This window comes from Brachyhypopomus gauderio, chromosome 6, assembly GCF_052324685.1.
Source record: "Brachyhypopomus gauderio isolate BG-103 chromosome 6, BGAUD_0.2, whole genome shotgun sequence".
Taxonomy (NCBI): domain Eukaryota; kingdom Metazoa; phylum Chordata; class Actinopteri; order Gymnotiformes; family Hypopomidae; genus Brachyhypopomus; species Brachyhypopomus gauderio.
Window position 1 is genome coordinate 11,107,174 of NC_135216.1, and position 137,012 is coordinate 11,244,185.

The window sequence follows — 137,012 nt, forward strand, 5'->3', positions numbered from 1 at the left end:
TATTAAACACAAGCATTCCCGTGAAAGCAACAACAATATAGCGTAACTGCACAAAATGTGTAGCACGTCATCGCTGCTCATGCTGTGTTTATGGCTACAGCTAACTAGCAACTAGCAAGGCTAAGAGCTAGCTATTGTACAGTAGTGACTGTGGTGGTAACATTAACTACAAACACAGCTCTAAATTCCTGCGTTTACAATAGATGCGTTCATATTACGTTCATATTACATCTTTTACGAGCCTAGTAGTAAAACTGTGAAATCACAATACACTCACCATTCTCCGTGGCCTCCAGCACCGACATTGTCCAGCACGTTTTCTCTTCCGTTACTGGCTGGCCGGTGTATGGGGTCAAATTAGGGTCTTTAATGGTGACGAAAAAAAAATAATATCGCAAATATAAGATTAGCATTTTGCATTTTACGTTCCTAATTTATTTCTGCAATACTTTCCCTCTTTTGCGTTTCAAATTATATGTTGCTGCTTTTTTTTGCAATACTTTCTCCCTTTTGCGTTTCTTTCTTTTGTTTGCGCGTCACTGCTTTTCTTTGCGTCTCGCATTTTACGTTCATAATTTTTTTTTGCGCTTCTCTCTTTTCTTTGCTCCGGTTTTACCCTCTGTGTGGGGGCGGGGAAAGAGGCGTGGCCAAGAGCAAAAGGCGTGCTGTGAACGTTCAGCGGCATCAGTTGAACCGTCACGCAGCGCGGCAATTTGGTTACTGGTATCATGGCAGATGGTCGCCCAGCTGGACCACAGGTATATGCGTGCAGACATAGACATCAGGTGCTAAAGCACCACCAACGTTGCCCTTTATCAACGAAAGTGTCCTTTTAAAACTTCGTTTAAAAATATATATATTATTATTATTATTAACATTTTACTGAGGTCAGTTTGAAATGATCTTTTGAAAACCTGAGCGATTAAAAACAATGCCCTGAAATGCGCCACCACCTCGCACACACCCGACCTCTCTCTTCCTTTAACACCAGATGCGCTGCAGCAGTAGTTCAGTTCAGCGAGTGGAAGGAAGCTGAACTGACGCTGAACGTTCACAGCACGCCTTTCGCTCTTGGCCACGCCTCTTTCCCCGCCCCCACACAGAGGGTAAAACCAGAGCAAAGAAAAGAGAGAAGCGCAAAAAAAAATTATGAACGTAAAATGCGAGACGCAAAGAAAAGCAGTGACGAGCAAACAAAAGAAAGAAATGCGAAAGGGAGAAAGTATTGCAAAAAAAAAAGCAGCAACATAAAATGTGAAACGCAAAGAAAAGAAAGAAACGCAAAAGAGGGAAAGTATTGCAGAAATAAATTAGGAACGTAAAATGCAAAATGCTAATCTTATATTTGCGATATTATTATTTTTTCGTCACCATTAAAGACCCTAATTTGACTCCATACCGGTGACCGTATATGGCATCCATTAGCTGGAACCATTTCCAGTCTTTGCGGTTTGCTCCGCTGCGTCCGTTATGGTCCTTCACCACCCGGTAATCGCGTTAAGCTTTTTTAGCTTGAACCGACCGGCACTGCTGAATGGACCGCTGGTAGCCATGAGTGGCCATTAGCGTGGAAACCTCGCTAAAAACCTTTACATTTCTAGTGGCCCCGTCCAGTTCGCCCTGGATTTTTTGATCGCTGATTATTAACAGAAAGGTTTGTACCTCGGCGTTTGACCAGGGAACAGACTTCGCTCCTTGGGTTTTAAAAATGGCTGAGGAGTCCATAGCATAGCGGAGGAGTCGCTCTCCTGACGCAACCTGTGACGACACTCCCTGGCCAATCAGTGTCATGCTGTTCCTCCACGTCACAGAACTGTACCGCTTCGGAACGGTTAGAACCTCGAGCGAGTCGGTACGAAAAAAGTACCCGAAGGGGCCGGCTAACTGGGGCCTGGTACTGGAAACACTCACAAACCGTCGCGAATCGAACCGTACCGCGCCAAGTAGGCCCTAATGGAAATGCGCCATCTGTGAACCGCGCACATACGGAGAGTGCGCGACTTACGAGGCATACCGAGAACACACTTCACAGAAACACTCACGAAGGAATATAAAAGACCACAGCGATTATGAAAGGAAAACATGTTTATATAAGTATGAATGCTGAAATAATACAAAGCACAGAAAACACGGCAGAGACTAAAGTAGACGAGCACTACAAAACACAATGACATATAACACCGGACCACTAGATAGACAAGGGAACACCACTGTTGGTTGGTTTCACGTTCGCGTATTCAGAATTCGGTGCAGAGGTGACAGCAGTTATTTTAAATAAAATGTTATCTACAATTTAAAATACGCATATTCCCGATGTAAAATACCCCTATTCCTGAGTTGTAGGTGGTTGTTTATGTTGCTGGAAATAGAATTGGCATATTTTGGCACTTTTGCTATAACTGTCTTAAAGCTATTGAAGAACGAATTCTGAATATGCGAACGTGAAACCAACTTTATCGCAGTATTTGACGCAACGTGCACGAAATCTCTGCACGCGTCTTACCACCTTCAAATAAATCTTTAATTAAACAAGTATGTGGTTCCAGTCCGGTCATGTTGTCTATACAAATATAACTATGTTCCAATGTAGGCTACAATCAGAGTAGAACCAATAACACTGCAGTGCACTCCCGTGCAAACGAAGACCACGAAGAATAAACATATCAGTAACTTCCGGGGCACACAAATGGGTCAAGTTAAAAAATCAAAATCAAGTTCGGCTCCGAATCCGTATTTTAATTTTGCTATTTTTGCTATAAAAACAGAAAAATACAAGCCTGATTAGTTTTTTGATTTTATATTCAAAACGAAAAACAAAATAATGAATAGTTTTTTTGATTTTTCGTTTTTGATTTTCAGTTGAATTTCAAATGAACGAATGATACACGGATTCAACTACATACTTTCTGAGGTGTATGCAAACATACTATCGGCGCCCCCCGCACTCCACTCCCCACCCCCACCAACTCGTCAAATAATTTTCTGGCATCGATTTGGCGCCCCCTCTAGTGCAGCGCCCCTATGCGTCGCATACGCTGCATACCCCCTTTTTGCCACTGGTACCACCTACCTAGACTTAACTGATTTCTTCAGAATAGATGGTATTACTTCTCCCTCCATCACATACTTTTCTTGTGTCAACTTCCCTTTCACAATTGAAACACTCCTAGACTTACTGGGTTTAACCTTCATCCTAGCCAGCTTACGATTATCACTTAACTGTTCCAATAGTCGTCGAGTGCATCGAACAGTAGTTGTTAATGTAGTTGATTAATTGATTAAATAAATTAGAAAATTATTACAGAAACTGATATTGTTATAATGAAATAAAAATTCCGCAACGAAACGGACATGGTAGATTTCATCTTGTTTGCCCGAGTTCTTTAACGGCATAATTATCTGGCAATACCCATTCCGCCCTGTAGATGGCAGAATTGTGTCATTGAATCACTTCAGTCAGTATTACACTTCCAAACTCGTCCATTCATTCAAGGGCGTTGGAAATGATGGATCAGAACCGATATGAAATTGACTACTCTCCAGGGCTCTGACGTTTTGATTTCGGTGCAGAGTGAGATTTTGTGGGCAAAGGCAGGGGTGGTGTTGGTGGGGGCAGAGCCGGAGTGGCTAATCGGGAGATTCGGGAGGATTCCCGATGGGCCGGCTCAAGTCAATCTCTAGTTTGGGCCGATTAGGAGGGAAAAAAATTTTGGGCCGGATTTTGACATGAATTTCCCGAGCTGAAAAAGTGGCCCACTCCGGCCCTGGGTGGGGGTGTCGGAGCACAGAGGTAGCTTGTATGTGTGTGTGGGCCACCCAGGGTAGAGAGGGGGAAGCTCAAGCATTGTAACTATGACAGAGCTCTTCAAAGGGTGACTGTTTTCATTTGACCAGCTACAAAAGAAGAGAAATCTACCGTTTTTTCACAACTTTACTGTCACGGTTTAAAGAACATGGGTTCTAACTACAGGAGATAAGTAGGTAGATTAGTAAGTAAGCTAGGAAATTACCATTTTTTGGGTAAGGATGTGCAGTACTGTTATTATTGAATTGTTGGATAGGAAATTATCAATCCAATTTGACAACACTAGTGTGCATATTGCCATCTGCCACAAACGTGTGACCAACGGGTCTGTGTATTGAATGAGTTTGTCACATGGTTCAGTAGATTAATGAACAAGGAGCTGTTTATTTATTGTCGTTTTTTGGTGATCCTCCTTGCCTTTCCTCGTCTGGTCCTCCGTGTGAACACAGATCGTTTGTCTGTTTCTTTACAGAGAGGAAACAATTAGATTACAACCATTCAACATATGATTCTGACAATAACAAATGTACAATTGAACATTCAAAAGAGCAAAATCTACAGCTAACAGGGTAACTGGGAATAAATGGAAGACATTTTTAAGAATAAAACAGATACCTTGGATCTGAGCTTAAGACACTCGAGCCCCACATCCGCCGCCTGTGTGTCACTATGCAGAGCAGATCTTGTGGATGAAGATGCATGTGCAGAACACAGCTGGATCAAACATTCTTCAGAAGAGCTCCCGTGTAAGGCACGACGTGGCACAAACCCAGTCCTTTCACGACCGCGTCTTTGCTTTCTGAACAGAAATGACCACACGATAGTTTAAAATCACTCAGCAATCTGTCACCAGTGCATTGCTTCAGAAATTACTGATAATTATGTTAATGAGATAGGCCTATATCGTGCTTTTAATATGAATTTCAAAGTAAATTCACGCATTGTCACGTACTTTGTCATATGATTGACAATAACAAATGTACAATTGAACATTCAAAAGAGCAAAATCTACAGCTAACAGGGTAACTGGGAATAAATTGAAGACATTTTAAAGAATAAAACAGATACCTTGGATCCAGGGCCGGAGTGGGCCACTTTTTCAGTCCGGGAGTTTCATGCCCAAATCCGGCCCAAAATTATTTTTTCCTCCCAATCGGCCCAAACTAGAGATTGACATGAGCTGGCCCATTGGGAATCCTCCCGAATCTCCCGATTAGCCACTCCGGCTCTGCTTGGATCTGAGCTTAAGACACTCGAGCCCCACATCCGCCGCTTGTGTGTCACTATGCAGAGCAGATCTTGTGGATGAAGATGCATGTGCAGAACACAGCTGGATCAAACATTCTTCAGACGAGCTCCCGTGTAAGGCACGACGTGGCACAAACCCAGTCCTTTCACGACCGCGTCTTCGCTTTCTGAACAGAAATGACCACACGATAGTTTAAAATCACTCAGCAATCTGTCACCAGTGCATCACTTCAGAAATAACAGATAATTATGTTAATGAGATAGGCCTATATTGTGCTTTTAATCTTTTAATATGAATTTCAAAGTAAATTCACGTGTTGTCACGTACTTTGTCATGGGGAGCTGGGGTCGCCGTCATGGGCGGCGGTCATGAGCGGCCCGGGGCGGCGGCCCGGGGCGGTGGCCACGGCCTCTGGAACACGGGCGCCGGCCTCTGGAACACGGGCACCGGCCTCTGGAACACGGGCGCCTGCCTCTGGAACACTGCAGGCATCTCCGGGGGGGGCTAACGATGGGAGTCACCGGTGCCTGAGGGATGGGCGACTGCGGTAGCGTTTAGTAAATTGGCGATGTCAAGGGCCTCGTCACGGTCTGTGTCATGGCGCGCGTCACGGGGCGCGTCACGGGCCTCGTCACGGGCCGCGTCACGGGCCGCGTCATGCGGCGACCTCTGGAACACGGGGGCCGCCGCGTGAGCTGCGTGACGTATGGCTAAGAAATGGTCAGGTGCCTGATGGAACTGTATGCCATATCGATTTGAGTAATGCATCGCTAAGACAAAGTCATCGGGGTCAAGCATGCCTATGCCATGGTCAGCTGCGTGACGGATGCCTACGCCATGGTCACCTGCATGATCGACGGCTACATCACGGGCGGCTGCGTCACGGGCAGCTGCGTCCTGGGGAGCCTGGGCCGCGTCTTGTGGAACCTGGGCTGCATCCTGGGGATCCCTTCTTAGCTGAGGAACAGAAAGGTTACTACTTTTACCAAATCTATCACGCATATACAGGCTGTGGACATCTGAACTGGGTTGGGAGAAAATTAATGCTTTTTTGCACTAACCGCTAAAGGTGCACTGTAAAAAAATTGCTGTTAATTTACAGCAGAATTCCAACAGTATTAACCTGTTATTTTTTAAAACAGCACTCTACTGTTAATACAAACAGAAAATTGGTAATTTACTGTTCTTTAACAGGACTATAAATTTACAGGGAAAATCTGACAGTAAACTACTGTATACTTCATATACAGGAAGTTGCTGTGAACTGATAAGCATTGTGGGTATCTTTGCTGTAATTCGAGCACCCCCTTTTGAGCATTTCCTAATTACAGTAATTAACTGTAATTAGCAATGGCTGCTGGGAGATTAGAAAATCATATTCTAGTTTTTTCCCTATTTTTTTCTACTTGCTTGAGTGTTTTAGCAGTTGTAACACTGCATTGTGGTGCAAGTTACATCGTGGACCTGAAAACCTAATCTACGTTTTTAGCTAACCGTACGAAGCTAACAAAAAATATTAGAAAAATACTTAGGCTAGAATTTTATATAAGGGCAGTCATGGCCTGGTGGTTAGGAAACTGGTCTTGTGACCGGAGGGTCGTGGGTTCGATTCCCAGACCTTAGGCCATGACTGAGGTGCCCCTGAGCAAGGCCCATAACCCGCAATTGCTCACTTGTATAAAAATGAGATTAAAATGTAAGTTGCTCTGGATAAGGGCGTCTGCCAAATGCCATAAATATAAACCCAGCCATTGATGGTTAAGGGTCTTGCTCATGGGCCCAGCAGTGGCAGCTAGGAGGAGGGGGGATTTGAACTCAGGACCTTTGGATTGCAACACCAACATCTTAACCACCGAGCTACCACTGCCCTTTGAGCTGTTGTTTTTGTATACAGAGTTCTGTTAGCTGTAACAGAAATTAACAGTAAATTGCTGTAAGTTTTAAAAAAACAGTAATTTTGTGTAGATTGTGTTTACAGTATTATGCTGTAATTGTAATTACGGTATCCGTACTGTAAAAATAGGGTATAATACTGGTGAAACTGCTGCCAGAGACCGTATATATAAGTCTATATATACTTCAATAATTATTATAAATTAATATCAGTGTCAATGCGCAACTGACGTCTCTCTCTTGACTTGATATACACAGGAGCTCCTTTTATTATTAATTTTTATTATTAATAATAAAATTAATAATTTAATTAATTAAATCTCATTTTAAATATTTATTTAACGTTTTAAACATTTCTTTGTTCATTTATTTATATAATATTGTCACAAATAACCCTCCATAGACCACAGGACCTAAAGCTACTTAAAGTACAGGAAAAAATTGACCCCAGAGAAAAAATTAAATAAATAAATAGATAAAATAAAATAGCATTGCTGAGTAAATATGGTAAGAAATAAGGAAGTCTGCACTCAAAAAAATGATTTAGGGCCCTCATAAAGTTTAAACAAATATTTTACATAAAACATTTAATTATCTAAAAATTATACATTATTTATTTGAATTACTTAGAACCAACATGATTTTGATTAATATTATACAAATTAAAACGACCTGCATAAAATCTATTAGGTTTTTCCACTAAATCCAATAGGGGGCAGTGCGCATGTGCACAGTATCCGGAAACGTGCCAGCTTGCGTCAGTACATGTCTATGTGGTGGATATCATACAGGTAAGCTCTTTATATTTTTACAATCTTCTTCCATCCTTTGTTATATATTTTTCTGAAGAGTATTGGTGAATTATATACAGATAATATGTGTTATATATTTTTTGTGATCTATTTTAAAGCTGTGTCATACTTCATCATCATCATACACTCACAGAAATATTTAACCCTAACTCTTAAGATTTATGTAATTTTATTACATGACAAATTCCCATTTACTTTTTTTAGATAATTTTAACACAAACCTATCAAATAAACCTTACATGATACATATTCATTAGTGTAATAAAGCCTATTTATTTCAAATGCATAATCCTCAGGTTTATGTATTTACTATTATTAAAGTATAATTAAATTAAATGAATAATAATATGTGTATTTATTTCAAATACATAAAGTATATTGTTTGAATTGCATAATTATCAGGATACCTATACAAAATAAATGACATTTATTTCTTTGAATTACATGTCATTTATGATTATGTAATAAACCAAATTAATCAAAATGCATCAAATTTATGCAATTTTTTTCCATTTAGTACAATCTTAATGATGCATAAGAACAATCAGACCACCTTGTTGATTCAACAGCTTTATTAACTTTAGAACTTCACATTAAACAATCTACAGAAAAGTTGCTTCAGATGTAAATTTTTTTTAAGACAACCAGATACATAACTAGGGAAACAATGAAGACAAATTGAAATGAAGAATACATTCTAGTGATCCCCCCCACCACACACACACACACACACACACACACACAAACAAATGAAGAATACAAGCACTACAACACTGCCAGCTAACACACTTCAGAAACACTAAAAGAAAACAAGACAAAACAGGTATTTCCCTGATACACCCTTCAAGAAATAAGGAATCATTTAAAACACAAGATCCTCTGACTTAACCCCTACCTGATTTGTCTTTTTTTTAAGAACATTAACAATACTGCCAGTCAAATCACCGGAGCAATTTTATTTTTAGTGCCAGTACTTTCGGGGAAAGCTTGTCTGAGTCCAGATCCATAAGGATTTTCTGGTAAACCTCAAATGTATGCTTCATGCTTTTAGGGTAACTTAAGTTGATTGCATAGATCAGCCCATATAGCATCATACACGCATGGCTGACACTCGGCAGGTTGTGGAGAACTTCCACGCCTTCCAGCACAACACAAACATCAGTAAAGCGTCCATTGCCTGGACCATCAGGACCATGACCCTCTGCTCGAACAGTGTAGATGCCCATGGTCTTCTCGGCAACCTCTGCCTTAGCCTCTCTGGATTCAATGTCCTGGAACAGAAAGAACAGGATAATGAGCTGTGTGACCCTAACCTGGACCACCACAATATAAGCAGCTCATCCTTAGGCCAATTGAATGTTAATTTGAAGAGATTTCTTTAAAGCACTGTATATATGCGTTCATGAGAATGAGATGGATGCATGATCAAGGCAACAATGACCTTAAGACTGTAATGTATTGACCAGGCAGGCAAGGATCCAAATGCGGAGAATCACAGCATTTATTATAGAGTGAGTATACAGCACTTAAACAGATGTGAAACTCTACTCAGAGAACAAAGCACAGGGGTGCTAGGAACGAGGTCAGGACGGTCCAGGGTCACGCCGGGAAGACAGAGGCCAGAAAGTACAGTAGGGCTAAGCAGAGGATGAGGTCTAGGAGAGCAGAGGTAAGAACATGGAGAGACAATCGCTTGAATAGAACGCTCGGTATGTGGCATGGCAACAATACTTCGCAACCCGGAAGTGTGACGTGGATGGTTAAATAGTCGTGAAATGGGTGGGGAAATGAGTAGCAGGTGAATCAAAAGTTCAGGACAGGTCATGTGCTGTTTCTAACAACGACCTTTGATCACCTCCTAAAAGCCTGGGAAAAAAAAGGAAAAGTCATAAGGATGCATTTTGTGTTTTTGTTAACATGAGATTATATACAGACTTCTCTCAAATTGTGAACTTTTCAATCAAGATGACAACAATTAAAAACTCTGACAATTATCCTTTACAGTAGTAGTCTTGTTCTCACGTGTTTAAGGGTTGATCCACCACCGAGGGTAAGGCCTTGTGCTTTTTTAAGACGCAGGGATTTCCGGGGAGACTGCAGAGCCTGCTCTTTTCCCAATAACGCCTTTGACCTGCCAGAAAACAAAATGCAGTTAACAAAACACCAACTAAAAATACATCTAACAATACAGAACCAGGAACCCCCCTTTATTCAAAGATCAGCGATGTAAATACGTAGCCAGCAGCTGCAAGTGCCAAATAAGAAACTGTTCTTGCAGGGAAAACGAATTCAAGAAAAGGAGGCAAACTTCTCCAACCACCTCACCCTCTCTTCTACCGTCTTCCTTCTCTACTCACCTCTTCACCCTCTTAAGCTCTTGTAGGTGTAAGGTTTATTCTCCTTCCTACTCTCATCACTGGAATAATAGACTTGATGAACAAGCTCCACTACTTCCTGACAGGAAGACCTTTATTTCCTGCATATACTATTAGTTTAAGTGATTACCATACTTTCTGGACTATAGAGCGCACCTCAATATAAGCCGCACCTACAAAGTTTTTTAAAAATGGAAAATTTATAAGCCACACCGGGCTAATAGCCGCATATATCTACTGAACTGATTACATTTAACTGAAATGATCAGTTTCTGAACGGTGCCTGTAGCATTTCACGTGTGACAGATTCGGCTTTTAGCCGGTATTGTGCCGAATTCCGACTCACCTCGTTTATCCGCATAAAGACGCTACAGATTATATTGTTGATTTACATTTCTATGCATAAATAAGAGTTAGACTTTAATTATCCATCACAGCAAATGGCACGCCATTATCTATGTCCAAAGCCACACTGGCTCAAGGGTGTTAATTATTTTAAATAAAAAACACACTGGCTATACCGAAGTTCACTTCTGACCACGACTTCGCAGTATTACAGCAGTATTATGTCTAAATATCTAGTTAGGACAACACTAATGCGCTCAATGAATTAAGTTGTGAGCACGAAGGTTGGAGGGAGGACGATAAAGAAGAGAAAGAACCAACCTTTCCCTAACCTTCCCTTGTCTCTCCCTTTACTCCTCCACTGTTGGAAACACCCCCCTTCTAGTCAATATTCAGCCCCAAGAGCAAAAATAATTCATGCTCCAACTACACTGCTTTATGACTTACCTCTTGACATCTGGCTTTGGCTTTACTGACTGCCTCAGATCCTCAGCTGCCTTTTCACAGAGAAAAACACTAATTATCCCATTGTTTCTCTCCATGAACAGCAATGCTAAACATACTACAAGGAAGACAGGAATGACATATTTATAAATTACATTGTAGAAGGAAAAAAATTGAGAATAACCAATTCAGACCAAATTTTTTTTTTTTTAATCCCATGCAAAATTGTTTAAAGTTACACTGGTGGGAGAGGAGTGAGTATGAGAGAAAGATACAGAGACAGTAGGGGACAACAGTGAAAAGAGCAGGATGGAGAGAAGAGAGACTGAGAGGAGAGTAGATGAAGACAAAGTATGAGAGGGAGACAGTGTGAAATGGACAATAGCTAATCAGGCTTGTATTGGTTATAGTTTCAGTTAACATGTCCACGTACTTGCCATATGTTCAAAGACGACAAGAAGGCTTCCTTCTGTGTGATGTTCTCAAGGCGCTGGAGTTCATAGGCAGATAGTCCACAACATGCATCCTAGTGATCCCCCCCACCACACACACACACAAACATTAGAATCCAGCTTATTTGAAAGGCATTTCTTACTTAACACTTCCAAATCATGCTGCTGGCTCATAAGAAATATGAAGTGCCTGTGTCCTCACCTTGTTGTTTTGGTGAGAATTGTCATCTTTTGCATAGTGAAGGCGTTTCGATTTAGGTGCCCCAACCCGGCCCACTGTATCCTCGGGTTCCTCTGGACCAAGTGGATTTACTTCCTACAAAGCGACAACACTACCACCACTTTCCTTTCGGGAATTTCTCATTCTAAACAAATAACCCATTGAACTTAATGATAATGTCACACTCGAGGGAGGAGGCACGACGAGTGAAGACGGTGCAACACTGAACGTTTATTGACAGACTTCGACGTGTAAGCTCCGAGCGGAGCATGGGCACAACACACATACACTCACACTGGCACGAAACTTTAGACAAAGACGAGCACAAGACACTGTGCGAACGCACATTTTATAGGTGGTGAACACAGACCCTCATGATCTCGAGACAAGGCACAGGTGCGACTACGAACACGCTCACAAACAACCCATACACACGGAACTACATACATGGACATAACGACACGCAGACAACGTAGCGGCACGCCCACAGGGAAGGGTCCGGAGCTGTCACCGTAACAGATAAACTATTGGTGGTCAAGGTCAATGTGTTCTCATGTCTATCCCATTCTCATGAACGGCACGTTATCAGGCACATCTGGATGGAAATTACATCTGGCACAAAAGACAGTAGGCTGACATACCACGTATTCTTTTACCAGTGTGCCCAGGTCTTCATTCAGGTAGATGCTCAGACAGCTGAGCACACAATCACGCCTCACATTGATGTCTTCATTCTGGGAAAACAAACAAACACATATGATTCATACTTGTCAGTGTAAAGAGACTCAATAAAACACAGGTGCTGAGGCTAACAAAGTCACTGACACTTCCCTAGTTGACCACCCCATCACCTTGTTTTACCCCACTCAAGCTCTCAAAGGTCTAAGCCCATTTACTAAACAGTAATTTTGAAAGTGCTATAAAAACCTTTGAAACATTTAACATATGTGCTTTCATACACAGCGTATAACCATATGCTTATCATAATAGCCCCCCCAAAAAACAAACAAACAAAAAAAACCATACATTATCCATTTGGGCCATTATGGCGGTGATCTTTCTTCCTGCTGCTCCACCTTTGGCATTGAAAAGCTTGATAAAATTGTCTGTCAGACGGTCCAGTTCTCCAAGGAATTTGGAGGTCAGAGGTACAGTTGTCAGTCGTATAAACTCCAAGTTGATCTGTAAAAGACAACACAGACAGGGTACAAATGTTAACAGTTCGTAAAGAAGATCATTGACAGACCAAGTCACTACACTTCAGATTCACACTTACCTCACTGACATCAAAGAGTGCTGGCCATCTGTTATGGAACTCTGGAATCGCAGGCTCCTGGAGAACCTCCTGCCTCCTGAGCGAGAAGGTATGCTGCATCATCTTCTTGATCTCAGCTTCATCCTTTTTCTTCTTTTTTACCTCTGTCAGTAGAGCCACACGTTCTGCCTCCATATTCTCTCTTGTTTCACCTCTGGGTATGTTTGGACAGAAATTTACTTCTGCCTTCCTAGGCTTCTTGATGTTGGCCGCTGGCTTCTCTTGGCCTTTCTGTTTATTCTTCAGAGAGTTGACTGCAACCTCAGGATGTCCAGCTCGGCTGAGAAGAAAAATTAATTTTATTTGTACATTAAATGAATCTAAGAATCTGTTGGACTGACATGTAATATCTTGCACCGGCACAAATGTTGCATAGCAAAATACTTGGTGCTTCAGATGGGAACAAAATAGAGCCCATTAACTAAAACATACCTGAGCTTTGATCTGAAGTTCATCATCTTTATTTTCAAGTAGTGCTTCCAACCACAGTAGCCACTGCGAGTGCCTTTCTCCAGTAGACATGGGTGGGACTGTATCAGGGCCTTGGCCACTTCTTCTAGTTGCTCATCCTTTGGATATGCTGTATACTTCATTATTTCTTCAGCTAGGCCCTCAAGAATATCAGAACGTGTTTTTGGGGTAAGAGACAGCAAACTTCCATGTGCATTGAACTCATTATTTCCAGAGTGAAGTATCATCTCGGCACAGTATGAGAAACGAGGAACAACAAAGACTTTGGGCCAAGAACAGGACCGGGTCCCGGGTGATGACAAGATGATGGTGTCATTGCTGCTGTAGGAGTCTGAATCATTTACTCCATGTGATGATGAGCTGACACTGGAAGGAGTACCAGGGGTTGTGGGGCTGGCATCTCTTGTGAGTGGATTAGAGCTAGCTGTGTCAGAAGGCATGAACACAACTTTCACAGTAGCTTTATCTTCAAGTTCTGAAGCTGATGAGAGGTTCATGAACTGATCATCCATTTCTCTGTCTCTGTACTGAAGTCTGAATGGCTCAGTTACTTGGAAGAAAGTCTTTATTTGAAGAGCGAATTCCTCCACAGTGTTTGGTATTCCAGATTCAATGATGAGTTTTCTTGCGTCATCTTCACCTCCAAAGAGGACTCTGAAAGTTACTCGTCCTGCCATCCTGCTTTGCTAATCTAAGGTAGAGACCCAAAGTGGTTTAAATACTTAACCACCCAAGCAGAAACAGGAGGCAGTATTAGCCTATAACTGATGAGTTAATAAATACAGAATATTAATAAAGGGAGAACAGCTGGTAGAGAGAGGATGGAGTAGGAGAAAGGAGAGAAGGTTAACAGAAGAATTTATGAGAGAGGTGGCTTGTAGGGAGACGAATACTAGAGCAAGGTGGGTAATAGAATGGTTTGTAAAGAGAAAAGTCGAGTGAGAATGGCAAAATAAGTGGTCAGTTGAGAGGAGACTAGAACAGCTGGGAGGAGGGTAAGAGAGGTTAGTAGTGAGAAGGCTAGAGGAAACTTGGAGTGAGCAGGATGGGAGAGAAGTTAGGCAAAAAGTGGAAGCCAAAAAAGGTCACTAGTGAAGAGTCAACCCTCCACTTTCTTCTATCCTACCCACCAACTCTCCATTACAGAAGAATTTTCACAGCACTGTAGCATATGAAAAACATACCTTTGATGACGATGTGTCTCTTCAGGGTCACCATACGTCTGGATCCGACTGTGTAGGCCACAAGTGGGTAGCAGTCTTTTAGCTCCTCAAACTGAACAAGGGCAACCTTTCTATCTGGTGACACTGTCAACTGAAAGGCCCTGAAATGATCCTGATACCATGCAAAATATAAACGAACTATGAAGCTCAACTCATCTCCTACTATACACATTTGTAGAATCTCTGCAAATTCAGGCATTCCAGCAGTTGAATAACATACAACCATCATTCCACTTCTGTAGTTGATCCCCTTAGTTGTGACATTCTTTGTGAGATTAACTTGACTAATGTCTGGATATTTCTGTCTGAGAGCCACTACAACCTCCTCACTCAGAACTTCAATAGGGACTGTGGACACATTTGTCACTTCCAGATTTGAACCACTGAGACTAGATAAGTGCAAATGATAACTGATTAATTGCTGGTGTTTGGTTGCCAGAGTGAGTGCAATATTCCTGAAATTATTTGTGTGCCTGGCAATTTGTTTAAAATAACTATGTTTTGCCTCAAATCTTATCGTCCAAACACCCACAAGAGGCCCAAAGCATTTGATCAAGTGTGGATAGTGCTCAAGATAGTGGTGTTTAGGTTTCAGCGTCTCACCTGGGATAAGCTCACGTAATCTCTGTCTGTGCTCAGACACTTTGACATCAAGGTAGGCGATTGTCTCTTGGGTGTGAACAGGTGCCACAACTAACTCTACGATTTCCTTCAGGTCTAGTATCACTTGCCAAGCAAGCTCACCTTCTGGTACAAGGTCTCCTATTAGAAATGGGAGGAAACGTACAAGGCACCAATTCTCATGGGCGTTACCACCTACTGTCTTCCTACTGGAATAGTTGTGTGGTATAAGGTGAGGCCGATTCTTTTTGTCACTCCACTTGAAAGGAAACTTGCGGATACATGTGTTAAGAGAGTCGAGCCTAAAATAGTTCTTGGAGATCAGAATACTCAAACACAATGCTAGTTCTAATGGGACAATTCCTTCAAACAAATCATGGACTATATCTGGGGGATAGCCCGTGCTGACGTGGAAATGCCTAAGATGCTCAGTTAAAGGGCAAGCACGCTTCACTCCAAAGCAACTCCTTTCAGTGTCCAGTGCAGTCTTCACATGTGCTTCATGTACTTCTTTGGTTCTAAGAGAAAACGCACCCGAATAAACATCTGTTGACTGGATCTCTTCTTTCTGAGCAGTACAAAATCGACAAATATAATGCCCAGAAAAGCTCTCTATAAAACCAGCCAAAGCATGGGCACCCAAATTGTCAGCAATAACACTGTGCACTGTTCCTTTGACAAAAGTCCCAAGCTTTGAAACAAAGACGCCATGCTCTTCTAACGTAACAAGGTCATGTAATAGTGGCCCTAATATATTTCTATATCCATATGTCTTTACATCATTAGTCTTGCACAAAACTGCTAAATAAATGGAGGTGAGTGCTGAGTGAGAGCCTGGTCCCAAGTTATTGAGAATCCAGTATATGCTACACAACTTGTGCTTCTTCCGTGATGTGCCCAAAGGATTACACAATTCAAAGTCATCGATGTATAAGGTTAAACAAATTTTTAACTCATCATCACCTGACAGAAAATGGTTATCTTTGAAGTATACACCATCTCTTATGGAGCAATACTGCTGTTTATCAAGCTGATCTGTGTTACTGCCCTGTGTTTTGTGGCTATCAAGAACTCTATTCAACACTTCAGGAGAATCAAGTATCTGCTGCAAAGATCGCAGTAATGGGATATATTGAAAGGACCTGCTTGTTTTTTGATCAAGAACAAACTCTACTGGCTCGACAATCTTAAACACTTCTTTATAGTACTGTTTTCTCTTATAAGCTGTTGCAAAGGGGCCACTATGTCCCAGTGCAGTTGCCAAAGGATTAGATTTACACAGTGAATGAGCTAATTCCTTAATAACCAAGCTATCAACCTCAAGGTCTTTGCTTTTGAAAAAATCTGAAATACTGCTACAAGTTATTGGCACAGACACAGTACTCAGCAAGTAGTGTAGCTCATCAACCAATTCATCTATTGCTGTAGATGGAACATGAAAAATGTTTTCTAACTTCAATAGAACAGAGCCAAGTTTTTGTCCTACAACTTCAGGAAGGTCCTCTGAATTAGAAATATCACTGTCTGCATCTGACAGACTACAATCTATGTCTGTAGTAAATGCGGGCCCTTCCTCTGCTGGACTAGACTGAACACTGACTTTAACTACACCTGCTTTAAAATCCTTTAGACTGTGTGGATTGTGTTTACGATTTTTATGTGAGTTAAAAGTGCCATATATGTTTGACTGATATGTACATCCCTCAAACATACAAGTTACATTTTCATACTGCCTAAGGTGTTGATTTATATGACTGAAGTATTCCTTCTCTGTTGAAAGTTCTTCACACCTACATGTCTGACATGAGAACGTAGTGGACTGAGCACCTGCTGTTTCTACCTTCCTGTGTGTTCGATGTGTGTGACTCAAAAGTTTCTTCCAGCTTGTGAATGTGCAAGCACAGTCTAGATATACACATGGATATCGGCCTGCCTGGCTATGGTGGAAATGTTGCAGCCTAAAATGTTTTAATAACTCATACCTGGTAGATAATAAACTGTCACACAATCTGCAAGGCCACATTCACACAGCACCTGTGAATGAAGGCAAAGAACAACAAATCAATTAGGTTACCTGTAAAATGACCTGCCTTTCAGCTTGAGTTTGTTGTTGGGATTTCTAACAGCATTCATGATGTTACAAAAAAGGCACTCAAAGAGTCAGCTCCTTTTCAAAGTGCACAATGTACAACAATACCTGAAAAACTAACACATCCAACCTTGTTTGTAAGCCTAATAAATTTTGTGTATTATAAATCAAATCTTTTATACTTTTAACATGCTCACTCTAAACATTTAGTTTGATATTGTAAACAATTTTAACATCACATGGAGTATAAATTAATATGAACTACATTTTGATGTGTACATCTATTAATTTGCACTTACTAAATCTATGTTGCCACATGGAAGAAAATGGGACAGGAGGAGAAACACACCGTAAGAGTTAGGTACCTGAAAAAAAGTATAGAAGTGAGAAAAAAAGCAGCATCCAACATTCATTTCTGTAATCAAAGCCAGTATGTAAATTTAGCACTTTAAAAAGAAGTCACTCGGCTAATACTAGCTAACAAATTAGATCCCTGATTCTTGACTCAATTCAATTGTTGTACAATGGTTTGGTTTAGTTAATTGCAGTTGAATAGCTCAGTTTACTGTATGAAATTTTTTACATCATTAATGGCCAACACTAAATTTTCCTACAAATAACAACCTATAGAAAATGTCTGGATCATTGAGGCAATTCAATGGACTGCAATGAATTCATGCTTCCATGTTTCCACACACAAACAGACCAGCAGCATGCTCTGTATCATGGACAGTAAGCCAGAAGAATGATGTCACAGCCACCACAAAATACTGACAAATTGTGCGCACTGTAAAAGGCAGGATGACTAGCGACGTTTAACGAGCAGGAAAGCGGCATCACGAAAAAAGGCGCAAACTTACGCGCGCGTCTGTAAAACACTCCAACAAAGTGATTTGTACTCATGACTAAGTTTGCGAAGCACATTGACCCCCCGAAGAAATAAATGTTTTAATTGAATGAAACACGGAAATGCCATTTTTGGATTCACACCACAGAATTGCATTAAAATGTAATGAGTTTGCACCTACCAAGTTCTCAAGTTCACATTTAAATAAGCAGACAGCACCTAACTTATTACAAAATGAATATGCTAAATGTTGTGGACAAAGAGAATGCTTTCCGGCTTGCTTTGCAACTGATATAACTAGTAATTTTAACCGGCATGAAAACCAATTGCAATGGGTTAATTTAATCCAGTATCAAACTGTATTACCTATCTAGCTATGTCGCGAAATAGCTAGCTTACCTGTGATGCTAGCATGTGCTGGTATTGTCTAGTCCAGCAACATACATACATCCACACACACACTCTCTAGATAAAAGATAAAACTGCTTAAAATAATCAAGAACTATACAAATACATTTATATTGATGTGATGTGATATAAACTGCATGATTAGGACACATTTGAAAGTAATAAAACATAGGATGTCTCGGATTGCTTACCGTCACATGGACGACTGCTACCCAAATGAACCTGACTGCTGGAGACCCGCGGGAAAGCAGTACATTTTATTTCTCATAACTTCAATGAAAACCAGTCACATAAATTTTATATAACAGAATCTTGTTTGTTTTACAACTGTAATTATTTAAACTGTTTAGGTATAAATTACCTATTACATTCAATATATTTTAGAATTGATTAGATTATGTAGATATAATTAATTTTAAGGCATAAATATAAAAAATATGAGTTTTTAAATAAAATCAAATAGATGTAAATGCATAAAACTTAACTCTGCCATTAATCATTTCTGTGAGTGTACAATCAAGCTAGCGAGTTAGCCAACTAACTAGCGATCTTACAAAAGTAGACAAAATAAGTAAATAGTTTTTTTTGTAAAACATATTATGTTATGTTAAGATTAAAGTTTGTCCTAAATTATTCACACTAACAGTTTGTGTTTTGTGAAATGAGCTGTAGGCGAACTTTTCAAATAGCCATTAGCCTTAGCTTCCTAACTAGTTTGCTGGCATGATGCTTAGAAGCGTTAGCTGTGTATTAAATTGTGTGATATGTAGCCGTTGGTAAAATTATACTGAACTGAGACAGACTTTCTCACTTATTACTAACTTGTTCTAATATTGACTATTTTTAAGGTATTTTCTGAAATTTTAAGAACGGTGGGGCAACCTCTCAGTTACAGTAAGTATTGGTAATCTCATGGTATTTTTCAAATATAATCCTCTAAATCACCCCTAAACACTCTCCCTCTTTCTTTTTAGGTATATAAATGTGGGAGTCTAAGGTGTGTGGTACATCTGTCACCAGTAGGTATGAAATATTAAAGCATTTTAAGCTAAAACATGGGCATTATGGAAACAGGTTCAGGTATCCTTGTGTATACAGGGTACCCGTGGGTCCTTAAAAAGTCTTAAAATGTCTTAAATTTAGTTTTCCATATTCAAGGCCTAAAAATGTCTTAAAATGTCTGGAATTTTATGAGGGGAGGCATTAAATTATTATAAGTGTGTTGTTCAGTTGTTCTGGCGCGATGTGAACTTTGCCGAATCTAGCGCTAGGACCATGCAGAAAATAACCGCTCCAGGGTCCTAGTGCTAGATTCCTAGCGCTGGAGTATACAGCCTCAACAACGTCAACAATTTTCATTCGCCAAGAAAACAGTGACATGTATGTTTAAAGGATGTGACTTTAAAACTAACATTTATAACACATTCCACTCTCACAAAAACAGGAAACATAATCCACATGCTTTAAACGATTTTAAGTCTGATGTCGTAGTCAACGTAGAATCACAAGAAACAGGCAGTCCTATTCACGCTATTTTCCATGACAACGCTGGGCAGGGCCATCTTGGTTGACTTTGTGTTGGAACTTCCGGTGCTACGGATACGCTGATACCGATTAGCCTACAAGCAAAACGATAACAAACACAAAATGACTAGCATAATATGTTCAGTTAGAGCAGAGGTGGCCAACCCGTCAGAGACCAAGAGCCACAAGATGGGGGATGGCGAGTGTAAATTATTAGCGGGGGGGATGTAAAATGGACACAAATTAAGTATTAAGTACAAAAACAAGCACAAACTTCGATATAAACATAAGTCGTGATATGCTTCAGGACTTTGTCACGTTTGGAGCACACTACGAGCTCTGTTATGTACACAACTGTTGTTTTCTAGGTAAAAAGTGGATAAACTCCGTTATCAACACTCGTTACAACGCCACTGACCTGCGCTCACTTTTAGGAAGAAAATAACAGACAGTGTCAGTAGTTTTTAAACCTCCCTCAGTCGTGTGCGGTGCCTTTGCTGAACCTCGTATGTGGTTTATTCCAAACGTGTGACAGAAGAACCGCGTCTCACCAACGAGACTCAAATCACAATCACAATATCACAGATACTTCATACCGCTAGTCTCCAGTTTTCCACTACGCCGGTTTTAAAAGTATTAGCGGCTCGCTGGGCTTGTAAACAAACCGCGCAGCACGAAGATGTAGCAGTGCTTGACCAACAGTGTTACGAACACAACTCGAAAAGATCTGAGTGTTGCGGGGCACCTTATAACTTATATCCACCGCCTTCCAAAGAAGAGGACCTGCGTCTAAGGCTGAAGGCGCTAAATTTAAAACATCCACCCAAACGTCCATACGTCTGCTCTTATCATTTTGTGGAGGGGAAACCAACACCAGATCATCCTTATCCCGAGAAATGGCTCGGTTATGAAGCTCCGATGAAGTAAACGCGTTGGGTGCTTGTGAGGCTATCAGATAAGTAACTATTTTATCAGTGGCCACATCTTTTCCTTGCATTCATTTTGTAATTTTAAGTAATTAAGTAAAGAAGTAAATAGACAAGAATGCCTATTTTATGAAAAAAATCTTTAAACTGTAGTAGTGTACACTAATGCGAAAATAGCTGACCGGAAGTTCTAACACAAAGGCGGAAGAAACGCACACTTGAAAGTGGGCGTGGCGAAATACGGTGAATAGTTGATGCTCCTTGTTCTGCAGATACAGATATTGAAACTGAAACAGCTACTACAGCTTCAAGTAGCGATGCTAATGTTAAAGATCTTTCTAAACGAATAGAGCAAGATGTTGCCTTAGTTTTATTAAAGTTGGAAAATATTTTGCACATTCCAACGACTGCTGTTGATGAATTACTCTGCATCAATTCCATTGACTTGTCACAATCTTGCTGACATTTCTAAAAATCACAGTCTTCAGATTGAGGAGTCAGTCATTAGAGAGATAGCTGAAGGAGTGTGCAAATTAAATCCTTTGAGCAAATCCATAGGAAAAGATGGTTCTCTTTCTACAGCCTTTAAACGCAAGAAGTACTACAAGGAGCTTTTCAGTGTAGTAGAACCAGTTGAGTACATACTTGATCCAAAGACCAATAAGACCTATTTTCATACATTCCCATTTTGCATTCTCTTCATTAGTTGTTCAAGTCCACTGATATTTTGGAGAGTGTTGTTAATAACCAAAAGTCAGATGAAAAAAATTCAGGTGTAGGTAAAGAACAGCAGTGCAGATCTGTTCAAGATGGCCTTTATTTCAAGGAGAATAGTTTCTTTTCTGGTGAAGACTTGAAACTATCAATATCTTTGTATGTTGATTTTGAGGTCTGTAATCCGTTAGGCACCTCGCGAAAAAAACACAAACTTTGTGGTGTCTACTGGATTCTTAATAATTTGTCCCCTGGGTCTCATTCAGCACTTTCAGCTATCTACCTAACTGTTTTATGTAAAAGTACTTATGTAAAAACATATGGCTTTGGCAAAGTTTTAGAGCCCCTTTTACTGCATTTGAGTACTTTAGAGAAGCATGGTGATTAATTTCAGGGCTTGGAGTATTCGTGAAAGGAACAGTCCAGTCTGTCATTGCAGATAACTTAGGAGCACATTGGTTAGCTGGCTTCGTTGAAAGCTTCTCTGGTGATTACTTCTGCAGGTTTTGTACAGGTAGGAGATCAGAAGTTCAGGCTAAGGCTGTGCAGACTGGTCATTTTGACCTTCGAACAAAATAAATTCATGAGGCACATGTTAATGCTGCAAAGGAATGCTCAGCTGTCTGCTGTGGTGCAGAGCCATATAGAGAGAGAGTCGCGACAACTCCGTTCACTCCAATGGACCAGTTTTTTTACAGCAATGGCGGATCGTGGAGCCTGTCAATAGTTCCCGGAAGTTAGCAGCAAATACGAGCAGCGCAGTCAAACTGGAGCAGTGGACCATCTGTGATACACTTTTACAGGTTAGTACACTTAAAAAATCAGATTGTGTATTATAAGGACATCAGAATCAAATTAACATGTGCATTTAAATGTGCATTAAAACATTTTAGTGAATTATCCACCTCTTAATAAGCAGATTTAGGGAACTAAATCTATGCTAAGGCAACGCGAATACGGTTAGCGAGATTTCACATTAACGACTGACAGCCTATTAATAGTAAATTCCTCTCTTAATGCCATTTCACCTAAACGCAATGTTTTTGCGGGGGAGCTAAGTATTGGTTAAATATAACATTTGAGTGTGATTGTAGAGTGTGTTGGGTCGAGGAGGTGAAATGAGGATATCCATTTTGGAGTACCAGCTAACGTTTTATTTCCTTTTATTTTATTTATTTATCCTTTTATTTATTTTATTTTCCTTTTTATTTCGTTTTATTTATTTTTATTTTATCTTATTAACGTATTTCCTATTTTTGAAACTGCTGGATATAAAAGGCATATACTATTTAGTGTGATTAAGTTTTAAATATTCTATCACTTAAAGAAATAATATAATTATTAGGAGTTCATACTTATTATACCTGTGTCAACACTATAGCTGTGATCAGCAGCTATGGGCCCTGTCTTTACAGGTCCAGTGGTGCATCGTAGTGCAGGGGGCTTCCTCTTTCTGAGTGTGGGGCGATGCACAAAAATGGTGGGAACAGCATCTGCTCTCAGCCTAGTGTTGCCCTGTTTGGTTTTGATTAACTGGTCTGCCTCAAAATGTGCCTGCAGAGTGATGTGAGTTTACTCCTCACACATGACAACTCAGTTTTGTCTACCCATATACATATCCCATAGTGGGTGAATACACAGTATTAGAGAACACTTACTGGATACGTATACACTCATTACACATACACTACCGTTCAAAAGTTTGGGGTCACCTAGACAATTTTGTGTTTTCCCTGAAATCTCATACTTTTATTTATCAAATGAGCTGCAAAATGAATAGAAATATAGTCCAGACATTGACAAGGTAGAAATAATGTTTTTTTTTTTTTTTTTTAATAATTTTCTACTTTAAACTTTGCTTTCGTCAAAGAATGCTCCCTTAGCAGCAATTACAGCATTGCAGACCTTTGGCATTCTAGCTGTTAATTTGCTGAGGTAATCTGGAGAAATTTCACCCCATGCTTCCAGAAGCCGCTCCCACAAGTTTCATTGGGTTAATGGTAGGGGTGCACGATATGGACTAGAATTGCGATGTGCTATAACATTGTTGGATATCCCGATATCGATGTGAACCACGATAAATTAAGATTAAAATACAGAAATGTAGTGTCTCTCTGAACAGCAGCACGTTAATTTGTTTTGTTTTTTACTGTGTAATGAATCCAGAATAATTCCAAATATTTTGCAGGTTTATTCAACAATAGATTCAATCTAGGTTTATACTTTCAGGAGTGAGCGACTCCGCACACCTCGTTAACCTCCGCGAACGGCGGAAGCGTTTAATCTTGCCGTGTCACATTCTTTGCAGTGTTGTCCGAAACGATATGTAGGCCTAGTAGTATAAAAAAACACCCCTCAAATACAGGGGAATTAACTTTTACCTGACCAATTTAATTTAATAATTAAATTTAATTTAATAATGTTGCCTTGTGTTTCAGGTGCTGGAATTTAGGCTAAAGTATTTGAAAAGGCTTGAAATTGTAACTACTTCGTTTCACAACAAATATCTGTCTGACTGAACAATTCTCTTGTATTACGTTAACAAATACGAGCCTCTTGTAATTCCAGGACGAAACATGAGAGAACGTGAAGACGTTAAGATTGGGCGTTTTGAAAATAAATATCCATTAAATAATGTGATAAAAAAGCGAATTATTTCGAATCATTTAGAGTATATGTATAAATATTTAATTCAATAACGTGCTGGAAATTATTGAAATGGACCTTGAAAGTGACGTACAAGTGCTTGAATTCCACCTTGTATAGGTGTATGAACCCTGCAAACATGACTGTTCTCATTGCGCCGAGACGCGGCGCGCGCGAACTTTAAATAAATAATAACATTAAATAATGTGATAAAAAAGCGAATTATTTCAGTATATGTATAAATATTTAATTCAATAACATGCTGGGAATTATAGAAATGGACCTTGAAAGTGACGTACAAGTGCTTGAATTCCACCTTGTATAGGTGTATGAACCCTGCAAACATGACTGTTCTCATTGCGCCGAGACGCGGCGCGCGCGAACTTACAAAATTCGAGAGGTGCACGACCTCGTGAATCGACAGCGCGCGAGGCAATTGCACACGGGCGAAGCCACCGCGATTACGTTATTTTCGCCAACCAGGCTTAAACCAAATCGCGTGTCTGATGAGCGTGTTCACCTCACTCCAGGGTTGCCAGGTCCTACAAAAGTATTCCGCACAAAATCTGCGAGTGTAAGTTAACGGCGGGGGGGGGGGGGGGGGGGGTGTTGCGAGTGTGAATTGGAGACAAATTAAGTATTATATCGCGATCGATTCTTAGTGTTGACTTGTAACTTCCGCAGTAGCCCAACTCAAAAGTAGCCCAAAAAACCGCACCCCGCGGCCCCAGAATTTTTACCCGCGGCTGGATTTTCAAACAAGCCCAATTTGGCGTGAAAACCGCGAACCTGGCAACTCTGCCTCACTCTGCCTCTTGCCTACTTACCTCACGTGATCATAGTCCGCAGCGCGAATAGCTCCCTCTATTGCTGGACGAGAATAATGCAATTTGAGTTTGCTGTTATTCAAGGAGTTATCGTGGCTCTTTCGATGTGTTTATCGTGAAACTTCACATCGCGATAACGATAAAAATACGATTAATCGTGCAGCCCTAGTTAATGGTCACTTTTTTTGTACCATACGGTCAAGCTGCTGCCACAACAGCTCAATAGGGTTGAGATCTGGTGACTGCGCTGGCCACTCCATTACTGATAAAACACCAGCTGCCTGCTTCTTCTCTAAATAGTTTGTGCATAATTTGGAGGTGTGCTTTGGGTCATTGTCCTGTTGCAGGATGAAATTGGCTCCAATCAAGCGCTGTCCACAGGGTATGGCATGGTGTTGCAAAATGGAGTGATAGCCTTCCTTATTCAAAATCCCTTTTACCTTGTTCAAATCTCCCACTTTACCAGCACCAAAGCAACCCCAGACCATCACATTACCTCCACCATGTTTGACAGATGGTGTCAGGCACTTTTCCAGCATCTTTTCAGTTGTTCTGCGTCTCACAAATGTTCGTCTGTGTGATCCAAACACCTCAAACTTTGATTCATCTGTCCATAACACTTTTTTCCAATCTTCCTCTGTCCAATGTCTGTGTTCTTTTGCCCATATTAATCTTTTTCTTTTATTAGCCAGATATGGCTTTTTCTTTGCCACTCTGCCCTGAAGGCCAGCATCCCGGTGTCGCCTCTTCACTGTAGACGTTGACACTGGCGTTTTGTGGGTACTATTTAATGAAGCTGTCAGTTGAGGACCTGTGAGACGTCAATTTCTCAAACTGGAGACTCTAATGTACTTGTCTTCTTGCTCAGTTGTGCAGCGGGGCCTTCCACTTCTCCTTCTACTCTGGTTAGAGCCTGTCTGTGCTCTCCTCTGAAGGGAGTAGTACACACCATTGTAGGAAATCTTCAGTTTCTTGGCAATGTCTCGCATGGAATAGACTTAATTTCTCAGAACAGGAATAGACTGTCGAGTTTCAATTGAAAGTTGTTTTTTTCTGGCCATTTTGTGAGTTTAATCGAACCAACAATTGTAATGCTCCAGATTCTCAACTAGCTCAAAGGAAGGTCAGTTTTATAGCTTCTCTAATCAGCAAAACTGTTTTCAGCTGTGCTAACCTACTTGCACAAGGGTTTTCAAGGGTTTTCTAAATATCCAATAGCCTCCTTACAGAGTTAGCAAACACAATGTACGATTAGAACACTGGAGTGATGGTTGTTGGAAATGGGTCTCCATACATCTATGTAGATATTGCATTAAAAACTAGGGCCCGTATTTATCAAACTTCTTAGAATTACTCCTAAGAATGCTGCTAAGAATTGACTTATGTCTAAAATAATTCTTAGTTAAAAGCTGAGACTAAAGGTTAGTTATCAAGCCTCTCAGTCTCACTTTAAGCGAAGTGTAGGAGCAATTCTTAAGTGTCAGTCTAAGAGCTGATTTACGACACCTGGCTGTGCCGCAAAGCTGGGCCCGTATTTATCAAACTTCTTAGAGTGGAATTTTGGACTTAAGTGCTGAAAAATTCTTAGATTTGCTCCTACTCACAGAGTTAAGTGTAAAATCACTTCAAAATTATTGCATCCGTCAGTAATAAAGAAGCTGCTGGTGCTCCCGACCCTGCTGGCTTGAGCGCAGATTCTCCATCTGCCCCTCCCTCTCTGACAGCGCTTCCAAACACCTCCAGTCATGAATGGCCGGAGGAAGAGTGGGCGTCTGAAGGCAGAGGACTCACTCCCAAATGACATACAAGAACTGACAAGGCAGACGTCAAAGCTTAAAATTAAAGTATTAAAATCGCAGCATGAATATTACAATCTTGCACGAAAAAAAATGAAAGGAAGAACAAAAAAATTTTTATCCCATGCTTATCCTAATGCCTAATTATTGTGCATATTTGTGCATTGTGCATATTTATGTGCATATTTATATATCTATAAAATTGAAATGTGTGAAGGTTCGCACGCGTCTCTGTCTTCTCAGTGCCATCTCAGCCCCCTAGTGGCAACTCTTAACAACTTATGAGTCCTCTGGAGCAGTCTTAACTTTTCGGGAGAGTAAGAGTGATTCTTATACTTGAGAGTTTTGATAACTGGCACTTACACTTAACTCTGTGAATAGGAGCAAATCTAAGAATTTTTCAGCACTTTAGTCCAAAATTCCACTCTAAGAAGTTTGATAAATACGGGCCCAGATGTTTACAGCTAGAATAGTCATTTACCACATTAATAATGTATAGAGTGTATTTTTGATGCATTTAATGTTAGCTAAATTGAAAAAAAAAAACTGCTTTTCTTTCAAAAATAAGAACATTTCTAAGTGACCCCAAACTTTTGAATGGTAGTGTATAAATAACAACCAAGGGTGTGCAACAAATTCAAATTCATATCACATCAATACTCATAATAATCATTTTCTCCTGTCTTTTTCTCCTCTCTCTCTTTAAGCCAAAGGACCATAGGGGATTCAATGGAGCCTACAACTAGATAGCACCCTCACCCTGCACCCGAGTCTGTCTGGAGTCTTTGATTTTTTTGTTCACTATTCTGTATTTTAATAAATCAGGCATTAAGCTTTCCAATAGTGTTTTTATTGTGAAAAGTGCAAATGCAGTGTTTGATGATTACCTCACATATATTTGCTGTTGTAATCTTTAGTGAGGGTAAGATTGCTCCTGCTTAGTTGAGACAACCATTTTTTTTCTCCTCTCAGTATCAGTGGGGAAACCATACATTTTTGCTCCTTTCTCTGATCGATTGGAGCATCCCCATGCAGCACAGCAAACCATGGTGGACACTACACAAACAACACGGAGGAAAGGACACAGAAAAACTGCTTGACATGGTATTCATATTTGAGATTATTAGAGATTTATTTAATTAATTAATTGCTGTAAATTAGTGTGTATTAAAAAGACAATATATATATAATTTATCAATGTATTTTTATGTCATACTGTCTGGATGTGAATGTAATGTGTTTTAATGTACCCTTTTAAAGCATTTCTACACAGTGAAGTCAAAGAAAAATTTCCTTCTGTCAGAAAATGTACATTAGTCATTTAGATTACTTAGTAATAATAATAATAATTAATCTTTATTTGTATAGCACCTTTCGTACATACATGCAACTCAAAGTGCTTTACAGTATAAATAAAAATAAACATTAAAAGGAGATAAGACAAAAACAAAATGTTAAAAGAAATTAAAGATAAAAATATTAAAATAACATAAAAAGTAAAAAAGTAAAGTAAATAAGATAATAAAAAGTAAAGTAAATAAGATAAAACTATTAAGATAATTAGATCTAAACAGGAATGTTTTGAGACTGTTCTTAAAACTATGCAGGGATGAAATGCCTCTGAGCTCTTCAGGAAGAGAATTCCAGAGCTTTGGGCCATAGTGGCTAAAGCTCTGGTCCCCAATACCATGGGATTACAGAAATCACCATGATTTAAAGATATGTTAATGTTAAAAAATTTATCTAATCTGAATTTCTCACCCCTTCCTGTCCCTTCTTGTCCCTCTAAATATATACATGAACGTAATATATAACAGTTATAAAACAATCAAAGCATTAAACAGCAATGTGCTCTAACATTAGCCTAAAGTTGGTCGCTATATGTTCACAATAATCCTCAAATCGCAGTTCTGTCTCTGCGTTTATGCGCTCAAATTGAACTTCCTGGAACTATCTGAAGCCTCAGTGAATCACGTGACCATCAAGCATTTTGAACTTCCGTTGTCGCGACTCTCTCTCTATATGGCTCTTTTCTCCCAGACACGTCAGTACGCCGGAATTCCGGCGTGGCGCCTGAAAACTATGGCCTGTAGCCAGTACCATAATTAGGGTTCACACACATAGTTAACATGTTTAAATTAGGGGTGGGACGCGATAAAAAAAATTAATCGAATTAATTAGAAGCTTTGTAATTAATTAATCGAAATTAATCGCATTTCAGTATTTAACATGAGAAATATTAATTTAAGTTTGAATGATGAATGAATCAATGAACGTAATCATAAACTTCAACATCTTGTTTATTTTTCCACCAGTCTACTACACAGAGACCAATAGATGAGTGCAGAAAACAGAGCAAACAGTTTTCAGAACACTGGAAATTCTGACCAAAAAAGTTGTTTAATTTTGGAAGTTTTGCTCAGGATATTGGAAGAATAAGAAGAATTGAAGTAAATCAGAAGATGTTTTTAAATACCATTTTAGATGGTATACTTTTTCTTTAATTTCCCAGGCCTCTGCCACAGGCATCTCCATAGTGCCTAGAAGTGGTCTTCTGCATGCTCAAAGCAAATGACTGGATCTTCCATTCATCATCTATAATATGAGCTGTCACACCAAGATAATTCTTGTTACTAACAGAGGTCCAGTGATCCCCAGTCAGAGCCACATTTGTGGCGTTCTTCACAATAACCTGTTTTACTTCCCTTTCCTCATCATACAGCTGCTGGATTTTCTTCAACATTATCTTTCTGGACGGCAGTTCGTAACTTGCATCAGTTGACGCAATTTGCAGCGCTTCTTGTAAGCCTTTATCTTGGACCACAGAGAGCGAACAACACTGCAAATAATGTGACGCGTCTAGTTTAAACGCCTCCGCCGCTCGCGCGGGGTGTGCGGAGTCGCGCGCTACGGTCACTCGCGAAAGTTTAATCCAGTCTTGATTAAGTTTAATCAGTCATAATGGACCGATGAAGGTAATTTAAAAACCAGGATATTTCCTCACTTAAAAAAAACCCGGGACGCCCGGGACAGGATGTGAAATACGGACATGTCCCGGGAAATACGGACGTTTGGTCACTCTATCGTACTAGTAATACATTTAGCAGCTAAGTTATCATTACTGACCTGCGCGTTAGCCCCAACATGTTTTGCATTGAGGTGGTAACGAAGGGTGGAAGTGCTCCTGTGATAAGTGAACTTAAGTGCAAATAACACTATTTGTGTTTGTACTTCCATCTGGAAGTTTCGTATATTTAAATTTCCCATCCACCAGCGTAGCCTTTTCAGTCATCTCCATCATGCTCATCTTATTGTGCGTCCATATAATCTGTATGTCTGGAACTCGTGAACTGAGAAACATTCCACGGTGCAAAAGTGTCTCATGCGTTAAAATGCGTATTTTTTTTTAGTTCGTTAATTTCACTGTAATTAATTAATCGAAATTAACGTGTTAAAGTCCCACCACTAGTTAGAATACGTGTGGTCATGAGTGTATATGAGCGTGTGCACACTCCTAGGCAGTGAACCCTGAGCAGACATGTCCTTGCTGTAATTTGACACTAATATGTCCCCTAGCTTGGATGAGTGAAGTTTACACTATCAGGGATGAGCCCTTCTATATTTAGCACAGTGGAGCGCAGGTCTGGCCGGAGTAGTCATTTTCAGCCAGAGTGCTTACTGAGACGCACACAGCACACCCTGACTCTAGTAAGGTGGCCTTACAGCTGGTGAGCTTTTCACATGGCAGGTTTTGGGTTCTCTCTGTTCTGTTAAAATTATTTGTGGTTGTTATATTATCTGCATTTTCTTTATGCTTCGCAATGCTCATTCTGTTTCTATTTGCTTCTTCTTTCTGTGAATTAGGACTTTTATGAATACCGGCAAGCAACAGAAGCCAGTGCTAACAGGCCAGCGGTTTAAGACCAGGAAAAGGGGTGAGAATTTTTTATTTTTGTATATATTCACTACTTTACCCACCTTGTAATACAGTGGTGTAACTGTTGACTTATCTAACAGCCTCAGTGCTCATGTCTGTTTTAAGTGTGTTTAAAACCACGTTTTGTGCACGCTGTGCACACATGCACAAAGCCCTTAGGCACGCACCAGCACACGTACGCTGCGACCTCTCGCTCACCGTTGCAATGGCATGGCTCTCTGTGGCATCTGTCTCCTTTCCATTAATAGCCTGTTTGCGTCCAGCAGTGTTTGCTGGCTCGCGTGCACGGCTAGGCCGCGTGCAGGCCGGCGTCCCTCCTCATTAGAGCCGCTGTCTCTCCTCCCACATGCAGAGCAGGACCAGCCGCACCAGCGTGGAAGCAGCCCGCGGCGCTTCAGATGCACGGTGGTGTACAAACAGAGTGCTGACAGGGTGCTCCACGTTATTTAAACAAATTGGTGCCATGAATCTGAGGTTGTGATGGCGCACGTCTGGCTCGTGTTTTAGAGGCCGAGAATAGATTAGCCTACAGAATGTTCCGCAGAGACCAGTCAGCGTCAAATGTGAGGGTGTTTTTCACACTAGGACATTGGTATCACACCTTCAAGGCCTTGCTCTGTCGATGTGATTGACGGTTCAAATGTGGGGTGTTGTAGATGGTTAGTTTGCCTTCTTTTATTCCTGTCTTTCACAAACCCTGTCATGAACTGTAATATTTGAGAGTAATCAGCTAGCAAATTGTAAGTACAGGAAAGTGCAGTGATTCTCATGTTAAAATGTATGTTGTTATATACTCTTCTATACAGTTCTGTGTGATGCAAGTGTCATTTGTATCTTCGTATCTTAGTTTTGGCAATGTTATTGAATGTTATTGTTATTATTGTTGTAAATATTCTGCAGATGAAAAGGAGAAGTTTGAGCCTATGGTTTTCAGAGACACCATTGTTCAAGGCCTCAACGAAGCAGGGAGTGATCTCGATGGTGTAGCCAAGTTCCTGGATGTCACTGGTTCACGACTGGACTACCGTCGCTATGCTGATACCCTGTTTGATATTCTCATCGCTGGTAGCATGTTGGGTAAGAAAGAAAGCTCAGTGCTAGCTTCCACTTTTCTCCATTCATCTTCATATACTATATCTGATTGATATTAAATATGGGTTTGGGTTTTGGCCAATGAATCAGCTCCATGGTGCAGTATGTAGAAACATGAAATAAATGTGGTTGCATTTCTGTTGGCACACTTACAAGTTTAAATCGCATTTAAGTCTTATCATTGAATGACTGGGTTAGGGGTTAGACGTCACTAGATGGTTCTTTATGGTCCTTTATGGTCTACCATACACACATTATTGTATTACACACAGGCTTGTGTAGGCTTGGCTGCATGCATTAATTCAGTTGCAGCTAAACTGTAATATGTGTGGCAGTTACCACAACCCAAGTAGCCAATCAGCAATCAGAACACTGAAGCGCTGTGTCTGGCTAAGCCCATGAAAAGACAAGTACAACAACTCGTACAACGAGTTCATTCCACTCATCATTTAACATCTCACTTGCAAAAGCTAATCAGTACATATTCATACTGTAGTAGCAATATTGGTGTTTACATTGAAATATGTCACTATTCTAAAGTATATACTTTATCTTGTTGTACCCATGCCAAAGACCAGTATGATTTATATAATTGTCACTGAAAATTGAGATTGCTTGTTCCATTCAAACTTCCACTTCATGTGGAAGTGAACTCCAGTGATGATTTTCTGCATCTGAAGCATTCCTATGTGCATTATCATCTGAATCTGGAGCAGAGGTGTGGGGCCCTGTAATGCTTAGCAATGTATCTTTGAAACTACAGACTACAGAACAGTAGTTCATGCACCTGAAGATTCAGTTGCGTTTTGCTGTGTGTACAGCAGAGCTGCCTCTGCTAGTCTGGTGGATCCCTTTGGTTTGGCTGCAGGGTGCAGGGCATGTGATAATGTGCTGTAATCTCGTTAAGGTTCTAGAGGACTGTCTGCTAAACACCGATGTGCTGTCAAACCATGACTGCATCCAGTCAGAAATACTTCCCCTGTTGAAGCCTGTGAAGTAACAATATTATTAAATAATTTCTTTCTCCTATTTTTATCAACTGAGTTGCTGTTACAACAACAGCCTGTAAGCAACTGTATTGTTAAATGGGATTATGGCATGCATATAGTGGTCATGTTTCTTACCGTAAGTGTAGTCTGAAGATGTCATATCCATAACACAGATGGATATAAAACAGTCGATATTCAAATCCTACTTTAAGGAAGGCCATTACAGGGACACCCAGAGAAGCTTGGAGCTCTTGGTCATCATTTGGAGCTATAGCAGCTGTTACAGTACCATGCCGTACCATGTTTTAGCCGTTGAGATGCACTAGAGATTTTATTTTAAAGTGATTTAGCAGTGCTGAAAAGCCACTCTGAATGACTTTGAAGATTACGTTGGTGCTTAAAGTTTATGCCTAACATCACTTCTCCAAATCAGACATCTGCAGAGGTGACATATTGTTCTAAAAATCAGACGCTAATCACTGTGATTCCTTGCAGGGGGGAGTCTTACAGCTATGTAACAGCTGTAATGTCATGATGTCAGTAGACTAGGAGGTTGAAAATTGACATGAGTTGCAGAGATGTCAGTCATAGAGACTGCTAATTGTGTTTTTCTAGGGAATAATTCAAATATTTTAGACAGATTTGCACAGATGCTTCTTGGAGAGCACAATTGAAGGGTTCAAAGACTGTTCACAATGATGGCTTATTTTTGCATTTATTGTGGTAACCAATTTTCTCAGAACTTACTATACCACTTGTTTCTTAGTAAAAAAATATCAACGTTTTAATACCCAAATGTATTAAGTCCTCCCTAAATATTTTTTTCTACTTCACCTTAATGATTTATTATCATATTCAGAAATCAGCATTCATGTATTCAGTGTTGTAAGAATGTTGACAATGATCTGTCTATACTGTCCAATATGTTGACATGGGAGGGTGTGTTGTGTTTAGAGAGCTTGAAGCCCTCTTTCCCTCCTCCAGCTCCCGGGGGAACACGCATGGATGATGGAGACAAGACCAAGGTGACCGAGCACTGTGTGTTTACCACCGAAGAGAATCACACTGCCGTTCGCAATTATGCTCAGGTAAGGGCATTGTCTCACAGATCCCCACCACCGTCTTACTGCTGAGGGATTTTACATATGCTTATTCTCTTGATCCCTTTGGCAACTCCAGCACACCAACCATGCTGTGTGATTTTTAAAATAAGCTCCAGTATTAGGTTTCGGCACCATTTAGTCTTTGTAAAAATGACACAAAGTTTACAAAGTCTGTCGTGGAGAAATCCATCTTAAAGTTATATATTTTAATGGATAATTAATTTTATGGTGTTTTATTGTTATTAATCTTGTTTTCATTCAGGTTTTCAATAAACTCATCAGGAGATACAAGTATCTAGAGAAGGCATTTGAAGAGGAAATCAAAAAGGTATTAGTTTGTACTCATGATTGCTTGTACTGGTCATGTTTGTGGCAGATGTTTGTACCATATGTTTTCATACTGAGAAACAGTTGTTCTGTCTCTTGCATCAGCTTCATTACTGACGTGGTTTACAGGTCACAAAGCAAACACATCATTCATGACAACTCACTGTTATTAGTGTGTTCGTTTATAACAGTGAGTTCATTTATAACATCGAGATTTTGCTTCAGAAGTGACCAGTTTCATACTTCTCATTATAATGGGCAAGACCAATATAATGAAGTATGAAACTGGTCACTTCTGAAGCGAAATCTTGATATTTGCCTTTCTGTGGGTGTTCGTTTGTGTAGATGTGACATCAGATGGATCCAAGTTTCCTCTCAGTAGAATACGACTATGATACCTTGCAGTTTCCTCTAAGCTTAGCTTTTCAAAATTAGGTGTTTTCAAGGCATCATATCCAAACCACATAATTGTGGACTATGGATGTGCACATCAGAAGGTACTCATTGCCTTTATGAAGTTGCTGATTCCTATATCATTAAACATCTTGCCAAGTTTCTGTTTCATGCCTTAGCAAGTCATTTGGACAGGGTGTTTTCACGGGACCCGAACCAAAAAACACCATCTTATCTGTGTGTTTCAGCTCCGTTGAACGCATGTGTTTTCTCATGCATTCTGCATCCTGCATTTGTCCCGTCCAGCTGCTCCTCTTCCTGAAGGCCTTCAGTGAGTCTGAGCAGACTAAACTGGCCATGCTGACAGGCGTCCTGCTGGCCACTGGCACGCTGCCCCCGCCCATCCTCACAAGCCTCTTCAGTGATAATATAGTAAAAGAAGGTTTGTGAACATCATGACCCCCCCCCCCCACCCCCCCACCCCACACACACACACACACACGCTGCAGTTACAAAAAAACATTTATTAACTTGTTGTTAGTGCTTAAGCAATGACCTTAAATGTCGTTATCCCTTTCAAATCACAAATGCACGATGATAAAGTTGTTTTGTAACATTCGAAAATGAATTAAAAACCAAGAACATTGCATTGTGGATCTCGCATTGTTGTGGCACTTTGGGGAACCTACTTCAGTGCGCTCAACTGGATCTGGGTTCAAGCCGTGGTATGTGCAGTTTTACTTGCTTTAACGAGGTGTGTTTGTCACCTCGTCTATCTGGTATTGTGCAGGGATTGCTGCCTCCTTCGCAGTGAAGCTGTTCAAGGCATGGATAGCGGAAAGAGATGCTAACGCAGTGACTTCAGCCCTACGAAAGGCCAGCCTAGACAAGAAGCTACTGGTACGCTGTGTATATCTGTGTATATGTGGGCCATATCCTGCTGTTTTTGAGGATAAAGGGTGATGGTTGACATTGTGAAATTCATGAGTTTAAGAGGAGATCTTTGGAGATCTTCCCATGAAAATACTCAACAACTGAGTGTCATGCTTTAGAACTTACATTCTTTGTCTGACTGTTGTGTTGAATTGCTTATCCAAAAACTACATCTGATTCATACCTCTTCAATATAGGTCAATTTAGAGCTTGTTGATGAAAATATAACATACTGCTGCCACTGAATATTTTTAACACGGACAGAACTTTTTACATCATTAGTGCTTTCACCACATTAACTATTATTAGTAAAATCAAACTTTCTAAATCTAATAGTACTTTTCAGTTCTAAATGCAGTAGTGTGTTTCTTGGTTTTCCGGTTCCACAGGAGCTGTTCCCGGTCAACAAGCAGAACGTGGAGCACTTCTCCAAGTACTTTAATGAGGCTGGCCTGAGTGAGCTGTCGGATTTCTTGCGCGTGCAGCAGTCTTTGGGCACTCGCAAAGAACTGCAGAAGGAACTTCAAGAGCGTCTGTCTCAGGAGTGGCCCATTAAAGAGGTTCACATGCGCATTGACTTCTCACTTCATCTCACCATCGCTTCACAAATAAGATCTCTCAGTCCTGTGTTTAATTATAACATTGTAGGCAAAAAATCTGATTCATTATATATACATCTGGGTGGCCTGGTAGCTGATTGTCCTGGTAAAGTACAGTTATGCATTATTTATGTATGTATTTGTTTAGGAAAAGCTGATGTGCTTGCAAAGAACAGCAGGATACTGTAGGAATGTGTGATGTGACCAGATGTGAACCCTTGTGTTCAGATGATGGTGTATGTGAAGGATGAGATGAAGAGGAATGAGCTACAGGAGCAGGCTGTGATTGGCCTGCTGTGGTCCTGCCTCATGAATGCTGTGGAGTGGAATAAGAAAGAAGAGCTGGTCACTGAGCAGGCCCTCAAACACCTAAAGGTACAAATCTGTGTGCAGTCGCTTCATATTTAAAAGCCTCTTAAAGCATCATTTGAGAAGAATGCACTTTATCAGTACTGGTCTGTTAGACCATATGATTTTGTAATGTTAAAATTTAGTAAAACTGTGCTTTTTAAAGGTTTATGTGATGGGACAGCCTGTAAATTGTCTGTAATTTGGGAATTACTATAGTCATACCTGTATTTTTTTAACAGTTATTTAAAATTGACATAATTAACTGTAGTTGTGTTATTAACAAGCTAGTTTGACATATGTGACAATATGTAACTTTATTAAGAGGCAAGCACTTGTTAAAACATTCTTGGTGTGCTTTTATTGGTTGTGATACTGGTCAGTCACTCTAATGATGTGTGGTCTTCTCTTCAGCACTATGCTCCTCTGCTGGCTATGTTCAGTACTCAGGGGCAATCTGAACTGGTCTTGCTACTCAAGATTCAGGAGTATTGCTATGACAACATCCACTTCATGAAATCCTTTTCCAAGATAGTGGTACTGTTCTACAAAGGTAACTGACAGCAGTATTTCATGCTAGATCGATTACATTAACATCCAAGATCTCTTGTACTAATATTATGTGATTCAAAATCCTCTCCTCTGTTCTCAGCTGATGTCCTAAGTGAGGAAGCCATTTTGAAATGGTACAAAGACGCTCATGCTGCCAAAGGGAAGAGTGTCTTTCTGGAGCAAATGAAGAAGTTTGTAGAGTGGCTTCAGAATGCAGAGGAGGGTATGATATTTAACAAATCTACAATGGGCAATGACGGCCATTATTCAGATGTCAGACGCACAAAAAGATAGCTTTTCTTAAGTTGACTTTTATGACCACTAGACACAGCCCCAGTCAAGTTTCCATTTTCACAGCCACCGCATACCACACAGTGCTGTTTACAACTCTGCTGCCAGAGTTGACACTAAGAGATGATTACAGTAGGACTCTGGGATCTATGACCTAATGACCAAAGCCCTTCAGGGGTGACCCAACTACTCGGTTAAGATTCTCCGCTGGCTAGCCCACAGCTCAATAAGAATTACTCAGGGAGTGTCCGTTTAAGTAACCTTTAATAATATTGAGAAATGTATGGTAATTGTTATGCACATACTGGAACAATGTTTCTATTACACAGGTTCTCCAGGAACAAACAAAATGGTATATATACAAAAACTAAAAGCTATCCAAATCATCTAAACCAGCCATAAAGCAGCATAGCTATCCACAGCTCATTCAGAAGAGGCAAATCTACTTTAATTAGCGTGTATAGCATCTTCAGGATCCATAAGGCTTCACCATCAAACTTATTAGATAATGCATCCTTATTAGATAATGCATCCTAGTATTCACTATCAATATTGACAATGCCCCTGATTGAATTTCTTGCACACTCTCCATTAATCATTTATCTCTTCCATCATTCATACCAACCACAACTGCAAATGTGTGAAATATGTGTTTTCAATTCTGTCTGGTAGAATCGGAGTCAGAAAGGGAGGAAGATTAGCATCTGGAACCCTGGAATCTCACAACTCCTCCTAGTGGCCAGCCCGTCAGTGCACTGTAGTCTCAATGTCATTGCGTATCGCCTAGTGGAAGGTATCTATAAACTCGAGCACAACCCAGGGAAAAGCCATGGACCTCTGGGCTTTACGTAAAGACTAAGAAGAGACCTCACACAGACAGCCTTTTGATCTCTCTGTCTCTCTTGTGCTCACACACGATTTTATTAATGCAGTTCAGGTACTGTTTGAAATATCAGCTTCTGTAGTAGACTTACATTTACCAAAATGTCATATGTATGGCATTGCTTTTTATTAATAAAATGTTTTATATGTGCCACCTTATGTTTGATTAGAATGTATTTAAGTATTATTATGCCAAGGACAGAAAGAATCAGCCTTCATTGGTGGTGGTAACTAAAAGTTTGTTATATGTAAGGATTTTCCCCTCAATGATGGACAGCCGTCCCACTGTCTCAAAGAAAGTTTCTGCAGAAATATTTCAACTTAGGTTAGAAATTTACGCTGTCGTTAGAAGGCAGCGTTTCCAACGTTTTTGTATTCAATGGGAATTGCAGTCCTTATTAAAACGCAGCACTTTAGATCCTAAAGGTGTGTGAAATGTCTTGATAGCCTAGATGACGCATAAATCGACCTTTAATTTTCTCTTCAGCTGTTTTGGGTAATCCAGCTCAACTTCAAATATACAATATACATTCAAAATAAGCAAAATTATGTAGCTGAACATCTAGTTTTGCCTTTTGAGCCAAATTTGTATCCCGAACAATATATGTGGCTTTATTAATATAAAACAAATGTACACCTCAATATGCTCTTTATAATGCTGGAGCTCGTTCTGCTGCCGTCTCAGGTAACTAGGTCCATTTTGTACAGAAGCGTTTTCTATGGCAGCTCTACGCGGTACTCTACGCCCCCCGCACCCCCCCCCCCCCCCTTCTGTTCATTGGTCGCGCGACTGCTGTTCCTGCCGGAGTTGGCGCGAACGTGCACGCCGGCGCGAGACAAAGAGCATCTCGCCGTTCTAGATGTTGGCAGTTTGTGTTTATTAACCAGCGACTGGGAAGTACTACGCGCTACCGCCATTGAGGGACTCGCCATGGCCGACAAAGAAGGTAAATTGGGGTTTATTTGGTCAGGAAACTACGTGCGCGGTTGTTTGAAACTCGAAACTATTTGGCTACTGTGGCGGGTTTCGTAACGTTGGCTAGCTGGTTAGCCTCAGATCAAATCAATAGGCCCCGTCCCGCCATAGCGCTAACTACCAACATCACACCTCGCTGAACGCGGCCCCGGTGTTCCGGGCGTCCGCCCTCAAATTAACCACTAAACGTGCTGGTCCCGACACTTGACACAGATTCGGCGTACAGTCAAACACGTCCCTATACATAGTTAATTATACTCGGTTACGGGCTTGATAATGTAGCCAGCTAGCTGTCGTTAGCCGCCGTCAGCCGGTTAAATGAATTAACGTTAGCTAGTTAGCATGAAGCTAGTCGTGGCTGGATGTCTTGTGCGCTGGCCGGAGAGCTGCGCCTGGGCTGTTGATGTATGTCTGTGTTTTATATCCAAACTAGTGTATATTCACGAGTCTTGTTCGGACTGTGGTACTAAGTGTGTTGATGCAGAGGCTAACTAGCTAGGTGATGATGGAGGGAAACGCTGCTGTGGACACGGAGATGGACGGATAGCGTCTGATCGTGTAGTTTCTCAGATGAAACGGGTTTTGCTAGTTACCGAGCCGACTTGGGTTCTTCTTTCATTCTGTGCTGCAGCTGCTTTCGACGACGCGGTTGAAGAAAGGGTGATAAACGAAGAGTACAAGATATGGAAGAAGAACACCCCCTTTCTGTACGACCTGGTGATGACCCACGCGCTGGAGTGGCCGAGCTTAACTGCACAGTGGTTGCCAGATGTCACCAGGTATTAGAAAGAAAAAACACATTCACATCACCATGATTTTTTTCAAACATCTCTGCAGTAACGAACTAAAAAAAATCCTCTAGATTAAACTATTGTAATTCTCTCTTATTTGGCAAACTTTTTCAACGCTCTTCATCCTCTTCAACATTTACAAAATGCAGCAGCTAGAGTTGTTCCCACTATTAAATCTGCACACATTTCTCCTATTTTCCAACACTTGCACTCGTTACCTATAGTTAAACGCATCCAGTTAAAATTTCTCTTGATTGCTTTTAAGTTACTCCATGGCCTTGTTTCCTCGTATATCACTGACCTTTTCTCCACCTTGTGTATTAATGTCCTCTGCTTCTGAACTGTTTCCTGTCCCTAGATTTAGGCTGTCCACTGTGGGTGGCAGGGCCTTCAGGGGTGCTGCACAATCTCTTAGAATAGAAATATTTCTTACTGTATTTATAATTAACTGTATGTGTGGTTGGGAAGGTCTTTCCTTGGGACAGTATTACAGTATAAATGTCTTGCTCCTTGCATGCATGCTGTGGAAATAAGCAGTATTGCTGTCTCTTTGCTGTCCAGGCCTGAAGGGAAGGATTACAGTGTCCATCGACTGGTGCTTGGCACCCACACCTCTGATGAGCAAAATCACCTGGTCATCGCTAGTGTTCAGCTGCCTAACGATGATGCCCAGTTTGATGCTTCACATTATGACAGTGAGAAAGGAGGTAAGATGGGTTAATCTAATAGGTATGGTGATAAGCTATTTTAAAATTGTTATAACCTTTGTGTTGATTATTGTTCCTTTTTATATGAAGCTTATAAATGTTTTTGAACTCCCCACCCACAGAATTTGGTGGATTTGGCTCAGTGAGTGGTAAAATAGAGATTGAGATTAAGATTAACCATGAAGGAGAGGTGAACAGGGCCCGCTACATGCCTCAGAACCCCTGCATCATTGCTACCAAGACTCCCACCAGCGATGTGCTGGTGTTTGATTACACCAAGCACCCATCCAAACCTGGTATGAGCAATCTTACCTATGCAATCTTTTTATTAATGTCCATTATTTGTGAAAGTAACATTCATAAAAAGACTGGGTGTTTGATGATGAAGGTAAAATCAGTTTCTCATTGTCTGTGTTTGTACAATTCCTGTTCCCTGTAGACCCATCTGGAGAGTGCACTCCTGACTTACGATTGAGGGGACATCAGAAAGAGGGCTATGGCCTCTCTTGGAACCCTAACCTGAGCGGCTGCCTCTTGAGTGCATCTGATGATCATGTAAGACACATGATGACATTTGTCTTTCTTAATCTGTTAGTATGTTCATAAAGGCATGTCTCTTGGTTTTCTTTGCCACTGTTGCCTGGAGTCTGGACAAAGGTTTGTTTATCTATTTTATTATTTATTTTCATTTTTAAGACCTTTCTGACCTTTTATTATGAAGGGCTTCATACAAGCAAAATTTGGATTGTATTGATATTGCTCACAAGTGATGGTCTTATGAGTTTCTTTGTGTTTCATCAGACAATCTGTCTCTGGGACATCAGCACGGTGCCTAAGGAGGGAAAGATCGTTGATGCCAAGACCATTTTCACTGGTCACACTGCTGTGGTGGAAGATGTTTCCTGGCATCTTCTTCATGAATCCCTCTTTGGATCTGTGGCTGATGACCAGAAGCTTATGATGTAAGTGAACATTTTTCTGAATATATATGTGTGTGTGTGTGTGTGTGTGTGTGTGTGTGTGTGTGTGTGTGTGTGTGTGTGTGTGTTCCTGTCGTGGGTTGGTTTATATGTATACAAGTGGAAACAACTCGATCCAGCTGACAACTGTGTTCTCATTGTAGCTGGGATACACGTTCCAACAACACATCCAAGCCCAGTCATGCAGTCGATGCCCACACCGCGGAGGTCAACTGTCTGTCCTTCAATCCTTACAGCGAGTTCATCCTGGCAACTGGCTCTGCTGACAAGGTGATGACCAAATTGAAAGCATCCTTCTCTTGTCCCTCATAAAGAGCATCTTTAACTCTTTAACTCAAGATGTCACTGTTAAATTGCACTTGTTACTCCTCTTCACATCATAAACAACTTCCCTTCCTGTCTCTATACCTTTACTATACTCTCCATTTGTCTCTCTCAGACTGTTGCATTGTGGGACCTTAGGAATCTCAAGCTTAAGCTACACTCATTTGAGTCACACAAAGACGAAATCTTCCAGGTACAAGTATTGCTGTTATGTTACCTACAGGAGGTTCCAGATTATCCAGATTTCTTATGATGTCACAAATTTCATTGAGATTGTATTCACTGTATGCTACTAATGTAAGCTGTTAATTTTTCCCCTAATGATTGACATCTGAAGCTGATTCACTTAGTCTTACTGGTGCTAGTGCAGAAAAAAATTAAATATCGTCTTGCTGTTTGTAATAATGTCAGAGGTGCTTAGTAAAGCAGTATAGACATGCCTGTCTAGGGTGTTAAACAACTAGCACCAAATGAGCTGTTGAACAACAGCTGAACTGTTAAAGTAGCATTTTGTAATTTAGTGTGTGTTCATAACCCCTCTGGCTACAGGTTCAGTGGTCACCTCATAATGAGACCATACTGGCCTCAAGTGGAACAGACAGACGACTCAATGTCTGGGACCTCAGGTGACTTGGCTTTTGTGCTCATCGCTTAAATGTCGCCAGAAATAGAGTAATTATAGTTGTATTAATTTTATTAAGAATGTCTGTTGATCCCTGTTGTATTTTTCTGCAGTAAAATAGGCGAGGAACAGTCACCAGAAGATGCAGAGGATGGTCCTCCTGAATTACTGGTGAGAAGTTGAAAAATTGATTATACCTCTACTTGGAAGCTTCACACATTTCCCTGAGTTGTTTTCAACTATGTAATACTTCCTTCCTATTTTGTGTCAGTTTATCCATGGTGGGCACACGGCTAAGATCTCTGACTTCTCCTGGAACCCCAATGAGCCATGGGTGATCTGCTCAGTGTCTGAGGACAACATCATGCAAGTCTGGCAGATGGTAAGTAAACACAGTCTGCCCATTAACCTTGTACTAAGCTGAAGCTAGTGTAAAACATTTAGCTACTAAAGCTACTTTTGTCAGAATATATGCACTCTTAAGACTAAACCATAATAATGAGTTAATAATGCATTAATAATAATTAATTAATATCTAGCTTAAAAGTAACAAATAAAAAATTGTTCCACTATACTAGTTTGGTCAAGATGTGTGAGGATACCAGTATTTACAGGTTTCTAAATTTTCACGGCTTTTTATTATTTTGTATTATTCAGGCAGAGAACATCTACAATGATGAGGACCCTGAAGGAGCCGCGGACGCTGAGGTCCAGGGATGAAGAAGAATGGGGCGTCACCCTCCATCACAGCTCACTGTCTCCACATGATCATGTTTTACTCCATCTCCTGGAACTGAACTGTCTGTCACATCACCAGCCAACCACATGTGCTCAGAGTGAGGATTACATTTTTTTCCTGAAGACAACAATTGACTTGGAAATATTTCTTTAAAAATATACAAAACATGTATTTTTGTAAGAGAAATTGGTTGTCCTTTGATTTTGATTAAAAAAGTATTTAATCAAAATATTGTAAACTTATCATTTTGAACCCCTGCTTTTTAAAATGCTTCCCTCATAGCCCCATGTTCTAAGTATTTTTTATTTTTTTATTTTCCTGTTCTAAAAGATCAGCAGAAGCTTGTACCTGGAGTCCTTGCTTGCAATGGTCAAATTGTGGCTGTCAGTAATAAATATGGTAGCTGTTAATAAGTGATAAATTTATTTTTTACATGTCTACAAAATGCATCACAAACACATCAGGGGTCCACAGGGAAACTTGTGTACTCTTATTTTGTACTCTTAGTAATGGTCTGGTGATGTCATCTGTTTAATGTCTTTAATATTGTAAAATCCTTTTGTGGTTTTTCAGTGTCTTTCTCCTTTTTGTCTATGCTTGTTGTACAGAAAATTCAGAATAAACTTTTTCACTGAACTGATTCAGCCATTACCATGATTGTAACATGTGTCTCAACATACCTGGTTTATTTAATACATGTTCATGTTCATACTGGTAATAATAAAGTGCTTCATCCATCTTATAGCTGCGTATCTAAACCTGCCCAGCCTCATTCTGTCAGCATGTGAGAGTTTCAGCATGATGCCCAAATATGTCCTTGTTCTCGTGTCTCTCGCGCCTCACGGTTATGAAGGTTAATCACAAGCACTCACAATACACTCACTCTGCTGTGTATAAAAGCCACATGCTCTTCTGTCTGACTCACCATACTGCTAGCACTGCAGGTACATCCTAGAGAATTCTGAGTGGTGTAAGTGGGTAGTTAACAAATTTTGGATGGTCTACTCCATGTTTCTTGGAAAAGTGACATGAAGGGGATCGCATCATGTATTTCATGCCACCCACTGGCTGCTATTTGTGTGTACAAAGCATCTGCATGCATGTTTATAATCTGGTAGCATAATGAGGCATTGCTCACATAAAAATAAAATAGCTGTGATTATATAGCGTACTGTAGAAAACTACTTTAAAGAAAACATTTGTATGTGCAAAATGCAAATCAGTCTTTACTGATCAGGTTTTCTCTTCCATCAGTATGATCTCTTGTTGCTGTTGTGCCTCTGTGCTCTCTCTATAAAACAATAGGGAGGTTACTTAAAATTTTAAGTATTTAACAATTCACCTTGTATTAGCTGGTACATGCAATGTTCAGTTTTGTAAGGTAGCACTTGCCTATAGAAGTATAGCTGCTTGGCCAAACCGTTCGTCAGTGTCTCCATCTCTTTGATCTTATTTATTTGGATCTGAAGCTCAGTTTTTAATTCTCTGCTACTTTCCTCTAGAAGATCTATCGTCTCCTGGACAAACAAGCAAATGCATTTGGCACATTACAACTTGCAACATGAACCCAATGTCTGATTGTCAACAACAACAATTGTAAGGATTGGTTCAAATGACTGCAGTCTCAGATACATACTCGGTACTGGTCCACATTCTCCTTTCTCTGTTTCTCCATCAGATGCATGCGCTCCTCCAGACGGGTCCTCTGTAGCGCCAGCTTCTTCTCTTCATCAATCAGGGGTCCTACCTGAGCCTTCAGTTCCTGGCACAGTTCCCTGGACTTGCTCAAAGCGTCAGCACTGGCCTCTCGTCTCTTCAGTAAGGCCACCAGCCGGGGCTCGTACCACTCCTCCAATGATTTGATGCCCTCCTGGAGGTATTGCTGCAGGTTAATAGAGGCCCGTCGCCCCTGGGACAGGTATGAGCGTGTTATGTCTTTGCTGGACTCCTGAGTAATGCTGTCCTTCTGATTTTGCAGGACTTTCAGTCGGCTCTGATGTTCAGTATTAAGCTGGGCTATCTCCTCAGTCAAGGTCCCAATATAGGCCTGCATCTCTTCCTGAGTCAAAGAATATTTATAAAGGAAATGCGGCATTAAACTCAATGTTGACACAAAATGTTTAGAACACAGTATGTACACTATACTTCATTTAAATACCACTTAGTGATGGTTATAAATGTTAGAATTTACAATGAAACTCATCCTACCTCTCAGGTTTGACAGTACCTGTGCTTGGTGGAACTGCTCCACTTCTTTCTGCTGTATGAGCAAGGCCATCTGATTTTGTGCACAGTCCCTGGCAGCAGCAAACAAACGGCGTTTCAGGACACGCACCTCCTCTTGTAGGCCCTGTCTCTCCAACCTGGCCTTGGACAGGAGGTTCTGGGCGCTCCCCACCTCAGCCCTCAAAGCCTCCACCTCCTCCAACATTGGCTTCTCCAGCTCCAGGAGCTCCTGCACCAGTTCTTCTCTTTTGCTCTCTAAGCAGCCCACCTCCTTAATGCAGTCCTCCAGTGCTCTCCCAAGCTCCTCTATCTCCATGGTTGTAGACAGCTCTGGCCTGGCTTCAACAGTGCTGCCTACAGTCTCGTCTACTGCTATGGATGCGTTTGGTTTTGCAAAGCAGCCTTCGTACTCACCCGTGTCCTTGAAGTCATGTCTTATTGACACATCTTCACTTTCTGGGAAACACGTTGATGGAGTAGATTTTGTCTCATGGGTGGCATCAAAGTCGTCCAGCTGTGCCAACATCTGCCTCATGAGTCCATTGAATTCAGCTTGCAGACATTCCTGGATTTGTGCTGTATAAGTCATAGAATCGCTAGGAAATGTAAGGGCAGCCTCAATCTCCTCCAAGCAGTCTTCAAAGTCTTCTTCATCATCTTCCTCAATAAATAAAGGTTCACGTTTCTCCTTGGGCTCTGATAGAGATCCACCAGCATGCACAAAGTCTGCGTCTTTGTCCGTCATCTTCTCTCACTGTGAAAATTAATTACAAAACGGGCAGAGTACAATATTTGCGAGCAAACTAATTTTTGCCAGTAATAAGCATGGGTGGAACAGGAAACCATAAAACCAGTCTTGCTAAACAACCTTATTGTCTGTGCTTATATGAAGTAGACTGTGGCTGTGAGGTTCTTGCGTGGCGTGTAGTACTCAGAGAAGGTGGTTATGTTGGGGGAATCAAATGGAGTTTCAAATGCGTCATTCAGGAGCAGCTGCCCAGACTTAATGAACAGCTGACTGATGATACGTTTAAAGATACAAATATAGCCTGGAACAAAGCGCGCAACTCAAAATCATTTTTCATAATTAAGTGGACATCATGCTATTCTAACTACAGTTGCCTGCTAAGGTCCTGGTTCTGTTCTGCACAAGACACGCAGGACTTTTGGAGGACAGTAAATTCTTTCTATGAATCTTTCTGCCACATGCATTTCACAGTATTTTTAAATGAAGACACTACCCTATGTAACCAATGGACTCCTACATCAGCACCCAGATAACCCCCTGCTATCCTCCCCATTCAGGAGGTCTGCATGTCATCAGTCCATAATCTCTAACAACACATTACACAGCTGGGATGTGAACCAAAATTCCAATAAAAAAACAGTGATATTCTCTGGTGCACCATTGCAGAGAGAGTCGAACATCTCTGACTATGACACCATAGATGGTTTGGGGGACTGTGTCCCCGATAAATGAGTTGAGCACTACAGCCGGACTCAGTGGGCTGTAAGCGTGAGCAGCTGTTGGTGATGGGCTCAGGCAAGGCACATTCCAGCAGCGCCATACTCTCTACAATGAACAACTGCTCATGCTCATATACTACGTAGAATGTCTTCAATGTACACCTAACTCCATTGTCTTCCTTCTTATGTTCTATGTTGGTGTTGTAGTAGATTATGAAGAACAGGCTGACTTTTAAAAAACATCATAAAAGGATAGTCACAATACTGCTAAATGCTATGGAATAAGTTAAGTATTTTATTGTAAAATATTCTTTAATGTCTTACATATTTATATAAATATTTGTTAAAAAGTTAAATACTCACAGGATTCCTCTTAGAACATTATCCAAGTTGCGTAAAAGTCAGGAAGAGGAGAGACAGGGGTTGTCTGGTGTGAGGAAGAGGAGAGACAGGGATTGTCTGGTGTCTTTCCTCCGGCTCTGGTACACCACACTGAGTCACCCAGGCAACTTAGAATCTGTTTACATTTATTAATAAACAGTAGGAGGGGAACCAGTTAAACATAGATCCCAACTTTGTCTCTAAGTCCCAGAGATGGCCACTGGGAAATAACCGACTGATATAAACCAATGAGACTCCAGAGGGCATGTTTTATGTAAATCATCCTTAGTATTATCCAATCAAAATCACAATGTGGAGGTCTGAAATGTGCATGACAAAGCAAAACTATCAAATGGGATTCAAAAGATGTAGGTAAAAAAAGAGTGGCAAAGTGTGTCCAATGAGAATCATGCAGAGAGATAGATGTACAACACTGACATCACTCCAGAACAATCCCAAACAACACTGACCTATATTCCTGCATGGCTTAAAAGCCTGGCTATTATCAACAATAAGGGAGATTGAAGTCAAACACAAGCTGAGAACTACGAAGGCCAGAAGAGCCATGAAGACAAAGTGGACAGAGTTTATGTTTCGCAGCAGGAGCAATGGCGTTAGATTCCCTTCGTGCATGCTTATTGCCACAGAGGCTGTAAATAGACACTGCACTCTGAATGGCCTGTACACGGAGAAGACTTGAAAGATTAGGGAAGTAGCTCCGCATTTCTCTGATTGTTCAATACAGTAAAGATTTTACACCATATTATGGTAATGCTTGAGGTCTCCAGAATTTATCACAAATCACAGTTAATATGGATAAAAGGAAAGTACAATTACATGATGAAGCTCTTATTTGAGGAGCTAAATAAGAATATCAAGAACATTTCAGAGGCTTTAGTTTTCTATTTTATGTAGCCATAACAGTACTTTAGATTTTATTTAAAGTGAATTATGGCCACGATTATGGATATGCCACTTTTTATGTAGGAAGAGATGCAGAACACCAGCAAACCAGCAAACTAACATACTGCTGATGTTTATGAAAAAATGTATACACAAATATTTAGAACAGCAATATTTATGTTTATCATAAAAGTCATTATCTCAGTTTGTTTATGTGTTATATATTACATTTAATTGGCAATAAACTTCAGTTTTATGGTCAGGCTTTATGTGAGCAGAGATATAAATTAGGTTGTAAATAGCATGTACTGGATGGAGTTTCAGTGTCAATTTTGAACTTTCATGGAGGTTGTAGTATACACAAATGCTTTATGGCCTGGATACACAGTGTTCCACAGTGTTCCTTAGCTCAAAGTGGACACGGTAATATTTATTCTAATATTTATTGGCTCAGGAACATTAGTTCTTTAATCTTTAGAAACTTAATTCTCATGTCTGGAAACTCAGCTGGTCTCTTAAGGTCCTAAACTGGTCTTAAGGACTTAAACATATAGTTTCTGAAAATTAAAGAAGTATTGTACTAGGACTACTAACTGTGCACGTTACCAAATGGAAAAGGCAGTTAGGGTAGATTTGCTTTTGATCCAAGCTGTGCTTCCCTGATTTCACCACAAAAGGGCGCTAATGTGCTTCTGCTTTCTCAACATTGCTGTGATTATGAAAAAAAATAGTCACTTTCTATAACATGTTACTATGACTGCTACTACTACTACTACTACTACTACTGCTAATATTACTACTACTACTACTACTGCTACTACTACTGCTACTACTACTACTGCTAATATTACTACTACTACTACTACTACTACTATTACTACTACTACTACTATTACTACTACTACTACTGCTACTACTACTACTACTACTGCTAATATTACTACTACTACTACTACCACTACTACTACTACTACTAGTAGTAGTAATAATAGACATAGCATTGTGTGTGGTTTACTGGGTTCATTAATAATTGCTCAGGCCTTTACTTAACTAAACACACTATGTAGGCTCTGTGGTCCACAGGCCAATTCCCAGTGCCCTTGTGTCTCCTCTCTTCAGCCATTTCTATGGAAATTGAGATATAGGGACCTTTTCATTTTCTTAAGGAATGTACCCTTGTGTGAATGGGTGTGAATGGGTGCTGCCTTACACAGCAGGTCTGCTGGTGGTCTCAAAGACCTCCATTGCTCCACGTCAGTGCATCTCAGAGGTGCAGAGATGTACATGTGCTGGACTGGTGTGGCTCTTCTAGCTTTTCTCTCTTAGTATTCACATCAGTGAACATTCTCTCTCTCTCTCTCTCTCTCTCTCTCTCTCTCTCTCTCTCTCTCTCTCTCTCTCTCTCTCTCTCTCTCTCTCTCTCTCTCTCTCTGCCTATGACTGTTCAAGACGAGGTGATGAAAATCTCATTGGAATGTAGAGCCACTGTAAGAGTGTAATAACCCAGTGCTGAGTGACAGCTGAGCTGATTTCACATCCTGACAAAAGCACTGAAAGATTTAGTTTTTTAATCAAAACAGAGTCAGTGAAGTTTACTCAGAGAACCATAGCTTCCAGCATTTGTGTCAATTTTTTTGTCATTATGAGAAGTCAGTTGTCACCTCAGCTGGGTTTGAGGTACAGTATGAGGAAACTGTTCCCATAATTGAAGTCTCATTATGAGAAATTCACATTTGCTGGATCAGGTGTGAGATTATCTGTGTAGTGTAACACTGCATACACTCTCCTATGTTTTGACACGTGAACCTGAAAAAAAAAGTCCTGCACTCATCAGTAAACATATAAAACAAGATATCAAGCAGGTCATAACAGGGTACTATTAAAACTGAAGGGTTACATGCCATCTAATTTTCCATCTCTTGTTCATCTTCCATCTCTTGTTTCAGCACTATTTAGAGACGACAAGGTCCTTGTCTACATGAATGCACTGGAACAGGTTTGGTTTTCAAAGATCACATTTTATCTGAATAGCAAAAAATCTTTTACCAGATTTGCAGAATTAAATTTCCCTCCATGTGCTTGCACAGATTACCCTCAGAGAACCACGGAGGCATGCTACAGTACATTATCACATTCTTTGATACAATGTGACCTTGTAACTGCATGAACAGCAACGACAGTGGTGATAAGAAAGCCTGTCAGGAAGTATGCCACCTGCCTCCTGAGCATTCTTCATCATAAGATCGTTTGTTTTGAAGATGTTTTTGAATGGCATGTGACTTCAACAGAAAAGAGTGGAACTGTCAGTCAGGCTGTTAATGACACCCACCAACTTAATTAATCTGCACCAAACAGAGCGTAAGGTGTGTGTCTAATTACAGGCCTGTGTTACTCTTGGAAAGGTCCGTCATGGTCATTACGTGCTGGAAGCTTTGATTCATGTTTGGTTCATTTCCCTAAGCTTTAACATAAGCATTACCAAATCTAACTGAAGTTGGCTGAAGATGCTGTGTTGTATATTGTACAATGACTGTTTTGATTTTGGTTATTAAAATAATGTTGATATATCTTAATAATCTGAAATAAAGCCTTGGACAAATGTGTGCTGTAACAGTTAAAGACATAAGTTTACTGTCCGTAATTAATGTAAAGTAAGTACAGGAAAATGAGATTCATGTTACCTGTTTAACATTTGAGACAGTACATTTATTAATGCAATCAAATTGTCTCGTCTTCTCTCTGTCATGCTGTTTTAGCTCAACAAACAAAATGCAAATAATATTTTGGTAACATTTTGAATCAAATAACCAACTCATTAGCTAAATTAGCTAAATAAAAGGGACATTCAGTGTTTATCCTCCCTTTTAATTGGTAGTGAAGTACTGTTAGTGGTAAAATCAAATGGTTCTGGCTCCGCTCCGGGCCATACGATCCCCCAGTGGGCCATCAGACCTGGAAACAGGGCCACCACCCTGCTGAAGCAACAGACCATCTCATTGCACAACCCTGGTCCACAGCCCTGCCAAGAAGAGCGAGAAGGACAGCCTCACTCAACTGCAAACAACTGGGCTGGCCAAACCTCTCCATCTTGGACTAGTTCTTAGAACACAAGACCAAAAATTTGGATAGAATGCCATTTATTATGGTGGAGTTTCTGAATAAAAAAATCTACATTTACCTTTTTACATAAAAAAAATTGCAAGGTGCTGGAATGGTTTTAGTTTCTTTGTTACCAAGGACAAGGAAGTAAACACAGAACGTACATGATGTCAGTGAGAAGCCGAATGCTTTTGTGGAGTCTGGAATCAGATTTCACTTTTAGATGTTTCACTCTGACTCCTTTCTTATTGGTCCACAATAGAGTCCGTTAGGCAGGTATATCATTACTGATCCCACATTTGAGCGGGACCATACAAAGCTGTGGCTCACTCCAGTCTACAGACAGCCACTCCCTGACCCCAAAGCAGACAGAAAGGGGAAGGGAGGGGGGTGTTCATCACAGCTATCGTGACGAAACTGACTAACCACGCTGTCATTCTTCATCACTGCCACAAAATCATGGGAATGCAGCCTGTTTTATGTTGCCATAGCTGTGGACATACTTTAGTTACTGTGAACATACTTTAGTTACTGTGTTTCTGAACCACTCTGGCGTGGACTGTAGCCCCAGATCTTCGCTTGGCCTCAGTGACCTTCCCATAGCTCTGTGGGAGGAAATGTGGGCGTGGCCAAGGGGGTTCTGTTTCTGTGTGTTCACCAGCAGGGCAGTCCCCCGTTCCCGGGGTTGATGACATCATCCACTCTCCCGTTCCTGAGCCGGATGATGTCGCGAATCCTATTGTTACTGTGGCCATCTCTCTGCAACACTTTTCGTCTTTCTTGTGTTGATTATAGGGGTTGAAATGCTATTGTCATAAATCTTTGGAAGATGGGGTTTTCAAAATATCATCCAATGTATTCAAAGTATTTAAGAATCTTCCATTATATCCATTTTACCAAATTACCTTTCTAATATTTACAAAGCTTTGAATCCAACATGTGACAAATGTCATCTGTGGTGTTCATCACACATTTGGTCTGATATATTCAATTCACTCTAACGGGAAAAAAATGTTGAGCCCAGCGCTGTTATCCCTGTGCATGGTCCTCCTACCAACCATCTCCAGTGTGATTGTACCTTATGAAAATGCCTAGATCCCCCAGCTCATTCTCAGAGATTCTCAGCTACTTCTCTGCTATAATGCCTGTTGCTTCCCATGGTGCTGCATAAACAACTTTGAAGTTAACCACATGTTAAGAAATGTCATTTAGTGCATTTTTGCTTTCATTCTTCTTCTGTAGTCTCATGCTAAATGGATGTTCTAGTAAGTGTAACCAAGCTTCAGTTAGTCCATAATGCGGCAGTTAGAGTCCTTACACAGACCAAAAGGTTTGGCCAATTATCAACACTGCAATTGGCTGCCTGTCAGATTCCATTTTGATTACAAAACCCTGTTACTAACACACACAGCTGGGGTTGCTTCTTAGTGTTTGTGAACTTATTTCCTATTATGAGTATTATAATTAGATTGCAATGTGCTACTTATCCATTACTACCTAGAATTATGAAAGTTACACATGGGACAAAAGCATTTTCATGTCCTTCCAGTCAGAGTTTGCTACGCAGACACAGACTATATGCCTGCACATTAAAGTTTGGAAATAAATTTTCCTGTTAGATAAATTAAATTAATTTAAAGTCATCTGAGATGCTGGTGCCACTCTCATACATTCAGACAGGTTTGGTGACAGTAGATTATGCGCGTGCTGATATCTCAGGAAGCCATCAAGACTGCACTGCCCTCTGCTTCGCTCCCTTTAGTTAAGCTGTTAGAACTAGTTCTGCCAGAGTCTCCGTTGTGCTCTGTTAACCACGTGTTGCCCAGTAATTCCAAACAGATCTCTCTGTCTCTTCTCTCTGTGGATTCTTTCAACTTCCTCCCTTTTCTCTCCCGATGCTGATGCAACCTTGACCCAGAAAGAGTGCTCCTGTGTGTATTAGTTTATCAACTGGAGGAGGATGGTTCCCCTTTGGAGACTTGGTCTATCCCAAGAGTTCTAGCTCATGCTCTCAGAACACAAGTAAAAACAAATAAGCAGATTACTAATCAAGGTGTGACAAAGCTAATTTTTTTTCTGCATGACAAACCACAATGCACCTATTCCATCCATTCAGGTGCAAGAGGTATCCAGATACGTTATAATACGATCAAAATCAAGAGTCTGCACTCTTGCGTCTCTTTCATTTGCAAAACGTTTTCTAAACGAGGCTGCTTTGCTATCAGGGACAGAGGGAAGGGCCGTCTGAGCAGGATTCAGAACTTTTGGGCCAGGTTTCTGAAGCAGGACGTTTTCAGGCCACCAGCATTCATGAGCGAAGAATCCAAAAATAAGGATATCAAAGATGAGAAAAAACAGCTCCCGTGCGAGCATTTATGTGATAGCTATATGTACATACAAGTCCAAAGAAGGTATCTGAGTATAGAAATCTGAGCTCACGACTGTGATCGTGCCCGTATCTGTACCATAGTTCACCAGGGATATTCATATAGGCTTCGGCTGCATACTACAGCTCCCGTGATGGGAGCCATAATTAAACCATTTTGAGACAGGAACAAAGCCAACAGGGCTCTGAACTCCAGGCAACAAAATGCAGTCGTCCATACCCGAGTTTTCAGGATCAGGGGGTAAAAACACTTTTCCCTTTTCTGGTCCTTTGTGTGGTGCAAATGGAGCAAGGTTGAGAAATTCTAGCACATTCAGCTTCCCAGCAGGCCCCTAGGACGGAGAGGTGAGAGAGAAAGAGGGAGAGATAGGGAAAGGGAAGGAAAGAGAGGGAAAGTGGGAGGGAGAGTGAGAGAGAGAGAGAGAGGAGGGGCAAACACCATGCCTGGACATGTGCCTGTTACCCTGAAAACTTAGAAATCACAAGTCTGTTTGTTTGAACAGTCCAAAAGACAGCTCACTCTGCAAAACAACAACAACAACAACATTCTGTGTGTGTGAGAGAGGTGTGATTAATTTACCTGTGTTCTAACTGTATTAGGAAATAATTGTGTATTCTGTTTCTTTTTCTCCATGTTCCATGTTGTTTCCATTAAGTGTTCCCAGGATGAATTACATAACCACAGCTTCACCCTCTCCTCTGTCTCATGCATTAATGTTTACTCCAGTTTCTCTACAGTGATTATCATCGCTGTTTTCCAAAGCACTAAAACTCCCTTCAGGAGATCTCTTGATTTGTTTATGTCTGTCTGCCTGTCTGGTTCACTGGCTGGCATTAGCTGATATTGCAGACGTGATGGGGAAATTTGGAGTCTACTGTTCTGTTCTGCTCACAAGTGCTCATTCTGTACAGACAGGTTTCAGTGAGGAGAGACATGGACAGCACTGCTGGATTCGTTTTAAATTTGATGATCCATCCAGATGTGTTACTGTGACCCGGGATAAAATCAAACAGTTTCTTCTGTTTAAAGGATAAAAAAGTATTCAGGTAGGACTATTTTGTAATTCTTTAGTGTGTATATGTAGATAAAGTTTGGCCAAAGCTGCTGGTTCCTGTGCTAAACTAACATGTCTAACACAGCTCTGATGTGGGCGTGTTTCCAGCTTTATTTGCTCTCTCACAAAACTAAAGTCTCTACTGTAAGTAGTGCAAGACCACAAAGGAATTAAAATTCACTTTATTCCTTACAAGGCACACCTATATTCTAAAATGTTGAATTGTATCAATATCAGGTAAAAGTCAGTAGTAATGCTGTGATTAATATATGTATTAAAGCTGCATCTAAAGCTGTACTGACTACAGAGAGTTCTGAGGGCATGACAGTGAAATTTGTAGTAGAATCCTTTCAGCTTCTGACAAAGGAAAGGCAAATCTCTTAATGTATCTATAAAACAGACCTGTCCAGAATAAGAAAAAAAGACTTGGCCCGTCATAGGCCTTATTGGAGAGAGAGGCATGATACCTCAAAATGAAAGAGGTTCATCATGGTTTGAAATCTCTTTAATTGAAACGCTTCTGACAGAGTGGAGAATTGGTCATGTGGAGGTACTGTGTTCTTTTGACCACACCATGCCAAGCAACAAATGACATAAGATGTTATACAAGTGTATGAATGTTACTGGCTTACCGCAATCTCGCTTTACCAAAATATATACAAAACTGAGCGTCTGAGAAATTATAAACCGTTCATCTAAACATTAAGTAATTGTTTACATGCACAATTTTATATTACATATATATACACCATTACAATAGAACGTTTATTCAAGTAAACATTTATACAGTAAAAGTAAGCATTTTTTTATTTTGCTTTGTTTTGTGTTTTGTTTTGTGAGTCTAACAGAAAGTACAGGTACATAGAGGTGCATCCTGTTATTTTCCTCTTGACACTACTAGTCAAAAGAAGCCATTTTGGCATGTTTTTGCCATTTTTTTTTCAAATTTACTGTACTAATAAATCAAACATGACATTTCCAATGCTTTTGAACAGTGCGATACAGAGATTTTGAGTGTTTGAGTTTGACTGTGATCATGTTTATGTGTTTGAGTTTGTGTGCGTTATAATGTTTGTTTGAGTTTTTGTGTGTGATCATGTTTGCACGTTTGAGTTTGTTTGAGTTTTTGTGCATGATCATGTTGGTGTGTTTGAGTTTGTTTGAGTTTTTGTGTGTGATCATATTTGTGTGTTTGAGTTTGTTCGGGTTCGTGTGTGATCGTGTTATAAGTGGAGCAGCTCATTGGTGCAGAAGGAAGTCCAGTGTGTAGTGGACAAAGAGAGGGGCAGTGGAACAGTGCAGAGGGGTTACGGGGGCCACAGCCCCACCCGCACTGGGATTTCCAGCCTGTTGCCTCAGCTCTCATCACTGACACTCCTGGGGCATTTTCAGTAGGCAAGTGAAGGACGTTTCAGAGTAACATGTGCTGGTAGTCACATGTTCGTAGTAGTCACAAAGACTGTCCGAGCTCTAGAAATTACATAAACACATTTTGTCGACACATTTTGTGGATTTGTTTTTACTTTGAAAATGTCGCTATCATTGTGGAATGATGATTACTTGGGTAGAGTGCAAATATACAGTCTACGCTCAAGAACAACTTGTGGTGATTCTGTTGTATGGGATGTTGTGCTTGGTGACAGAAAGTAAAAAAGTTAAATGCCTAAAAAAAATAAGTCTACATTTTTATAGTTTACTGAGGACTGATGTGGTGAACTTGAAGAGAACTTATGTAGTTAGATCAAAAAGTGTCTGCAGGTTCAGGATGTTCTGGTGGTTAATGTCCATGCACAACTTCACTCAAAACAACACTGCTGTGTGAAGCCCATACTTTCACAGAAAAAAAATACTTACATTTTTGCACAGAGAGCTGGATCACTGTTTTTGTCATTGTTGCTATAGCAGCATTTAAACATCTCAGTTTGTTTAGAGTTCCTGAGCTTGAGTGAGTCATTCTAACCTCACCCATTCTCCAAACGCCTGGTTAGATGGCTTCTCTCCTCTCACCGTTCCCCCTCTCACTCTCTCACACTTTCTCTCTCTCTCTTCAATCTCTTATTGTCAGTCTCACAACTGGAATAACCATGCAAAAACTGAAACATCCACACACACACACACACACATGCGCGCACATGCACACATGCACACACAAAACATAAAAATGGAATATCTGAAAATATATCTCTGTGTCTCGATTGGATGCTTTAATATGAATCGTTCTGGCCAAATCTGCTCTTGTTTATTGGATATCTTACATGTGAGGACATATCCTTACTTTGCAGCCCTGATAAAATGACTTAGATAATGGTCCCCAGATAACACTGATTTACCGGACTCTGTCTGGTCCAGAGCAAATCCATGAGCAGAAGAGCTCCATCTGTGCTTTTGAAAGCCGAAGGAAAGTTAAACATTCAAGCATGTTGAATAAAGCTCCTCCATTGTTTACAGTGCATATTGTATTTTCATAGACACGTATGCCAGCCCACACATTTCCCTTATCTATGTTTAGCTTTAAAACCACTTACATTTCCTCTGACATCACATGATAGAAAATACATTAACCAAATGTCCAACATAGCTCTGTTCACAACAGGGTTAACAGGTCAACCCCCTAGTAACTAGATGCAGCTGCCGTGTCTAACATTATGATGTGAGTACAATAAAAACAATTTTAAAAATCTGTGTTTGAGTCAACAGGAAAAAAAAAGGATTTCTATGCTTCTGACACAAACAGTAACCTAGTAACAGTAACTGGGAATACCTCATAGTCTATAGGCCAGAGAGCCATGCATATCGACTGGAAGCCTAGAACAGAGAGACATGACAAGTTTTGTTCTGTCCCAAGTCCTCATAGAGCTGAATAAATACACCTGAACTCTGAAGCTCTAGGTTACATGGGCGAGAGTGGACTGCCCATGGATCATGAATGTCTAGCTTGATGGACTGAGAACGTCTGGACTATGGTTAAATCTCTTACTGAAATCTTCAACAGAAGATTTCAATTTGCACGGTTGTCTAAAATTCTACATCTTGTTATTCTTATAGGATTTTATCTTTATGCTTAAAATACATAAAGAATGTCCAAGAACAAAGACTCTTGAGAGATTTACCAGAGATATAAAATATGTGTTCTAAAAGTCTGAACTCCTCATGCACTACACATACCAGATAATCTGGGAAACATATAGTTACCTATAATTCCCAGAAACGGGGGTGGGGGCACTAAGTATACCTATATCCATCATTCCTATATGATTTACCATACACACATACAAATACTCATAAATTTAAGCTAACACTTGGCACTGTACCCTCATAGTCATTGTTTCATCTTAGTCACGTTTCCAAGACTACAGGCTTAAAACATCACTTATAGGACCTTACAGTGTGCACCGTACATACCACAGATTAAACACCGCACCATTAATAGCAGGGGAAGATAAACAGTGGGCGAGTTAGTCGGGGCCCTGTGGCCACCGTGGATGTCTGTGGTCCCCTCCAGTGTGCAGCAGTCTGAAACCACACACACTCTGTTTCAGCTGCTCCGCCACCGGCTCCCCTGTGGTGCGACATCACTACGCCCGCACTATTCTTAGCTTCCACTTTACGGCCTCTCTCCACTCTTAATGGTAGAAAATGGCTAATTTGGTACTACCAAAGAGAGTTCAAGGGAAAGTTTCTAAGAGGCGGTTAAAGATTTACCCACTCTGAAGCAAACATGGCAGCCCCCACACACAAATTATTTGGTAGCCATCGCTTGTTGTTATTAGGTGTAGAATGCAATCTGGTGGGTTTGCAGTTCAAGACCAGTGTGAAATAGAGAGAGAGGAGGTATTTGTCTTTATGCTGTCCCAGTCCTCCCCCTTTTGTCATGTGTTTGTGACAGTGTGTGTGTGTGTGTGTGTGTGTGTGTGTGTGTGTGTGTTCACCTGCGCGCATGTGTAGCAGTAACTAGGTCTTGGTTCATCAGTCAGGTCAGGTGAAAAGCTGCAGCTTGTATTTCAGTGCTGAAAATTGAACTCTCCCTCATGGGAAGAGACATGTCACTGCTCATGGGTATGTTCTTCCTGCTCAGAAAGGAGCTGGTTTCCCTCTAAATGATTTTCAGCCTAACATTCTTTTGCTAAAACCGAAATGAGATGGAAAACTATGATAACACTGTGAACCAGCCACCTGTTGGTATTAAAATATATGACTACACTAAAATGAAAAGCAAACCATGTTCAGCAAAGGAGAGACTGAGCAAGAAATCAGAGCAAACCCTCACAAAGAGACAGGAAGAAGAGCACAAAATGAAAAGATTAGCAGCTAGAACAGGGGAAACAGAGCGCAGTGAGAGAGTGGAGCACAGACAGAGCGCAGTGAGAGAGTGGAGCACAGACAGAGCGCAGTGTGAGACAGCGTTGAGTGAGGGCACCGTGGAGCAGAGCGACTTTGGGTGCGGGCGTGTGGCTGGAGAGAAACCTAGGGGAGAAAAAGAAAAGAGAGGAGGGAGGGAGGGAGGGAGGGAGGGAGTGAAACAGCACTGGCTGGAATATGCGTGAGTCGCAGTTCCTCTCTGCAGAGTTGAACAGAGGCCAGTGTTGAGCTGGAGCACTAGCAGACAGGGGGCGGAGGACAGCATGGAGGTCCAGTCAGCCCGGCTGAGCTGAACAAACAGCACAGCGCAGGACAGAGGACACCGGGGAAAGAGAGGAACTAACGCAGACAAGAGCAGACGGGCAGAGCCCCTCCGTAGTGTGCTGGGGGTACGTGTGTGTATAGAGTTTCATGTAACTGTGAGTAAAACAATCTGTGAATGAACTTTTTTAGAAGCCTCTGTGTGTGTGTGTGTGTGTGTGTGTGTGTGTCTAGGTGTTAAGGTGTAAGTAGGTGTTTGTATTCCCCGGGTGTATTGCCTTTTCTTCCCGGGTGCTGTCCAGGGCTGCATTACTCATCCTGTCAGCACTTTTCTGCCCCTCTGAAGCACACAGTGGTGGTTTCTAGCCACAGACGTGGAGCAGCCACACTCTCTTAAAGCAGCATCTCTACCCTGAGTGCGAGAGGGGCAGAGCGGGAGAGTTTGCCGCTAGCTCTACCCTGAGCTCCAGCGCTCCAGAACCAGGGCTGCACTGGGAGTTTTCCCTGGTGAAGTGCTGACCCAGTGAGGGGGAGCCGGAGGGGTTTCTCTCCTCCGCACGGAGTTCGTCCTTCCCCTCCTCGCTTCCCTTTTGTTTCCCTCTAGTCATTTTTTTTTCCTCCAGTATTCACGACATGAATGAGATTAGGAGGCTTACTGGGAAGATTTTTTTTGGAGCACAGAGAGGGCTGCATTTGCACATGAATGCTAGAAATAGGCTGGACTAGGACCTGCCATCACCTGAATCAAACAGGGAACTGGGGCTCCGGTTTAACCCTCACAACCACTGCCCTGTGTGGAGCCGTGGGTGTTCACCGGCAGACACAGGAGCACGCTGCACTTTTCAATGTGAGGTGGTTTCTGCTGCAGCTCTGAGTAGCCACTTGTCAAGAACTGCTGCATTCCTGCATGTTTTGGCTTTCCCATTTCTCTTACTTCATGTGACTCTGTCTGTTGGTCCACAATGTTATCTCAATCTGCAGCAGTGATGTGTCAACCTTTTGGACTTCCACTTCAAGTTGATGCACATGTGCTTTTTTGTCTCTCTTTGGCTGCCGTAGCGGGGGGAGGAGACTGGAGGAAGTCTGGGGGGGCCATCGCCGCTCACCTGAACGATGTCCAGGAGAAGCTCCATGGGGGACCTGGTGCCCAGGGACATCACTGAGATTTTGGCCCTGCAGAGTAAGGTTAGCAAGGGCAAGAACAAGCGTGGCTCGTCCCTGGGTCGGGCCTTCAGCTGGTTTAAGGGCAGCAAGCGGACGAGGAGTGCTAGTAACGGCCAGAGTCGGTCAGGAAGTCTGAGAGGACGGACTGTAGAGGGCAGCATCATCAGACAGACTCACACCAATCAAGATTGCTCCAAAGGTAAGCTAACCGCTAAAGACTGAATCTGAGGCCATGGAAGTCATTGGGATCACAATGCCTGTATCCAGTCACTTTCGTGTGGCCATATGTGTTTAAGATTTTGATGGAAGACATGTGGGCTTTCGTAAGTTTGGGGTTTAAAAGACACTAAATAAAACTGTTAAGGCCCTTTAGATGTTCAGCAATTCCCACATAGCAGTCTGACTGGAAGTGTCAGTTCTTTAATGTCTTTTATTATGTGCCTGGTTATCATCAGGTCATCTCATAATTATCAGGAAGGATGACATCACTGATGAAGGAACATGTCTGCTCTGGAATGACTAATCTATTCAGCGATGCGGTTGTTGTTTCTCTCTCTCTCTCTCTCTTTTTCTGTTCCGGAGTTGGGCTCTCATCACATGTCACACTGAATAAAACCCACAAAAGCAACAAGAAAGACAAGTTGATGAGAATAGTGCCTTGTTTAGAGAGTGATTGTTTAATCTTGGTAGATGTGGGCATTTGCACAGATAGAGTTTGCATGTTGTGTTAATTGAACAATCGAGGGTGTGTTGGTTTTGAGGTTAACAGGTAACATTCATCCGCTTCTTAGCTGTCATCTCTATAATTCGTGTTCGGATATCGTTTTGTATTGTCTGAGTGAATGAGTATAGATAATAAAGGTGTTTTGTAGTTTTTGCTTTCTCCCTGGGTCTGGTGTGGCACTAAGTGCCTAACTCTCTTGTGTCTCTAGAGATAGAAGTATTGTTGTGGGAAGTGCAAAGCCCATATTTCAGCCAGAGATGACATACTATGGGGGACCATGCTGTTCTGTCTTAAGAGTCATTCTTTAAAACCTGTTGTGCAGCTTCCCAGCCTAACCAGATGAGCAGAAAACGTTTTTCCTCGCTTCCGCCAAGCATAACATCTTGCACATGAAATGAAAGGCATGCACAGCTTGGCAGTATTGGTTTTGCAGACTTATGTAAATGTTATGGAGCATTGTCCCGGTAATGGTTACAGAGGGCTCGGAAGCAAACCTGAATACTTTCCAGGAGTATCGGAGACATTCCGGCTCCTGGACTTATTGTAACCATTTATATAGGACACTCATCGTCACCTTCACAGTAAACCTTCAATCCAGAGGCATTTCGAATATAGAGTGAGAAGCAGAAGGTCTTTACTGCTGTATGACAGAGCAGGGAGATTACAGACACTGGACTGAACCAGAGAGATGACAGAAAGTGGATTCCTTCGTAAATGCTTTTTTAATTAGAGCACACCCTCCTTCCAACTTTTTTGTGCGAGGACGCGAGTGGCGTCCTCTTGCTACTGCGGAATTACAGGGAGGTAAAATTACACACATACAACTAGCCAGTTCAGCTATTCATTACTGCTTATTATGTTTTGTTTTGTATCCCGATGCACATTATGATGCTCTTTGAACTGTCGTGTGGCAGTTATAATGAGAGGTGTCTTATTTAGGGTTTGCTGTTGTGCTTTAGGTCGAGCATACAGCTGTCAAACACGTAGGATGGAGAAAAACAGTATTCAGGGGGAAAAAAAGAGTGCAGAAACTTCATATCACGTTCATCTGTGAGCGTTATAGATCTCTGCTGTAGGACCTTCATTGTCAAACGTGTGCCCGTCCCGTCTGAGAGCCCAGCGCACTGTGCTGATTCAGGCTAATTCAAGCATGTCTCTGGGCTTAAGGGTTGATAATGCAGCAATAAACCATTGCGTCACCTTTGTTTCATTGGGCTTTGCCCCCTCCTGGGGTGCTTTTTTCCGGTCTGGAGGCTTTTTTAGGAGTGAGATCACTGTGCGTGGCTATTCGGCTTGCTTCACTGTCCTGGTTTGTATATGTAACACATACCCACAGCATTAATGCTTTAACAGACATCACTGATCAATTCCGTGGGGGAATCAACTGTGGGGAAAGGAGACAGGGACGGCAATGTAGGAGGCAAAAGAAAGTCCACCTTTAACTACACTCTCAGTGTTGAAATGTCATGCATTATATATATGTGGAAAAATATCCTTATGGAGTTTTGGACATCCTGCATATGTAATTTGTTCATACAGTGTTTGTAAAGCCAAGGCATCTACAGGCCATTCTTTAAAATTGGCTTTAAATGGAGGGAAAAAGTCATCAGTATAGTGAAAATGTCAAATAAATCCAAACAGACGGTTTGGATCATTGCTGCTCACGGCTACTGTCCCAAGTGAATCTCTAAAGAAGTGAATTTCTCTAAAAGAATCTCTAAACTAAAGTGAGTGAATCAGTGGGTAAATCAGAAGAGCTGAGACATTTATGGAGTAACACATGAAGCTGAAGAGCTGAATGTTGAACGATGCCTTGAGACAGTCATACACACGCTCAGGTCACACGATCCAACACGTAGGAAAGAGACAGAAGACCTTGGTGACAGGGTCAAAACTTGTACAGAATATCAACAAAGAGCGCTGTGTTGTAAGGAAAGAACACTGTGTGTTGGTGATGGATACAATGCTAAAGTCATAGGAGCTGTGTTGTGGAAGGTTGGACACATATAAATCACAATGTAAATACTGTCAAGAGCAACAAGAATGAGAATGGAAATGAAAAATTAAAAAAATATGAGGGAATATCTGTTAAACTGTTTCAGCTTTGGCAGGACTTCAGGGTTCAGTGATGGGACCATGTATATTTTTGGCATTTTTGGTGTTTAATCAACCAGGCCATCTGGGTGTCAGAATATGAGCATTTTGTTACGATCCCTCGGTTATGAAAGCACCTGCTGACACATTCACTCTTCCCATCTTCACCACAGGCCTATCACCAGCACCCCCACCTCAGCCAATCAATTCAGCTGATGTGGCTTATACTGTAAGTAGTATGACTCACTCTAAGTCTTCTTGTTAGTATAAACCCTTCATGGAAACTAAGAGCAGAGGCTCTCGCACACCTCGTTTAATGTCAGATGGCGATAAATACGATTGGCTAGCCCTTTCGCCGGTTGATTTTATGTGGCATTAATGCATTGCTGTGGCACGGCCTGGGCCACTGTTGTGTTTGATGCAAACCAACTGTGTGCTGGGATGTTCCAACTGTGAACGGAGAGGAAAACAGTGTGAATGAACCGAAACTGAGTTCAGAACTCCAGGGGACAATCACAGTGATGTGGAACATGTTTTAAACAGGCTAGCAAAGGTCACATCCACAGTTGGAGTCCCGTAGACTCAAACAGGGTTATGATGGTTACACCCACATACGCGCACACACTCTAAACACTTCTAAACCAGACTGCCATATTAGACCGCTGGAGACTAGCAATAAGAGTACAGTGCATCGCACAGTAAACTCTTCCTATTGTCATAGCAGCTAGCTCGTAATCTCAACAACCTTTCATCACAAATATCTGGGAAACTTATAAACAACATCCCAGTGTATGCATCCATCTGTGTGGACATGAACTAAATGTAAAAGAAAGTTTCCGTCGTTATCTTATGACAGGTTATGCCTGTAAAACCCTGCTTTCTTACTTTTTTTCCTTATATGCACCTGGCCAGATCTGTAGTTAAATCATAATGAAAGCTAAATGCTTTACCATTCTCAAAATGGCTCATGACTCATCAGATCACTTTAACCTTGAGCTTCTCTTCCCTGGCCTGTTCATAGCTCAGAGCCAGGCATGCCAGGAATGGAGACCGGGTACAACGGACACAGAGATTCATTAAGGAGATGCAGCACGCTGGCCTCACGCCAGAGCCACAGCACCGTGAGCTCAGGGATCTAACTTCACGCTTTCTGATTCTCGCACTAAGTCAGAAATGCTAGGGGTCATGAATACTCCAGCGAGTAGGGAGCAGGACTAACGGAGAGGTCTGCAGGGGGAGCACGGGGCAGACTGGCACCAGGTGAGTGCTCCCCGTGTGCTTACCGGTGTCTGGAGCTGCTGGAATGTATCTGGGAGGAATTCACCTTGACGCCAGCCATGTCGTGGTGCGTTTTTGCACAATAACAGCTTTGCGGACAAGTATCAAAATGTTCGTGCAGGATTGCTGCCTAGTTGTGTGTTCCTGAAAATAAAATAAATAGTAGAGTAAAGCATTCATTGTAAAGCAATATCTTAGATCAGGGGTTTGCAAATTTAGTTCAGGAAACCCAGTACAAGGCAGTTTGTTTTTCTTGGTCCTTGCCCACGAATCACATGATAATTATCCAGATCTGGTGTGGTGGAAGATGGGAAAACGGAGAAGCCAAGGGCCACAGACGGCTCTAAACCGTCATCCTTAAGCACAAGAGGGCAGTGTGAATCAAGCCCAAATCTTCCCCATCAGCTTCACTGGATTATATTGTTGTGCCCCATGTTTTGATCACCATTTAGGTACCAGTGGAAACCTTGTACTACACTGCAATTTCCTATTAACACTCTATGTGTACATATACAGTACATGCACGTGCTTTTGTGCAATAAGAATGTAAAGAGTAAATATCTGACTGCATTCTGTTGTCATTAGTCAGCCTAAATGACTCAGGAAACTACTCTAAGTAATATCACACAGCCCATAGGGCATTATATCCTTGTCATACACAGTCAATTTCCTCTGATCACGAGCCAACTAAAATATGACTTCTCACCACAGCACTTTTCTGGGCGGGGCAGAAATCAATGTGACTGAAGGCCGCAGGGGAGTGGTGGAGGGTGAGGGAGGGCGGGGCATGGCACGCCCTTCTGGAAACACTGTAATACAAACCTAGAAATGGGCGGCTTTTAGATGAAAGAATCACAGAGGACTAATTAGCCATTAGCCTGAAACGGTGCCCTCTAAAAGCCTCTTCTCACATAGATTGTGTGTGCATCTCTTTAATATCCGATGTCTACCTTCTTATTCTTCTCATTTTAATGCATCCTCTGGTCGATCATATGTAAGCCGTGTTTAGACTGGACTGTAAGATCCACTGAACTATCAATGCAATAATAGGAGCTGGAAGGTCTATGTTAATGAGTCTACATATGGTCTATGTTAATGAGTCTACATATGCTGACAAAGTGCAACAAGGCCTGACAAACAAATTGTTTAATCTGTGCAGCCTTGCAACTAACAGGTTTGTTACTTTATAGTGACTGCTAAAGGCAATGGGCAATGGTCGATGGTCAATGGTCAGTGGTCAATGGTCCAATGCTCATTACTTCATTGATGACCACCAAACTTTATTTTCATTTCACTGCACCTGTCCATCTCATGCTTATCCTAATAAAAATTCTTCTTGCACTTCTGAAACCTTGGAGACACTCTTTAGTCAACTGTGGGAACGTCCGTCGGCACCCGACATCTGCACGCCACACCACCAGAAAACCGCAGGAGTCTTGGTGTTCCTCAGTGAAGGACACTACCTCAGTAGGTCCGGAGGGCGAGACATAGACCAAACATAACCCTGAAGATACTAACACACCTCAACGTCAACAGAATGCCATTTAACGGTGGCTGCAGTGGTGGTTTAGCAGTAATCATATTTCTGACATAATATCAATGTGTACTATGTCCACACATACACGTAACCAACATTTATTTGAGCTTGTCTTGGGTGCATTGGCCTGATTTTGGAGTGCTGCTGAAGTATGGTGTACGTACGGGCTACAGTGCTCATTGGAGCTGCATGCTTGCATGTGTCACACTCGTGCACCCAGTGGTTTTCATGATTTCTAAGCAGCAGTAGTGGACTGATGATCAGAATGAAAGGAGCACATCTGTAGTCTCCCTATGCGGTGGCCCCACGTTAAAGCACTGGCTGGTGAGACCTTGAGAGAGAGATGGAGAGAGTGGAGAGAGAGATAGATGGAGAGATAGGCAGAAAGAAAGGTGGGGGTGGGTGCAAATGCGAGAAAGCTGTAATGAAGACGGCTAGGCCAAAGACAATGAAGATAAGGAGATCCATATGTAGAATATCAGGATATGTGGAAGAAGCAGACAGATGCGGAGCATGGGCAGAGAGTCAGCTCACCAAGAGGAGCCCTGGAATAGAAACAGCGCTGATCATGAGACTGGAATTTCATCATAGTCATAAATAATTCAGAGGTATTCGTTTCATGACAGTGCATTGTGGGGGTCTGTTGTGGGTATGGACATGTGATAACGGCTCTCTGATGTTTATGCAGTGTACATTGAAATATTAAATAAGCTAGAACAGAAGTATTTGGATACCCTTCAGAACGGCAGAGAGGAGAGTGGATCAGGCATCGTTAGGCTCATGGCTTAGGTGGTAGAAGGTCATAGATGTAAGTAGGAGGGACAGGACGTAGGAGATAGTGTGAGTGGATATCCTAGAACACACGTGAATGCTCTGATCTTCCACCTAATGCTGATCTCAGCTAAACTGCATACTGGAGCAGTGTGTGTATGTGTGTGTGTGTTTGTGTGTGTACTTAGGGACAGGTAAACCCAACCGGAACCGGCTGCAGTCTCTCCCACATTACATCTGGCTGGAGTGTGCTGTTATTATTGCTTAGAGCACAGTGTTGTAAATGAGGGAGAGAGAGAGAGAGAGCAGTGTTCTCACGCACACACACAACCTGCACACACACACACACACACACACACACACACAGACTGAATTACTGGCACAGCACACAGTAGGGCAGTTCTGTCCTGCTTCTGCCACTGGAGCTAGGAGTAGTCGGGTGGAGGCATCTGGAACTGGTGGTGTAAGAGTAGTGAGAGGAGACGCACCAGACGGAGCAGTGAGATGCTCTCTGTACATTGGGGATCTACAGCTCACGGGAGGTGAGAGTGATGTCATGGGGACCTCCATCAGCAAGAAGAAAGCGAAGGCCAGTTGGACCGCCCAGCAACGTCCAAGAAGCGTCAAAGCTTTCTGGAAATTTGGAAATTTGAACAAGTTTAGAGCAGGTAGGAAAACATTTGAGTTGCATCTCTGAGTTGATGAATGTAACTCGTTTTGGGGGTCATACTGCTCGCATCCCAGAACTCTTTTTGCTTTTGTCAGTGATTCATAATTATGTAGTGGTCATTGTATGGAAACTGAACTAGTACCAGGAGTTAGGGCTCTGGTTTAAGACCAAAGCTAATCTCTTCATGAAGAGCCAAGTCACAATGGAAAGTGGCCATCACTACTGCAGCCAAAACTGAGTTAATATAATCTTATTAATATAAAGTTATTCTGTGTGTTCTGCAGTCATATTCTGAATTGCTTAGGACATGCAGAGGTGTGAATGCTTGAGCTGAGTTTCGTGAACCCTCACAAACAAGGTCTGCATGGTGTGCACGTTCTCATGTGCTGATACGTCCTTAGTCATCTATGAACAGGCTATGCAGCCTCAGCAGTGCTGGAAAGAGTTGCTATGGCACGAGTGTGTTTGTCATTATTGTACTCGTAGGCTGCTGGTTAATTAAGAGCTGTAAAAACCTGAAACTGTGAATGTTTTGTGAGTCAGTCAAATAGCCCAGATGATTTCCGCTGAACTCGTGTTCAGTTCCTGGGCTAAGATAAATGTGGGTGTGTGTGTGAGAAATGGAACAATCTCTGTAAACATGTCCTGTGTCCACCAGTCATGATCCCCAGACCCCTGCCAAATGACAGCAGACAAACAGGTTCCTGCTTCACGCTACTTTCACCCACTTTCATATCTTGTTCTCGAAGAATGCACTTAAATTTTTTACTGTGTCATGTTCATGTGGCTAGTCTAAGGCAGGGGTGATTTGTGTGGGTACTGCTTACACACTGCTGCACTGTGGACCTTTAAGAGCATTTACAGAAGACAGTATGTCTACTGTCTTAAATCTCAGCTGAATGTTGGAGAGTTGGAATTCCCCATGAAATGAAATTAGAATGCTATAGCAGATAGCAAATCACGCGTGTCACTGATATGGGTTCTGGACAGGGCTCAAAAAAACGAAACAAACAAAACCAAAACACGTTTTGAATGTTCCAACAGAACTTCAGTATAGAATCTCAGCTATTTCCCTCTCTTCTATCGGCCTCAGTTTGTAAAATTTACACTCCACATGATAGCAAATATTATTTAATTACAAATAATTATTTAATTAGGAAATAATCTGATATAAACACAGGAGCAAATCCAGGAGTTGTATGTGTATGTGTAGTGGGCGTGTGTATGTGTATGTGTTCATGTGTAGCAGGCGTGTGTGTGGGTGTGTGTATGTGTAGTGGGTTTGTGTATGTGTAGTGGGAGTGTGTATGTGTAGTGGGTGTGTGTTTGTGCAGCAGGTGTGTGTACATGTAGCAGGCGTATGTGTAGCGGGCGTTTGTATGTGTAGTGGGTGTGTGTTTGTGTAGCATGCGTGTGTATGTGTAGTGGGTGTGTGTATGTGTAGTGGGTGTGTGATTGTGTAGTGGGCGTGTGTATGTGTAGTGGGCGTGTGTATGTGTAGTGGATGTGTGTGTGTGTGTAGCAGGCGTGTGTATGTGTAGTGGGTGTGTGTGTATGTGTGTGTGTGTGTAGTGGGCGTGTGTATGTGTATGTGTACGTCTAGGGTATTTCCTGTGTTTTCCCTCCTCCTATTTTGCACTCACAACGTGAGAGAGAAAAGTGGCCTTCACCTTCCCACAATCCAAGGCCTACAAAGCCTGCAGTGTCTATTGGGATGCCAAGGGCTTTGGAAATGGCACACAGATGTGCTCCCTGTCTGTCTTGGACTGTCATATATGCACAACTGTCCCTCATTCATCGAGCAGGGATTAATCAAACTGGCTGAGCCTTATTCCAGAATCCCGGGGACCTGACATGTGATTGGTCAGCCAGTGCTATGGTGGTAGGGTGTATGGCATCATGTATCCGCTGGGGCTTGTGTCCATGTGTCAGAGGGTCAAAGTAATGATTGCCCATAAAGCTTGTTTCATAATCCCAGCAGCGTTTTTCATCCCAGTACTTGGGATTTACCAGGCAGTACAAAGCAAAAGGTGTGGATTGAACAAACAGTGTTGAATGAATTCTTGCAGTGAGAATAATTCTCCACTTGAATTTACTGTATGTAACAGGCAAAACCTGAAGGAATCTTTAGTAATGGTAGTGGTGCTCAAATTCAGATTTGGCAGAAGAACACAGATTTCTGGAATCAGGTCCAGGTTAGGGGCAGGTCCCACTATGCAGAAACCAATAAGATGGAACCTTTTTCACTCCACAACTGCATGCATGATTAACCCTTGATCATAGGTCTATGACACATCCACACTCTCGGCCTTGGTGCGGTCAGACTCCATATTAGCAGGAAGCCAGAGACATACGAAGCCTTGAAGCAGATGGGATTTCTTGGCAAGGCTAAGGAGGATATACAAGCTCTGCCCTCTGCAGCAGAATAAAGAGCTAAAGAGCATGATAAACATTGCTATTAAGTAGACCTGTGGCCATCCCACTGCTCTATAATATACATTATAGATCATCGGGCCGACCATTAGACAGAGAGTGTGAGCATGACATCCAACTGCAGGGAAACATACATCCAAATGTTCCGTGGTGTGCCATACTCCTGGGATGACCTGGAGTACATGTTAGCAATCGCCAGGTATCTACACATTTTCTTGACCACACAGATCTGCTAAAATTATATTATATCAATTGCGTGATTTTTTTTTACTGAGCTGGCCAGATAATATAGACCCATGGTTGACACAGCTACAACAACATGTCTTTAATTATTTTTATTAAAGCAGTTTTTGCCCGTAAAAGTAAGTTTTTACTGCAGAGATTACATTAGACGTTTTTACAGGCACTTGTGGCTATTAGCATGGTGTGAGAGCATGGGTTATTTATTATTAATATATGGCTCAATGCAGAAGAAATACTGTCAGAAATGTTTTAATTTGTTGTGCAAGTTCTTCAACATTTTCACTAAATTCCAAACTTTTGGTTCAACCACCCGTCATGAAATGTGTGAATTCTCACGTTGTCTTCAGTGCAAATATGCACATGCACACGAGAAAACCTCCCTGTCTTACTGAGTGTGTCATCAGGGATGGTGTGTGCTCGTGCTACCCAATCAGAGAGAGGACTGCACTAAAACATGAGAAAGCATCCTTTGCAATTTGGCTCTTACAGTAATAGTGTCTAAAGTGATGATCCTTCTGGATGAATATGTTACACTACCAGTATCCATAATATTTTTTATATTTTCCTCACAACGATAAACAGATATTAACCTGCAGTAGTGGTGATATTTCAAAACATTAACTCCTCAAAGAAACGGATGAGCACAATAAGCAACTGAAGTTTTTTTTTTTACACGTTCAGATAAATGATCCAAATGACTGAAGCTAATGTGTATGAGGCTCAGTCATTCACTCACCATGAAAGCTTGTCAGGATGAAGCAGTGGTCATGGTGATGCTACTGGATATGTTCACATATTATTATTATTATTATTATTATTATGCCACTGGACATGCTCACATAGTCCTCGCAGGTGCCAAATAACCTTCTGATAAACATACAGTAAGCTTGTTGCATCTTCTATGATGACAGGGTGTAGGAAACATTCTGTTTCTTCTACTGTTTGTTTGGTTCAATAAAACTGGCCTTGGCCTGCTATTTCTCAGTACAACAGTATCCTTCAAGTAACATTTTGTCAGATAATATTCATAGCTGTCGGCAGTCACATTCTGAATTTGTCTTGCCTTTGTATTCTGAATTTGTCTTGCCTTTGTTTTCTTGTTTAATTTGCCGTACCTGCTTAAAGAAAATAAATACTCAGAGACTGAGGAGTGGAAGTTATACTTTGATATTTCAAAACAAAGACAACATAATGAATAATTCTATAGGTCTTTGCTGGGCTTGAAATTCCATATTTCAGCCTTAAACAACTTCACTTCCATTGATCTCACTTTCTTCCTTTGATGATGAAAAGTCTAAATCTGTGTGTTAAGCTGTACTCTACATGCAAATCAGTTAGCATCTATTAAAACTGAGAGTATTAAAGCATCTCTTTAATTCAAGCTATTGCCTCGGGTACAAAAACAGATTTCTTTTAGAGCTGAGAGTATTAGTTTTGCAACTAGAATAGAATAACTGAGCCTTATCAGCGCCCATAATGCCAGAGTTGCTCAGAGATAATGGTGTTGTCTCAGTGAACTATTCCATAGATACAAGTAGCAGACACTTAAAAGAACTCTATACTACTCAAAGTAAAAACACATGTATAATATTTTACAATATTATATTAATTTAATATTAATATTTCAAAATATCGGCCAGCTCTGCAGAACTCTCATTACTCTGTTCTGTGTAACCCCTGCTAACTTGTCGGAGCCTCGTCCTGCAGCCCAGAGAGGAAGCTCAGAGCAGGAGGACACGGCCTCTGCTGCAAGGCACTTTGTGTCTGACTCTAATGGATCCCAGTGCAACCGTTTCCTGCATTAGGCACAAATCGAATTAGGACGCTACAGCCCAGGAGACGAAGCAAGCAACCACACAGATCTGCTCCTGCGTTTACGCTAGTTTAAAAGTGCAGGCCTCAGGGACGAGATTTTCACATTCTATCTTTTTTTTTAAATCTCAACTATGAAACATACTGTACATGGTCTACTATCCACTGGTCACCACATCATGCTAATTATAAAAGGAAATTAACCCAGTGTCCCAAGCCTCCTCCCTCAACAGAGAAGCACATTAGCACTGGGAATCTTGACCAGTTTTTGGAAAAGTGAATAACTAAAGGGGATGAAAGGGATCCTCAGTTATTAATATGCTCATAAGCTTCTAGTTCTGAGTATTCTCATTCTCTCACTGCCACTCTCGTAGCTGCTGTCCCAAGTGCATCGCTGGCTCTTTGATACCTGGTCTCTTCGTGTCTGTCTGCTGCCACCCGCAGTTCCCTCTGGGTCGTCACTCTGACCTTGTGAACCCGTGAGCACTGGTGTCCGCACGAGTTCAAATTTTGAATGCACTCTTTCGTGCTGTCATGGAAGTCACACATGATTGCATGTGATCTAGTCTTATTAAAGGCCACAGTGAAGGCATGTGAGTCTATTTAAATGTATAGGCAATTTCTAAAAGGTAGAGAATCATTGGACGCTGCACAAAAGTACAAATGAAGGATTGATGAATGTAAGGTTCATGTCATTAAATTTCATGGGTATAAAGAGGTTTTATGTGATATAACAAAGCACCTCTGATGGATTTATCCTGATGTGTCTCTCAGTTGCAATTCAAAAATCAGCAGAGTAATGAAAGCTATCTCATCACTGGCAAGTTCTTCCCGTCCAGTCATTTACATGCTCAACTCCATGTCATTATTACCAACTGTATAAGCTGGGTTGAGAGGAACTATTTTATGGCTCTTTGTTTGGAGAGATATTTTCCACATGTTTGCGAGAACAGACGTGGCATGACCAGCTGTGATCCAGCATGGTGGAGCACTGTCTTTCAGAGAAAAGACTTTGTTTTTTTGTTTTTAAACCATGGCAAATGGGATTTTACGGACCCGAAGGTAACATGCTTACTGTGGGATTAGAACTACTGTAGGCCAACATGCAAATTTCTGAGATTTGCCTTTTTCATTATGCTAAATCAGGATAGCAAACTAAATCTGCTTATTTATAAATAAACCACTGCAAAAAGCCATCAACCATTTTGATGAATGTGAGCATATGTTCTGTATAAGAATCACACTTGACACGAATAGGTCAGCACTCTGTTGAGAGGAAACAAACAGGAAAAACGTCTCGCATACACAAGTTGAATCCAGATGAGTGAAATCATTCTGTTTCTCATCGTAAGTGCATTAATTCCATAGTCTCTGTGGCTACGAGGGCAGCTTGGTATACTCTACACATCTGATACGACCTGCTTACAGCTCGTGGGTGGTTTTTATTCTAAGGTTAAAACTTATTTTTAGGTACAAGTAGCATGTTTAAAATATTTTAAAATAAAGTGCTTACATTGATACTCTTTTAAAATAATGTTTGTAATGAGTGTAAATGTGTGGAGGAACATTCCTACAGAATGCTTGCTGTTAGGAGAAATGTTTGTTATATCTTCTGTATTGCAGTTCCTCTTTGCTCTCCTATTTTTTAAATGAGACAAAATAAATACCAATACAATACCAACAAGCTCTACAAATACTTCTGCTGCAACAAGAAGCACAAGAATGGTCTAGTGTACTTAACTGTGAGTAGTATTGCTTTGTTTGTATCCAAGTTATTCATTGGTGATGCAATGCAGAGGATGAGGATTGTCAGTAGTTTATGCTTTAGATGTATGGGCCATATTTACCATTTAGATAAACCATATTCTATATTGGTATTCAGTTATTTTCAAATACTTTTCTATTTTTCCAGGGTCAAAGGTTAAATAGGATTCATGAAGGGTAGAGACCACTCCTAACACAGTCTCGACTGCAGAACTCAAACAGCCACACATTCCTCATCAATGTTCCTTTTCAAATGTGTTGAAAGGCTTATAAGGGTCTTTTGGGGTGAGACACAAGAAAAGGAATTCAGGCGCTGGCAAGGTATTAAAAAACAGACTCTGACCCACAATTATATAACAGCAAGAGAAGAACAGTCCAGAAAACACAGCCCGTTTGTTTGGAAGAGCATAGTGGCACACTAAAAAGAAACTGAAGCCCCTGAGAGTCCCTTTCTAGACAGCCATCATAGTCTGTCCACAACAGCTTGCTTGGTGCTTATGAGTATATAATTATTCCTGAATTGAAGTCTTCCTCATTCTAGAACCGTGGATCTGTATGTAAAAAACATTCATACATCATTCATCTATGTAATCACATCTTCCTGCGTTTCTCCCTCACCGTGTCTTAAAATGTTTAAAACTGGACAGTATCCTAAAGTTCACGGCTATTCTCAAGGACTTTTAAACAGAGCTTTGTGCAACAAATATATTCATGCATTTGTTTTTGAAAGTCTACATGAATGAGCATGGATGATGTACAGCGTCCAGTCCTGCGCAGTGCCGTAAGCCCGTAGGGAGTGTGAACTCTCACAGCACGAGATGAATAAGAGGCTGATGTAAATTAAGCTTTTCTCAAAAAGCAGACTGTCGGGAAAATGCTCTTCATCATCATCATCATCATCAGTGTATATATCCTGAACATCCTTATCTTTGATTAACAAGCATATAACCTTGAATATCTTTATCCTTGGATGACAAACATGTAAAATGTTATGGCCATTTCAAAGAGATATGGAGATATCTTGGTAGTTCATAGTAGTGACTGGCCACAATCGAACATCGAACACGATGAGAGGGACAATGATGACACTGGTGATATTGGATGTGTCGGTATGTCTCCTGCTGTCTTTAAGCCAAGGCAGGAAGCAGTAGAAAGACATATAAAAGGTCTACATATAAAAAGCAAGTTAACGCTGCCATTGTGCCACATTTTTTATGTGTATGTGTTTCTAATTTGTGTTTCTAATGTCTTCATTCATATGCACACAGACCGAAGCCAACTGAAGCATAATGTAATCAAACGTAGCTAGTAAAACACTACGCTTGGTCCCTCCCATTGCATTTATTTTTCTCTTTTACAGATTGAATCTCTCCCTCTCGTCCCTGAAGACGAAGGGAAAAAAACAGAAAATGGCTGATAATAGTATATGTTTAAATTGTGAGCTTGGCCATGTCTCATTTCAGCAGAGATATACGAGATATACAAAATATACAAGCTATCGTGCAATACATGTTGTATATATTTACAGAACCCCGCCACCATTTAAAGTGATTGCAGTATTCTGTTCACATATTCCCCCATAAACCTGAGAGTGAAGGCAATATTAAATCCTATGATCAGAGCTTCAGAAAAGAGGTGGAGGGGGTTACTGGGTTTGACTTGTAGTGTTTAACACATCAGCTGCAGGTGTGGCACACTTCACGTAACATTTGTAAAACAAAAGCATGAGGTGCAGTGGTCCCGGGTCTATTTACCAGCAGCACACTCTGGGCTCTCACACTCCATCTGGAGCCAAAACAGTGAAGTGTTTATTAACGTCTTTGAAAAGACATCTGGTGGCATGAGTGATACAAACACAAAAAAGCCCATAACCCTATCTGAGGATGAAAACAATCTCATGCTGGAGGGGCTATTATATATTCCTTCATAACTGGAGGTTTAAAGAGTTCTGAACCAAACTCTAGGTGCAAGAGAAGAGACACGCTAACCCTCTTCTGCAAAATATAGCAGCATTTGAAATATTACACGGCGTCCTTCACCTGACAGGCCCTCAGCATCCTCTCTTTTGGCACACCTAATCAGTAGCACTAAAGCAATTAAGCATGATGCAGAGAACAGAAGCTTTTCTGCATTCCACCATGGTACATTAACTGACTGTTGATGTCTGCCCCAGGCTGCGTAAGACTTTAATGAACACGCCTTTTTCTGTGAGCCTAAGGCCAAACAGGGTACATGTCCACATCTTGTGGAACGCAATGAAACAATGGGTGGTGAATTCAGTTTCTGAAGTGGCTTTAATATCCCCTACATTTCTGTTGCTCTATGTCAGCCTTTTAGTCAGGCACATCTCTACACACCCACTCGTCCAAACATATTGTGACCGTACACTCAAGAGGGGAGTTGATTAGCGCTATGTGCTAACACGAGGAGCTAATGGTTTGGGATTTTCCAGTCAGGGGTTGTGTGAGGGTGGAGCTCAGCCAGCTGCTTCTCATCAGTAACAGATGTTCCTCTACCCCACCATCTCAGGGCTAGCAACACTGTATCCCAGGAACATTAAAGACAATGTATAGTTGTTTATAAAAATCTGTGAAAATTAAATATTTCCAAAGAATGTTATACATTACAGTTACCTTCCCATTTTCCCCTTTAAAATGACATAAATAAGAGTGTTCTCTTTTTTTTTCTCTGTCGCCTTTACCGTCCTGTTGAGTGGCTGTAGACCCCAGTGAATTGATTGATAACCTCAGTGTCAAATGCAACCATGGTGCGTGCTAGAAATAATTATCGTATGAACGCGACTTTAGTTAAGGCTGTAGAGGCTGTTATCATGTTAGCATGAATCATCGAGTTTATTATTTCAGTAATTCCATTCAAAAAGTGAAAGTTGTATATTATTCTCATTCATTACACACAGACTGATATATTTCAAGTGTTTATTTCTTTTAATTTGATGATTATTACTGACTAATTGAAAACCACAAATTCTGTATCTCAGGAACTTAGAATATTGTGAAAAGGTTCAATATTGAAGACAGCTGGTGCCACAGCTAATTAACTCAAAAGCTAATTAACTCAAAACACCTGCAAAGGCCTTTAAATGGTCTCTTAGACTAGTTCTGTAGGTGACGCAATCATGGGGGAAGACTGCTGCTTTGACAGTTGTCCAAAAGACAACCACTGATACCTTACACAAGCAGCGCAAGACACAAAAGGTCATTGCTACAGAGCTCTGTGTCCAAGCACATTAATAGAGAGGCGCGAAGGGAAGGAAAAGATGTGTTAGAAAAAAGTGTACAAGCAATAGGGATAACCGCACCCTGGAGAGGATTGTGAAACAAAACCCATTCAAAAATGTGGGGGAGATTCACAGAGACTGGACTGCAGCTGGAGTCAGTGCTTCAAGAACCACCACGCACGGACATGTGCAATACATGGATTTCAGCTGCCGCATTCCTTGTGTCAAGCCACTCTTGAACAAGAGACTAAGACAAAAGGACTGGACTGCTGCTGAGTGGTCCAAGTTATGTTCTCTGATGAAAGTACATTTTGCATTGCCTTTGGAAAATAAGGTCCCAGAGTCTGGAGGAAGACAGGAGAGGCACAGAATCCACATTGCTTGACGCCCAATGTAAGGTTTCCACAGTCAGTGATCATTTGGGGTATTATGAAAAGAGAGATGCAATACGCCAGACCAATGCAGAAGAGCTATTGGAGATCTGACACCTGAGCAGTGCCACAGACTGACCGACTTCACGCCACGCAGCATTGCTGCAATAATTCAGGCGCCCCAACTAAGTACTGAGGGCTGTACATGCTCATACTTTTCAGTTGGCCAGCATTTTTTTTTATATCCTTTTTTGTATTGGTCTTAAGAAATATTGACATTTTCTGAGATACTGAATTTGGAGTTTTCATTAGGTGTCAGTTATCAAATTAAAAGAAATAAACTCGAAATATATCAGTCTGTATTTAACAAATGAGTATAATATACAAGTTGGAATAGAATTACTGAAATAAATTGACTTTTTCATGATATTCTAATTTTATGACCAACACCTGTATATCCAGTCTGAGCTCACAGAGGACTCGGTCTTCGATGGCACTTCAGTAAAGATGACGTTCTTGAGTAGGAATAACTTCCCCGGAATGTTTTCAGAAATCACAAAGGAAATTACGTGCATAGTTACACCTACTCTGGAACTCTCTCTCCCTGTCAACATGCCCACCTTTTAATATACCAACTTTTAATGTGCCCAGCAAACCCACAGAGACTCCTGTCTCGCTAAATGTGGGAAAGATTAACAAACTGAAGTCCATGTTCGTAAATAAATTTGCCAGGAATCATCAAGCAATCTGGTGAGTTAAATATTCCAGGCAAAGTTATTTGTAATGGGAACAAACAGGTGTGTGTGTGAAGATCACAATCACACAGGCCAGCTCACTTATGTACATATTTATTAACCAGGAGAGAAGATCATCTGCTAAAGAGAAGGAGCACTGTAGTACCACCTGGTGGAGTTCATGTGCATGTCCAGTGTTACAAGCCAAATGAACTGAAACATAAAGAAGTATTGGAAACTTTTGAGCTATTTGTATGCTCCTAAAAGGAAATAAATCCATTATGTTTTCCCATTGGAGTAACCTTAATGAAATACATTTACTCAAGACTTTTGACCTCAATTTCAGTGTGATGTGACACACGCAAACCTTCTCACATCTGAGACTATTTCACAATAAAAATAAAGTACATTGGTGATTGCCCAGTGGTACAGTGGTAGGATGAGTTCTGAAATATACAGAAGCAGATTATATTTTAACTCAGCAGAACCTCTTCACCATTCCAACAGGAAGATTTTCACCACACACAACACACCAGAAAAACTATTTTTTATCAAGGCTAAAATGAAGAATGTTCTTGACTGACCAAAGTAACCACAATATCTGATATACAATAAGCATGCCTTTCCCTTTCCTAATAAACTATGGCCCCATGATTTGGACTAATTCCTATTAATTCGTAATATGAATATAAAATTCCTATTAATTCATAATATGAATATAAAAAATGTTTAATATTATTAAATCTAAGTTAATATTCTGCACGTTTAGTGTGTTTGTAACTCAGGAAAGCATGTTTGTGTTTAAATTCCTCATATAATTTCATGTTAGGTTTTTAACAACTTGTTTTGTACAGAGTCCAACATCTTTCATGGCAATTTGTATGGATTTTTGGCAAGACCGTGCTCCAATTTTAATTGCAGTGTAAAACTGTAAAATCTGCTGCCTAATAGTATAACCCCAGTCTTAGTTAGATATTTAAACTCAAATATCTTCAAGGTAATGAAACAACTTTTTTGTACAAAAGGTGTGGACTGGTTTACATTTTAAATTTGTGTGTAAGAGATACTTAACCAACTTAAGTAAGAAAATAGGTGAACGTGGCAATTTCTCTTAAATCTCTCACACAAAGAATACAAATAACACAAATAACAACAATTATCAAAAAACAAAAAGTGTCACTGTCCAAATTTTTTTCATTTTTTCAAATTTTTTTTCATACATGTGGTTAATAAACTCTTTTATCCCTTTACAGTCAAAATCAAAAATTGTTTATACGCCTTAGTTATTGCTCTCAGGGAGAGCACGTGGGCCATGTGTGAGCCAGAGTAATTCAGCATGAAATGGTTGCCATGTGTCATTTCTTTCATGTAAATATGATTTGTATATATGGATGCAAAGTACTTGACTGTGTATAGAAATTCTGGATTTCCCGTGGTGTCCGAATCATACCCCTCAGTCTTTGTCGTGTGCCAGATGGTGACTTTAGGGTCTTCTGATAAATATTAATTGCACTGGCATTAGCAGCCAACAGGAGGCATGCAGTCTGGTTCTTTGGGTTTCTCGTGTCATTTCCAAAGACAATCAAGCGTGTGAACTTCTATCGCCATCCTTCTGCAGTGATGCATGGGTCAAGACTGGACATTAGTATAGACTAAACAGTGCCGTTTCGCAATGGAGGGGAAGGTAATGTTTGTTAGATGTTTGTTTTACAAATGTTGTGTGAAATTTACAAATGCAGGAGAAATGGTTGAATGTCACAGGCACAGACAGTGTGGCAACATGTGTGTGCTGAGACCTGAAACCCGACTTGAGAGATTAATGGACAGATTAAATCACAAATGAAGTGAATGAAGAGGGACTGATAAGAAGGCTGAGACAGCAAGAAGAAGACAGCAGAAGATACAAAAAGCAACATGGGGGCCAAAAAGATGAATCCATTGGACACACTAAGAGTTGACAATACTCAATACAAAATGGCTCCCTTTGTCTCGTTGAAATAGTGTCCCCTATTTTGGAGCCAACTCCACCTGAGTTCCTATCCCAAGGCCAATCCAGCTGAACTTTATTATGTCTGAAAGTGAAAGCAAGCAGTCAGTTGGGACTGGAGCCTTAAATTACTGTGTTCACATGCGTTGTTAAACAAAACATTGATCAAAAGGCACTCAGGCAATCATAATTTGACAGTCAAGAAACCCTTCAGCCATGACAGCAAAATTCCCTGTGGAGATTTTTTTTTTTTGTTATTTCTGGTTAACGAACAATGAATGAAATATAACTAATAGTGATCCACACTTTGTGAGCTAGAGCAAGTCATATTGCAATCTTCTCGAAGCATTCTGATGCAGCCAATTAACAGGCCTCAATCTTCATGAAGCATTCTGATGCAGCCAATGAACAGGCCTCAATCTTCATGAAGCATTCTGATACAGCCAATGAACAGGCCTCAATCTTCATCAAGCATTCTGATGCAGCCAATGAACAGGTTTCAAGTTCAGAGACCAAACATGACCTTACTCTTAGATGAGTAAACACACAAGATACACAAGATTGATCAGTAACTTCAAATTCAGTTTAGAGAAAAAAAAATGCAGAAAAGGAGATTGTGATTAGAGATCTGGATTAACCGAGTAGCTATTTAGGTTATTAAGAATTCCAAGTTCAGTTGGAGTCATCAAAGGGAAAAACATCAGAGAAGACCTGAATGGACCAGTGGTCCAGAAGCGGTTATGGCTGACAAAGGAGATGTGAGCGAGGAGAGAGGGAGGGCAGAGGGCGGCAGGGTAAGGCAGCTGGGATCTACGCTGCACACTACATGGCATTGTGTCCTCCCGGCTTGTCTTTTTTTAGTCTGGTGCTGCACGGTTTTCTCACGACATCATTTCTTTGAGTGCTGCAGTTTATCGTCTTGAAAGGAACTACGGCTCTTACGGAGCTAGGTGGACCCCTTTAAATCATGTTTTAGTCTTTATTACGATGATCTCTTCCTGGACCTTCACCTCGAGGCAGGCATGGTGGTTTTTCTGAGTAAAAAGATTTTATCTTTCCTGTCAGTCTTCAAGAAAAAGGGTGAGTAGACAAATGCTTTTGTATTATGTCGTGGAGGGAAAAAAAATGAGAAATATATGCATAATCCTTTGAGAGCATCAAGGAATGGACTGATGTAGTTATTTTGCTTTTAATATCTTTATTTATCAAAAAACTAAAATTTCAATTCTTGTCAGTGCTGGTATCTAATACTCATATCTTATATTTGTATTCCTTGAAACAGGTCTGCAACTACTAATTTTGTAAACTTTAAACACATTCTAATTGAAAAGCTGTTCTGATAAGTGAAGTAAAAGTGCTTGCGCACCACTCTGTGCTCTGAGAGGTTGTGTGGTATTAAAACAACAAAAAAATCACACCATCCAGACAAGGTCTGGGAAGGAAACTGACAGGCAGATTCTGAGCCATGGGCTATTACCTAATATAACACCAATGTTTTTCTCAACCTTCCCTGTCAGAAATCGTAAACAGAAATGCTCTGAGATCAGAGTGCTTTGCTGCCTTTTTGGGATTTGATAACTTCCTGATAATGTTGAAGATGAAGAAAGAGACTTGTTCATAAATCTATTACCAGGTCATATAGTGCTATTTATAAGCCAACACTGTAATACTAAGAACGAGTTGTGAAGTGTTCTTAAGCATTTCGGGCTTTGGCACCACAGTGTACACTCCAGTTATGCTTTAAGCAAACTGTCAAGACAGTTGCATTTGACAGATGCACATCATCACCACTTGCTCTCTCTATCTTGTTCTTTTCTATCCTATCTTATACACCCCAGAGGTTTAAAGAAAAAAAGTTCAGAAGCAAGACACAGACAGCATTTTACAATTTCTTCTCCATTTTTTTTGTTTGTATCTGGCATTCTTGTGCTCCCTCCTCAAGTGCTGATGGATTTATTGCATTGTGGGAAACCTAAGTGCATAAGACATATGAGCTTTTGCAGACATAACAATCCACAGCTGCTGTTGTTTACCCTTAGCATTAAGGAATTTAATTTCAATAAATTCCACAAGCTTTCAGCTGTAACTGTCTCAGCCTCAAAGCGCACCTGCCTATGTTCCTTATATTAGCTTGGCATTGTATCCCAATCCCCGTCTACATGGCCAAGTCACCTGACACCCCCGAGGGGTACCTGCTAATCCAGACACTTAAAAGTCGATGCCCAGTAGGGGGTTAGAAACTCTAACAAAGAACGATGGGGATCTCTTTTAGGAGAAGATCCCTCATCAGGCAAAACCCTTTCATCAGGTTTGTATCCCAATACCTTCCACAAGGACCACAGCTGAGATTCCCCTTCCCCAAAAAGAGTCTCATACTCATGGGCACATATGGAAGCTGAAAGGGGGGACCGGTTCTTACTGTTTCTCAGATAGTGTCCACAAGAAACTAAAGGTCACCCTCAAGTGTCGTATTTCTCCCTATTGTCCAGTTAACAGTCAGCCTCAGTGCTTATCAGACATAACACTCTTAGACTTCAATAGCTCAGAGGCCTCTGCTTGTCTCATTGCAGTCCAGTTTTAAAAATTCATTAAAGCGTATACTATACTGCAACAGTGTTAAATATGCCACAGAGTAACTATACCTTCACCTGACATGGAAAAGGAAATTACTTCAAAAGCTGGGATTCTGTACACTTAAAAGCCTGACATTCCCCAACCTACCTGAATGACCACGGTTGTCTTTTTGAAACACATACATTAAAATGTGTTACATTAAAATGTACATACACAATGTGCACAATATGTCATACACAATGTTAGGAAGCTCGGCTACCCGGTTAAATCCTACATTTTTATCAGATGTTTTCTGAGTTAAATACTATGAATTGCTTAGGCTGGTTATCACCAAGGTAACATCCAATGTGCTGGAATAGCATGAAAGAACTAGAGAAACCATAAAAATGGTCAAAATGACCTCTAGTCTTTTGAAGTAGTAAAATCTTTCTGTACTTCATAATATCGCTCTCTTACTAAAATGTCAAAATGGCCACCATGGCCTTTTTAATGTTTAAGAAGAAAAATTAAAATTATGTTAGATTACAATACAAGTGGAAATATTTCTGTTTCAAATCCTGAAGGTCCACAAAGCCATGACACAATTATTCCAAGTGATTCTATCAGGCCAATCCAGTTTATGTGCTTCCTGGGGTGTAAGTGTTTCTCTTAGCCAGTGGTGGCATTATGCACTGTGAGCAGTGAGTCTGTCTGCCAGTCTGTGCCCTGTACTGCAACACAACCCTCCGGAGGTGGCAGGGTCTCAGAGGTTTCCTCTCTCTATCTCCATGGGTTACAAGCAGGTATGGAGACCCAGAGGGATCAAATAAGAATGAGAATGTTTTCTTCTATCAATACTTCTGTTAGTCCACATATCAGTGTTAAATTTAGAAACAAAGAAACAGAATTTGTATAATTTGAGCATCAACATTTAACAGTTGTGATATTTTGTTGCATTTATCTTCTAGGAGGGTATTGATTTGTCATAAGAAAACCACATACATCTTAATCACTTGATTGACTGAAACTCTTACTGACCCTTATTTAATCCAGAAAGTTAAAATCTTCAAGAACCCTTTTCATTATGAAGTTCTGTTTTGGAGATACAATGTGAGCTCAGACCATCACATGTATTTCTTTTATAATCAAACTCATAAATGTAGTATCCATGTAAAATATCTGCTTACCGCTAATGAGTAATTGAGTGTGTAATATGAATAATTCCACCAGCATCTAAGAAAAACAAGTATTTAAAGACTCATTATCTTCACAGCTGGGCAGAAGCACGTGGAGCAGAGGAAGCTGACGGTGCATTACACAAGCTCACAGCTCTACCAGGAGAATGTCTTCAGTGAGAGCAGCAGCAGGCCAAAGTTCCTGGAGGACCTGCACACTGAAGCCCTGGAAGGACTTAAGATACTACAGCAGGAGGGTGAGCCTTCCCTGTGCAGTGGCAGCTTCCACACTTAAGCAGCCCTGATTGGTTCTTACAGAATAGCCAATCCCAAGGCAGCTCTGTGTTGATTTGCATTATTCCATGTTTGAATGTGCAGAACACAATAATGGAATGAACCTTCAAGACGATCATGTTGTGGTAAGTTTTTTTTCCCCCCACAGAAGACTATGTGGTGTTCATCTTAGGAGGAGGTTTCTTCAGATGTTCTAACCGGATTGTTTTATGTGCAGTTCACAGATAATCCACAGGAAGATGATGATGATGATTCCAAGTGTCAAGAAAGAGCTGGACCTCTGGGCTTTGACAGCACGGATGATGACCATATCACATCTTCATCTGTTGTATCTGCAATGTCAACTCGCCCTGTGCTAACACGGCAAGGTAAGGCACATTCAAAACTTCAAGACAAGACTTTGAATTCTGAAATTCTGTTGTAATTCATGGAGGGTAGAAAATATGAATATGGAATATAAAAATATTTTCAAAACGGAGACAATCTATTGCCTAGGAGCACAGTATTTCATTCTTTTCCCAAATGTATTAAGAAATATATATTTTATTCCCCGCTCAGATTTTTCTCTTGGCAGAATTTCTCTAGTTTCTCTTTGACATATTCAAATCCAGTGGATGTTTAAAATAATGCTTTGAAATTTCAGATTTTCTGTATTCCACTATAACTCATCAGTGAATCATACTGAGATACTGTGTACTGCATTAACCTTCCCAGCTCTTGTAGCTTCAATTACATTTTTAGGTTTATGCTTTGGTTGAACATCCTTAGGTTCAACATTTAAGCCCCTGAACACTGTGAAGAGACTGGACAAGAGCAGAAAGAGAAACAGAAGAACGACCATTATGGGCATACCACAACATGTTCACAGAGAGCTATGTATGTCACTTATAATGTAAAACACAATTAAATGTCTCCTAAGACTATACAATGCATCCATTGTAAACATGTTAAAGCATGATGTACATATGATCTTTCAACACAGGCATGGAGAGAGGAGTTTTACTGCCGCAGCACCCAGACACGGACGATTCAGATGCAGTCATAATCCCAGCAGCTGATGGAAGGCCACCAGTAACACCTTACGAAGGCGCACGTGTGCACCTACAGGACATTGAAGCCCTTGAGGAATCCAGAGACGAGCAACTTCTCAGACACCATTTACAAGCTGTGTACAAAGATGACTTGCTTCAAACCTGCAAACCCGGGACACGGATATCACCTGTACAGAGGCCCAAATCCCTGGCTGTACCAGGAATGATAAGTTCTTCCTCCTTCCTGCAGGAACCGCAAGGCCCAGTGATGTCCATGTCTCCACAGGCTACCTATTTGTCCACAATTATTCCTAATGCAATTCTCCCAGCTGCGATAGATGTGATCGAGATTGACAGAGGCCGCAGCAGACGCAGCGTACGGAGAGCTGGCAAGAGCAGTTTAGCGTCGGCAAGTCCAGGTTCTTCACGTTCAGGAGGAGGTACCAGCGATGAGCCGGCTTCCACCAGCTCCAATTGCAGCCGCTCGCAATCATCCGAGACGATCGTCTCCAACCCCTCCACAATCTCTTTTAGAAGAAATTTTCCACCTTCTTATGCTACAAACTGCATGAAGGAAAACTGCGACCTAAACCACGCCGAGCAGATGAGCAGTAAGAGCTCGGGCAGCTGGTTAAGTTCCACCAGCAAAGCAGGCAGTCAGCGAACAGACCAAGAGGAGCTGAATGACGAGGGAGAAAGTGCCACAAATGGTCACATTTTATCCCGCAGTCTGTCTGTAATGAAGCCTAAACTACCACCAGCACCGCCAACAAGGACGAACTCTTTGCACCATGAAAAAATGAAAAAGTCAGGACATGCAAAAACAAAATTTTTGAACAATTTGGAATACAGTGGCACACAAACAGATGGGGGACTCAGTGCAAAAGATGATCCTGCAACAGCCAACGATGAAAAAATGTCTACAGTCTCTCCAACATTTTTGGACGACTCCCACTCATATCTCACTTCAAGTCCACACAGCCCTGATAAAGATTCCACTTGTGCTCAAACTGATTCAATCAACTCGTCATCAGAGAATAAATTTGAAAGGACAATGTCACCCTCCAGTGGATACTCAAGTCAAAGTGGCACACCAACTCATTCTTCCAAAGACATCGGCCACTCCTCTCCAGGGAAGCTGAAGATGAAGCCCCCAAAACCAGAGAGGGTGGGTGCGCGGACCCTCCCCGTGGTGTTGGTCTCGTCATCAACGGCTTCCTTTTCGTCGGTTGCGTCAGAACCAGTCCACCGCATCGCTCAAACCCACACCACTGAATCACAGTCACACAGAATGTCCACCGCTACAATGGTGAATAACAAGGCACCTCCACCATCGTCAGCAGCTGTGCACAGAGAGCTCTTCAACATTCCTCCACCACCGAAGATAAAAGCCCCTCGCCCCCCACCCCCTGAAACCTGGGCTCACAACAAACGCACAATTGAACTTATATGTGGCCCACCCTTAAACAGCCACAAGACCATCGAGCTTCAAAAACAACAACAACAACTACATCTTTTACTGGTAAAAAATCAAAACACAGCATATACAGTTGATCAAACCTCTTCAGAAAGACATACATCTGTAGAAGTTAAAACAAACCCCAAAGACCCCATGTTTGAGACAAAGAATGAGTCCACGACACTCCTAGAGAGAGAGATTCTGGATGAGTCTGTAGCTTTAGCGCATATGGAAGGTCTACCAGTGAATGAAAAAGAAACAAACCCTAAGAAGGAAAAGGCAAGTTATGTGACTGAGAAACAGGATATCATTCTTGAAAACAAAAGTCCAATAAAGAAGGTGCCAACAGCGAGCAATGGTGAACTAAGAGTGCAGTCACCAACCCAACAGTTAAAAAGTGAAGACTGTGTGATCAATTCTGCTGTTTTATCAGAGAATAACACACTAACCCCAAAGTCAAACATGACTGACACACAAAACCAAGAGATACAAAATGATATGCCTCCACAGAAGCTAGATCCACAGTTCCCTGCAAGCTCCCCACCTCCCTCTCCACCTCCGGCACATCCTCCTCCTCCACCTCCCTCTAAAAAGCCTCCAACTTACTCAGCGTCCATGCCTCCACCTGAGAAAGAACTCCGCTGTGAAAAAGAAAAAGATGAAAAAGAGTGTCTATGGCCTCCACCACCTCCACCTATGAACGAGTCAGCTGACTTGATATTTTATGGACAGGATGAGATCGAGTTTCCCCCACCACCTCCACCACCACTAATACAAGAAGTACTTTCAGACAGATCCAAGCAACCCAACAGTGAAACAACTGGTCAGGCAAACAGTACGTCTCCAGAGGAGGTGTATAATGTTCCAGATATAGCCAGGCATGTACAGCAAAACCCAGCGGTTATTGTCAATGCATCAATGCAAAAGAAAACTACAACAGAACAACCACCTGTAGATCCTATCATAAGTGTTGCAAAGGTGTCCGACAGCAAAGCGTTAGATCAATCCCATGACAAACCACAGTTCTTTGAGAAAGTCTGTACTGATCTGGTCTGTTCAAAAACATGCGTGGTTCCTGAAATTTCTGCTAATTCACAGAACAAACCTTTACAGCCACAGCCTGAGGAAATGTCTCCTCGAACTCAAGGGAATTCTCCAAACCCGTCAACCTTATCAGCTGCAGATATATCGCAGCTAGTGACATCTGACGATCCTACTGATACGACTACACCTACAGAAGATCAGTCTATTAACTTCAGACAACCAAGTCTGACGAACACAGACAACAGAAGCAAAGAACTTTTGTCCAAACATAAAAGTGCACCGATCTCAAAGGACGACGCAAACATTCCCCTTGTTACACCTTCTCTGCTTCAGATGATACGGCTAAGATCGGTAAACGCTGAAGACCAAGTCAACATAGTCTCACAAGATGGCAAAGCAGGTAGTGAGTCTGCCTCAGACCAGAATCAGTGCATACCTAGTCAAGTAATTCCACAAAAACCAGCCCGCAAATCTTGCTCAAACCCCACCCAGTCCTCCATCAAGTCAGTCTTGGCTACACCTTCAGCTCCATCCATGCGACTTCAAGAGGCTATACGCATGAAGGCAGCAGCAATGTCCTCCACTGGACTTCCACCAAGACCTAATCTACGCGTGCTGACGCCCTCTACGAATAGCAACGATGTGCCTACACCATCCCCTAAAACAGCCGACGGCTGTGACCTGCCTCTTCAATCCCCAGCATCCGCAGCGAGCTTCATTTTCTCCAAGAGCACGAGGAAGGTTGTCATCGAGACCTGCACATCTCCAGAAGAACAGGCCAGCCTCCAGCAGAACCTCGCAGCGGAGCTCATGCAGATATCAGATCAGGCCAAAGCAGTGGTTACAAATGGCACAAAGAAGCAGGTAAAGGTCCCCCCACCTGTTGCTAAGAAACCAGCACATGCATCAAATCTGCCAGTCAAACTTGGAACTGCTTCACCGTTCACATCATTAAGTAAGCAAAATGGAAGAGAGAATATGGGGCAAAAGGAAACAGTGCCACCTGCTGGCCAGTGTGCACACTCACTAGGGAACCGGATGTCAACAAGTCAGAATTAAACAATTTACATTTCCTGCACATACACACAAAAAAGTATACCATGCTGATTTAGGAGTAACAGAAATTAGTATAAAGATCTATTTTATTTTTCCGACAAGACAGAGACTGCAAGTACTCTTGAAGTGTGTACTGACCAGTGAGGCTACAACAGTACTGTGCACGGTCATGTTAAAGAGAAAGTTAAACATGGAAAGTGATGAATGGGATTGTAGAAGAACTGATGTAGCCGTTTCATCTTAAAAGCCTTAGCCTGAACATGGCCTTCATATTTAAAAAAAAAAAGAAAAAAGAAAGAAAGAATTGAATTTGTCTTAATGCATTTGATATTATAGCTTTATTGTAGCATTGGACTATTTTTCTACATGGTAGTTTGTTTTGTCAAGAGTAAAAAAGAACAGCGGGTGGATTTTGTAAATTCTTGTTTATTCTTTGACTGCAATGCTATACTGTCATCTAGTGGTCATAAAGGGTAGTTTTCACTGCTGAGGAGTTAGGATGGAGCTGCTTTGATACTCATGTGAATATCAAAACTTTTGTGTTTATTTTTTTTTTTACATATGAATATATATGTTTCTCTCCCAACACAATTTTGCATTTCCCATGCTAACCAGTAGAAAGTATCCTTCATCTATTACTGAAAAGGCTTACTTATACTAACACATTTTTCCATGTGTGTACATATATATATAATTACACATTAATCAATTGTATCTTACAGTCTTAAGAGTTTACTCCATGCATCTGTACAATTAGAATTCACATGCTTACAACTGCAGTTCAACACCAGGACATCCTGGATGTGTGTGACAGACGGGAATAATACACATTTGGGTAAAATACTGTGGATTTGTTGGGAAGGCCCGTGACAAGCAACAAATACTTCACCACTTATGAAATCAGTGATTTTTCCTCTAAAATCCATATAGACAATAGCGTCTTGATAAATTTCAAGGCACTAGTAAATAGCGTTGCCACTTTTAAAATAAATATGCATTTAAAATTCAGTTATTTATGAATATTTATTCATTCATATTTTATAATCTTGAGGCACTGCTTATGAGGTTTTATTTTACTTTTTAAACTTGTTTTTGTTTTTTTCCATCAAATATAATGTTATGGCACCTGGTCTGCAATACCTATTGGGTTAGAAGACAGAAGTGGGCCAGAACACACACCAAAACCACACCAGACTTTCCCCCATGACACAAACACTGTAAAACGCTTCCTTTCAACAGGTCTGCAAGTCATTTAATAGTTTCCCATATGTTAAACTGTATGTAAGCAGTTTCTCTATTAAAGTAAAAACTTCACATCATATTGTTCAAGACTTTGTTGGTGGTAAAAAAAAAAAACAAAACTTTTTTCTTCCACAGCCAAACAGTGAATTTAACAGCGAGCCTAAATAGTCAGTGTTGGAATGGAAGATTGTTGCAGATTACAAAAGAAACAATGGTTGAGGAATGGTAATGTAATATCAAGGGTCTGGCAAAAACTGTGAAGCATTTTTCTCACTAGTAAGAAATCTGCAAATAGACTCCTTTAACATGAGGGGACTTTTAAGGAAATTGTACTTTTAAGGTGTTACATGTAATTAAAACAATCTTTAAACATTTTCCATTTGTTGTACGATCAGTAAATAAAAACGATTCCCCCTAAAAGTAATTACATTTGTATTGGGAAGGGGACACCAGCTTTTATACTCCCTCGTGTTCACATTTGACTGTTACAAATGAAAATACAAATGAAAAGTATTTATGCATTAAAAACTAAGACATTACAGTCAGGAGAGTCCAAGATTTTGCTTACAATTTTATCAGAAGTTGTCAAGTTACCTATCACTATTAATTATTTGAGCAGTAGACTACAGTTTTTCATAGACAGCAGATCATCCTGATCCAGAGTTGAGGTACACGTCTGCATACTGCAAAAACTTTCAAAATGCTGCTTTCTTAAAAGGTAATTAAGTCATCAGGAGTTTCCCCCAACTCTCAGCTCTCCAATACATTTTTAACAAAGAATGAGAAGAATGGTGTTTTTTTGTTTTTTTTTTTCCATATTTATTTTGTACATGTGTGATTAGTATAATTTCTTACCTATATAAACCTCAATATATAATGCAACTGTTTTCAGGTATTTGACCAACCTCATTCCTAGAAACTAACCAATATAAATGGTTTGTCTATATTGATCATACAAAGATGACTTGGTGATGTCAGCTGAAGAAGACCTTAGATGAAGGGTCGCACAACACCCTCTATCTACTCTAAACATTAGGTATTGTGCACTGAAGCACATTATCCTAAAGATTTATGGACACCAGTACATGCGATGACAGCACGTTTTAGGCATAGTGAAAACGGTTGCACTTGTCAAGTGTTATTAATTGGTTTAAATCAGACCTTGATTTGCTAGTACAATAAATAACAATGATATCTGGCACTGTGCAGTACCCAGCAGTAACTGGGATGGGTTGGGAGTCTAGACTTGAAGACCATGAGTTGGTGGGAGAAGATGAAAGAGAATATCTAACTGATGTTGCCACCTTTGAGTGTGTTACAGGTGATCTTTCCCAGTTTGGTCATCAGGTCCTTCTCTTTCCACTGAGCTACGCAGTCGGCTGAAATCTTCAGGTCCACCTGAGAAGTCACGCACACACATTCACAGATACAGTTCAAACTCGGGCAAAATGAAAGTGCACAATGAGGCTGGTTCACAATGATCTCATTTACATACCTGCAGTTTCTCAAACACCTTCTTCTTTGGCTTCAGTTCATCATCGGGCTTCCCAGACTCGTAGCCCTCTACATAAACGCGGTCACCTGGAGCGGATCCCTCAGGAGGGTCCAGCGGTTCTACCTGCCTGGGCTCTCCCTCACTGTCACGCATGCCACAGTCGCAATGACAGGCCATGAGACAATGAGCTTGTGCAACAATTACAGGAGTTCAAGTCTGTTTTAATGAGAGAAACTCACACTGAGGCACACATCAGCATGGCCTGAGACTCAATCCCACGCATCTTCTGGGGCTTCAGGTTGCACAGCAGAACCACGAGCCGGTCCTGCAGCTGCTCCTGGGAGACGTAGGCCACCAAGCCGCTCACAACAGTCCGAGGCTGCTCCTCTCCAACGTCGATTTTCTCTAAATACAGCGAGTCTGCATCTGGGTGCTGTAAAGTCAAGATAACAATGCAATCAAAGACCAAATAGAATTTTTTTATAAATGTTTGTGCTTTGGTAACCTCTTGTACATTTACTGAAAACAATTTCCTGCTCGAATACCTTCTGTACGCTGACGATTTTTCCCACTCTGAGATCCAGTCGGGATGGGACAATCTCCTCCTCGTCTGCTGTATTTTTGGGGTTTCCTTTTGGGGCACTCTCTGAACACAATCACAAACCCCACCCACCAGTGGATGAGCCTTGGTCTTAAAGGACAGTATCATTTAGACACTGTATATTCATTCTGTATAAGCAATCCCACATTAGTGTGATAATAAAGAGTAATAAACAATAGTTCATTGTTATAGAACTGTTCCCATTACTGTGCAGGTGTTGTACATGCACACTGTCTGTCTTTGTCTTTGTCCCTCCAAACTGAACTCACTGTTTTTGGACAGATCAGGATAGGCTCTGCTGGTTAGCTTCCTCAACTCAGGTGTCTCAAACTTCTTCCTGATGGGGTCCAGAAGCTTGTTCAGTGCCACTTCCACTGAAGCTTTTAAGTCACCGGGGTGGATTTTCTAAGGACCCAGTATTAAAAGAGCATCACAACAAAATGCATGAACCACGTTCAAAACAAGCCGATTCTAAGACAGGTAGTGCATTAAAAGGGCAGAAAGCATTCTTCACCCACCTCCTCAGCATAGTCCTTCTCTACTTCCTCAAAGTCTGTGTAGACTTTGTCTCCTCCCCACTTAGGATCTCTTTTAATCACAAACTCTAGTGAAGAACAGAGAGCAGCCAGGACAATGAGGACATGTCTGTCGTTGAAGGCCTGTAGTGTGTCTCAGCACGGAGCACCATTCTGCTCACCAGAATTCAGCGAGAAGAGGACGTGCTTGACGAAGGAGAGAACTCCATTATTCTGGATATTCCCAGGCTCGCAAAAGGCCTTCTTCAACTTCTTCTTCACATCCTCTTTCTTATCAAGGAGGTCTATCTTGGACTCCTGGTGGAATGAAAAGTTGCAAAGATGAAACGCTGCTTCCAAGGCACCGGGGTACCGTACCAAGGGCCATGTATGAGTGAGTACATCCCCACTCCCAGTTGCACCTCTTCTGAAGAGCTCATCTTGCTTCCAGTCAGGCCGGGCACCATCGGGTTCATCATGTGGATGCGCTTTGTGTAACCTAGAGAGGGCAGGTACTGGTGGAGGACAACAACACACAACATAAAATATACACAACCTAATGCTATAAACCACGCAATCACAAAGTGCAATATGGTGTGGGTTCTGAATTACACTGGGGGATAAAAAATATACCGGTATATTGCTGCAACAGAATATATTCATTCGTACCTTTTCTGCCAGAGTGAAGATCTTCCTCTGATCCACACCACCGAACTGAGCATCCACCTTCAAGTACTCTTCATCCAGAGCCTAAAAAACACACAACACACTCTGAAGATCAACATACATTTAACGCTATGCTCAACTACGTGTGTAACAGCCTAAACAAAAAAATATATGCTTTGAAAAGACAGATGTCAGGTCCTGCACTTCCCTACCTCGCCACCAGAGGTCCTCCCCTGAATTCTAGACTCGACTCAGGTGTTCCGAATTCATTCATTCTCATGTGTACTTAAACCCTCTAGCCCCACCTACACAGTATTGACATTCTTCTTGTGTGTGCATACCCTGCCATTGCCTTGCCCGTCTGTTACATCTGTACTAGGGCTGGGTATCGATTCAAATTCCAAGAATCGATCCGATTCCGATTCTGAAGATTAAGAATCGATTTATTTCGATTTAATCCGATTTAATCGATTCGATCCGATTCGATCCAATTCGGGGTTTAGTGTTATTAAAAATGTATTTATTTGAGCTGTTTCCTGACTGTACAGAAGCAACATGTTAAAACTAGTATTATATCAATATTAATCAGCAAATAGTTACTGGTAGTTGGTAGTTACTGATGGCTGGAAGACTGGTGAAAAGGGTAATCATAAATCTACCTTCAAGAAAGGTAATCCAGGACAATAAACAGAGGACATCTTTGAGGTGTCTATATCTGCAACAGTGGACTCCTACTGGGACACTAACCAGTGCATTATTATTATGATTGAAATAATTAAGAAGTCACCCAAAAGCTGTTGCTACCAAATGCATTTTAATTTTAAAAGTGCTCACACTTAATAAACTGAAAGTATAAAATGTAAACGTGTATTTTTCTTTAAAGTGAGAATATAATAACAGAACTGTCACGTTACGGTCCCCGACCCCTCCCTGTTGGGCGTGTGTTAACGTTGTCTGCGTCTACTCGTCTGCGTATCTCCGCGGGTGCGGGTGCGTCTTGTGATAATCCTCACCTGTGACTCGTCTCGTCATCACGTGGGGTTTGTATGGTTTGTCTACTTAATGTGCGTTCGCGCAGCGTCCTGTGCTCGTCGTTGTTTGAGTCACACACGTTCTATGTAAACGTGTTTTATGTGCGCTGTCTGCGCTTCGGTAAATGTAATAAACGTAACGATTTGGAAAGTGCAAAGGATTCTGTCTCGTCCATCGCCTTGCGCCCAACGTTACAAGAGCATTTTTAACTTTTTTAAACTGTAAAAACACTGGGTAAACTGTCAGTGACATGGACTAAATGTAAATAGTCACTGACACTGGATAAACTGTCCTTCTGTTTTTAGATTGCCGATTTGACTATCGTCGTTACCGTCACTGTCCGTCGCCATGTTGTTTTACAGTTAGTTAGACCGAGCACGCCAGCGTGAATTCAGTGACGAGGCGGGGGTAAAAGTTCACTAAAAAAATCGATCTTTGGACGTACGAATCGATAATCAGATCATCATATGCGAATCGATTCTGAATCGGAAAATCGATTTTTTCAACACAGGCCTAATCTGTACCATATTGGATTCTCTGGATTTTGACTTCTGCCCGTTTATTGTTACTCCGCTACTTGATTTTTATATTAAACCTGCACATGGATCCAAACCCGCCTCGTGATTCTGCATCGTTACAAGGTGTATCAAACGCATCCATCACATGCAGCTGAGGGAGGTGAAGCACCTGCAGGCCAGGGTAGAGTAGACCACTCAGGAGGGGGTGCTCCACCTGCTTCACCACCTCAGCTCCCGCCTTTTTGGCGTCGTGCTCCGTCACCATGGAGGAGAGGCGATACACATCCAGGGTGTACTCCCTGCAGGAGAAGGGCCAGGAGACGGCATGAAGACCAGTTACAACATCCATTTACTTCCTAAAGAAATACACAGACTGATAGCCTTTTCATATGCATGTTTATAGCCCTCATTATTAAATGTATTAGTTTACATTTTATGCTTTAGTTTCTAAAATAAATGCACAGATGCCATCCCATTCTGTATCAACACCAGTTCTAAACACTGGTGACTTGGTATCAATATGATGCATTGAAATTATCTTATAATTTTTATCACCAGTACATCTTGGTAAGGTTATTAACTTATTACCATGATCAAATGTTATATAACCATTAAATAGCTTATTGGTCATATGAAGAGTACCAATAGTGTAGAAATACAGAATTTTACTTGAATAAATGATAAAATGCAGAAACATTTGCATTTACAAAAGTTTTCACACTTTTTCAAGATTGTGCATAGTGGATTTGCACGTACTGCGACAAGATGTGTTACTGGTATTTGTTAAATAATGTTCTACTTGATGGCATGCAGGAAACCAATACTGCAATGACAGGTTTTACAGGTGTTTAAGGCGTGAATGCCCAGTAATACTCAGTCAAACATGATCACATGCATGTTTTACTGGCAGGGCGTTGCTTTCATTCCGCCATTTCCACATATCTAGAACAGGCTAGTATATCAACCCAATAATGATACTGATGCAAGTACTCTGACCTTATTTAAGAGCGCAAGCTTAAACCCATCTGTGTTCACAAATGAGATTTAACTCTTGAGTCTGCCTACAACTCTAGTGCTTCACCTGCTCAGCTGGTAGTCTGTGCCTTTGACAAACTTGAGCTTATCCAGGGGCACCCCGATACTCTCCAGCATGGCCTTGATGACTTGTTCATAGTACTGAACCCGGAGCTCCAGCAGCTCCCAGGGAGCCTTCATGTTGTCCAAGAATGCATGAAGGTCAGCAAAGAGGATGGTCACCTATTTATCACACATAGGAAAAGCACACATAGGATTCATGCATAAATAAATAGTAATCAATTAATAATAGTACATCACCTGTAGGACTGTATATCTGACCCATTAAACGGTTTATTACATGAAAACTACAAAGACTCACCTCACAACCGGCCTTCAGGAAGTCTGCAATCTTTGACATGGGAACAAAGTAAGCGACATGGGGCTTGCCTGTGGTCGCAGTGCCCCAGTACACCTTTAATTCTCGTTCCTGAAGAATCTGCTTAAGCTTCTCTTCCCCAAGAACCTCCTGGAAGACACAGGGGTCACTGTCAGTTGGGCAAACGTTGCTCACAGCAGCCTGCACTTCATTAGCGCTTGTTGACAGGAAAGTGCAACTCAGCCATTATGTGTACGCATTTATATTTAGCAATAGACTTGGCAGGTCCTCTTATCCAGAGCAATTTACATTTTATTAGTATACCTATAGCTATACAGGTGCTGCCTGGGAAACAAAGCCATGGTTACAAGTACTTGTTCTTCAAGGTTAGTTACAGGTTGAATTACTGTAAAAAGACAACAACTACTCTCGTACAACTGCTGCTTTATTCATGATACAGTTATCTTAAGCAGACCTCACCTGAAGATTTCTGGTAACGAGGCTGAATTTCTCGTCCGGATTCAGTTGGTCTCCCATGACGCCGTGACTCAAAATATACACAATCTAGATATATATAGATCTTCATATCATTAAGTCCTTACCAACATCTTTACCAAGTCAGTCTAGAACAGGTATCACCAAATGGCGGACCGCGGTCCGGATCCGGACCCGAACGCCGTCCTGTCCGGACCCAATCACATTCCTGATACGGACCCAAATGCCAAAAAAATTTTAACGGGAGACTATATTTTAAACCGGAGAATTTATTTTCAGACGAGTGTTACGTTCGCCCCCGCTCAACAACTTTCGTTCGCCACCCCCCCCCCCCCCCCCCCCCCCCCCCCCCGCTCAACAACTTTCGTTCGCCAACACCCCCCCCCCCCCCCCCGCTCAACAACTTTCGTTCGCCACCGCGGACCCGGACCTAAGGTCTGAGCTATCTGCCAAAAATGGACCGCGGAAAGATTTAATTGATTACCCCTGGTCTAGAAGAACAATATAATCATCAAAAGTTTATTTGGCAAGGTTTTCTGTCAAACCACCATAATCATCAGTGAACACTTGTAATGGCAATTACATATTACCTTTTAACAACATTCATTCGTTTCAAACATTTAATTCTAACCGATCCTGTAGAAAATATTGAACTGACAGCTACAATGGCAATCAATACATACGAACCTACAGCAAACACTCGCCCTGATTTACTGCACACTAAACCAGCTACAGTTTTACATCCCCATCTCCTTCTATTCTGTTACATTCAGGAGGTGCAACTACATGAAACTTTTAACTTTAAACTCTAGCTAACGTAGCGTACACACCGGATAATAAAATAACAGTTGACAACCTTAGTCGAAAATTATTATTATTTCCCATTTTTCATTCAATGAACATAGGAACACAGCTTACCTAGCCATAGCTAGCTTAGCAATAATGCTAAGAAAATCTTCTTGGCAACTATTAACAGTGCAGAATTTATTTGTAGTAAGATATAACAATCGGATTTAAACATTTATTATTAAATTATTAAAATAATGTTAATGGATATACAAGAAAACGCATATACAGGGGGAAAATAGCTCCATAGTGAACGCACCTGAGTCTGGGACGTAGGAAAACGTGCAGTAAGAAGCCGGTGACAAGGTCTTCCGGTCGAGAATTACGTCATTTATTTCACAATAAAAGTTTTTATCTACGTGTCAATATATGGTTTACATATATTTTCTGAATTTATATCTATCATCAGCGTTAAAACATTTAAATAGAAATACAGATTATGGTGTTTTCTAAACCTAATAATTCCATCCTGCATAAACAGGAAAAAATAAATGTATTTTTCACAGAGAGGCTTTGAAATCATGGTGTTGCATCAGCTCTGTGTAATCCATCGTCGTGTAATCGGGTGCCACACTCGTCCAGTCGCTAGGTGACGCCATTGGCCACTTGATGGGGTAGAGAGACGAAGACGGTGTAGAAGGAAGCCTGTTGAATATAGCACGTGGTATAGTTTATTTATAGTATTTGTCTAGCAGTCGGCGACTGAGAGTCGGAAGCAGCGTCTAGCTACAGCCAATGGGAACAGCGTCTAGCTACAGCCAATGGGAACGCGGAGAGAGAACCGCGGCACCGCTGAAGATATCTATGAAGAATGTAAAAAACTTTCAAGAATGCTTTCAAAACAGTAACCCAGCAAACACACAAAATCCTCACCTTTCTTACAACTTTACTACAACACTGTGTTTAAGTTATTGTGACAGCACTGGAGAAATAGTGCGATTGATTATATCTATGTTCACTGCAACGGAGAGATGAAATAATTCTGGAAACTTGGGACTATGGAGTGTTTAAACGGTACAAATAATAATAATAATAATAATAATAATAATAATAATAATAATAACGAAAATGTGGAGTACATGTACATTGTTTTTTTCTTCTACGTGGTGTTGCTGGTTCTCGCGAGAGTTTCGTTTTCGTGTTCTCGTGTTTTTGGACGGCAGCCAGATGAGTCGGCGATTCCCCAGTCGTGTAAAATTCGTGAGCCCGCGTCACCGATCAGTCATGTAGTGTGAAAGCTACAACAACTGAAAGACTCGCGATTACAGCACAACCAGTCGTGTAGTGTGAACGGCACAAAAACCTGACGACTGAAATTCGTGTAGTGTGAACCTGGCATTAGACGAGGCAACAATCCAAACTGCAAACACCACAACTTTAATTTACCTGGCAAAAAGGACTTATCGATACTATTAATCACGGACGTAATTTGGGGGGGGGGGACATGTCCCCCCCACTTTTTCAAAAGCCGGTTTTGGTCCCCCCCAGTTTTTACGGTTAAAACCAAATATTTAAATAGCGACGAATCCATGTCCCCCCCACTTTTGAAATCAAAATTACGTCCATGCTATTAATAGCCTCACCCATTTCCTTCCTTAACACTACAACCTGCTCTTTGTCGTTCAGTGCTGCGGTGTACCACCCAGGGTTGCAACTACATACTTTCTGAGGTGTATGCAAACATACTATCGGCGCCCCCCGCACTCCACTCCCCACCCCCACCAACTCGTCAAATAATTTTCTGGCATCGATTTGGCGCCCCCTCTAGTGCAGCGCCCCTATGCGTCGCATACGCTGCATACCCCCTTTTTGCCACTGGTACCACCTACCTAGACTTAACTGATTTCTTCAGAATAGATGGTATTACTTCTCCCTCCATCACATACTTTTCTTGTGTCAACTTCCCTTTCACAATTGAAACACTCCTAGACTTACTGGGTTTAACCTTCATCCTAGCCAGCCTACGATTATCACTTAACTGTTCCAATAGCCGTCGAGTTCATGGAACAGTAGTTGTTAATGTAGTTAATTAATTGATTAAATAAATTAGAAAATTATTACAGAAACTGATATTGTTATAATGAAAAAAAAATTCCGCAACGAAACGGACATGGTAGATTTAATCTTGTTTGCCCGAGTTCTTTAACGGCATAATTATCTGGCAATACCCATTGCGCCCTGTAGATGGCAGAATTGTGTCATTGAATCACTTCAGTCAGTATTACACTTCCAAACTCGTCCATTCATTCAAGGGCGTTGGAAATGATGGATCAGAACCGATATGAAATTGACTACTCTCCAGGTCTCTGACGTTTTGATTTCGGTGCAGAGTGAGATTTTGTGGGCAAAGGCAGGGGTGGTGTTGGTGGGGGTGTTGGAGCACAGAGGTAGCTTGTATGTGTGTGTGGGCCACCCAGGGTAGAGAGGGGGAAGCTCAAGCATTGTAACTATGACAGAGCTCTTCAAAGGGTGACTGTTTTCATTTGACCAGCTACAAAAGAAGAGAAATCTACCGTTTTTTCACAACTTTACTGTCATGGTTTAAAGAACATGGGTTCTAACTACAGGAGATAAGTAGGTAGATTAGTAAGTAAGCTAGGAAATTACCATATTTTTGGGTAAGGATGTGCAGTACTGTTATTATTGAATTGTTGGATAGGAAATTATCAATCCAATTTGACAACACTAGTGTGCATATTGCCATCTGCCACAAACTTGTGACCAACAGGTCTGTGTTTTGAATGAGTTTGTCACATGGTTCAGTAGATTAATGAACAAGGAGCTGTTTATTTATTGTCGTTTTTTTTTATTTTCATTTAAGTTGGTGATCCTCCTTGCCTTTCCTCGTCTGGTCCTCCGTGTGAACACAGATCGTTTGTCTGTTTCTTTACAGAGAGGAAACAATTAGATTACAACCATTCAACACATGATTCTGACAATAACAAATGTACAATTGAACATTCAAAAGAGCAAAATCTACAGCTAACAGGGTAACTGGGAATAAATGGAAGACATTTTTAAGAATAAAACAGATACCTTGGATCTGAGCTTAAGACACTCGAGCCCCACATCCGCCGCCTGTGTGTCACTATGCAGAGCAGATCTTGTGGATGAAGATGCATGTGCAGAACACAGCTGGATCAAACATTCTTCAGACGAGCTCCCGTGTAAGGCACGACGTGGCACAAACCCAGTCCTTTCACGACCGCGTCTTTGCTTTCTGAACAGAAATGACCACACGATAGTTTAAAATCACTCAGCAATCTGTCACCAGTGCATTGCTTCAGAAATTACAGATAATTATGTTAATGAGATAGGCCTATATCGTGCTTTTAATATGAATTTCAAAGTAAATTCACGCATTGTCACGTACTTTGTCATATGATTGACAATAACAAATGTACAACTGAACATTCAAAAGAGCAAAATCTACAGCTAACAGGGTAACTGGGAATAAATTGAAGACATTTTTAAGAATAAAACAGATACCTTGGATCCAGGGCCGGAGTGGGCAACTTTTTCAGTCCGGGAGTTTCATGCCCAAATCCGGCCCAAAATTATTTTTCCCTCCCAATCGGCCCAAACTAGAGATTGACATGAGCTGGCCCATCGGGAATCCTCCCGAATCTCCCGATTAGCCACTCCAGCTCTGCTTGGATCTGAGCTTAGGACACTCGAGCCCCACATCCGCCATTGTGTGTCACTATGCAGAGCAGATCTTGTGGATGAAGATGCATGTGCAGAACACAGCTGGATCAAACATTCTTCAGCAATCTGTCACTTCAGAAATTATAGATAATTATGTTAATGAGATAGGCCTATATTGTGCTTTTAATCTTTTAATATGAATTTCAAAGTAAATTCACGTGTTGTCACGTACTTTGTCATGGGGAGCCGGGGTCGCCGTCATGGGGAGCCGGGGTTGCCGTCATGGGGAGCCGGGGTCGCCGTCATGGGCGGCCCGGGGCGGCGGCGCGGGGCGGTGGCCACGGCCTCTGGAACACGGGCGCCGGCCTCTGGAACACGGGCGCCTGCCTCCGGAACACGGGCGCCTGCCTCCGGAACACAGGCGCCTGCCTCTGGAACACGGGCGCCTGCCTCTGGAACACTGCGGGCATCTCCGGGAGGGGCTGACGATGGGAGTCACCGGTGCCTGAGCGATGGCCGACTGCAGTAAGATCGGTTAGTAAATTGGCGAAGCGAAGGTCCTCGTCACGGTCCTCGTCACGGCGCGCGTCACGGCGCTCGTCACGGGCCATGTCACGGGCCACGTCACGGGCCGCGTCACGGGCCTCGTCACGGGCCGCGTCACGGGCCGCGTCACGGGCCGCGTCACGGGCCGCGTCACGGGCCGCATCACGGGCCGCGTCATGCGGCGACCTCTGGAACACGGGGGCCGCCGCGTGAGCTGCGTGACGTATGGGTAAGAAAAGGTCACGTGCCAGACGGAACGGTATGCCATATCGATTTGAGTAATGCATCGCTAAGACAAAGTCATCGGGGTCAAGCATGCCTCTGCCATGGTCAGCTGCGTGACGGATGCCTACGCCATGGTCACCTGCATGATCGACGGCTACATCACGGGCGGCTGCGTCACGGGCAGCTGCGTCCTGGGGAGCCTGGGCGGCATCATGTGGAGCCTGAGCCGCGTCTTGTGGAACCTGGGCTGCATCCTGGGGATCCCTTCTTAGCTGAGGAACAGAAAGGTTACTACTTTTACCAAATCTATCACGCATATACAGGCTGTGGACATCTGAACTGGGTTGGGAGAAAATTAATGCTTTTTTGCACTAACCGCTAAAGGTGCACTGTAAAAAAATTGCTGTTAATTTACAGCAGAATTCCAACAGTATTAACCTGTTATTTTTTAAAACAGCACTCTACTGTTAATACAAACAGAAAATTGGTAATTTACTGTTCTTTAACAGGACTATAAATTTACAGGGAAAATCTGACAGTAAACTACTGTATACTTCATATACAGGAAGTTGCTGTGAACTGATAAGCATTGTGGGTATCTTTGCTGTAATTCGAGCGCCCCCTTTTGAGCATTTCCTAATTACAGTAATTAACTGTATGTAACTGTAACTGTAATTAGCAATGGCTGCTGGGAGATTAGAGAGATTAGGGAGAGTTTTTTCCCTATTTTTTTCTACTTGCTTGAGTGTTTTAGCAGTTGTAACACTGCATTGTGGTGCAAGTTACATCGTGGACCTGAAAACCTAATCTAAGTTTTTAGCTAACCGTACGAAGCTAACAAAAAATATTAGAAAAATACTTAGGCTAGAATTTTATATAAGGGCAGTCATGGCCTGGTGGTTAGGGAACTGGTCTTGTGACCGGAGGGTCGTGGGTTCGATTTCCAGACCTTAGGCCATGACTGAGGTGCCCCTGAGCAAGGCCCTTAACCCGCAATTGCTCACTTGTATAAAAATGAGATTAAAATGTAAGTTGTTCTGGATAAGGGCGTCTGCCAAATGCCATAAATATAAACCCAGCCATTGATGGTTAAGGGTCTTGCTCAGGGGCCCAGCAGTGGCAGCTAGGAGGAGGGGGGGATTCGAACTCAGGACCTTTGGATTGCAACACCAACGTCTTAACCACTGAGCTAACGCTGCCCTTTGAGCTGTTGTTTTTGTATACAGAGTTCTGTTAGCTGTAACAGAAATTAACAGTAAATTGCTGTAGGTTTAAAAAAAACAGTAATATTGTGTAGATTGTGTTTACAGTATTATGCTGTAATTGTAATTACGGTATCCGTACTGTAAAAATAGGGTATAATACTGGTGAAACTGCTGCCAGTAAATTACTGTAATTTTACATGGAAATTTTTTACAGTGTGAGAATAGTATTGGTCAGAGATTTCGATCATAATAATGTCCTCAGATGGTTTTAATCCCTCAAACTTAATCACACCAAAGACATATTCCCCATAAAATTACCTGACTCCGCCCCTGACGTAAAACAGTGCCACTTACTTCATGATAGTTATTTTGGATAAATCATTTACACATTCTATTTTGCAACAACCTGAATTGTAATTAGACCTACTACTATAAATTGTTAAAATGCAACCGAGGAGCTAGGAATTAAGGTAGCATCTCAAACGAATTTGAACTTACGCTCGTCAGTTTTCTCACGGTCCAGTTGATTAAGTATATCGCATGAAACATTGCGTCGCAATCATCAAAAACTTCATCTGTCGTTCAGCGACAGCGGCCGCTCCTTTTATAGGCACTTTAATTGTGACGTCACCAGTGTTGTCAGTAACGCGTTACTTAGTAACCAGAGACCATAAGTCATGGCCAGCTGATGCGGGCTGACGGTAGATCAGCGGTAGATCAGCGGAGATCAGAAAAAAAACAAATTGTCCCAGAAAATCCGGGCTGGACTACGAAAACATACAGCAGCTGTGTCACTTATTAATACAAGTAGTCAGGAGCTGGAAAAGCCTTGTCCATACTAATGCCACATTAATTATATCAAGTCAAGAGAGAGACGTCAGTTGCGCATTGACACTGCTGAGGGTCTAACTCAGGGCTTTTCAACTATATTTTTCTGCGTGCCAAATTTGGCAGAGAGCTCTGAACTGTGGGCCAGACAATTTTCAGACCTATACTAATACTGTCATAGTGGAAGTAAAATTGAAGCGAACGTAATTTGTTGTTAGACCCTGTAAGCCAGGGTCTAAACCAGGAGTGTCCAATCTGCGGCTCTTTGCCTGGTTTCATGCGTCTCCCCAGCCGCTCCACACTCTCACCTGCACTAACGGTCTGTGCCGTGGCCCGGTTACCTCATCAGCTCTGAGGGCGACACACTACTACTTCGTGGTGCGCGGTTTGTTTTACAAGCCTAGCGAACCGATAATACTTTTATACGGCGACGTAGAGCTGCCAGCTACGGAAGCTCAGAGCTGCCAAGCCCTAATATATATTTGGCTCAGTATCATGTAATTACGTGAAAAGTTTTATGTTATAACGTGATATTTATCACGTTATAACGAGAAATTATCACGTTATTTTGTGATATGAAATTATCACGTTATTCCGAGATATGCAACTATCACGTTATTTCATGTTAAACATTTATCATGTTATTTCATGCTATTAGGCCATTCAGCACTTCAACACTTCCCAGGTTCAGTCAAGGAACATGGCTCGTCTGCATGACTTAATTCAGTTCTATTTCAAGCTTGGTTTAAGGCAGGGGTCGGCAACCCGCGGCTCTAGAGCCGCATGCGGCTCTTTGGCGCTGCCCTAGCGGCTCACTGGAGCTTTTTCAAAAATGTTTGAAAATGTAAAAAGATGGGGGAGAGAAATATATTTTTTGTTTTAATATAGTTTTTGTAGGAGACAAACATGACACCAACATTCCTAACGTTTTCCAATGCTGTAAGAATGTGTAGAATAAATGAAACTAAATCAACATTTATCAACGAAGATTTGCGTCGTAGCCTGCGACACACGTTTCTATTAGCAGGGCAGGATGAGGCAGGTGGCTGTTGGAAACACACCGGCGGCGAGCTTGAAGACGTCACTCGCCAGAAAGCTCAACTTGGCCAAAGCAAAGCCACAAATGGAGCGAAATTGAAAGCCTCCCAACATCCGAGAAACTTGTCTATGACACATGAATGCTCTTCCTGACAATTATTGGAACACGAAGACATGCATTTGGGGTATTATCCATCTTTGGATCAACATGCCTGTGCGAACAGATATTTTCAAACATGAACTACATCAAATCAAAATATCGCACCCGCCTCACAGATGAGAGTTTGCAATCCTGCGTCAAGATTAAAGTTACATCTTACATGCACGATGTTGAGAAGCTGACCAGTGATGTCCGAAAACAGAAGTCACATTAAACGGGTTGTTTAGTGCCCAAATAAGGGGCATGTTATGCACGTTCCATTTTGTTGTTTTGTCGAATCGTAAAAATAAAAATAACATCAAAAATCAAATGTATTTATCAGGGTTGCCAACTCTCACGCATTGAGCGTGAGACACACGCATTTGACTGTCTTCACACGCTCACACGCCACACATCCGATTTCTCACGCCGAAGAAAATCTAGTTTATTTACCTCTGATCCACATATATGATTCAATGAGTTACTAGTTCGCTCTGGCGCCAACCACTGGATATCGATCGATCGCGATATAATACTTAATTTATGTCCATTATACACCCCGCCCGGTAACAATTTACGTTCGCCACCACCTCCAGGTTCAAATCTCACTCCAAGTGATCTTGAAAAGTTGGCAACCCTGATTTATTGAATTTCCTTAATTTCATCAAATCAATGAAACATAATTCATTTATTGTAATGAAGTTAAACTTGAGGCGGCATCCTACAACAGAGCAGTCACGTGGTGCGTCGTTCTCTACAGAACACACTGCAGGGAGAATAAACATTTAATCATGAATGCTCATTACGTATTTGTAGCTAACTTAGTCATTTTGATGGTAGGCTAATATAGATACATACAGCATGTGTTGCCTTCATTATAAGGCTTATATAAGGCTTTTAATTTTTTGCGGCTCCAGACATATTTGTTTTTTGTTTTTTTGGTCCAATATGGCTCCTTCAACATTTTGGGTTGCCGACCCCTGGTTTAAGGCATGGTGACATTCTACAGTTGTTGAGCACTGTAGATGGTATTGTTGTCAGTATGCGTACTCTCCGAAAGATTTTGAAAAGCATGGGGTTGTACCGAAGAAAGAATGAATCCGACCCTCTAGACCACATATGTCAAAGTCAAGGCCCGCGGGCCAGATCGGTCCCGCGAATTGATTATCTATGGCCCCCTGGATGATATTTAATTACTATTAGAACCGGCCCGCAGGCCACAGCCGCCCGATGGTGTTTTGCACGCACAAACACTACATTCCCCACAATGCAACGGTAGCCCGCGAAGTCACTGCAGTGCACACAAGCGGCGAGGGTCTGCGCGGCGAAAATGACGTAATCGCAGTGGCTCCGCCCATGCGCGAGGGCGTTGCACGCTGTCGATTCGCGAGGTCGTGCACCTCTCGAATTTTGTAACTGCGCACCAGTTAAACTTAATTAAGTTAAATATTTATACCTATACTCGAAATGATTCGAAATAATTAGCTTTTTATCACATTATTTAATGGTTGTTTATTTTAAAAACGCCCAATCTTAACGTCTTCATGTTCTCTCATGTTTCGTCCTGGAATTACAAGAGGCTCGTATTTGTTAACGTAATACAGGAGAACTGTTCAGTCAGACAGTTATTTGTTGTGAAACGAAGTCGTTACAATTTCAAGCATTTTCAAGTACTTTAGCCTTAATTCCAGCACTTTTCAAACCTTTATTACTTTATTCATTTAATGTACAGAACATGTTTTCTTTGAAGGAAGTTTGTTTTAATCTGTTTGCTTGTTGAAAAATGTTTTCACTTGAAATTACTGACAGATCCATAAGAAAATATTGCTTTATTCATTTAAGCATTAAATAATATACACTGTGTTAGGTCTTAATAGGCCTATCTTAATAGAACCTATTAGGTTTAATAGGCTATGTGCAATCATTTCTATATGTTTTAATAAACATTGAACCAGTCCGGGCCTCGGCTTGTAGCAAATTTGGTTTTTTGGCCCTCGGTGTATTTGCCTTTGACATCCCTGCTCTAGACGTTGCATCATTTCTCATTGATCAGCAGGGTGGGCACGGGAGGCTGCACGGATACAAGTTCCACCATCTCAACTGCATCCAAGCTAGATATGTTGTCACACAAAGTACGGTGAGACATTTGCTAAAGTTTCTCGACCCCAGTGGTGTTGAAAGAAGACGAAGAAATCACTTGATACGATGCGTGTGAACCCTGGGCCTAATTATATGTGGCACGGTGATTCTTATGATAAACTAAAGCTGTTTGGGGTGTGCATAAATGGAGCTATTGATGGATTTTCAAGACTTATTGTATGGCTTCATGCCTATTCAACAAACAGCAATGCCAAAATCATCGCTGGTTATTTCATAAGGGAAGTTGAGAGGAGGATGGGGACGCCTTCCAGAATTTGCGCAGATCTGGGAACAGAAAATGTCACAATGGCCAAGATGCAGAGGTTCCTACGATGGAGTATCAATCGCAGCATGGTCAGAAACTGCTATATCGCTGGGTCCAGTAATCACAATCAGCGGATTGAAAGCTGGTGGGCATTTTTAAGAAGTCATCATGCCCAGTACTGGATGAATCGTTTTCAGGAATTCTAGATTCTGATGTACACCCTGCCTCATCTATTTGGAGGACAAGATTACTTGAAACAGGTCCCTCAGGAAGCAGTGGAGGCTTGCAAAGAAGAATGCCAACAGAGAGGACGGTGTCCTTGTGATGAAACAGTGTTTGACATGTGCTGCCTTATAATGGCAGAGAACTTCTTACACTCACCTACCACAGCTGATGAAGCTATAGAGCTGTATCTTTTCCTGAGAGCATGCATCCTTAAAGACTTGGACATTATCCCATGATAGCTGTATATTTAGTGCTAAGAATAATGAATGGTGAACATCTAAAGCACAATGATCATATTTTTGTTTTGTTCTTTACTTGATCAATTCTTTCATGAATTCCTGCCCTAAATCTGCAGTTAAAATACTTGACATGTCTCTAGTATTAAATACTGTTGCATACGATGTAATGTGCATGCAGTGCTGTGACCTGAATACATGAAATAAGTGTTGTTAGACAGGTAAATAGTCAAATGTATAGGTGATAGGGCATTGTTTAACATGGTAGTTTAACATGGTAGTGTTAGTCAAGGAGTGGTTATGTTTCTCAGCACAAGGGGATATGCATCAACATAACATGGAGGTTTATTCTTGTGTTTGCTTCCATCAACCTAATCACTTTTGTGTTCATAAAAGTGAAATAAACCTAGGCACAAAAAACTGTTGTGTTTCTCAGCATATAGTATTAGGGTCTGTCACTAATCAATGAAAAAATGAGGCTGTATATAAGTCAGTCCAATTTACTTTTGTAGTAACATACAGTACTCATGAACTCATGAACATAAGACAACAGGCTTGCTTTGTTTAAATTTGACAGATTATAAAATGCTCTGGTCCAGTGTCTAAAAATGTGTTCAACAACAGCTCTCAAGCCGATAAGACACTTTATGACTGGCATCACTATAAGAGTAAAAAAATAATACAGTAAAATGCTGATAGAACTGTTAACTTTTAAACCATCTCTGTTCAGATGTTCAAACATACATACCCGGATACCTCCTGCTTCTGCTACTATCAGTTGAGATAACTATATCATAGTAAACTTACATAATGCTAAATTCATACGAGGTATTATGGATCAGTATGCTGTCAAATTCGGTGCGTAGTTCAGGATAGGAGGCATATGTCTATGGCAGTTCCAGAACTGGGCCACAGGTGTGTGCTACAGGCCGGCGTGCAAGTCCATCTGCAGATGTAAACATGATGTCAATCTTGTCAACGCAGACAAGATCAGATCCTGTCATGAACCTTAGCATCCTTCTCAGACCAATATCATCCAATCCCCTGATGTACTGTTTCAGGAAACGAAAACTCTGGTTTTCTGCTTGAGTGGAAGGAGAAGCTTCTAGTACGGTAATTTCAAAAGCTTTTTGGTTGTTGGCTTTTTGTCTTCGTACATAAGCAGAACATGTTGTGTGTTCACGAAAGCTTCTTTCAGGGATGCACCAGAAATTAAGGACATCTTCTCGCATGCATATCTTGGCTTTTGGATCAGCTGTTTGTGTGCCACCTTTAGAAGGATGCCTTTCAAATTGTTTCATGTTGGAAAGGCTGTCACATCCAAGCGGTCCAGCAGATCAATCAGCTCATCCTGGTCATCCTCTGAAAGATCTTCTTTTAAATCTAGATCTGATTGACTAACAAACTGAAGAAGACTTTCAAAAAGCACATCATCTGAGACCTCATTCTCAACAAAAATGAGTGAAACTGTGAAAGCGGGGGATAAGCGACAGGGAAAATAGCCATGGTCTTGAAATCCTTTGAGGAGGATTCGGCCAATGGATTTCCATTCTTTCTCTTGCCATTTAGGACACAGAGATGGAACTCTCAGGTCCTCCCCTTCAGCTGTGTGATCCAGAAGTTGTGTCCAAAATGCAGCATACACGTCCCTTGAGACACCATTGTGGTCGGCTCCTCTTTCATCAATGAAGGTGTATCGAAGGGAGTGCTTGAGAAGTGCTGAATCCTTGAACTGGGCTATCATCTCTTCCAGAAGATTGACCCTGTGTAGTTTAACTGTTATATTCATAACAGATGAATTTGTAGAGGTACCTGCTACATCATCTATAGCTGGTGACTCGGGAGCAATGTTTGCTGCACCTGTGGAGTGAGACATGTTGGATGAGTTGTCACTTGCTGTGTCAGGAATGATGAGTGCTGAGCTTGCACTGGGGAATAGGACTGATATGATGGCAGTGTCCTCATTGACCTGCAGATCAGGTTGATATAACAACGTGTCATCCAGTTGGCCAGCCATGGGTTCTCTGAGAAAAGGGCCAATCATCACCTCAGATGTGTCTAGAAATGGTTCTGTATCGACAGTTTGAAGAGGCTGCTCCTCCTCTTCATGCATGCTATTCTGTATTTGTTGGTTAATTGTTGATTCTTCTGCGACACATTCTTCAGCATCCTCATCTTTTGGAACCTTTGTGCACAGGTAGAATCTCAACACTCCCATTCTTAGTACGCTGTAGAGTTCCCCAACTGTAATAGCGTCATCAAAAATAGCTTCTTCCTGATAATCTACTATGTCATAGCTAAATGTGTCAAACTTGCAAACAGAAGCGTCTTGCTGCAATCCTGTCTCCATAAGTTGGGATGTAGTCAGCCAGAGTGTTGTCGTCCATATAATCAAGGACTGTGGCATCAATCTGTCAAGACATAATAATAATAATAATTACAACTCAAGGACAAGACTACATAACATACAGCAGGGGTCACCAACCTTTTTGAAGTTGGGAGCTACTTCTTGTTCTTGGATACCAATTATTGCGTAGGGCTACCAGAAAGAAAGTTGTTGAGCGGGGGGGGGGGGGGTGTGTTAATTATCATTAACACATGATAATTAATAGACAAACACGCGGGCAGGGCGAAGGACGAGACACGGGAATCCTTGCTGACTGACGTCACAGTTACTTTATTTACAAATAAACGCATAAAGCGCACAAAGAACATAGATGCATTCACAACAACGTGTAAACCTTAGACAACAACGAGCACAGGACACTGCACGAGCGCACATTAAATAGAGATCCACTGACGCAGACAAAGCACGTGGACAACGTTAACACACGCCCAAAAGGGAGGGGCCGGGGTCCTCAACGTGACAGACGCCCCCTCCAAGGGCACTACCCGTCCCGGGGTGCCAACAGGACCGAGTGCCCCGAACCCACGACGATGGGCGGATCCGACGCGCTCAGTCCTGCAGCGCGACTGGCGGACTCTCCCCCCAGCTGGCTGTATGGTGCACCCACCTCGGTCCACGACCGTCCTCTGGAGTCGACCATGGGCGCGTCCACCTCCATTCCGGTCGCCTCACTGTCCTGGCTCCAGCTCATGGCCAGGGCGAAGGGTGTAGCTGCCACCATAGGCGCACCGCCCCCTCGCGGAACATCTTCGCTGTCTCGGGGTCCCTGCTGTTGAGCCCCAGAGCCGCGGCCAGTTGTTGAGCGCACACGGGGTCCTGCACCAGCTGTTCCAGCGTGGGCGTGTTCTCCTGGTGCGGGGCTTCGCGGCACGGGGGGAGGAAGAAGCGCAGTGACGCCGCTTGCTGGGGCGCTGTGCCTTCTTCGGCCGGGTGGCGTAGCCTGGCATGGTTAGTGTGTCTCTGAAGGCTCGTCGTTCTTGCTGACTGACGTCACGGTTACTTTATTTACAAATAAATGCATAAAGCACACGAAGAACATACACGCATTCACAACAATGTGTAAACCTTAGACAACGACGAGCACAGGACACTGCGCGAGCGCACATTAAATAGACAAACCACATTAGCCCCACGTGATTACGAGACGATTCACAGGTGAGACAGATTATCACACAACATAACCACTGAGATCCACTGACGCAGACAAAGCACGTGGACCACGTTAACACACGCCCAAAAGGGAGGGGCCGGGGTCCTCAACGTGACACAAGTATCATCAACTTCTCACTATAGCCCATATAGCCTAAAATGAGACTAACTAAACTCAGATCACTAATAATCCAGTCAATCAAGCTAAAAAAAATGTGCAACAAAAACAAATTGCAATAGTAATGGTTCCTTGTATTGATCCTTAAACCCCATTGTATCACATATTCAAAATCTACATTCATCTACCTTCACCTTCAAAGTCTGTTCTACTTCATTGATGAAGGTAGATTCAGTATTTTTTTCCAGGACTGAACTGCAATGTTTGCTTGCTTGCATTGTATTGCATTCTGCATCTAAGTGCAGTATTCTTGTAGCAGTTCTAATTTATCCAAAACAATGCACTTACAGCCCTAATAGGCCTACATATATATGATATGTATATACAGTAGGGGTGACCTGCAATAGTCGCTGATTCGACTATAGTCGACTATACCCCCTAGTCGACTATGAATGTCATAGTCGAATGTACCATTCTAACTGCATGGGGGTGCCCAAGGACGCTGCTAAGCATTAGTTGTTACATTAAATGTCTTTGTTTTCATTATATATAGCCTTTTGTCAAATAAAATCATCCTAATTTCTGTTAATAAATATTTAAAAATGATGTGTGCGCATTAACAATAGGCATCTTCCTTACTACACATTAATACATCACACCCTGCAGTTGCACAATCCAAACGAGCGGAGCTGAACACGCTACAGGATCAGCGTCCGCCGAGATTATGTCTACTAAAAAAACTTCAAAAGTATTTTGAAAAAGATAAAGATAAATCAAATAAAGTAAAGTGCAAGTTATGTCGTCAACGTCTTTTATTTCGCACGACAACAACCAACATGGCATACCATTTAAAACGCGTAAGGCGAAAAAAAACGTTTGCCGTTTGTCGTCTCGTCAAGTAATCCTATAAAAATTTATTGTTGTTGTTTGCTTTTAAACCCCGTTACTTGAACCTTTCCTTATAATTTGTTTGCTGTTGTGTGGAAATGTTTTATATATATATTTTCAGGCAGGCATATTTTATTTAAAATATTTTTGACATTTTGCACAGTGCCTGTCTGACAGTTCGATATGCGCACTGACGGTTAATGTTCTCTAACGTTTCATTAAAAAATAAATAAGTAATAAATAAAAGCTGAATAAAGACAACCTACCATGTTTATTCATTTATCTGAGTGTTTTAGGTTTTTACTTTGAAGTGGAAAAAAGTCCTGAATGAGAACGGGATCCCGTTTAAGGTGCTCTTTAAAAAAACCCTGATTCGACTATTAGTCGACTAAAGGGAAAATCTGACGAATCAGATTCGACTATGAAAATCCTTAGTTGAATACACCCCTAATATGCAGTGATACTACAACTGCAATTTTAAAACTGTGCAATGTCGTAGTTTCCCATCATTTAGTTTCTGATTTTGCAAAACTATATATTGGGCATCTGGGGCATCTATATATTGGGTATCTTGAGGTTTGTAAGAGAGAGCATTTTACCAAAGTTCCCGGGTAAAGTGTCCAAAGTCCAAACAGAGCAGCGATTTGGAGCAGATCTCTCCCCTTTACTGGAGAAGCCAAATAGCTAGCAACTAAGCCCCATTTTTCTGATTTGCTTATGGTTGCGATTTAAGACTGGGGTGCATGCCGTCAACAATATTGGTCTTTATCCATGAACATCGAGAAATACAGACATTTGTCAGAGCTTAAGGCCACATACCCAGACAGCACAGATACGTCGGCAAGACGTTTATGCGACGTTCACAGTTACGTCGTTAAAGCATCTGCGGTCGGTCGTTTGCTCACTGGCACGACGTCGCATAGACGTCGTTACCTGATGTTCAAACAACGTCCATCTGATCTCCGAACGACGTTCATCATCTGATGCTTTTAAGCTATTTACGATGTTTATACGACGCTTACAGCTTCATCGTTAAAGCGTCTATACATCGTCTTACCAACGTCGTTTTTAGATCAAGCCATGCGAGTCCGTTCCCAGACAGCACAGATACGTCGGCAAGACGTTTATGCGACGTTCACAGTTACGTCGTTAAAGCATCTGCGGTCGGTCGTTTGCTCACTGGCACGACGTCGCATAGACGTCGTTACCTGATGTTCAAACGACGTCCATCTGATCTCCGAACGACGTTCATCATCTGATGCTTTTAAGCTGTATTTACGATGTTTATACGACGCTTACAGCTTCATCGTTAAAGCGTCTATACATCGTCTTACCAACGTCGTTTTTAGATCAAGCCATGCGAGTCCGTTATTCCGTCGAGCGTTTTCGCAGAGTTTGCATGTTTTGTTCTTTTAAAGATCTTCACGCGAGCAGCAGTAGCCTATTTATTCTTGTTCTGCATATAATCCCAGGTAGACAACTAGCTAGATAACGAAATAGTTGTTTGTGGAGTTTAATTCCTATTTCCTGTTATTCAGATTTTGCCTTTAAAAGATTTAAAGAGACAACCAGTTTAAAAGATGTAAAGAGACAGCCAGTTTACAATTTTGAAAAGTTGTATTAACTAATTCACATGCACAAACAAAAACTTAACAAATTCTAATGTGTACATAAAATATTATTTTGAAAAGTTGTATTTTAGAACCAATTCACATGCATAAACAAACAATTACTAAAAAATGATAAAATGTAAATCACATTATTATTATTATTCAAAATAATCATCTTTCGGGAATTGCGTGTCAGTCTGTCCATGACAATTGCGAACAGTCCTCATCCTTTAACTTCCACCACCTGATCTTAGGTGGCGCTCTCACTCTCCTCTTCTTCACCTCTAAAACCATCCTACATATCACCATCCTATACTGTTTAGCTACACTCTCCCCTGGTAACACCTTGCAATCACTAACCTCTCAGGTTTTGTCTCCTAGAGGATATAGTCGACCTGTGTGCATCTTCCCCCACTCTTATATGTTACCCTGTGCTCTTCCTTTTTCTTAAAGTAAGTGTTAACTACAGCCATCTTTATTTTTATCCTCTTAGCAAAATCTACCACCACTTGTCCTTCCGTATTCCTTTCTTTAACACCATATAATAATAAAAGTGTTGTCGTTGTTTAACTATGATATTGTAAATCATTTTCTCAGTGCTGTAACAAAAACGGAACTGTCCATGTATGAACACGAAGGGCTTAAATCGACTTGATCACGTTGATTCAGCGTGGTCTTCCGCGATGAAGTCTGTCAGGCGCCAGACGAAGCCAGTCTTTCATCGACTTTTCTGCATCAGCTTCACATGGGTGGGACAGCTGAGGATTTCTTATCGCAGATGCTGTAAGTACAACATTGTTTAATTAGAAAATTACTTGTATGTTTTAGTTTCTAAGATAATTTTGAGCCTAAGGATGAGCCTGTTGCTAATAAGCCATTTAGGCACTATTGCTAAGAAGTGCTAATGAAAAGCTGTGTACATGAAGTTTAGTGGCTGTTCAGATACAGAAACTCTATGGCTTGTGGGTGTGGAAGAATGAATGGGATGGAAAGAGGGATGAAAACACAACAGATGAGTGCAGGTACTAATTAGTATGCCTGTGGTTTAGAGCAATACGGCACTATGGATATTATACTTTGAATACATTTTTCCAATGACTGCTTTTCAATTTGGCACTAATTTCTCTTCATATTAGAAGGCAAGCATTTCTAATTAAATGTATGTGCGTCAATGTAAGAGTGACACTGAATTGTTTCATGTAATATGCATTGCAAATCATTTCTGAGATATGCCATCTTAAAATTTCTTTAAAAGTCAGTTATTTTACTCAGTGGTGTCCAGTTCTATCCAGAAAGGGGCACTTTGGCTGCAGAAGCACACATGATAATTTTTTAAAAACTGATACCAACATGAAGCCTTTGTGGATAAGATTATTCACCCCTGTTGTGACTATACACATCAAAACTAAGGATCACCAACCAAGACGGTAAATGTCAATTATAAAACAAAGCTATTTGTGATTTGTTTTTATGGTACTATATTTGTCATGTTTGGTATACTATGGTCTTATTTTCATACTTACATACTACAAGTTCCTTGATGCGAGTGTGCCCAATTCCTTTTTTTCTCCTCTGCCACACCAGTTCCCTAACCACCAGGCCCTGACTGCCCCCATCTAATGACAGCTTTGACATCTGTAGACAGACAGACAGATAAATAAAAACCAGGGACCGAATTCATAAAAGGTTTTTAAAATTTACAAAGGTATGAGTACAAACATTAAGGAGTTCATAATAATGTTCCTTAAATCAACCCTCAGGATGGATGGATATATCGTTCTTAATTTTGTACTCGAAAGAAAAGATAATTACTTTGTTCCTAAATAAATGTTTATCTTTTACAAGATGTTTACAAAATGTGTACTCTGTGCGAGTTTGTTAAAATGGTATATTTCAGTACTGACCTTTTTTTTTTGTGTCACTGTTGGTCAAATCATGTTCTAGACACACGAAATCCTCTGCACACTGGAGGGGGAGTATGTTTTCTTCCAGATCTTCTTCCAGTGGTGTTGGAAGATTTCTGCTCCTCTCTCCTGCCATTGCCTGAACAACTGCAGTTAAATGCTGCAGTTGCAGCTGCACCTCACCAATAGCCTCAAGGATGCATCAATCAGTGGCTGTGACATATATAACATACACAACAATAAAATTTAAATGAATATTCAAAAAGGTTTGCATTCACATTATTATATACATTGATATATTTAATTTGAGCAAGGATGTTTAGTGAAATTGAGTTTGTTTGGAATTAAATTTTTGAAAACATACGAGTGCACTGGGAGGGTATTAAACGTCCTGAGGCGCGAGCTCTTGATGCTAAAAAAGTAGTAAAAACATGCAGTAATTAGAGTCAATGCAATGGACAAAAATAAGGATAAAATAAGGACATTGCCTTAAACTGCTGTGCCCAACAACAAATATTTAATATGAAGACCCAGTGTATGTGTAATATTGCACTGCTTAGAGTAAACATTTTAAACTTTCAGTATGTGTCCTACCATGAGGTGGAGATGTGAGACCAATCGGAGGACTCCTATTGTGGCTGTGGCGCTGTGGAAAGAATATGTCTTTGGTAAGTACATGTGTGTTCATATGTGTTTGTAATTTCTTTATAAAGGTACACTGCAGATACTGTCTGCATTTTAGGGAAGTTTACATGGAGTATCTGTTTTACTGTACCCTATAACCTTACTTTGATAGGAGGACATTGTTCTAAAATCCACATTCTGACTGTGTAGTGGCGGGTTTGATGCTGGGGGGGAAACATTGACACAATAGGTTTAATCAGACTTAATTGATCAGATTGTAATGACAGTTTAGATCAGCAGTGCTTTCTTACTTTGAAAAGTATCCATTAGAATATGACCACTGAGTGGTGTCAGCAGAGCAAAGTGTAATGTTCACAATAAGTGTGTTTTTAGCATCATGAATACTATTATAACAATGCTGCAATACGTGACTCCCTCTGGGATTAATAAAGTGATCTATTTATGTTTCTAAATGGGTTGAAATGTGGTGTTGTATTAATTTAGTAGGTATAATGTGGAAGTATGCAGGTTTTCTTTGTTTTACACTTTTCCCCCTCATTTTCAGAAGTGTCGACTGGATTCCTGGCCCCTATTCTGGTGTGCGAGTAGTTCTGCTAGGAGATTTATTGAATGTTAACATTGCTGATATATTTCTTTTAGCGTTGTTTAGTGAAATCCCTGAAGTTAACCTCCATCCAATGCTGCCTTACTCTGGGTAGACTTGGGGCTGTGAATACATAAATGGCATATGAATATAAATACATTTGTCATTCTTTTTTGTATTTCAATGCAGGTATGATCAGGTACCTACAAGTGTTTGGAGGGTTTACTGGTTTCCCCTTGGCTGTAAGCTGTGGTTTTGATATTGGAGCTAAGAAGAGGTAAGGACATTAGTCCTATACTATCGTCATTACATTAGCTGCCTGTTAGATTTCGTATTAACTATAAAATACTTTTATTAACATATAAAACACTGCATGGCTTAGCTCCAGAGTATCTTAGTGAACTTATTGATCATTACAACACAGCACGTTCACAGGACGCAGGGTTATTAACTGTTCCTAGGATCAAAAAGATCACAGCAGGTGGAAGAGCCTTTTCTTTTAAAGCTCCACAACTGTGGAATAATCTTCCTGCCTTTATGCGGGACTCAGACACAGTCTCAATGTTTAAAACTCGACTAAAGACTTATCTGTTTAGTTTGGCCTTTGAATAATCTGTTACATATTTACCACATCATTTATCTTTCTTCTTCGAGGTTCACCTGGGGAGTAACACTGCAGTCGGAGACTACAATACCATTATCATCACTCCGACACGGAATGAAAACCTGGCGTTCATCACAAGACATTTACATTGACAATATCAACACCCAGAACTTTTATTCTAGTTACCTTATACTTAGCCTGAGTATGTGATTTGTTTGTGACTTGTGTATTCGTCTGTATAATTTGTTTTTGTGTAATTTGTGTGTTAACGGGCCGCCCAATGGAGGATGGGTTCCCTTTTGAGTCTTGGTCCTCCCAAGGTTTCTTCCTATTCCCCACCATCTAGGGAGTTTTTCCTTGCCACTGTCGCCAGGAACAGTGCATTTTAATTATGTATGTATATATTATTTGGAGTTTAATATATTTGTAGAGAACATTCTGTACATCAGGGTTTCTCAATCCTGCTCCTACACAATATTTGGGTGTTTTTGTGCTTACTGTGTACTTGTGGTGGTGGTGGTGGCCGAGGTAATTTGTTCTTGGGCCTCTTTGCTTTGGTTGAGACTCTTCATCTGACCACCAACATGGTCTCTTTGATCTGCAAGTAAGTTATAGTTGAAGTCATCTAAATCACAATATATACTTATGTCTAGATTACCTCAGTGGAAGATGAATGTACCTTGATTTAGGTCCGTTTTTTCCATCGGAAATAAGGTCGGATGTGTCACATGATGTCTTCCATTTCCTGTTGACATTGTCTAGTGCAGGGGTAGGCTACTCAACTAAATTTGTCCGCGGTCCAATTTTGACAGATAGCTGTCACCTGAGGTCCGGGGGGTGGCGAACGCAAGTTGTTGAGCTGGGGTGGCGAACGTAACACTCGTGACGGAGTGTTTTTTTCAATAGCCCTGAAATAAATACTCCGGTTTAAAATTAATTCTCCCGTCAAAATGAATAAATATGGTTTTTTTTTGGGTCCGTATCCAGTTAATCAGGAATGAGATTGGGTCCGGACAGGACTGCGTTCGGGTCCGGACCGCGGTCCGCCAGTTGCCGACCCCTGGTGTAGTGTATCTAAAAAGTAAGGAAATAAGTTAGCCAACAACACTAGCGATTACACTCCCTTTCCCTTTTTTGTCAATGTTTTAGTTACAAAGAAGCTAAGCTAAGGCGAACTAGCTAGCTAACCTAGGCTACAGCTAACGGACAAGCTGGTTTGAATTCGCGGTGTTGTCTCGCGCGATTGCCGTCAGGGCCGTTGTAATAAAATGATGGTTAGTTTAGATGCTAACACTTTAACCGTAGGCCGTTGTAGTAAAATGGATAGCTAAGATTTAACTTTCAGAGATATTGTTAGATTCTTGGAAACAACCAGTTATTAAACATTACTTCATTATTTATTTTACCTCAGTAGAGTTATAGCTACATAACCTACCTGGGTTTCCCTGAAGAAGTTCGTCTGTTGCTCACCCACAGGTACAGGACTGCTGGACGCTCATTGGTCCTTTCCATTATATGTCAACATTCTAGAACGTCATGGCGAGTGTATTGATCCCCAGTAATTTGCCAGGACAAATGTATTAGAGAAGGATGATTACACATTGCTTAACTGTATTGTCCTATATTAATGAAACTCAATCAACATGAAATGGTCTCAGCTGTGTAATTCTAAAGTGAATTTGACCTTCCATCAACAGAGACTGAGTTACAAGGGGGTGCATTTTACGGCAGGTGCTTGGAAGCAACAAGGTCAATATACAGTGGTATTATAAATCACAATAAATCATACACATACTAGAAATCATCCCAAATGCATTTTTGAGAATAAGAGTGTGTATTGTCATAATTACACTAAAGGGCGTTCCTGCGAAAGACAGGCTGTAACGTGCAGCACTCTCCGTCATGCACATCAGCAGGATCGTGGTGGTGTCTTGGCTTTGAACGTGAGTGTACAGTAGACTACAGCAGTTGTTGTAACATTATAATTTTAATTTAAAAGTTCACAAGAACTTTATCCGTTTTTACACTTGAACCCAAATTATGATGATGAAGGTCAAGTGACATTTGTCAAGATCTTTTAGTTACTTGTATTAAAGAATTTGTTGTCTAACACAGTGGTTCCCAAACTTTTTCTGCCGTGCCCCCCTTTAGTAGATGAGAATATTTTTGTGCCCCCCCTACACCCCCCCCCCCCCCCCCCCCTATTGACTAGGGATGCACCGATTCACGTTTTTCACTTCTGATACCGATTCAGATATCTGAGGCTTCGTATCGGCCGATACTGATCCGATACCCAGTGGCGGACTTAGCAATTTGGGGGCTCAAGGCGAAATTAGGTAGGGGGCCCATCAACATTAATATGCGAAAAATAAGTCAGCTAATCAGGGGGCCCCTACAGTGGGCTGCAGTGGGAGGGGCCCAAGGCAGTTGCCTAGCCATGCCTCTATGCAAAGACCGCCTCTGCCGATACCGATCTGATAGAGTAAAACTGTGCTGAATCGACTTAAAGCATTTTTTTTTTTAAACACAGACATACTGAATTACAAGTTTATTGAAAACTCTGCACCAGTATAGCACACTTAAACACACATAAAACATGTAAAAACAACACAACTTGCATTTGTTCAGTCAGTGCAATTATGAATATAACATTGAATGTAAAATAAATAATACCAAAGAACCTGAAACTTACAAAAACAATAGGTTCACAACTTTGGTCAAACGTGAAAAAATAAACTGCAAGAAACCTTTTAAATGGTTCAAGAATTCTAAATATAATTTAAAACAAATAAGGAGATGAAATAAGAGAAACAGCAATACATATGCGGCTAGTTTGCAAGCGCAGAGATCACGCAGAGCACAAAGCATGTAACGGCCAGAAATATGTGTACTGTCTCTTTAAGGGAGCGAGTTGAGCGCGCGTATGGAATATTGTTTTTTTAGCTTTCTGTCGTAGACCGAGTCAGACCACTGCTCTTTATTTTATTTCTGTAAGTAACGCATTAAATGAGCTTTGGACAACTCACCAGTTCATGTATGAACAGTGAAGTATTGCTGGAGCCCAGGTTTATTTTGGTCAACCAGCAAATCAACGGAATAAGTGGAATACCACCAGCGCGAGTATTAGGTTGAACTAACTCCGAAAAGCAAGCAATACAAGCATAGAATTAGACTGAATAGATCTGTTTTTATGGATCGGTCACATTGTCCCCGATACCCGATCTAGAATTTTTTCAGATATTAATATCGGAATCGGTGCATCCCTAATATTGACACATGTGCACGTTTTACTTTCAAGCTCCGCGCCCCCCCTGCAATAGCTCCGCGCCCCACCTAGGGGGCGCGCCCCCCACTTTGGGAACCACTGGTCTAACAGTCAACCTTATTATTTAGCAATGCAGGCTTATCATTTTGATCGATCTAAACTGTCCTTAGTTTGCGGAGTGCATATTAAAGGAAATGGCTGTCAACACACAAACCACTCAAGAGGCAGTCAATGAGCTGAGGCTGGGCATTGCCATGACTCTCCTCCAGGAATCTGGTGTGTTGTCTTTGTGGTTGGTCACTGTAAATGGCATAAAATGTATGTCCTCTGAAATGCATGTTCTTTATTAAAATAATATACGTTTTATGCTAGTTAATTAGTACCACATCCTGTATGGACATATGTTTGATATGTAAAAATGAGGAAATGTATTAATACTTTCATCTCAGACAATCTGAGCAACCTGTGCCATTACTGTGGAATGGAGGATCATGATCAAACAAACTGGGTAAGCGCAGCAACACATCTAAATACATTGATCTGCATGTACTATTGTTGAGATATTAGTACTACAAATTCTAATTAGGCTATTAGTCGTACATAATGTCATAATATAGCATTTTCTCAGGGATCCTTTAAATCCTACAAACTACAAAGTATACTCATTTATAATTATGCTCAGTTATACTGTGAATTAGACCCATTTTCTCAAATTTCTGTCAGAGACCTTGGAACAGGCTGTCTTTTCTCAGTTTTATTAGTATCTTGAGAGGAACAAATTTCTTTAAGTCAACCATCTGTGGTTCAGATTCACCAGATATTGCTGTATTGTCAATAACAAAACCTCCCCACAAAGCCAGGAAGAGGTTGTCTTCTGTTCACATCCTACTAGATTGGTCTACTGTTTTTGATACTGTGAACTACTACATGTGAATTTCATCACTTTCTTGTGATGCTTGGTTCTCATCCCATCTTCAGGGTTTATCTGGTCATGTAGCTTGGGATGGCTCACACACAACCTCACCTTCAAGTGTCATTGCTGGAGCTCCTCATGAGTTTGATCTTTTCTCTTGAAATGCTAAATCAATACGAGCAACATCAGTAAGCTCTAGTCATCTTTACACTTGACTACTGTAACTCACATTTTGCTGGCTTCTAGAAAGCATTCAAAATACTGCAGCTCATATTGTTTGTCAACATGTGATTCTTGTTGAAAACACCATGCTGGCTTCCTGTTCAAGTAAGGAAGGTCTAATTCTCACATTTTCATTTTCAAAAGGCTCATCCTTTCACTGCTTTGCATCCAGGCTTCTACCTCTGGGCCCTTGTAATACACACTCTTATTCCTGATTGCCCTCCCGTTATGACCCGTGCCCGTGACTACGACTCTGTTTATGGAATCCCCTTGAATAAATCTCGCTCTTCTCAGCGTTTGTGTCCACCTCCCTGCTCTGCGTCAAGCAGAATGTTACACTCACCTTTTAGGCAGTTTAATATGCTAACTCTGACATGCAAATGAGTGCAGTAAATTCTCAATCGTTTATTTTGTAACATCTTTGCACTTAACTTATCAATAGAGCACTGCATCAAATCTTTGGACTAAAAATGTAAAGCATGATAGTAATTTCTACATTTTAGATGGGCACCTTTCAGTTAGACCTGCTTTTCATTTGTTCCAGATATGCTGTGACAACTGTGAGAGATGGTACCACCATGACTGTGTCCAGAAGCCTCCAGTTGATAAAGATTATACATGTCCAGCTTGCAAATAAAATGCATTAATGGCTGGTTATTATTATGTATTATTATTGGTGATGTTTATTGTTTGTGATTTTAAATTATTGTTTTTGTTAAATTACTGTTGTTGCTGTTATTATTGTTGTAAATACTTGGCCTAACCTTGCACTGTTGGTGTTTTTTTTTCTTTTGTAAACTTCTTGCTTTAGGTTCTGCTGTTATTTATTTAACTGTAAAATAAAAAATATTACCAATTATTTCTATTATTTCTATAAATGTGCAGTAGCTCTCACTTTTTGTTTGAATGTTGTTGATTGTAGCTCAAAATCACTGTAGCCATATAGACACAACCAACCATCTTTACAGATGCAACACCATAACTTTAAAATGTATATGCATGTCAGTTAGAATATACAGAAAAAATGTTATAATTATATCTCAGTATTAAATATAACAGGATGCACTGCTGTCAGGCCTCGTCAGTACATGATTTTTCTAACAGACTGAAACAAACACAGCACTCACATACAACACAGTATGTGTCGAACACAGGACATAACTATCCATGCCTTCATTGCAGCTGTTGTTGATGCTATCAATCAATCAAAACATTACTTAGCAAACTCTTTAATATGCCAACGTTTTGTAAAATCAAGGGCAACTAGTAACTGCCCACCCGTGGTAGATAGATCAGCACAGTAATTCCAATGACGCGCCCACCGAACTGCGACGAAACAGCAGAGCATGTTAGTTCTCAGCGCACCGCACTCACCGATAATCAGACGCCAAAAGAAGCGCCATACCCCGACGGACCTTAATTATTTGTATGTGGTCGTCCTCACGTTATCTATCATTGATTTGGGCTAGTGCGACTAGTTTATCAGGTGACCATCGGCTAAAAATGCTTAGTAGTTTGGTGCTGTATGAGACATTTTACTGCACAACAAAATGATTTCACGTTGGGCTTAGAGGGCAAACGGTACGATTTGACTTGATGTGTATGTAACCTGGCTGGTGGGGCACGGGAGAAGAAGTCTATCTGTGATCGTGCGTGCTGTACTAAAGACGCTTCCTTCCACTCGCTGAACTGAACTGCTGCTGCAGCGCATCTGGTGTTAAAGGAAGAGAGAGGTCGGGTGTGTGCGAGGTGGTGGCTCATTTCAGGGCATTGTTTTTAATCGCTCAGGTTTTCAAAAGATCATTTCGAACCGACCTCAGTAAAATGATAATAATAATAATAATAATAATAATAATAATAAACGAAGTTTCAAAAGGGCACTTTCGTTGATAAAGGGCAGAGTTGGTGGTGCTTTAGCACCACATGAGGTCTAATTGTGCACGCCACTGCACCTAGCAGCCATATTCAGCTGTTCTATGGCAAACTACCAATTGAGGACGTAAACAGTAAAATACACTTACATGATCTTGCTCCATTCGAAGGAGACAGTCCTCTGGAACACCTCGACCTCGAAGAAATCTCGAGAGTGGAGAATCCACTTTTTCAGCCATCCTCAAGTGAAATGGAAGCGCGCTTGCTTGGCCGTGCATCAAAGTAAAACCATTGATGTTTTCGCGTTATAACGTTAAAATATCATGAAATAACGTGATAAATGTTTATCACAAAATAACATGATAATTTCAGAATTCGAAATAACGTGATAATTTCATATTATGAAATAACGTGATAGATTCATATCTCGGAATAACATAATTTTTTATCACGAAATAACGTGATAATTTCACGATATAACGTGAAAATATATCATGAAATAACATGCTAGTTTTGTATCACGAAATAACGTGATAGATATCACGTTATAACGTAATAAATATCACGTTATAACATGAAACCTTTCACGTTATTACATGTTACTGAGTCAAATTATATTTATATGGCTGGTAGCTCTACGTCGCCGTACTGGTAGACATTCAGGAACTTCAAGTATTTTCTTAAATAATGTTTATATCGCCTTGAAAATGCAAAATTTTCTTTGGCTTGCACCTGACGCCCTTTCGGCCTCTTCTTCGTTTGTGTCGTGTCACTCGCGTGCTTCGGCGCGCGTGTAAAAACACTGGCTCTGATTGGCTATCATCACGCTGCCTTAGCCAATCGCTTACTGACTTGTTAAGTTAAACGGGTGTTACACGGAGAACTGATCTATCGAGATCTGTTACGAGTCGTTGTGACTACCCGATCCGTACACCCTGCCCGATCCGTACCGAGCATGCGCGAGAAAATGTGCGCATGCGCGTTGCGATTGGCCCGGGCACGTATCGGGCAGATATTTTGCGCATGCGTTAACACTTTACGACACTACTAGATGCGAAGTAGTGAACGGAGTGTGTGATCGTACGAGAAGCGTTGTAATAAAAAAATGAAGGATTTCAGATTTTATGGCGAGTTAAAGGAGTAAATCTCCCACGGTTTATTCAAATCGACTTGTGATAAAAATATGCGACGTGAAATTCGTCGTGTATCTGAAAACTTTATAGTTGAAGGTAAGTTCCTAGGTAACAGTCGGTCCTGTCGTGGAATATAAAGTTCTTATAAATATGTTTATAAATAACAATGGTGGAACGTTTTCTTTTTATGTTAAGATAACCGAATGTTTTACATCGGACCAAACAAAAATTATATGCGTTTGGTTATGTTGACTGAAGAGGAAAAGAGGTCTGCTCTGATCGAGTGTCATAATAACCCTGGCACCGGTGTTACCATCATGGTGTACGACGCACTAGAGACAGGGTTATTGCCGGTTACTTTTGGCCTACCTTTTGTTTGGTCCGTAAAACATTCGGTTATCTAAACATAAAAAGAAAACGTTCCACCATAGTTATTAACTTTATATTCCACGACAGGACCGACTGTTCTTAGGAACATGGTTTGAATTTAACTTACCTTTAAAGTTTTCAGATACACGACGAATTTCGCGTCGCATATTTTTGTCACAAGTCGGTTTGAATAAACCGTGGGAGATCTACTCCTTTAACTCGCCATAAAATCTGAAATCCTTCATTATTTTATTACACTTCTTGCACTCCAAACGAATGTTCTCCCCAATGTAACCAATGTATAAATCTATCTCTCATATATATACATATTATAATATGTGTATGTATATATCCGCAGTTACAATTATAATAAATATAATTTATTATTATTTTATTACTATTATTATTTTATTATTATTGCTACTATTATTATTTTTAACTGTTTACAAAGGTGTCGTAAAATGTAACGGTAGTGTCGTAAAGTGTTAACGCATGCGCAAAATATCTGCCCGATACGTGCCTGGGCCAATCGCAACGCGCATGCGCACATTTTCTCGCGCATGCTCGGTACGGATCGGGCAGGGTGTACGGATCGGGTAGTCACAGTCTTGTCGCTACTCAATCCAAACCGGAAACCCAATTTTGACTGTGCATGCGCGGAATTGTACGTCATACAATTTATCCCGCCCTTTCCGTTTTACGACGCTCTTCTTTGAGAGTGTTGGAAAGTGGTTGGCTAGGTGGTCGTGGTTGTCTTTTGTTATCTGCGACAATGAAAACAGTCGAATTTTATCGTGCCGTTCAGGTAAAATAGTTAATACAGTTATTTATCCGTGCAGGCTAATCAGTTATTAAATATGTTTGCTATTTGGTTTTGCAGGATTATTTCCTGAAAGGTGAGTTTGATTCCACCGTGGGGAGCAGAGACCGGGTGAGAATACGGTTAGCAGCTTCCAGCTTCATGCTTAAAGGCAGGTTTAAGTTACCTATACTTGTTTTCCACAAATGAACCTTTATACATAGTTCTAACCGCAAATGTTTTTTAATTTAAACAGAAATGTGTTCGTTACTTTATTTTTTTCTACAGAGAACAGACTTTTCTACACAGGCCCGAGCAGGCGTTACATGTGCCTGGTCGTGCTGTCGGAGGACGAGAAAAGATCTGTTCTGATGGAGTGCCACAATAACCCTGGTACTGGAAACCATAATGGCGTCAGGGGTACCAGAAACAGGGTCATTGCTGGCTATTACTGGTCTACGCTAAATAAAGATGTCACTGATTGGGTAATGCAGTGGTTCCCAAAGTGGGGGGCGCCCCCTAGGTGGGGCGCGGAGCTATTGCAGGGGGGGCGCGGAACTTGAAAGTAAAACGTGCACGTGTCAATATTAGGGATGCACCGATTCCGATATTAATATCTGAAAAAATTCTAGATCGGGTATCAGTGACAATGTGACCGATCCATTAAAACAGATCTATTCAGTCTAATTCTATGCTTGTAACGCTTTTCGGAGTTACACTCCGACACGGACAGAAAACTTGGACAGTTAACAGGCGAGTGAAACACGAAGCACACAGAGAAGAGGTGAATCACTCACTCGTACTCGCGCTGGTGCTATTCCACTTAGTCCGTTTATGTGCTGGTTAACCAAAATAAACCTGGGCTCCATCATTACTTGACTGTTCATACATGAACTGGTGAGTTGTCCAAAGCTCATTGAATGCGTTACTTACAGAAATAAAATAAAGATAAAATAAAGAGCAGTGGTTTTCTACGGCAGAAAGCTAAATAACAACAATATTCCATACGCGCGCTCAACTCGCTCCCTTAAAGAGACAGTACACATATTTCTGGCCGTTACATGCTTTGTGCTCTGCGTGATGTCAACGCTAGCAAACTAGCCGCATAGGTATTGCTGTTTCTCTTATTTCATCTCCTTATTTATTTTAAATGATATTTAGAATTCTTGAACCATTTCAAAGGTTTCTTGCAGTTTATTTTTTTCATGTTTGACCAAAGTTGTGAACCTATTGTTTTTGTAAGTTTCAGGTTCTTTGGTATTATTTATTTTACATTCAATGTTATATTCATAATTGCCCTGACTGAACAAATGCAAGTTGTGCTGTTTTTACATGTTTTTATGTGTGTTTAAGTGTGCTATACTGGTGCAGAGTTTTCAATAAACTTGTAATTCAGTATGTCTGTGTTTAAAAAAAAAATGTTTTAAGTCGATTCAGCACTGTTTTATCAGATCGGTATCGGATCAGTATCGGCCGATACCAAGCCTCAGATAGATATGAATGGGTATCGGAAGTGAAAAACGTGAATCGGTGCATCCCTAGTCATTAGGGAGGGGGCGCAAAAATATTCTCATCTACTAAAGGGGGGCACGGCAGAAAAAGTTTGGGAACCACTGGGGTAATGTATTGCAGCTATTATGTTTTAGTACTTACACTTGCAATCCAAGTGTTTCAATTTGGCAAACAGTTTTCTATCTGTATTAAGTTCTCTGTGAACATTTAGTGAACATCTTCATTAACTTAATTGTTAGTAAGTAAATTAAGTGTAAATGCTGATCATTACATAAGAGGTATTTGCTCAGTAAGCAAAAAAGGTTAATTTTTGTTTTAGTAATCAATAGATCATAGGACTATTGCAATATTTTGATTATATTGCACTCCCTTATTAAAGATGCATTTTAAAAACCACTTGTTCTGCATTTTGTTTTTAGGTCAAATGAGCCATCGCTGCCAGATGAATGATCCCATCAAAACTGTTGTCCCTGTTTTACATTCTATTAAGGTGCTGTTTACAACATCATTGCAGTCAAGGTTTTACAATTATTTAAATAGGCTAAAAACTCATATTTGTATATGTGAAGGAAGCCTGGGAGGTACTTGGCTTGGATTTAATTGGACCACTACCCAACACTGCACATGGCAACATTTATGCTTTGACCATGACTGACCTATATACAAAATGGGTTATTGCTGAGCCTCTGCAATCAAAAACAGCGAGTGAGGTGTCCTTGGTGGTGATTAACAAGTTGTACATGTTTGGTATGCCCAGGAAAATTATCACAGACCAAGGCAAAGAGTTTGTCAATGGGGTAAGGACTTTAAATATAAATTGTTTTCCTTTACCTATAGTGTCTTTGCTTTACATGCAGTGCTATGTTTAAATCTGAAAATATATTAAATCTAATTTGTCCACAGCTCAATGACCAAATATTCACAAATGATGAATATTAAACACGCTGTGTCCAGTGCCTATCATCCTCAGACCAATGGCCAGGTAACTTGTACTATATTTGTGTGCTTTTTATGTATTGTTGCTACAGTATTTACTCACAGATTAATATGTACAGGATGAACGGACAAACCAAAACGTCAAACATGCTCTGAGAAAATATGTAAATGAGAATCACAATGACTGGGACATTCACCTACCAGCTGTGGTATATAGCATCAACACTGCCAAGCAGGTTTGCATACATAAAATTATGTCTATAATATCAACCTAAAAGGATGGAATGATTATAAGTCTGTGAATTAAAAGTTAATTATTATAGCAAATAACAGTGTAAACTTTGTGTTTTTTTTTTCTTTCTTTTTTTATTGCAATTTTATTTCCAGAGCTCTACCAGGTACAGCCCCTATTTTCTGATGTTTCACCGGCACCCTCGTCTGCCTGAAGTCATCAATGCCTCTCCTATGGGAGATGACTTTGAGGTTGCTGACCCTGTGGAGGCTACCCTGTAAGCCTCGGCTTGGACTGAAGGTGTTCTCAAACTCAAAGCCATAAAAGAAAGGTGAAGTTCCAGCCCAAAAATATCCTTCGAGGTTGTTCCTTCTTTATTGCAACAAAAAATATGGTTAATACAAAAACTAGTTCACCTTAGTGCTGTTGAGTGCATTAAAAATGTGCTGTCTTGGCTGGTTCCCCACGGCTACGGTAAGAACCGTGTGTTCCCCAGTCCAAACCGTCCTAATTACTCATCACAGGCACCTGCCTTTATACCTGTGACCTAAAGTGCTCCCCCAAGTGAGTAAATCAAAAAATTACACTAAAAACCTACCTATACGTGCAGATAAGAAATGGCTCCTACACCCCGGCCCCTAATTGTGAGAGAATATCAAACCACAATTACCCATTTAAACTAAGGAGCCATTTGTGCAGAGCTAAACTAAATTAGTTCCTAAAACTAAGTATCTTCTCAAGCATCCAGGTCTACCCATCATCTCAACCATCTATATCATCATCTTAGGTCTTGGAACTTGGGACTTCGGCTTCCATCAAGAGGCATATCTTTGTAACTGGCCTTTCCAGTTGCCCCGTTTTTGTTCTCAACTGGACTGAACGCACATGGCCTCTCTTGTCTGGATACGTCTGTGTGACTCGTGCCATCTGCCAGGACCCTCTTGGAGCCAACGGCTCCATCACAACCACGATGTCGCCAACGGCAAAGCTTCTCCTTGGCCTCATCCACTTATGTCTCTCCTGGAGCAGCGGTAAGTACTCCCTCACCCAGCGTTTCCAGAAAAGGTCAGAGAGAAATTGCACCTGTTGCCATCTTCTCTTCAGATACAAGTCATCCCTTTGGAACAACCCCGGGGGTAGGAGTGGCTTTGTCTTCAGGAGGAGAAGGTGGTTAGGGGTGAGAGCTTCCAAGTCATTGACATCTTCTGAGGCCTTCGTGATTGGTCGACTATTCAAGATTGCTTCGATCTCACAAAGAACTGTGTGGAAGCCTTCATCGTCCAGGGTTTGAAGTCCGAGTGTGGAGGCCAGGACACGCTTCACAAGCCGGATCAAACGCTCCCAAACTCCGCCATGGTGAGCGCCTGCTGGAGGGTTAAAAGACCACGTTAGCCCATTTTGTAAAAGATCATGCTGGATCTTGCTGTGGTCCAACTTTGAAACGGCCTCCCTTAACTCCCACTCAGCTCCAATAAAGTTTGTGCCATTATCAGAAATTAAATGAGATATTTGACCTCTTCGACACATGAACCGCCTAATGGCGTTGATACATGAATCAGTGTCAAGAGCATAGGCTACCTTAAGGTGGACTGCTCTACTTGCCAGACATGTAAACAAAACACCATAGCGCTTCACTCTTCCTCGGCCTTTCTTCACTTCCACTGGGCCGAAATAATCCACACCTACATTGGTAAAAGCGGGCAGGTCTGACACAACTCGTTCCTCTGGGAGGTCAGCCATCTTCTGCTGCCCCATGTTTCCCTGGATGCGCCGGCATTCTGTACATTCTAAAATGACCTTCCTGCAAGCAGAGTTTGCATGAGTTATCCAATATTTCTTTCTGAGAAAGGACAACATGTGATTACGACCTGCATGGCCAAGACATTGGTGTACATGTTTCAAGATGAGTTTAGATACATTTTGATCTTTAGCCAGAATAACAGGGTGCTTCTCCTCTTCGGGCATTGCCGCCCTACTGAGCCTACCTCCAACTCTCAGCATTCCATCTTGCAACCTTGGGTCGAGCTTATAGAGATCGCTGCTGCGTTTCACAGACCTTCCTTCTTGCAGTGCAGCAATTTCCTCTGGAAATTTCTCTTGCTGATAGAAGCGAATAATGGCTTCTTCTGCCCTCTGCAGATCGGCTGTTGTTAATGATTCGCCAGTGACCTTTATTCTTTCTTTCTGGAGCTCAGGTTTAAGGGACTTTCTCTTTTGTGACGATGTTAAAAGCATACCTCTGAATTTAAGAATCCAAGCAGCAGATCTCTTTAATCTTTTAAAATCAGAAAAGTAGTTTAAAAATATTTGTGTTGCATTCAGTGGTGCCTGTACTACGAGGGCACTCACCAGTGATTCCCTTTTCACTTCAGGGTCTTCCAAAAAGACCATAGGCTGATCTGAAATGGTAACCGGCCACTCCTCTTCCCCTTTTAAGAGAAATGGAGGTCCCTTCAGCCACCTCTCACAGGCCAGGAACTCTTCAGCACTCAGCCCTCTGGATGCCTCATCTGCCGGGTTCAACTTTGTGCCAACGTATCTCCACTGTGCAACACTGGTCAATTCTCTAATAACTGCCACCCTATTGGCTACAAATGTATGAAATCTTCTGGTCTCATTGGCAATATACTTTAAAACAGTGGTGCTATCTGTCCAGAACACTGATGGCTGCAAGTCAAGCTGAAATTCTCTTCTCAGCATCTTGTCAAGGCGGACAGCTAGGACAGCAGCAGTCAATTCAAGACGGGGAATGGTTGTTTGCTTTAAAGGGGCTACTCTGGCCTTTCCTAAGATGAAAGCAAGACTCACTTGGTTCTCCTTGTTCTCCATTCTGAGGTAAGTGACGGTCCCATAACCATACTCACTGGCGTCTGAGAAGTGGTGTAGCTGCATAAAGGTAGGTTCCCCAAAGTTGTTGGGCTTCATGCAGCGATTCACTTTGAACTCAGCCACATAATGCAGATTTTTAAGCCAGTTGGACCACTGCTTAGAGAAGACCTGGGGTATATGGACATCCCAGCCGATGTTCAACCTGCACATCTCCTGCAGCATTCTCTTCACTGGCAATGTGAGTGGCGCAAGAAACCCTAAGGGGTCAAACACAGAGGACACAACAGACAATATGCCACGTCGTGTGGGAGGGCGCTCTTCCAAGGCTAACCTGAAAGTCAGGACATCAGCATCAATACACCAATGCAGGCCAAGAGCAGTCTCAACAGCATTTGCCTTTTGATCTAGATCAAGTCCCCTAGTGGTCTTTGATCTCTGGGCATCTGGAATACTGGCTAAGACTTCACTGCTGTTGCTTGTCCACTTCGACAAGTGGAACCCCCCTTTAGCACATGCTGCGGTCAGCTCACTCACCATCTTCCTAGCCTTTGCCTCTGAAGACACGGAAGTCAAACAATCATCCATATAAAAGTTATGCAATATTGTATTTAGAATGCATGGTTCAAAGTGATCTTTGTAATCTTGTACAATTCTTCTCAATGCGTAATTTGCACAACTAGGTGAAGACACTGCTCCAAAAAGGTGCACCTTCATTCTGTACTGCATAGGCGCAAGTGTGAAGTCACCATCAGGAAACCACAAAAAACGTAAAAAATCTGTGTACTCTGGAGACACTCTCACCTGATGGAACATAGCTTGGACGTCTGCCATCAGCGCTACACATTCCTTTCTGAATCTGGTGAGTACACCAAGCAAAGTACTGGTGAGCAAGGGACCTTGCAGGAGCTGGGAATTGAGTGAGATTCCTTGATAGACAGAGGCACAGTCAAAAACCACCCTAAGAGTTTTCTTCCTAGGATGGTATACCCCATGGTGGGGTAAAAACCAAAGCCTGCCATCAGACCTATTCAGCTGTTGACATGGCACAGGCTCAGCATAACCACTCGCAATGACTTCAGACATGAACTCAGTGTATTCTTGATGGAATTCTTTGTTCCTTTTGAACTTTCTTTGGAGACTAAAGAGACGCTGCTCTGCGACACAACGATTGTCTGGAAGTGTAACTTCGGCAACCTTGAAAGGCAAGTCAAAGCAGTAGTGACCCTCATCCTGATGGATGGATGACTCAACAATTTGCATAAACCTATGATCTTCCCTGGACAAAGAGGAATCATCTGCTTTAGCTTCATTGAAATCCTGATTGTATTGAGCAATCAACAAATCTTGTAGCTTGGTAACTGAGATCCTATTGACAGTGACAGCCGGACAATCATACCTGCCCTCATCTTCCCTGCCTCTCAATGGACCACTCACGACCCACCCCAGTAGGGTCCTGATTGCATATGGCCCCTCCCCTTGGCTATTGATCACTTCCCAGGGTTCCATAAGCTTCTGTGCATTGGTACCTATAAGTAATTCGACATCTGCCTCCAAACTAGGAATATTAATGTACTTGAGATAAGCCCACTCTTCCAGATCTTCTTGACTAAGAATGTTTTTCCTGCTTACCGGCATGGCCTTTTGAGTAAACACTTCAGGCAAATCCAGAAATGTTTCTTCATTCAGGCCAGAAATCTGAAAGCCTTTAAGTGAATAGGTGCTAACTACTCTTTCTTGGCCTAGGGTGCGAAGCAGAATGTTAGTTTTAACACCGGAGAGATTCAGCTTCCTCATGAGTGTCTCAGTGCAGAAAGAGGCTGAGCTCCCAGGGTCAAGGAAGGCATAGGTGTTGATGATGTGACTGCCAGACTTTGCCTTCACCCGTACAGGCACAATGTAAAGGACACATTCATCATTCCCGGCCCCTGTATGGGCACATGTCTGCAATGACACAAGAGCATTACTAACTGAAACATGTGGCATTTTAGAATCAACATGTAAAATAGTCGGATGGCTCTTTGCACACACAGCACAAGTTAGAGGCTTATCGCATGCCTTACTCATATGACCTGGCATGAGGCAGCGAAAGCAGAGTCGATTTTCTTTTACAGCATCAAGTTTTTCTCTATGTGTCATTTGCTCAAGAGCAGAACATTTTAGCACTGAATGTTGGCCTTTACACACAAAGCATGCTCCATGGTCATACTTCTGTACAGGTGGACCCTTACGCTGATGTCGGGGTGCAAAGGAATTTGATGGTCGGGCAGCATCGACAGCAGCAACGGTAACATGCCCTCTTCCAGAAGGCCTGGCCTTGAACTTAAGGGAGGTGTGGTATGATGGTGTGCCCTGCAAATCTCCAAAGAGAGGGTCAGACATAATTTTCACCTGACGTTCAATAAAAGTCACAAAATCAGCAAACATGGCCCTTGTGCCACGCCTCTCCTGAAGGTCACATGCAACCGCCCTCCATCTCTCCCTCATCTTGTACGGCAACTTCATCATCATCAAGCGCAGGTTGGATGGCACGTTCATCTCCTCCAGATACTGCAGATCTTCCATTACATTACAGCAATCTCTTAGGAAGACAGACAAAGACTGCAAGGCGTTAACATCATCAGGTTTCACCGTAGGCCATTGCACAGCCCTGTCAATATAAGCTGCCGCAATCTTCATTTCATTACCAAAGTACTCCTTTAATAAATGTTTCGCTCTGGTGTAGCCTTGACCAGGTGCCATGTTAAAGCAGCTCCTAACGAGCTCTCTTGGCTGCCCTCTTGTGTACTGATCAAGGTAGTACAGACACTCTTCTTTGTCAGAAGTTTTCCTTTCAATTGCCTGTTCAAAAGCTCTGATAAATGCGGCATACTTCAATGGGTGTCCATCAAACTCCGTAATAACTCTAGGTGGAAGAGAGGCTAGAGCTTGATTATGAACCAGCTGAGCCGTGATGTTATTCTGACGCTGCATGAGATCATACACTGTGGGTAGATGGTTATGAGGGAGCTGGTGGTTACCAAAAGACGCATGGCTTGCCTGTGTCCGAGTAGATGGATTCATACGTGCAGATGGCGGTAGCTGATGCTGCACTGGGACTGGATTGTGGCTCCTGGGTCCACAGTTATCACTCAATACGGCCGGTCTACGTGATGGTATCTGCACTGTGGGTAAAGGGTTATTAAGCCCATATGAAATGCATTTCTCTTTAGGCCTCACCACCAGTGAAGCTACATTATCCTGGTGGAACACCTCAGGCTTAGGGTGCCAAACAGGAACATTAGATGACTGTAACTGTGCATGAAGATAGGCGTTCATAGCATTGGCTCCCTCCCCCTCATCATCATCATCATCATCACCACCATTTTCTAAGACATACAACTTGGCTGTATTAGCTTCCAACTTTGCCTCCATTTCCAACCGTTCCTTTTTTCTCCTCAGTCTTGCCCTCTCAATTTGCAGAACTTCTTCCTCAGCATCCAAATCATGCATCCTTTTTAAGACAGCAGCAGATTTTAACAGAGCAGCCCTTTCAGCCTTTGTTTTTATATGCACTGAAGAGATGCGGGAGGATTTGGAACATGCAGACAGCTGGCTTTTGTGTCTGGAACCTTTACTTGAAACGTTCGAAACGCTGTCCTCTAGCCTTACCTCTGGTGCTACGTTTTCACATTCCAATTCAGTCATAGGAACTGCATCCGCCAACCATCGACACACATCGTTTTCGAATTTTTCAATTTCCTTAGTTTTTTCTATTAACCAGCTTCGTTGTGTTTCGTATTCAGAGTCAGACATTGGCATTTCTAACAGAGTATTCTGGATCTCTATAGCTTCCTTGCACAGAGCGGTAAATTCGCTCAAATTCCTCTTGACTTGGCTGATCGTGCGAGAAGTAACCTTTACCGAAAGCAGCTCATTTATCTTTGCTTTTATTTTGCCTGCTTGCTTAAGCTTTGATTTCCGATTCTTCTGTAGGTTCTCGCATGCCATTAAAAAACCCTTTGTAGTTAACATTCTCACACGTTTTTCTAATTCTTCAACTGGACTTTTTGGTGTGTCGGCGCGCTCCGATGTGGGAGCGGCGGCCGTAGCCTTGTCAGACTTATCTGTCATGTTGCGCAAAGCACACACCAAGCGCAAACCCACTAGGTAAGCCTTTAAAATTAATTGTTTGAAGGTGACGCTGACAACAGTTGAGATCTCTACAGCACAGCACTTTTACGCAACAGCACGGTGAATAAAAATAAAATTGGGCAATGCCACTACGCCTTTTATCTTTGCAAAGTCCACATCGAACAGTCTCAAAAAGATAGTGTCACCCACCAGTTTATGGGAAGCAGCTTCATCTTTCATAGACATAAGTTTACTCACTCGCAGCAGATCATCAACACCAGTAGGCACCGCAACAAGCAAGTAATCCAATTTCCTATGACGGTTACAAACTTCCAATTCATGCGGGCGTAGTTCTTAGCAGATCCTCAACCTTTGATGTACGTCCATTTAATGAGCCACGCAGGTTCTTACGATGTGGAGGCTACCCTGTAAGCCTCGGCTTGGACTGAAGGTGTTCTC

General features: G+C 41.3%; 8 protein-coding genes and 2 long non-coding RNA genes across 19 annotated transcripts; 5 read left to right on the forward strand and 5 right to left on the reverse strand.

Moving 5' to 3' along the window:
• Nucleotides 1–8,371: 8,371 nt before the first annotated feature.
• Nucleotides 8,372–19,075, reverse strand: LOC143516816 (uncharacterized). 4 transcript variants are annotated; one of them, XM_077008664.1, is made up of 10 exons: nucleotides 18,761–19,075; nucleotides 17,614–17,679; nucleotides 17,208–17,259; nucleotides 15,208–15,366; nucleotides 14,566–14,716; nucleotides 13,343–14,072; nucleotides 12,872–13,190; nucleotides 12,622–12,777; nucleotides 12,237–12,329; nucleotides 8,372–9,030 (listed from the first exon to the last, which is right to left on the reverse strand). In XM_077008664.1, exons 6-10 carry the CDS (start codon nucleotides 14,056–14,058, stop codon nucleotides 8,701–8,703), a joined length of 1,614 nt encoding a protein of 537 aa, XP_076864779.1. In that variant the 5' UTR covers nucleotides 14,059–14,072; nucleotides 14,566–14,716; nucleotides 15,208–15,366; nucleotides 17,208–17,259; nucleotides 17,614–17,679; nucleotides 18,761–19,075; the 3' UTR covers nucleotides 8,372–8,700. The 4 variants fall into 4 exon arrangements, 2 of the variants coding, with proteins under 2 accessions (XP_076864779.1, XP_076864780.1); XM_077008665.1 differs by lacking the exons at nucleotides 15,208–15,366; nucleotides 17,208–17,259; nucleotides 17,614–17,679; nucleotides 18,761–19,075 and having other exon boundaries at nucleotides 14,566–14,732; XR_013131797.1 differs by lacking the exons at nucleotides 8,372–9,030; nucleotides 12,237–12,329; nucleotides 12,622–12,777; ... (3 more) ...; nucleotides 15,208–15,366; nucleotides 18,761–19,075 and adding exons at nucleotides 9,101–9,625; nucleotides 9,782–9,890 and having other exon boundaries at nucleotides 17,614–18,728.
• Nucleotides 19,076–27,863: 8,788 nt separating this feature from the next.
• On the forward strand, nucleotides 27,864–38,600 carry bzw2 (basic leucine zipper and W2 domains 2). Of its 2 annotated transcripts, none has more exons than XM_077008670.1 (12): nucleotides 27,864–28,106; nucleotides 30,867–30,937; nucleotides 31,840–32,016; nucleotides 34,005–34,108; nucleotides 34,386–34,451; nucleotides 35,150–35,285; nucleotides 35,634–35,743; nucleotides 36,166–36,336; nucleotides 36,604–36,750; nucleotides 37,138–37,276; nucleotides 37,376–37,498; nucleotides 38,239–38,600. In XM_077008670.1, the coding sequence occupies exons 2-12, from the start codon at nucleotides 30,874–30,876 to the stop codon at nucleotides 38,265–38,267; spliced, it is 1,266 nt and encodes a 421-aa protein (XP_076864785.1). In that variant the 5' UTR covers nucleotides 27,864–28,106; nucleotides 30,867–30,873; the 3' UTR covers nucleotides 38,268–38,600. The 2 variants fall into 2 exon arrangements, with proteins under 2 accessions (XP_076864785.1, XP_076864784.1); XM_077008669.1 differs by lacking the exon at nucleotides 27,864–28,106 and adding an exon at nucleotides 30,645–30,730.
• A 639-nt stretch (nucleotides 38,601–39,239) lies between these two features.
• rbbp4 (retinoblastoma binding protein 4) lies at nucleotides 39,240–44,239 on the forward strand. Its single transcript, XM_077008667.1, has 12 exons — nucleotides 39,240–39,395; nucleotides 40,056–40,203; nucleotides 40,777–40,922; nucleotides 41,045–41,218; nucleotides 41,362–41,477; nucleotides 41,724–41,884; nucleotides 42,046–42,172; nucleotides 42,342–42,419; nucleotides 42,776–42,852; nucleotides 42,962–43,019; nucleotides 43,120–43,230; nucleotides 43,506–44,239. Exons 1-12 carry the CDS (start codon nucleotides 39,380–39,382, stop codon nucleotides 43,566–43,568), a joined length of 1,275 nt encoding a protein of 424 aa, XP_076864782.1. The 5' UTR covers nucleotides 39,240–39,379; the 3' UTR covers nucleotides 43,569–44,239.
• sync (syncoilin, intermediate filament protein) lies at nucleotides 43,713–47,849 on the reverse strand. The gene is made up of 5 exons (XM_077008666.1): nucleotides 47,644–47,849; nucleotides 45,815–46,567; nucleotides 45,224–45,646; nucleotides 44,980–45,104; nucleotides 43,713–44,878 (listed from the first exon to the last, which is right to left on the reverse strand). The coding sequence occupies exons 2-5, from the start codon at nucleotides 46,556–46,558 to the stop codon at nucleotides 44,821–44,823; spliced, it is 1,350 nt and encodes a 449-aa protein (XP_076864781.1). The 5' UTR covers nucleotides 46,559–46,567; nucleotides 47,644–47,849; the 3' UTR covers nucleotides 43,713–44,820.
• Nucleotides 47,850–54,547: 6,698 nt separating this feature from the next.
• nhsl3 (NHS like 3) lies at nucleotides 54,548–91,075 on the forward strand. Of its 3 annotated transcripts, XM_077008672.1 has the most exons (8): nucleotides 54,548–54,614; nucleotides 54,962–55,096; nucleotides 60,784–61,087; nucleotides 84,371–84,529; nucleotides 84,651–84,691; nucleotides 84,784–84,934; nucleotides 85,335–85,442; nucleotides 85,549–91,075. In XM_077008672.1, the coding sequence occupies exons 3-8, from the start codon at nucleotides 60,838–60,840 to the stop codon at nucleotides 89,157–89,159; spliced, it is 4,320 nt and encodes a 1,439-aa protein (XP_076864787.1). In that variant the 5' UTR covers nucleotides 54,548–54,614; nucleotides 54,962–55,096; nucleotides 60,784–60,837; the 3' UTR covers nucleotides 89,160–91,075. The 3 variants fall into 3 exon arrangements, with proteins under 3 accessions (XP_076864787.1, XP_076864786.1, XP_076864788.1); XM_077008671.1 differs by lacking the exons at nucleotides 54,548–54,614; nucleotides 54,962–55,096 and adding an exon at nucleotides 59,631–59,852; XM_077008673.1 differs by lacking the exons at nucleotides 54,548–54,614; nucleotides 54,962–55,096 and adding an exon at nucleotides 60,431–60,571.
• A 75-nt stretch (nucleotides 91,076–91,150) lies between these two features.
• Nucleotides 91,151–98,346, reverse strand: yars1 (tyrosyl-tRNA synthetase 1). The gene is made up of 14 exons (XM_077008674.1): nucleotides 98,219–98,346; nucleotides 97,099–97,182; nucleotides 96,622–96,768; nucleotides 96,307–96,482; nucleotides 95,395–95,524; nucleotides 93,679–93,759; nucleotides 93,432–93,524; nucleotides 93,192–93,327; nucleotides 93,013–93,098; nucleotides 92,764–92,899; nucleotides 92,439–92,539; nucleotides 92,133–92,326; nucleotides 91,894–92,035; nucleotides 91,151–91,796 (listed from the first exon to the last, which is right to left on the reverse strand). Exons 2-14 carry the CDS (start codon nucleotides 97,153–97,155, stop codon nucleotides 91,686–91,688), a joined length of 1,590 nt encoding a protein of 529 aa, XP_076864789.1. The 5' UTR covers nucleotides 97,156–97,182; nucleotides 98,219–98,346; the 3' UTR covers nucleotides 91,151–91,685.
• Nucleotides 98,347–100,769: 2,423 nt separating this feature from the next.
• On the reverse strand, nucleotides 100,770–104,326 carry LOC143516221 (uncharacterized). Its single transcript, XM_077007784.1, has 6 exons — nucleotides 104,082–104,326; nucleotides 102,518–102,650; nucleotides 101,840–102,127; nucleotides 101,449–101,739; nucleotides 100,996–101,179; nucleotides 100,770–100,844 (listed from the first exon to the last, which is right to left on the reverse strand). Exons 1-3 carry the CDS (start codon nucleotides 104,130–104,132, stop codon nucleotides 101,910–101,912), a joined length of 402 nt encoding a protein of 133 aa, XP_076863899.1. The 5' UTR covers nucleotides 104,133–104,326; the 3' UTR covers nucleotides 100,770–100,844; nucleotides 100,996–101,179; nucleotides 101,449–101,739; nucleotides 101,840–101,909.
• Nucleotides 104,327–114,007: 9,681 nt separating this feature from the next.
• On the reverse strand, nucleotides 114,008–124,933 carry LOC143516823 (uncharacterized). Of its 4 annotated transcripts, XR_013131799.1 has the most exons (10): nucleotides 124,783–124,933; nucleotides 119,797–119,887; nucleotides 119,041–119,435; nucleotides 118,860–118,959; nucleotides 117,318–117,377; nucleotides 117,124–117,175; nucleotides 116,894–116,941; nucleotides 116,530–116,742; nucleotides 116,149–116,260; nucleotides 114,008–115,406 (listed from the first exon to the last, which is right to left on the reverse strand). It is a non-coding gene; the product is annotated as an uncharacterized LOC143516823 (long non-coding RNA). The 4 variants fall into 4 exon arrangements; XR_013131800.1 differs by lacking the exons at nucleotides 118,860–118,959; nucleotides 119,041–119,435; nucleotides 119,797–119,887; nucleotides 124,783–124,933 and adding exons at nucleotides 117,843–117,880; nucleotides 117,965–118,415 and having other exon boundaries at nucleotides 114,382–115,406; XR_013131801.1 differs by lacking the exons at nucleotides 118,860–118,959; nucleotides 119,041–119,435; nucleotides 119,797–119,887; nucleotides 124,783–124,933 and adding exons at nucleotides 117,864–117,880; nucleotides 117,965–118,415 and having other exon boundaries at nucleotides 114,383–115,406.
• Nucleotides 115,811–118,548, forward strand: LOC143516825 (uncharacterized). Its single transcript, XR_013131802.1, has 5 exons — nucleotides 115,811–116,052; nucleotides 116,210–116,795; nucleotides 117,112–117,197; nucleotides 117,947–118,034; nucleotides 118,412–118,548. It is a non-coding gene; the product is annotated as an uncharacterized LOC143516825 (long non-coding RNA).
• LOC143516822 (uncharacterized) lies at nucleotides 119,980–123,551 on the forward strand. Its single transcript, XM_077008675.1, has 5 exons — nucleotides 119,980–120,110; nucleotides 120,219–120,304; nucleotides 121,797–121,902; nucleotides 122,076–122,134; nucleotides 123,306–123,551. The coding sequence occupies exons 1-5, from the start codon at nucleotides 120,005–120,007 to the stop codon at nucleotides 123,396–123,398; spliced, it is 450 nt and encodes a 149-aa protein (XP_076864790.1). The 5' UTR covers nucleotides 119,980–120,004; the 3' UTR covers nucleotides 123,399–123,551.
• Nucleotides 124,934–137,012: the final 12,079 nt, after the last annotated feature.

What these genes read in the sequence shown, in the direction of transcription:
- LOC143516822 (XM_077008675.1), top strand. Translation starts at nt 120,005, where the DNA reads ATGAAATGGTCTCAGCTGTGTAATTCTAAAGTGAATTTGACCTTCCAT. An exon ending in GTGGTGTCTTGGCTTTGAAC is followed by an intron (nt 120,305 to 121,796) that starts GTGAGTGTACAG and finishes AACTGTCCTTAG; the next exon opens with TTTGCGGAGTGCATATTAAA. An exon ending in ATCATGATCAAACAAACTGG is followed by an intron (nt 122,135 to 123,305) that starts GTAAGCGCAGCA and finishes CATTTGTTCCAG; the next exon opens with ATATGCTGTGACAACTGTGA.
- bzw2 (XM_077008670.1), top strand. Translation starts at nt 30,874, where the DNA reads ATGAATACCGGCAAGCAACAGAAGCCAGTGCTAACAGGCCAGCGGTTT. An exon ending in AGTGGTACTGTTCTACAAAG is followed by an intron (nt 37,277 to 37,375) that starts GTAACTGACAGC and finishes CTCTGTTCTCAG; the next exon opens with CTGATGTCCTAAGTGAGGAA. An exon ending in GCTTCAGAATGCAGAGGAGG is followed by an intron (nt 37,499 to 38,238) that starts GTATGATATTTA and finishes TCTGTCTGGTAG; the next exon opens with AATCGGAGTCAGAAAGGGAG.
- nhsl3 (XM_077008672.1), top strand. Translation starts at nt 60,838, where the DNA reads ATGTCCAGGAGAAGCTCCATGGGGGACCTGGTGCCCAGGGACATCACT. An exon ending in CCCTGTGCTAACACGGCAAG is followed by an intron (nt 84,935 to 85,334) that starts GTAAGGCACATT and finishes GAACATCCTTAG; the next exon opens with GTTCAACATTTAAGCCCCTG. An exon ending in ACATGTTCACAGAGAGCTAT is followed by an intron (nt 85,443 to 85,548) that starts GTATGTCACTTA and finishes CTTTCAACACAG; the next exon opens with GCATGGAGAGAGGAGTTTTA.
- LOC143516816 (XM_077008664.1), bottom strand. Translation starts at nt 14,058, where the DNA reads ATGGCAGGACGAGTAACTTTCAGAGTCCTCTTTGGAGGTGAAGATGAC. An exon ending in AACTTCAGATCAAAGCTCAG is followed by an intron (nt 13,191 to 13,342) that starts GTATGTTTTAGT and finishes TTTTCTTCTCAG; the next exon opens with CCGAGCTGGACATCCTGAGG. An exon ending in CACTGGTAAAAGAATACGTG is followed by an intron (nt 9,031 to 12,236) that starts GTATGTCAGCCT and finishes TTTCTGTTCCAG; the next exon opens with GACATTGAATCCAGAGAGGC.
- rbbp4 (XM_077008667.1), top strand. An exon ending in GATGACCAGAAGCTTATGAT is followed by an intron (nt 41,885 to 42,045) that starts GTAAGTGAACAT and finishes TTCTCATTGTAG; the next exon opens with CTGGGATACACGTTCCAACA. An exon ending in CTCAATGTCTGGGACCTCAG is followed by an intron (nt 42,853 to 42,961) that starts GTGACTTGGCTT and finishes ATTTTTCTGCAG; the next exon opens with TAAAATAGGCGAGGAACAGT.
- sync (XM_077008666.1), bottom strand. Translation starts at nt 46,558, where the DNA reads ATGACGGACAAAGACGCAGACTTTGTGCATGCTGGTGGATCTCTATCA. An exon ending in AGCAGTTCCACCAAGCACAG is followed by an intron (nt 45,647 to 45,814) that starts GTACTGTCAAAC and finishes TCTTTGACTCAG; the next exon opens with GAAGAGATGCAGGCCTATAT. An exon ending in AAGCAGCTATACTTCTATAG is followed by an intron (nt 44,879 to 44,979) that starts GCAAGTGCTACC and finishes ATTGTTTTATAG; the next exon opens with AGAGAGCACAGAGGCACAAC.
- LOC143516221 (XM_077007784.1), bottom strand. Translation starts at nt 104,132, where the DNA reads ATGTTTCATGCGATATACTTAATCAACTGGACCGTGAGAAAACTGACG. An exon ending in CCGTGAGAAAACTGACGAGC is followed by an intron (nt 102,651 to 104,081) that starts GTAAGTTCAAAT and finishes TCTGTTCCTCAG; the next exon opens with CTAAGAAGGGATCCCCAGGA. An exon ending in TGTAGCCGTCGATCATGCAG is followed by an intron (nt 102,128 to 102,517) that starts GTGACCATGGCG and finishes ATCTTACTGCAG; the next exon opens with TCGGCCATCGCTCAGGCACC.
- yars1 (XM_077008674.1), bottom strand. Translation starts at nt 97,155, where the DNA reads ATGGGAGACCAACTGAATCCGGACGAGAAATTCAGCCTCGTTACCAGA. An exon ending in ACAGACTACCAGCTGAGCAG is followed by an intron (nt 95,525 to 96,306) that starts GTGAAGCACTAG and finishes CTTCTCCTGCAG; the next exon opens with GGAGTACACCCTGGATGTGT. An exon ending in AGGTGTTTGAGAAACTGCAG is followed by an intron (nt 91,797 to 91,893) that starts GTATGTAAATGA and finishes GTGACTTCTCAG; the next exon opens with GTGGACCTGAAGATTTCAGC.